At 50.5% G+C, this 128,591-nt stretch overlaps 1 protein-coding gene across 1 annotated transcript; it reads left to right on the forward strand.

Moving 5' to 3' along the window:
• Positions 1–11,345: 11,345 nt before the first annotated feature.
• Positions 11,346–120,083, forward strand: Itga11 (integrin subunit alpha 11). Its single transcript, XM_047539777.1, has 30 exons — positions 11,346–11,457; positions 38,350–38,461; positions 64,813–64,913; positions 68,867–68,958; positions 71,480–71,594; positions 74,290–74,417; positions 75,544–75,692; positions 79,147–79,291; positions 79,725–79,890; positions 81,226–81,296; positions 89,145–89,289; positions 89,774–89,922; positions 93,282–93,422; positions 93,694–93,897; positions 94,537–94,667; positions 97,336–97,502; positions 98,743–98,885; positions 100,302–100,412; positions 103,314–103,399; positions 104,410–104,617; positions 107,693–107,791; positions 109,027–109,103; positions 110,818–110,907; positions 111,888–111,978; positions 112,768–112,881; positions 113,193–113,279; positions 114,376–114,486; positions 114,624–114,719; positions 117,364–117,477; positions 118,130–120,083. The coding sequence occupies exons 1-30, from the start codon at positions 11,406–11,408 to the stop codon at positions 118,199–118,201; spliced, it is 3,567 nt and encodes a 1,188-aa protein (XP_047395733.1). The 5' UTR covers positions 11,346–11,405; the 3' UTR covers positions 118,202–120,083.
• The last annotated feature ends 8,508 nt before the right edge of the window (positions 120,084–128,591 follow it).

Below are 128,591 nucleotides of genomic sequence, written 5' to 3' on the forward strand. Positions count from 1 at the left end.
AAAAGTCTCTTAATGTTTAAAGCATAGACAATAGATAAAAATGATTGTGTATGAATCGGGAGGGTAGCAATTGCAACACAAATATTTTAAAGCCCCTGTACTATCTAAGAGGAGGATAAAAACACATAATATTAGAGCTTCACAAATCAAAGATGAATGCTGGAATGTCTAGGATATTGTTAAAGACTAGCAAACAAATTTATTGTTTCCAACCTAATAGAGGAAAATAGGATAATTAACAAATAGTCTCTCCAAAAGAAACAAGAAAAAAGAGAAAAGGGCACATAAATCATCCAGGAAAAACAGAAAATATTTATAGAACAATAGAATTAAATAGGTATAGAAGCAATTAAATGAAATGTAAATGATCTAAGTACCCCAATGAAAGAAAAAGTTCAACAGATTGGATTTAAAAATAGCTATATACTAGTTACATGAGTAAGTCACAAAGATAGAAAAACGTTGAATGAAAAAATAGAAAATGAGAGACCAGGTAAACATTAACCAAAGAAAGTCAGTGAAACTATGTTAATATGAGACAAAGAAGATTTTAAGGCATAAATCATTACTAAAGAAAATAAATGTTTCCAGTCACTAAGAAGATATTATGATCCTAAATTTATATGTACCTAACAACTTAGCTTCAAAATCTATAGAACTCTAAGGAGAGAAACAATTCTACAATCTTTGTGAAATATAATTTTTGTTTTTATTTCACATGAACAAATAGTACAAATGTGGAGGCATTTTTCCAAACTCTTGATGTTAGCTCATTTAATCTTCACAATAGTCGCATGAGGAAGGTACTCTCACTTACTAGGTGAGAACCCTGAAACATCAAGAGCTTCAGTAACTTGACCAAAGTCACAGAATTACTAAGTATCAGGGCTGAGATTCAAAACCAAGCCTTCCTCCCAGAAATAATACTTTACCAGCTATCTGGCCATTCCGCGCTTCTGTCAAGTTGAAATCTAAAATTAACAAATGCAGATATGTGAGGCAGAGTCTAGGAGACGTCCACATGTGGAGCTTAAAAAATAAATTAATTTAAAAAAAAAAGGAAACCAAGCATTCCGAATCCTTCTAGATCCAGATTTGAAAATTACTGGGAGTTATTAACATTGCTCTCTTAGTAACTAAAAAACACCCAGGCAAAACTCAATAAGGGCAGGCATTTGGGCATAGTCATATTATTACAGTAGCTCTCCTAAGCTCAAATTTTGTGTCACAATTATGTCCAATAGAGGATCGTCATGAGGTTAAAAAGAGATCACACTTGTTTATAAACCGGAAACTGTTGTTCAAATGATAGTTTCTATTATTTAATGCTTGCTCTTCTACTTTCATTTTTTATTTTTAGATGATTATATGAGCTTGTAGTATCTGCTTTTGTTGTGATCCCTTCAGATTCCTATTACAAAAAGGTAATTACAATTAGTAAATTGTTGTATCATCGTTTATGCAGTTGAGTATAAAAATGCTTGTGTAAATAGTCTGTGTTAAACATACGAACAGTCACATGCTGATGGTCCTTAGGCACTTTTTTCAGCCCCCACAGTGTATAAATCTGTGTCTGGGATATCAACGCAGACTCGCTGAGGATGGAATGACCAGAGAGCTAGCGTGGGACCTTATGCAAGTCACCGACCTTCTCCTGCCATTTGAAGCTGCCCTGGTGCCTTCACAAGGCTTCAGGGAGAGGTAGAGAAGACATTAATTGGGAAAGCCCTGTGAATTATACACACAGCTAAACAAATGTCAGGCATTGTTAAGAATCTCAAATGATGTGGGTAGCTTGACTAGTCTGCTTAACGCTGTTGCGTATGTTGTTAATAATAAAAGCTAACATTTATTGAGTGCCTGCCATGTGGCAGGCACCCGGCCAAGCCCTTGACAGGCTGCAGTTCATCTACGGCTCACAGCAACTGTGAAGGCAGAGCCTCGGAGGGTGCTGGAGCCAGATCGCCTGAGGTCAACTCCAGGCTCCTCCATGAAGTTGAGAGTCCTTGAGCAAGGGTTGATCCCTTTCGAACCTTGGCTGCCTCATCTGTAAAATGGGAGTAGCAACAGCATGAACTTCGTAGCATTTTTGTGATCATTCGAAGAGTTAATAAATGTCAAGTGCTGAGAACAGAGTCTGGGTGAAATGCTCCACAAGAGCTTCTGCCTTATCACTCTCATTTTAGAGGTGGAGGCAGAATGGTTGTAAATGGCAAGTCATCCAGCTGTTGAGGGGTCAGGCGAGAAATTTAACCCAGGCCTCTCTGACCCCAGAGCTCACATTTAACCACGACACTCCCTACCCACACAGTCCCAGAGTAACTTCAGGGGCCACCAGCCATTTGCAGAGTCTGTTTCGAGGCAAAGACAATGGTATCTCCATTTCCCTCATAATAATCTTCCTAACGATGCTTCATTTTTGGTCATCACAGAGGAGAAAATTCTCAAGAGGACTTAGGCCCAACACTTAACCCATCTTTTCCTCACTAACACTCAGCAGAGAAAAAAAATGCTCACAGAAGCATTTGTTACCCAAACATCAACTAAAGCACCGCCACTTACCATGCCTCCCTCCCCCACCACCACTGGGCTGCTGCTCCCAGCTGCAGATCTCTTGGGAGATGTTTATTCCAGGCCATGCTTGAAGATGAGCAGCAACAGCTGGGGCAGCCTGGGCTAACCTCCCCAGGAGAGCCGGAAGCAGTCCTCTTTGCAGAAACCAGAGTGGACAAGCCATCTCCAAGCAGGCACCCACTGGTGGCTGCCCCAGCCTGGCAGGCATTTGATCGCAGGATCAATGCCAGGTCCTAGACCCTGTGGTAGAAGGGGAGGTAGAGGTAGATACAAATCTTTATTCTGGCCACTGGGTTTAGCAAGGTTGGCCAGCAAGCCTGGCTGGAGGTAGAGATTAGATAGTAGGTTTCATTTCTGGTCCTGCTCTCACGAAGGTTTTGTACGGTTTGTCTTGGGCCGAGCTCTCCTCACTTTTCTTCATCCACTTCCAAGATCAGTTATGCAACTTGGGATGTTCAGAAATCTCTGCACTCCCTTCCAGGCTGAGGACAGTTACCCAGAGGACTGGCTTTCAGCTAAACGGAGAAACAGGGCCCACAAATTTTCATACCCCTCCCAGCTGGTTCTCTGAGGGTCTGCTTTCTCCTTCTGGACCCTCCAACTGCATGAGGCCTCAGGCTCCTGCCCCACAATCCCTGCAAACTCATATCCTTTCTTCTCCCCTATGTGAGTTCCTACTCTGTTCAGAGACCCTAGGGAAGAAAAGGATGTGATAAGTAAGTTCACACTCTCAGTGAATGGCTGATACCGGTTGCATTGGTTAATATGCTTCTCAAGGGAATTCTCTTTTTCAAAGAGTGAACCCGATCTCAACTGACAGAATCGCCAGCATCCCCAGACATTCTAGGTGCTGGCACAGGCGTGAGCAAGTGTGGAGGCAGTGGCATCAGAGTGGCGTGGAGGCCCTATCCGTGCTGCCCCCACATCTTTGGGGTCAAATCCCGAATGCCACATTCTAGCAACTTGGAACAGGTTGCTTCACCTCTCTGAACCACTTGCCCTGGGCTGAGTTTCCCTGGAAATAGACACAAGTATTTAAGTGTAGGCAGCTTTACAGGGGAAGTGATCCAGGAGGCACTGTCAAGGGAACTAGGGATTCAGGTGAAGTCTGACAAAGCAGGGTGAGGACACAGCTGGGGGTTGCTGGGGCACCCCGAGATACCATGCAGAACATACCTCCGTCATTCAAAGCTGGTGGGTACTCGCCTACCAGCTCCCCTCATTCACTGACTGAGGACTTCCCCCATCAATTCCCAGCACTGACAACCTGCTGACAGGGCACAGGGGACTGAGCACACCTCCAGATTGTAGCTGGAGGCCCCGGGACCTGGCAGTGACAGACCTGGGGCAGGCCAGGGGAATATACTGGAGTACTGATGGCAATCGAAATGCCATCCATTTAGTGAGCATAGAGACCCACTGAATGCCAGGGGCTGAATGAGGTCATGCCCCAGGGCCTGAATGAGGTCGTGCCAAGCAGTCTGCACGATGCCCAGTCCATGGTCAGCTGCATCAGTGATGTGTTATTGGTCCTGCTCTTCCTGTTCTGGGGATGCCAAGTGTGAGTCACAGGGGAGTATGTGGTTTACTTCAGAGTGAGGTAGGAAATAAATTAAGGAAGGCAGGAGCCAGTCCCACTATCCGGGACTTTGAAGGACAGGCAAGGCGTGACGTGACCCAGCCAACAGCAAGACTGGGGGTGCAGGGCCTCATAGGAACAGAGGGAATAGCACCTGCGGAAACCAGGTAGGAGAAAGATGGTATCTCTGTAGAAGCCAAGCAGTGTCTGTGAAGCACACTATGTCCTGGGGGAGTGAAAGGGTGTCCGAAGATGATCCATGAGGCGGTGGCATGTCCTCCACAGAACCTTCCTGAATGGAAGCCACAGTTCGGTCTCCTGACCCATCAGGGCTTGGACTGCCTCTCTCCTTGAAAACCTTCAAAGTGTCTCATTACCTATCAAATGAAGGCCATCCTCCTCACTATGGCAATAAAAGTCTCCTATCATGTGACCCAGAATTATCTGCCAGACGCTGCCGCAATGACTTAAAACCTTGAAGTGTCACCTGAAAGTGGGAGAAGGAACTATAAGGAGCTAGGGCTCCTCCGAGGAATCACAGGGGACACTATCATCAGGATGCCCAGGGTGGTCTCAGCATCCACCAAGGGAACTGCCTCTCTTCACTACACACTTTGAATTGTGCCGGATCTAGAGAGTGAGTGTGTGCACGGATGAGCGTGGGCGCGTCCATTGCACCTACTGAACGTCTACAGTTGGGGGAGATCTGTACTGGCCTCTTCTAAGCCTGGAGAAGCTGATCAGGCTCAAACCAAAGACCTAGCTTGCAAAGGGCTCAGTCAGGGGCTGGCAACAGTCTCCCCAAACACACCAGAGGGAGCTCACCTTCACAGAGACAGGGCCCTGAAATAGGTTCGCTCTGTTCCTACCGGTTGCTCACCTCCAGCTGCTCTCCATTCCCTGGCACAGCTTGAACTTTTGCTCCTTTGTGGGCTCTGGTTCATCTGCAGTTTTTTCTTCTTGGAACGCATGCTTCCCCTCTGAAAAACTCCAACTTGCAAGGGCTGCTCAGATGGACCTCCTTCTCTGACACTCCTGGGTGCTCCCCTAGGACTGTGTCCCCTCTTCCATTATAGCCCTCAGCTCCACTTACCCTTCAAAAGAGTCTTCCAGTGGAGAAGCTCAGAATCTGGAGTTAGGCAAGACCAAGTTCAAATCCTGGGTCTGCCTTTTGTAAGTTCTGAACCCTTGCCACTATGAGCCTCAAGTTCTTCATCTGCAAAAGGCAGGTAGAAGTCATACTGCTTTGTATCAGCACAATGAGGATGAAAGGAAATGATATAAGGAAAGCATCCAGCTCAGTAAGTGGCCAGTCAGTCTATGAGAGCTATTGTTTTGATTTTGATTTTACATTTCTGCATCCTCTCCTAGTTGTGGAGTTTTGAGAGGAGCCAAGAACCACATCTGGTCTGTCACTGCATCCCAGCATGGTGCTCAGTAAATACATTGATAGAATGACTGGGCTCCCCATCCCTGACCCTGAACCCTATGCACCATGGGAAACCCGACTCCACCCCATGTCTTGTTAGTGTCATGACTCTGCTTCCTGAGAATCCCCAGTAAGTCCATCTTTACCCCTGAGCCTTGCAGCCAGGCCCTAATTTTCATGGCTTCTCCCTGACATCTCAGCCCAGTCCTTGGCCGGGATGGAAGCCCGGAAGAACCCCCAGAGGGTCAAGGACTGCAGGAGATGATGCGGAATCACATGTAGCCCATGATAAGGGCTCAGTTGAAGGCAGCCGTTCTTCACGCTGTTGTCCTTGCTGTGATGTTTGCTTCTGAGGTTTGTTTCTGCTCCAGTCTGATCTGATGTCAAGGGTTTAGCCCACCCAAGCCCCATCAGAAATGGCCTCTCTAGGGTCCTGACGGACATCTTTATCCTTAGTTCTTCTTCAGAGGGATGATTCCCTCTCCATCCTGCGTGTCTGTTTGTACTGAGGTCTTACTTCTTTCCTTTGATATCTTTACTGCAAATGCTGGACATACTTGTGGCTTCAGGAATGGAGATCACAAAATAGCTTCCTGGATTCAGTTTAGGTTGTATACAGGGTTGGTCCCCATAGGAATACCAGATCCTGACCCTCAGCAATGGAAATAAGATTGGGGCTCGGGCACAGGACGAGGAAGAATGACAGTATCCCCTGCCTTCAAGAGGGCAGGGGCTGGGGTGACACCCGCTGGGTAAACACATTTCTTCAGAGTTAAGCTCTTCACTTTGTTGGTAGGACTGAGACCTGGTCTGTCAAATAGAAAACAGGGGAGGCTCTCTCAGCCTGCTGTTGCGTGACAAAATGCAACCACCTGGCATCACGTTACGGATCCAGAACAGCAGCACACATCATTCAAACTGCAGATAGCAAAAGCAATCTGGTGGTTTTCTTTCCTATTTCTTTTTTCTTTTTGGTTTTGGAATTTGTTGTATCTTTTTTTGGCATAAGTATGCCTTCCCAGAAACTGTAAGTTTGCTTAAGTTTATCTTTAAGGGAAAAAAAAAATGTTTGCATTTCCTAAGCACAAATCCACTGATGGTTCTCCAGATCCACGAGGGGGGTCTGTGGTTGCAGGAAGGAGCCTGGAAACCAGGGAGATCCTTGAGGTGAAGTGCCTCCCTGTCGATATGGAAAGTGGCTGCATCGAGGTAGTCAGGAGCAGAGAAAAGAGCGTAGAGAGAAACAACCAGGGGTGGGAGAGAGAAAGACACACGTGGAGGAAAGAAAGAGCAAGTGCTGGAGAAAGCAATCTGTCCTAGTTTACCAGGGATTGTTCCAGTTTTGACACTGTAAGTCCAGCAACCTGGGAGATCCCTCAGACCCAGGCCACAGAGTTCTGAAAAATGCAGAGAAAGAGTAGAAAGCAAGAGTCATCCCTCCAAAATGAATGCAGACCAAGCCACCCCAAGTATTCTACTAGAAGAAGACGCACTGGTCCTAGCAGAACCCAGGCCTCTGTTATCAGTTCCCACACATTGCTAGGTTCTTCAGAGGACATGGCATCCCCTGGCCCCCTCTCCCAGAGAAGCCAGGGTCTCACCAGAGGAGGTGGTCAGCCTGCAAGCTGTGAGCCACAGCAGCCACCCACAGGAACGCCCCTGGGCTGCCCGTGCCCATGCAGTCCTCGCCTGGCACGCCCCTCCCTTCCTCCGTCCAGCCGGAGCATGTATGCTGCTGTCAGAAACACGTGGTTTCCCATCATAGTCCTGCCATCCCAGGTTCTGTGGACTCCTGAGTAAATCTATTGCTGTTTTGAGCACAGATCTTTGAAGTGGACTTGGCAATTATGGGTTTGTCTCTCTAGTGTCCTTTGCCATCCCCCTTTTCCTGGTTTCTTTAGGAACAACCTCTCCTATAATATGTGGTTTTGGTGGGGCTGTCAGTCACGATGCCCTTCTCCTCCCAGCCCCTCAGGGATGGGTGTGTGTTCCAGACTGGCCCAATTATAATTCCATAACCTCCAGACACTGTGATTTGTCAGGGGAGGGCATGAGCTAAAGCCCTGGATTTCTCTGCTGATCAAGGAAGGCAGGCCACTTCTTTCCTTTTAGAATCTAGAAAGTATAAGCTTGTGACTGCTGTCTGTTATCTTTCTAGATAGGCAGAGAAACACGGCCCAATGCAGGAAAGAACAAGGTAAAGTAAAACTAAGAAATTAGAGAGAGCAGTGACATTCAGTTGAGACTCTTGGTCCAGCCATGCCTGCAGCTAGATCACCTTTGCACTTCCTAGTCACGTGAGCTGTTATGCTTCCTTTTCTGCTGCAGTCAGTTTGTGTTGAGTTTCTGTCACTTGCAACTGAAAGAATTCTCATCTATACAATCTCTTTATCTCTAAGAAAAGAATATAATTCTTTGCAGGGCTATATGAGGATTAAAAGAAATCATGGGTGTGAAGGGGACTTTTAAAGAGTCAAACGCTACACACAGCAATCAGATATTGCTAGTGGGGATGTAAAATAGCACATCAACCATGGAAACAGTTGGGAGTTCCTCAAACGATTCAACATAAAATTACTATGTGACTCAGCAATGCCACCACTAGATAGAGTCATGCGTCACCTAAAGACAGGGCTATGTTCTGAGAAGAAGTGCGTTGCTGGGTGATTTTCTTGTGGTGTGAACATGGTAGAGTGTACTTACACAGAGCTAGATGACACAGTCTACTACACACCTGGCTACATGGGTCCATCATTCTATACGTGGCCCCTGGTCACATGGTACACTCTCTTGGGTGTCCCTAAGAGAACAGAAAACAGATGTTGATACAGAAACTTGTACGCAAATATTCATAGCAGCATTACGCATAGTAGTTCTGAGTGGAAACATCCAAATAAGCATTACCTGATGAATGGATAAACAAAATGTGATACATTCATACAGTGGAATGTTATGTGGTAAGAAAAAGGAATGTCATGCTGATCCCACCATGTCGTGGATGAACCTTGGAAACACTGTGCTAAGTGAAAGAAGCCAGACGCAGGCCACATGCTGTATCATTCCATTTACATGAAATGTCCAGAATAGGCAGATCCATAGAGACAGAAAGCAGATTAGTGGTTGCCAGGGGCTGGGACTAAGGAACGGGGGTTTGCCAATCATGGGTACGGGGTTTCTCTCAGGATGACAAAAATGTTGTGAGATTAGTGTTAACAGTTATACAACCTTGTGAATATGCAAAAACTATTGAGTTACATGGTGAGTTTTATAGCATGTGAATTATATCTCAATCAAAATGAAGCTAAATGAACATAAGCACTACATACATGCAAAGGATTGTTACTTTTAGTCAACTCAAATCCCGGCTTCTATAATGCCCTTCGTACAGTTCTCTGAGCTTCCTCAGCCTTAGAATCAGAATCACATGCATTTGTCACCCACATGATGCTGCCTTGTGTGATTTAAATAATGTCTAATAGTGATTAAATGAGAAATGACTTCAAGTAAATTAATAAGAATGTACAATTAAATAAATAAATACAAGGTCACTTCTCACCTTCTCGGCTCCATCAGTAGCTCCTCCTGCTCAGACTTCTCCTGCTGTCTTGCACAGCATTAGGGGACAGCAAGCACCCAAACATTTGCCGAAAGAACAAGCGAGGGCTCAGCTCTCCCTGACAGTCCTGTGCTACACAGAAGCACACGCACTGATCCTCAGGACACCCACGCTGGGATGAGGACAGTGAAAGTTAATGAAGGGCAGAAGAGCTACCAGCAAGACTCATGGTGCCACCCAGAGCACCCCTTCAGCAGGCAGTGTGCAGACCACCCCCCTCGAAGGGGCCCGGGCTGCCCTCCCCAACTCCCTGATCCTCCCTGAATTTGCAGCTTTCATGAGTGCTCTGGGTCATCCCAGTGAACCGGAGTTTGAGCACCACTAGGCCGAGCATGAACATGGGCAAGGCTGGGAAGAGGTCACAGCCTACTGGACGGCTGGTACTCTAGGCTCAAGCATCCTGACTCCAGTCCTTAAACCACAGTCTCTGTCACATAACGAGGAATAATGGAGGGTGTGGGCTCACAGGGTAGCTTGAGTTCCGCCAGGTCCTCTTGGACTTGGTTTCTTCTCCAGTATGTCATCAAGTGTCTGCCTCACCCCAAGGCCACACCCCACTTCCCCACCCTGACCTCTGACCTCTGTCAATTTCCCAGCCCTTTCTCTGTCCTTTACCCAGCTTGGGAGAGAAGGCAGAGGTGGGACAGCAGAAGAGAGAGTCAGTTCTTTTGTTCCAGGTGCTCTTTTACAAGAGCAAGAAAGCTTGTTTTCCTCTGTCCTAGTTCCCTTTCTGAAACTATGCTCCATGGATGGTGACACACTGATTCATTTCAGCATTAACCACACGCCCACTTGCTTGCTTGCTTTCTCCCCCAACCCCTCACACACACACACACACACACACACACACACACCAGGTGATGGAATCAGCTTTCCCAGTCTGTGGCTAAGTGGGAGAGGTGAATATACTAAAGTAAACACCAGGATGCTACCAAGAAAGGAGCTCTGTTGAAGACACAATGCCCACCTCTCTAGTCATGTGAAGACAAGGCTTCTCAAAACCCAGCTCATCCTCAGGCACCCTGCCTGAATGTCACTGCTTCCAGGAAGCCCTTCCAATCTCTCCTAGACTGAAAACTCCACCCTCTGTCTACCAATATGCCCCATACTCATCCATCCGTCCACCCACCTCCTCTGTTCCCAGGGGCTACGAACTGAGTACTCAGTTGGGAACCACATACAGATTTCAGGGAGAGAGAAGTTAATCAAATGATTCCATCAATTGGTGTCTAGTTTCTGACAGTAAAGACAAGATGAGAGAAAGAGAAGATGAGCATGTGTCTAAGGACCTGAATAGTGGGGATAGGGGACAAGGAAGGGTACAGGAAGGCCTTCCTGAGAAAGGGACAGGTCCTCTGCTCCATCTTCCCCACCCACTGGCTATCCTGCCCTCTGCCTCTGCTCCTCCCCAGCTGGGAAGGCCAGCCACCACACCCACAACTGTGGCCCCGGGGCCTGATTAAAAGCTTTTGCAATAAATGTGCACTGAAGTTAATTGTCTGTTATTACAAGGGCTGGGAAGGAAGGTGTCTGGGTTCCAAAGAAAAGCATAATGGTGTGTTAAAATGGTCAGGTCCTCCTGGATGTCTTCACATGGCTCAAGTGTGGGTTGGGGAGGAGGGAGGGAGGGTCTGCATTTAATCCAGGGTCACAAGATCTATGACCTTTACATTGCAGACCCGGGTTCAGGGAGTCAAGGATATCTTGGAGTTCAAGATTAAGGGACATCCATTCTGCTTGTCCAAGGGAGAAACAAAGGGTGTCTCTGGGTCACCTCCAGTCTCCCCCTGGGCACCGTGGAGTTCTTTTCTCTGGGAGATGGGACTGTCGATCACTCTCCTGAGCAAACCCTGATTTGGTGATGGTGGCAGGGAGGCAGGTGGTACACCGCTCACTAGCTAGCTCCTGGGAGTGGGTGTCGACCGAGGGAGAGAGGACCAGATGTGGCGAGGACGTCGTGGCCGCTGCACGCCTCCTGCCCAGGTGGCAGAGGGGCCGAGACTGGCCTGGAGCCAGAGCCCATGTGGTGGCCGCGCGCCCCTCCCCGCGGCTCGAGCCCTCCCACTTCCTCGGAGTGGGCCGCGGCTGTCAGAGAGCGGGCGCCGAGCGCAGTGCAGGCTCCTGGCGCCGCACTGAGAAGGCTGCTGCTCTGGCCCGCCGCCTCCGCCACCGCTCTGTGCCCGCAACCCGCCGCAGCGCTGCGGGCCATGGACCTGCCCAGGGGCCTCGTGGTGGCCTGGGCGCTCAGCCTGTGGCCAGGTACGTGTCCCCGCTTGCCTTCCCTAGTCCTCAGAAGTCCCTCCCTGGCCCGCCGGGGCCTCGGATCCAGATGGTAGGAGAGGGACACGATGCGCCTCCTAGGGTCGGTCCTTGGCTGTTCTTGGGGTCGTGGGTCCCCTGGGAACTGACTGCCGTTTAGTGACTCCAAGTTCAGCAAAAGAGCGAGTAGCGCGGAGGCAACTTAGAGCCCGCAGTTCGGTGTGTTTGGGAAAAGTTGAAGAAGCTTAAGTTGAAAAGAGCCGAGGGCTGGTGACTCCGCCGGACGCCTTGGGTCCGGGAGGACCGTGCTGGGGGAACTCGGCATCACAGGAGCGTGAAAGGCGCGAGTTCCGGACTGGGAAAGAGAACCCGACGCGCCGGGCGAGGGTGTCTCGGCTGCCCTCCTGCCTGGCTCCAGGGGAGCATCCCGGAGTTTGGAGAGTCAGGCGCCGCATCCCGGGAGGCTGGGGTGGGAGGCCCGGGAGCGAAAAGCTGCCGAGAATTCCTCTGACTGTGGAGCGACCCCAGGGCGTTCGGCCCCTCGTCGGTAGTAAGCCCTGATCTGCCCAGGGCACGGGTGGTTGGGCACAAACCCGCAAACCAGGACCTCGGGAAAAGTTACCTGACACCCGGGTAGGAATAGGGCAGCGCCCCCACAACCCGCGCTCGGAATTATGCAATTATTCAATAATCCCGGGAAGCCGCAGTCGCCGAGACGCACGTAGCCGCCTAATGTACTCCAGGTGTCCGGGCGCGGCTGGGAACCAGAGTCCGGCAGAAACCAGAAATGGGCTCTCCGCACAGGGCACCTAATCTCAGGCCTTGGCATAATCTCGGGTCACACTGGGCGGCCGCCAGCGGCGCTGTTTTGTGGCGGGAGAAAGTTTTCGGGGTTCCTCTTCTGCGTGGCGGAATGCTCCTGCAAGGTCCAGCCCCTGCTGAAGCACTGGCCGGGTGTGGGCGCCCGGACTCTCCTCCCTTTCTGCGTGGTTCCAGACCTTCGCTGGAGCCAGTAGTGGGATCTGACGCGGTGGCAGCGGGAGAGGTGCCTTTTGGGAGCGCAGGTGAAGACTCTCCAACCCTCTCCCCAGTCTGCAGACACCACAGGAAACAAGTGCGCCCTCCTGTCGTTGTATAGCAAACTTCTGGGAGGTCCTGTAGTTGAAAGGGCTTCCAGCTGAGGGGTTCAGTTTAGATCTTAGAGTGACAGTTTAAAACAAACATTAATGTGTGAAGTTTGGATTTGGGGAAAAGGCAGGGAAGAGCTGCCACCAGGCCGACAAACACCTAGAAATTAGTTACAGGGGCAGAACCCACTCTAGCTGATTTAGATGGGAGAGAGGTGACATCAGGAACTGTCCTTAAGTCACTAGAAATCCAGTCACAGGAAAAGGAACCCACTCCTGTGTGCCAGATATGTTGCCCCATAACCTGAGATGGAATGGCTGCCTTCCAAGCTAGAGACAGTCTCGACTCAGCAAGCTAAGAGTAAAAAGGCTTTGGAACCAGACCCGGCTTTCAGTTCCAGCTCCATGGCCCATGTCTATACAGCCCTGCACTGGTTCTGTGACCTCTCCAACAGGTTTCTTTTGGGGAACAATGGAGGTAGAAATCTGAGTTGGTAAAGTTGTAGAGTTGAGTAAGTGAAGCAGAGTAAGGAAAGCTAACACTGGGCTTGGTGCACAGTAGGGCTCAGTCAATGGTTGTTAATGTTGTCATTCAAGAAAGAGGTGGTAAAGGACAGTGGCATTAAAGAGCCTCGGAAGACACAGGATTTGTGACTCAGAGCTCCCTGTATATGAAGAAAACCACTGCTGCTTTATGTCTGGTCAATTTGGGTTCTCGAAATATGGGATTCGTTAAACGTATCAATCAATGTTGAAACAACGGACATCTGCTTGCAAGGAGCTGGGGGTAGGGTCTAAGCATGTGTGCAATCTGGGCCTTGCCCATAGCCGAGGACAAAGTAAGACCAGGGAGAGCTAAATAGAAGTGCCAGGAAGGCAACAGAGCAGAGAAACTTGGGGCTGTTCAGATGAGAGAAGTTCAATGTCGGTTGAATAAGCAAGGGCAACTTCCTGGAAGAGGAGATGTAATTTGAATGGGACTCCGAAAGAGTGTGTAGAGTGGGTGTGACTTAAAGTGAGACTGTTCATGTTTTAGAGTACTAAAGGGGAAAAAAAGGTGGATACTTTAAATCCACAGAGATGAAACTGTCAGTCTGGACACTATAGACCAAAAGGATCTCAGGGGTCATTGGGTCCATTCCTCAGGAACCAGGGCATTATTGATATTGATTTGTCACCTGTGTGTCAAGTAGATGCAACGTCAAGTGAATGTAAGAAGCTTGCCTACTGGTGGTGGCACAGTTTGGTTGGAACAGGGACCGGCTAGAGGCTGGGTTGGGAGTGAGTTGTCACTAAGACAATTTTGAGTTCAGAGCTTCTACCTTTTCAGAGATCCTGCTGCAGAGTGGACAAGGTGATAGGGTAGACAAAGCTAACAAGAAAGCCTCTTTTAAAAAGTCCAGAGGCATTTACGGTTGATAGAGAGAGTAGGTCCATTGACCAGAACTTCCAATCACAATACATCTGTAGTAAGGGTGATGATTCTTTAAAAAATGCACCTGAGCACCTGTTATCTGCCAAACTCCATAAAGACACAAGATACGATCAGACACAAAGTGGGGGCGAAGGCTCAGGAGTCTCACTGCTGTGATCCTGCTCTGCCAGTTAGGGCTATCTGCCCTTAGCAAGTTACTACATGGTTCTGTGCCTCAATTTCCTGCAAAGTGGGGATAATACTAGAACTTACAAAGTTATCATGAAGATCAAATGAACACATTTACATACCATGCTGGGAAACTGCCAGACACATATTAAGCACTGACTGAAGTTCTTTCTTCTCCATCATCATCATCCTTTCGCCAGAAACATACCTTTCAAACTCAAGTCTGTAAGAGAAGTCTAAGGGAAGTCTGTTGGAGACCCAGAGGAGACATACAGGCAAGCACCCTGAATAAACCAAACTTCTCTAGCTTGGAGATGCAGTTTGTCAGTGTCACTTTGCCTCCCCTTTGTCTACTTGCTAGGAGATTATTGATCGAGACGCTCAGGCACTGTGAGCTGAGGCGCATGGCATGCAGGTTCTGGGGTTCTAAGGAGATGGGGTGAAGCCCGCCCTCTTTCCGATTTATGCCAGGAGCCTAAATAAGCCAAGATCTCCCCAGCCCCTCCCTCCAAAGACCTGGCCTAAAGTCTTGACCACCGTGAGAACTCACCATACCCCTCATCTCTACCATGGACCCCCAAAGATGGGATGCAAATCTCGTCCTTCCCATCATTCCCAGCCCACCCACACAGGTCTGTGGGCCCTGGAGGGACTCAGTGTCTCCCCTCACCCTTGCTCTCTCTGAATCTCCCTCGCTCCCCTCCTCACTCTTCCCCACAGCAGGGCACGTCCTTCATCCTCAACCCCCTCAGCCTGCCGCAACCCCTAGGCTTAGGAGAAAACCGAGCTCTGAGCTGGCTTGGCGTGGCTCTTCCTATGCAGAAGGGAGTTCATTTGAAGAATTTAAGAAATTCATTTTTCTCTCCATGAGACCCAATCTGGGGTACTATCATCTCACCACAGACTTCAAACTTCCTTTGGAGTCAAATTTGGTCATTGTTGGAGTGTGCCTACAAGGAGGCGACGTCATGATCCTCCCCAGACGGTGGCCTTTGGCCGACTCCGAGACAGCCAGCTACAAAACAAGCTTTAAAAATGCTCCAGAGCACTTCAAAAAATCACATCTCTGCCACTCACTGCGTGCCCCTTCCGCTCCCTACCCCCAAATCTAGGGCTCTCACCAGGATCTGTAGTCACTCGCAACTATTTTCCCTGAAGCACTTGTGAGCTCAAGACTCGCTCACCCTTAGCATGGAGAGCTTGCTATAGTGAGCCATGGCGAGGTGGGACTGTCCCCAGCTTTACCGTGTCAATCCTAACCACCTGAAATCCCAGGAGTTTGTTCCCAGTGAGGGGAGAAAGGTTTGGGGGAGCCTAGAATAGGTCATCTTGTAAACCCAAAGGAAATGAGCACCAAAAAGTTCAGTGGAGTGTTTTCACATTGGATACTTAAGACCAAGATGTGTGAAATCTCACTTGGAAGGAAAAGTTGGAGTGGCCTAATCCCCTCCCGCCCTCTCTCAGTTCTCCCTTCACCTGAACACTGACATGGTACCCTCACCAAGCAGCAGCAATAATCAGTGCATGCAAGACTCAGGAGCCAGGTCACCTGCATTCGAATCCTTTCTAGTTGGGTGAACTCTGGATAAGCCCCCCAGGGGCTCAGTTTTCTCAGCTGTAAAATGGGTAGAATAACTTCCCGAGTCCATGCTTGGGTTAATGACCCATATGTGATTCATTCATATCACATGCACAGAGAAGCATCTGGCTCCCAGGAAGCTCTCAGATCACAGAGTAGTTTTTATCCTGTTGGTCACTTATCATTTGCTGTGCACACACTTTCTCACATCTCAGTTAGACCTTGCAACCACGGCATGAAGTCACTACTATGATTCCCAGGGTACAGGAGTGAAGAAAAATGAACAGTCCAAGACCATATGGATAAAGTAAGAGGCAGCGTCAGGATTTGCCTGACCCCAAAGCCACAGCTCTGATTCATACACGATACATTCTCTCTTTGGAAAATGGGCCTGGAAGGCATAGAGAGACACCATGGGGCTCTGGCAAAGGAGCTGACTTCAGGGAAAATGAAATCAGGGTGCCAACAATCAACCTCGCTGCCCACTAGCGGGGTGCCTGCCCCTTCAGACTCAGTTACACATTGAGTCCTCCATGCAAGATGCTGGCTTGGTGAAACGGGGTACTCACAGGTACCTCATGGCCTGAGATCCTCTCCTTCTCGCTACCCCAGATCAGAACCCACAGGGGCTCGACCACTTGCCCCAAGTGCCTTGATATCCTGGGACACTGACTGCCCAAGGGTTCCCACTCAGCCCATTCTCCTCCCCAGCCTGCCCTGCCCGCTTCCTTTCCCCTAATAGAACCTGCTCTGCGCTTCAGGCCTAATGAGTTCATTCATGCTGGTCAGTGCTAATGAGTAAGGACAACTCAACCTGTCCTACCCAAAGGGATTTGCATTTTAATTGGGCTGTGCCTTAAGCCAAAGGAATAAAGAGGGTACCAGGGCACTTCAGGCACCAGGACAATAGGAAAAGGGCAAAGGAAACAGGGGAGGCAGGGGGCCTACCTGGCTTGGTCCAGCCAATCAGCGCCCTACGCTGGCCCTTGTCACTGACAGACAACCTCTTCCTATAAGATAGAGGAACCCAGTCTGTGGCTTGGATGGTGCAGCTCTAAAGCGGGCAGAGGTTTTTCTACGTGGCATGTGGGTGAGTTGGGGAAGTTGCTATAGCAACATGCTCCAGGATTCGAAACAAGATGACACAGAGAAGGGGTTCCTGCCTCTGAAGCTGGGACTGACAGCTTTCTTCCCCCAGCAACATCACCCAACTGAGCCAGACTACCAGAAATCCTGACCCTGTGGATTTCCACAGTCCATTTCTTCTCTATAGATCAGAGGGCTGGGCCTCAAGAAAGCCATGGAAAAATCATGAAATGGGCTCATGGGTGCACCTCCCACCAACAGTCTGCAAAGAGTGTTCCTTCCTCTGTTAGGAGAGGATGTGCCCATTAGATGGATAGGGAGACTGAGGCTCCTAAAGGTACTGATTTCCTGTGATTTTCCCAAGATCACATGGGGACTCAGGACTAGGTCTTCTGACCGAGAGTGAGGTTTAGACACTCATTTGCTACACCCAGCAGGGGAACTTAAGGAGTAAATAATACTTTGGTCAGAGAAATAATGTTCCAATGGTAGATTTTTCTACACTGGTGGCAGTCAAGTCATGCAAGGTCACTGGAATCATTCTGGGGTGTCCCTAATCTCCACTATCCTCCTTCTCAGCCTAGTCCTTTCCCAGGCCCTCACCCCCTCTTCTTTCCAGGAAGGCCACAAAACAGTCTCCATTTCCTCTCCTTGTGCTGGGGCTGCTCTTTTCCTGGAGCTCACGGCCCCTCATAGTCAGTGATTGGTGGTGATCATCAAGTCCCTTAGCAGAGTTCCTCTCCAAGTTCATTCACACCACTTGCAGGACCCACTGCAAAATGGAAACGCGAGGCCCTTTGTTTTAAAATTATAGAAAATTTCAAGAAGGTCACAGTAGAGCATTAAGCCAAAAGTGAGGACTCCTGAATTTGGGTCCCTCAGCTACTGCATAGTCACATGTCCCTGAAGCCAGCCCTGCTCACATGGTCCTGCCTACAGGTCTATCATTTAGCAAGAAAGACACATGATCCCACTTTACAGATGAAGAACTGAGTGACTTGTCTATTTCAGCAACATGTTCTGAGCACCATGTAGCCCAGGCACCTCAGGTTCTGGAGATTCCAAATTAGATACGGCATAGCCTCTGCCTTGGGAAATGTGGGAGTGGGGAGCAGTCCACAGATCCCCCGATGCAGGGCTCATGCAAAGTGCTGGTGTGCATGGAGGGCAGGGGTGTCCATGGAGCAGCTCTAAAGGCACGCAGATCATTTTGAAGTCCTGAGATCCCAGAGACACTTCTGTCTCCAGTGACTTTGAGAATCTTTGGAGGACCTCTGAGAATGTGATGCTGGGCTCTGGAGCCACCTTGGCAATGTTGAGAAGCTAGGACTTGCAGTATTGGCCTTTCCACAACCCCAAGGCTTGCAGTGGGTGGTTCTGCTGGGCTAATGCTTCTGAAGAACTGGGTCCCTTTTACTGCCCACTTCAGGTCCCCTTGGGGTCTATCATGGGATGGTGGATGATCCATGCTAGGAGGCACTGAAGGGCTGTCCTCGACCCTGGTGGAAGCGGGAATGATGGCATGAAGTAGAGCCTTTGCCTGGGCCCTGCCCACATGCACGGTCACTCCACCAGGGCCCTGCAGTGGGGATTTTTAAAGATCCCCCAAAATTCTATTGGGTAGCCTAGGCTGAGGCTCACGGATGTAATCGAAACCCAACTGCCAATCAAGCAGAGGAGAAAAGGTCATCCAGGGAAAGGAAACGACTTGCTCAGGCCCCGCAGCACATCAGGTGCTGCCAGCCTGAAGTTGGGTGGCTTCCGTGGCCGAGCAGGGCTGCACATAACGCCTGAGTCAGGTTTGAGAAGCTGAGCGCTCAGTGAAATTTAGGGGTGTGATTCGGTGATTGGGGAGTTATTCATTGGTGACACTATCCCCCTACTAGGCCATAAGCTACTTGATCACTATGTGGCACCACGTGGGAAAATCAAGACAATCAAAGAGGAGCTGGGGGAGGCCAAATTGGCCGAGGGTCCCTGTTAGAGCTGCTCCTAGGCCTCTGAGCAGCACAGGGGCGGAGGATGGGGGAGGTTCCAGCCGGGTGGGAAGGGGCCATTAGGTCATTTCTAGGTCCCACGGATGCTTGTTGAGAGTGTTCAGTTGAAGCTTCTGATTTCGATGGGGCACTGGCAAAGCTAAGCCAGATTAGGCGAGGAAGCAATGCTTCACCAAGGAGAAAGAGCCACTGGCCTGGGGCGCAGAGTGGAGGGGCCCAGGACCTGCCCCAGGGCCCTAGCCTGACCTCAGGTCTCACTGTCCCCCTTGCCCCCATCTGTCCAGATCTTTCTCAACAGCAGCTAAAGTGGGGCTAAAATACAACCTGAGTGTACGCTACGCCTCCTTAAACCTTCAGTGACTCCCTTCTGCCTTTGGGTTAAGTCTAGACTCTTGAACGAATCTAGCCAGATCCTGAATGGCTGGCCCTCATTTCCATCAGGGCTCACTGCTTGCAGGACCACAGGCACGGACCTGCTCAGCCCTACAGCACCCCATCCAGACTGAGCTTCTCCAACGTGCCCAAACACAAGAGCTGCCTCCAGCCTGCACTCAGACTGTCCCCTGTAGCCCTCTCAACCCTGCCCCTCCTTTCTCCTGGCTACCTCCACTGATTCCTCAGATCTCCATTTGGCCTTGTAAAAGCCTCGGGTCCTTTAGTCAAACCCTGGGCCCCCCTCATGTGATCTCAAGGTATCCAGTTCTTGCCCACCAAACAGTATTTCGCCTGCCTGAACACCTTCCCCATTGTGCTAAGAGCAGGTGCCAGGGCTCAGATCCACCACTGCAGCCCGAGTTCTTGCACAGTGCTAGATACAACAGGTGCCATGTAGTGAATGAATGGAAGAACCACCTGTCAAGGAAACAGAGACATTTAAGAGCGGGACAGAGGTCTGAAATCTCTTTGCACTTGTACTTGATAAATAATAATACAAGGGAAGAAGTAATACAGCTTATAAGATAGCTACAGATGGAGGACTCTGAGGTTTGAAGGGTGGGAGACAGATTTTTTTTTCAAGAAGGATTTACTTGTCAGCAAAGGAGGTGAGTAGAGACTATATTGGAGCAAAGCACCTGAGGGTGGGTCAGCATGTACTGTGGGGAACTGCAAGAATGCAGTCGTGGGCTAAAGCCACTGAGAAAGAAGTCAAATGCCAACTAGAGCATTTGGATCAGCAGATGGGAGCCATTGAAGGGTTTTGAGGGAGGGTAGGGACACGTTCTAATCTACATTTTGAGCTGCTTCCTGAGGAGGGTACAAGTGACAGGATGACAGTGGCAAGCAGGTGGAATGATAGGAAGCACCTAGCACTCTACCACTGGACTAAGTCCCAGCCCAAGTAATAGGCAATTGGTGCCCCTGACCCGAGGAAAGTGCAGGGATGAGGGGGTTCAAGGAGGGGAAATGGAGTCAGTTCTGGACATGTCACCCTGGTGGAGTTTGTGGGGCAGGAGGAGGCAGTTGGCATGTTGCTGGGAGGTTGGAAGCCAGTCTAACTCTGAGCATTTTGACCAGCAGCCATCACACAGCCCGGCCTGAGTGAGAGCAAGCATCCCATAGCATGGAGCCTCTGTCCCCCCCATCCCCTTTTTGGGCCCAGAAGCAGTGATTCATGCCCCAAACTTAAGGAGAACTCAGATTCTGGTTTTAAAAGCCTTTTAGAGCAGAAGAAACCATCAAGAGCGCCAGGCCAGACCACAAGCCAAACATCAGCTGTGGAATGTGCTTGCTGCTGATGGAGAGGCCAGCCAGGGGCAGAGGCCCTGGCAGGCTTCATGAGAGGCCCTGCCGGCAGGCCTGAATGTGGTCAAATTGTCCCCAAGATGGTCTCTGCTCTTTCCTCTCTTTTCAGCGTGGATCGGCCTGCACCGCATCTAGCACATGGTAAACCCACCCCCTAATGCCCACCCCTGCCCCCCAGCCTGGTCCACATCACACTTGGTTTTACACAGTGGAAACCTAGGTGTATAGTGATTTCCTAGGCGAGAAGTGAGGGTGGAGCAGAAGTTTCAGATGCCTCATTTCCCACAAAAAGTAGTGATTCAGACATCAACCATATACTGCAGAATGTAGCCATGTTATTTGGTACCCAAGAAGGAGCTGGGAGTGCCTGGAGAGGCTGGCAGGGGCTGAGCACAGACCCCAGGTTAGGGACCAATCTCTGGGAGCTCTCTGACATGAATCCTCTGTAGTGCTTTAGTATATGACGGGAACCCTATTGTACAGATGGAAAGACTGGGTCTGAGCCCAAAAAGTCCATATTAAGAGCATGTTTCACTGACTTGGAGTTTTGATATTGGCCTTGACACTTATTAAGTGTGTAACCTTGAGCAAGTGACTTCCTCTCTTTAGTGAAAATTATAGTGCTACCTTGTAATCCTGACTTGTAGGGTTAGTATAAAATTGGAAATACTACCCAATAACAAAACGTCTGGCAGGAATGGAGTGCTCAACAAATATTAACAGCAACACTAGCTAACTTAGAAGTTAAGTTACTTGGACAAGATCACCCAGGTGATAGTCACAGCTTTGGATTCAAACCAGGCAGTCGGATTCCAGGGACTGTGATTCTGAGAGGTCAGATGACTGTTGCTAATCAAGACAACCAGAACCCAAACCTGGATCTGATCATCTTGAAAGCCATCTTCTTTCCTGACTTTTTGTTGCATTTTTTGTTGTTTCTTGTTTATTTGTGTGTGTGTGTGTGTGTGTGTGTGTGTGTTGCTAGGAATCAAACCCAGGGCCTCATGCTTGGTAGGCAAGCACTCCCCAGTCCAAAGCCATCTTCTTCATGCACACAATTCTGGTTGTATCTGTGTAACCCCTTGATTACTTTCCTTTAATGGTTTTCTTTAATGTTAACCTTAAATCAACTCAGTATTTTCACAGAACCTCATCCCAAGCAATAAGTGCTGGAAAAATCTAGAATATGATTTGCTTGTAATTTTAAAACACCCATTAAATAAATACATGTGTAATCAAGTTTTAAAGTTCCCTCTTGTTCAACCTAAACTCCTCTCGCCATGGGAACACTGGGTTCCTCTGGGTGGGAAGGACAAATCTCCTGCATTCCTATCACCCAGAACTGAAGTGCTGTGGGGGTCAGGTGTGACTGGGGGACTCTCCATCTCCCTGGGGTGATTCCATGGCTGCCCTGACACTCTCTCCTTGGAGCTTTGGTCAAGGTCTCCTCAAAGGCCAGCAGCTCCCTTGGAACTCTCTGGGGAGCCCCTGGGGAAGCTGGCAGGTGTTCAGGCATTGGGAAGGCCATTTTCTTTTGTACTGGGCCTGTGTTAGGGGAAGGCCCAGGAGTATTTCCCACCCGCAGGCAGCCAGTCCCTTGCTATTTCTGGTTGCTGTCTGGGTGGCCCCACTAGACTGGTCTCCATTGCTGAGGGTAGGCCAGGGAGAAGGAGCCTTCCCAAGTACCCACTCATGAAGGCAAAGGAATTTTTTACATGGAACCTGAGGGGAGTCCAAATCAGTCCGTTGCTCTTACAAAAGAAGAAGAAAACCCCTCATCAACAAACTTTTTAGTAGAGGCTAAAGGAGGGAGGAACTTGCTGCTTTTCTTCACTCTGGAAACTCTAGAAAGGCCTCCTCTTCCAGGAAGCCCTCCTAGACCACTGCCCAAAAAAAAAAAAAAAACTATCATATTTCTGTGGACTTCACTGTCTTGTCTTATCAGCAGCACGCCTGCTCTTCACAAGGCTGCCTGGATCCCGTGGGTAATGGGCTCTGTTCACTTCCTTCTCTCTCATTTTCTCTTCCCCTGGGAATCATTGCACCTTCTTGCCCACACACCCCTCATAAGCACTTGACACTGTCCCAGAAGTGCGTGCCAGCTAATGCCCTCTCTTCAGGCTGGGCTCTGCTCAGTTTCTACGTGAGAAAACTCCTGCAAATTCATTCATACAGAGGAGTTCAGGCCTGACAGAGCAGTAGACTTCCCGCTTTCCCCTACCCCTGCCCCACAGCTTAGAGATTACTCACTAGAGGCTGCTTGAAAGCAACCATAACTCAGCCCAGCTGGACAATCTAGTCCAACCCTGAATGTTACAAATGTAGAAACCAAAGCGGTGCTGGTCTCCATCTCTCACTAATAGAACTTTCAAGCCAAGGTAATGGCAAAGCCTTGGAGTCAAGATGAGGGCCCCTGGGTCAAGCTTGGACTCTGGTACTAAATTTGAGTTAGCTGCGTGCCCTCTCAAGACTTCCATTCAGTCACTTCTAAAATAAACATTTGGCCTTCATGCTTCTAAAAGCCCTTTAGGGGTTATGCTTCCATGCTTCTATGGACATTTCCTGAGCCAGTTGGCTCTGGTTATAAAGCCTTATGTGCATGAACAAGCAGTTAACAACAGGGACTCAATTTTAAAACAATTTGCTCTAGTGCACAGGTGGAAACAGTGTAGGCTTGGCCCTTGCTCATCCATACATCCAAGATGAGTCTTGGGTCTCAGGGGCCCCTGAGAGGCCCAGCACCCAGCACCCAGACATCCTAACAGAGTCTGAACATCCCAGACAAGGGACCATCTATGGCTTGCAACCCTCCAAAGATGGGAAACTTACCACCTAACAAGGCAGACCTTCATTTTCTAGCAGAGGCAGATGAACTCATGGGGTCCTTGACACCTTTAAGGACCTACAGTGGCAGTAGGCAATTAAGATGACTTTGCAACCATCTGAAGACTGGAAGGACCTCTGCATGACCATCAGAGAACCGAAACACTTCCACTCCCCAATGCCCCACCCACACCGAGTCCAGGCAGTGGCATCTGGTGCATCTATGTTGAGCCCTGAGCAGCCAGAAAACTTTTCAGATGGGTGTGGGTACCCATGGTAGGGCGAGCCCCACTGACTTGGAAGGGAAGGGCCCCCGCGATTCCTTTTTTAGTTTACATTCAAAGAGCTGGGTCAGACTGGCCCGTCAGTTCTCTGGGTCCTTATTACCCTACTTCCTCTCCTCCAAGGGAAAGCCCTGCCACAAATTGCATATCTTGGGCTTTGTCTTGCTTTCTTTGCCCAAACACTCGCGGGGCTGGGGCTAATCTTGGATGCCCAGGGCTCTTGATCCATACACCCATGACAAGTGGTACACAAGTTTAGGAACTGGAAAACTGAAACCAAACTGTCTGAGCTCCTTGAGTTGGTTAGTATGCCAGCTACCCAATTCAGCTCCTTTTGAAATGGCCTGTGGTCAGGATCAGAGTAGGCAGGACCACCACGTACAGCTACACAGGCTGTGCATTGCATAACTTACATCAACTACAATGTAAACAGCGCCCTCTGCAGTTGGTGTAATACAGAGACCCTAGGAGTGAGGGAGTACAGAAGATGATAAAAGTAGGCATAGATGGACTTCTTGGAAACCTACAAAGGGACTTAGGGATAGGACAACTAGTTCAGTATGTGCCTTTTCAGAAAAGGAAACTGAGGACCAAGAAGAGGAAGAAACTGGTTCAAAGTTGCAAGCAAGGTAGAAGCCATGCTGAAATTAGAACTAGGGTTTCTGAAGCCAAATGCAGTCCCTCTCTGAGGCTCTAAGTATCATGCCCCCTTCAACCCTTAGTTGGCAGGTTAGAGTCTTAGAGGCCTGAACACTCACATTCATTTTTTACTGTCTCTTTTGCAAATGTATATTGATCACTTATTGTGCACTAAGCATTGTTCCACATGCTGAGGATGAAGTGGGGACACAGAAATGGTCCCTTCCACTGGAGTGCTGGTGAATGTTGAACAATGAATTCTGGCTCTTGGGATAAAGTGGAAGAGTTCTTATTTGTAGCATTTGCCCATTTCCCTGGTGTAAATCCTCTCATTGTGATCAATTTCAAGCTACCCAGGTGACATCATGGAATTGGAAGATGGCACCTCATCAGCTCTTATAAGCAGGCTCCAGCACATGCTGGTCCTTCCCTTTGTTTGACTTAAACTCCAGTGAGAGAGGAGACAGAGTTCAAGGAAGCAAACAGGTCTTACAAGCACCTGCGATTATTTTTATTTGTAAAAGGAAAAAAGAAGATGTGGTGAGGAAGAATAATGGATTCTCCATAGCCTGCTCAGAGATGTTTCAGATGCTAGGACATTAAAACTGGAGGGTGAGGAGAAACCAGCTGAGCAAAGATCTCAGGAAGCCTGTCCCAGGCAAAGGGAACATCTAGGGCAAAGATGCCAAGGTAGGAAAAGGGCTTGGTGTGTTTGAGCAATGGAGAGGAAGGTAGTAATGGCGACACTCGTGGTGTAGAAGGCAGGCCCCGCAGCACTGGGAAAGCCTGGGGAAGGGTCTGGGATCTATTCTAAATGCTCTGAGGACTCCAGAGGTGTTAAGCAAGAAAATGCCACCATTTTAAAAAAATCACTCTGGCTGCTGCAAAGTGCAGAGCAAAAATAGAATGGAGCACCCAGTTAGATTTGCCAAAATCTAGGTCCCAAATGACAAGAATGGCTTGGTCTAAGGGACAACAAAGGAGACAGAGGAGAGTGGCCACACTGGAGAGGACCTGAAGGGTAGAACCTGCAGGATTTGCTGATGGGAAGTAAGTCACGGGAAACGACTTCTGAGCCTCTGACTTGCAGGTCGGGGAGGTGGGCATGCCATTTCCCAGCATGGGGAGGCTGGGAGAGAAACGAGTTTGGAAAAGAAAACCAAGGGTTCCTTCTTGGACAAGAGAAAATGCCCTGAAGGCAGCTGGACATTAGCATGGGGCTCCCAGAGCAACCTGAGTTAACCTGGGGCGGAAGGGGGTTCTCGAGAGCCTGAGCCACTTCGAGGTTGGTGGGGGTGGGGAGTAAGGCACAGCCCAAGGTTCACACTGTTGGCCAGAGTCTGCAGGGACAGGTCTGTGGTCACAACTCTTGAGACTTCAGTTTTCCACCCAACCTGGTGTGTGTGTGTGTGTGTGTGTGTGTGTGTGTGTGTGTGTGTTGTTTGTGTGTTTTAGTTGATTAAGACTTGATTGTACTTTAAATGCAGAGATTCATAATATTGCTATTGCTACTTTTATGTCCTTCATAGCAGTTCTTGAAAGCTTAAGGGAGGAGCTCCATCTTGATCAATTTCCCTACTTAGAGAAAAGGATAAATGATATAAGACAGAAAAGTTCACTAGCTTTCATAAAACTGTGACTTTAGTCTTAAAGGGGGTGATCCATGTGTCCTCTGAAGGCATAAGATGATTCTCCAGTACTGGGAGGAAAAACTATGTTAATTAGGGCCAATTTCAGTTTGCTGTTTTCAATTTTCAGGCCTGTTTTCCATGATCTTGACATCTGCTTAACCAGCACCTTGGCAAACTCCCGATTTCTCAAAGCAATGAAAAGGGGCTCCGTGGTGCTCACCAGCACCTGCTGTTTCTCTCAGGACGCTTCTATGAATGCCTCCATTTCAACCTGCGCGCCACCTGCCCTCAAAAGTGTTCGGTCTCCTCCACAGCCCAGGGAAGGTGTCCCCACCACCACGCAGGCTGCCAGCTCCTGCTTGCTGGCTTCTGACTTAGAGAATTCTTCCTTATCTAGCGCTGCAAGTGCCTTGGAGACTTGAGGGGAGGTCATCGTGATAGTATTAGCAACCATTAGTTCCTTTAGCACCACGTATGACACAGAGGGAATGCACAGGGACAGTCGTTTTCTGTCCAGATGACTGCAGTATGGGAGAGAGGTAGGCAGGAGGCCGGGCGAGGCAGGGTCCTCCGAGGTCGCGCCAGGGCCTGGCTGGAGGGGAAGGGGGCTGCACTGACAGTGGGCCGCAGGTGAAGGGCAGGCTGCCCTGTGCCTCTCCACTCGGCTCCTTCCAGGCTGGAGGTGACATGAACTTGGCGAGCTGGTGCCAGGCAGCACATCTTTACCAATAAGGCCAGGGGAGTCTTCAGAACTCTGGGCTAAGGTGGACCTAGAAGCCGTCCCGTGAGGACACCCAGCCTCCTTGTCCCACCCAGGAGAGAGCTTTCCCATTCCCCCTGTGTTCTTTTTTCACACATTTAACATTCGAGAGGCCGTGCTAATCCCTCTAGATCCGGGGCCCTTCCTCTTGGGCTGTGACCACAGCCTCCCCTGAAACAGGCGCTGCTTCTAACCGCTGGCGCGCTCAGGGCCTCTGGCTGCCAGAAGAGCCATGGGTGTGGACTGGGACCTGCTGTTTCCCAAATGAGCTAATTTCCCTGAGAGACTCCTGTAAGAATCGAGGGTGTGCGAGGTGACGCCTTTCCATGGGGCATCCTCGCTGCCTTCCCCCTTCTTCCGTCCTTCTCTGGCCAGGCCTAGCCAGTCTTCCATGCAGGCGGCCCTCTGTCCCTTAATCTGGACTGTCAGGAGAAATTGTCCCTGCCACTCTTCTCCCTGCCGGTCTTGTCCACACTGCGTGATTCCTGGACTCTGCGCCTAGAAGTGCACTTGGCCCGGCTTCTCCCAGGGCAGAGTCACAACCTTTATGAAGGCCTGGAGGCCAAGGGTATGAGGCCTGGCCAGAGACAAGGCTCTCCCCTGCTTCTTCACCGGCGGGAAGGAGGAGGAAGGACAGTGGTCGGCTGGTGAGCTCAGTGGTTGGAGGAATATGAAGTGGATGGGCTCCATGGTGGTCGTTCAGAGAAGGCTGCAGGAGGTCCCAGGAGGGCAGGCACTGTGTGGAGAAGCCAGGCACTTGTGTTGATTACAGAAGTGAGAACACAGTTGAGCTTTTTCAAGACTGAAGGGGGCTCATCCCTTTCCTTGGAAGACCCGAGAGTGGACGAATTTGCTCTAAAGCAGAAGAGGGCATCTGGGCCTGGTGCTAGGAACCGGCTGGTGTCACCAGAGCAGCTCCAGTGAAGGCAACCTCTGATGCGAACAGCAGGGCAGGGCAGGCGGGTGCCAACTAACCCCTGTGGGGGCTGGGGGAGCAGCTTACCTCCAGGAGTGGCTTCAAGCTGAGGACACTGCTGGAGGGGAGGTAGGAAATGTTACTGGTCCTGGAGGTAGTCTGATGGAGTCTCGCAGGAGAAACGCCTTCTGCTCACCCATGGTCTGCAAGACCCTCCCCTCAGGGGGAGATGAATTTGGAAATAGATCCAAAGGAAAAAAAGAAAACAGACTTAGGACAGCAGAACTGTAAACATTTTTAGGCCACCAGGGAGACTGATGCCCAGAGAGGGGAAGTATCTTGTTCAAGGTCACACAGCCAATAAGTGGCAGAACCCAGGAGAAAAACCAAGTTTCCTGATGCCCAGCCTAGTTCTTACCACAGCAGTCTTAGCACCTAAGAGCTGGGTGCCAGATATCCACGTCTCCATTTCTGAGTCCTAGAACCAGCTGTCTTAAAGTCAGAATTCTACCAGTTGGCCTTTGACAACCATATCTCCCCACCTTCCCTAGGTTCTCCCCTACCTAGAAGACCCTAAGGAGAGAGGCTCCTTGATATTCCAGTGCCACATAGTTCTGTTATCAAGGAGTCAGAGTATATGGCCTGGGGTCCACAATTTTTTAACTAAGAGGGTCTAATGGGAACCATGATGACCTACCTACTTGCCCTAAATCTCATTGAGATTTTCAGGTCACGGTCCAACCCCAGGGCTGGGCAGGGCTTCCTGGGAAAAGGTGATCACATTCCTGGACCCTCACCAAGGTCTCTGTCTTTCTGACATCTAATGTGTCCAGAAGCCCCAGCCAGAGAAGGAAGGCCCCACTGCCAAGTCCCCATGGTGCAAGTGAGGGGCGGGGAGCTGGTCTGGAGAGTGCAGAGCATTTGATGATGATTTTCTCTAATACTTTCCTTTGGCTTAGGAATGCAAAATATTATCATTTTTGCCTGGAGATTTCCCTTCCCAAATGCACTTGGCTCTGGCCCACATCGAGATGAGTTTGCGTTCTTCCCGCAGCCTGGGCTCCAATCCTAAATGGTTTGCAGAGACTCGAGACAGATGCTCTTGTGCTGACAACTGGAAGTCAGCTGTGTGTTTGTCCAAAAGAACCTACTGATGTGTGCCAGGGCTGCACCTTAGTTGTCAGAGGCTGAAGCTCTCCTTTTACAGATGGTAAACGGGGCCCCAGAGAGGCATGGTGTCTCCCCATGACACAGACAAGTTAATGACAAGGCGATGTTAGAACTGAGATCGCCCCGCCCCTGCCCAAACTCCTCTTGGCTTTGCTTCAGATAATATTGACTTAAAAACCTATCCATAGGCCCCCAGCAAGGCTGTGAACTCTGAAGACCACAACTCATGTCTTACCCCACTGGGTGACCCCATGACTCTGCATGCCACCTGGAGCACCCTAGACCCAAACAGACGATGACGGAAGTGAGGTCTGATGGGGACTGATGGGGAGTAGAGAGGGTTAGAAGAACCACTGGTGACCTTGGACAACTCCCGCCTTTCTCTGGACCTTACTTTTCTCACCTACAGCACCAAGGTCTTAAACTCAATAGAGTGGTTCTCAAACTGTATTCCAGGGAACCCTAAAGTGCCAAGGAAAATGCTGTAGATTTGCTCCTGAGGGTGGAAAACTATGACTTGTTCCTGCATCCACCCTCAGCATCAACCTTTTGTGTCCACTTGGGATTCACTGAGAAAAACAAGGTTCAGGGACCGATAGATGATTTGATCTCTAAGATCCCTGCTTACTCATAAAAGTATAATCCTAGTAAGTTCCCTGATGATACCTGCTGCACACTGCCTTCTGCCCAGTGGTAACTTGTCTGGTAGGGAGCTCCTGTCGCATGGTGACTAGAAACAAAGAAAATGAGGTGGAGGAGGCCTCATGCCGCGGAGGCTGTCCTGCAGCACAGGGCTGCTCCAGAGCCCAGGGTCCCGGGCTGGTCAGGGCTGACTGTGTGGGTCTGCGTCTGCATCCGCCACTCCCTGAGTGGGCAGGCAGCCCAGCTATCAGGCCTGGCGCATCGCTGAGGTAGGGAGGGCTGTGACTTGCGCCGGGCCACACTGCTCCCTGACAGGCTAGGTGCAGTCAGGCCTAATGTCGAGGTTCCCCCGGGAGATCCTGAGGAGGGAACGACTAGGCTACTATCCCAGAAGTCTTGAGTCCCCCAGATCCCCAGCTTCCCATGCCCCTGTGTCTCTGTCCATCCAGGCAGGTGGTGGAATCTCTGTGCCTCCGTTTCCTCACTTTGAAAACAGGGATCATGAAACATCTGCCAGTTGGACTGTTGTAAAGATACACGAGCTGCTACTTCTGACTACCTTGCAGTGGTGTGCGGAGGGTCTGTGGGTGGGGGTGGTTGAGCAGAGCTGAATTTTCTACTCTAATTCAGCACATGTTACTGAGCACCTTCTACGCCCGGAGTCCTGGGGTAGGAATAAGGAGCTGAATAAAACCCAGTCCCTGTGCTCACTCTGCTCAGAGTCCTGGGATGGATGGATGTGTTAATGTGGTTGGTTAGCAAAGATCCACGAAACGCACTTGGGTGGGGCTCAGGCAGAGCCACTGCCCCCGAGAGCCTCACAGTCCAGGGCCATGTCCCCATCAGCCAGGTAGCTATCTGTGGGAAGGAACTGCACACTTCTAACCCACCTGGAACTTCCCAGGTCAGGGCCCAGATGCCCACCTGCCTCAGGCCTCCCAGAGCCAGTGGTGACCCCAGGGTCTCCTTGGAGAAGGTGGATCCCCTGCTTCTCCCCAGGGTCGGAGGGCTCCCTGAGCTGCAGTACCTCCTCTCTGGGGGAGTGCTCTTCCCTCAACTAGCTAGAAGCTTCCCTGCTTAGAGGACCAGGTCACCCCTTCCCGACTTTGATATCTCACAAGTGCTTAGAGGAACCCAGACGAGGGCCTGGAGACTCCAGCCATGCCTCCAAACTTGGCCTTGCTTTTCCAGGTGCCTATCTTTGCAACAGTGCCTCCTGGGTAAAGAGAAGCCTGGCTGGCAACAGGGCAAGAACCATCAGTTCTTGTTATTTGCTTGGGCAAAAGGGCAGCCACGCAAATGGTGCAGACCAGTCAGGCATCTAGAGCTCGGCTCTTTCTTGCTTTGGAATGTGCTGTGTGTTTCCATAGCAGCAGGAAGTCCGCTTTGCCCATCTTTTTGCTTAGGATGTGTCAGAGTCCTCTCTCCCTCCCCCTCTTCTGTCTAGGATTCATGTTCAGATGTGAAGATTCTTGGGACCCAAGTAAAATTGGGAAGAGGGAGATAGCAAAAGGGATGCTTGGTGAAATTTCTAGCCTCCTTCACCCACCTCTGCTCCCACCACACCAGGAAAATGGAAGCTCAGGCTGACCCAGTCAGCATAGAGCAGGCCTGGAGATCCAGGTGAGGTCCAGATGATGGACAGGGGGCTGAGATGCCCATAGCTAGGTTCACCCAGAAGCTTCCTCTTGCTATCAACTCAAACCCAGGCTCATCCTGACAGCCAGGGCCCAGGGGACTCTGGCTCCTTCATGCTTTACTTAGTCTCCCTGTGCTATCTCTTATAATCAGGGAGTCGCCTGAGTCTAGCAAGAAGGAGCCAAGGGACCCAGGTAAAACTGGCAAGAGGGCGATAGTACCAGAGACCTAGGGTGGGTGGGTTTTGAACCAGAGGCAGATTGGAGGACTGTTCTGGGTGAGGTCACTGAGGCGAAGATTCAGGAACTGAGGCGATGGTTGGCTCCAAAAGAAAGGAAGGCTCCACAGGCGGGGTTGCACAGCTCAGGACCCATGAGGACCTGGGGTGCACACTGTCACTTCCTAGCTTTGTGACCTTGGCCACGTGCCTACTTTTGCACCTCCATTTCCTCACCTTAAAGTGAGAATAATAACATTCTACTTCTAAAAGTTGTTGTAAGGAGTAGATAAATTAGAATAGAGTCTGGTACGTGATATTTACTCTGTACATGTGTTACTTGTATGATTGTTATCAAGGTGGTAGGGGATGGTTAGCACCTAAGGCAGAGGGCCACCAAGGCAGGAAGAAGCCACCAGGTACTGGTTCTAGGTTCTCAGAAGGTGCAAACAAGTCTATCTGCACCTTCTGGACACAAGGTAAAGATAAAAAGCCACTCAAGGATGTGCCCTGAATAAGCCCAATAAGAGGAGGGAGGTAGGCCCTGAGGAGCTCACAGGAGGCCATTGTAGCCCTGGGAGTGGGTCACACTGTGGCAGAAGTGTGAGGAGGGAAGAAAGACCTGGGCAAAGACACTGGGCGGGCTGAGGGCAGGAGCTTGGAGCTGCCTCCAATGAGTCCTGATGGGGAGACAGGTTTGATCACACGAGCACACAGGCTGCGGAGAGTTACCAGCTGTGATAGAGAGAGGTTGCCAGTTACCTGCTAGTGACGAGGTCATAGCACAAGATCCCAGGCAACCAAGGTGTCAGGAAGGCCTCCTGGAGCAGGTGGGAGGATGCGACATTTGTGCTGAGGTTTGCTGACGGAAGTTCATCAGAGGCTCACAAGGGAAGGGCATGTGCAAAGGCCCCAAGGCAGAGGAGGCCAGGTGTATCGGGGGTTTAGAATTGTGACCTGGTGACGGGCCCGCAGCAGCCAGAAGGAAACGCACATCAGATGAGGCCAGGGAGGCTGAGGGTCTCCCAAGATCCTTAGGAAGTTACTTGGGAGGAGGAGGGAGGCGAGGATGGACTGTCACAGGGTGGGCACTTGGCTAGCCTGGAGCAACAGGTTGACAAGAGCTGTGCTCCCCTGCTGGCACTTCCCAGCTCTTGGGCCCGTGACTGCCCCACATGCTGAGAGGTGGTGCCCCCCCCTTCACCTGTGGCCAGTGAGTTTGAGAATTCTGAGCCCCCAGTGATGTTCAAGCCCAAGGCTATGGCTCTGGGCTCCTCTTGGGATGAACCGATGCTTTTTTTAAAGCCAGATAAGATTCTGAGAAAGGGAGCAGCAGCTGATGTAACTTTGGCCACCATCCACAGAAGAGCAGCCCAGGAATTGTGGTTTCTCCCCCTCTGTCATCAATCTTGAGGGCAGAAAAGTGGCAAGTGGCCCGGCCAGGCCCCTAACGTCTCTGCAATTGGCCTGTTGATTCCCATCAAAACCAAAGTTGTTTTGTTTTGTTGGTATTTGGGGGCCATAAATCTCTGAGAAGAGTTCATTCCCTAAGTATGAAAACCATCGCCATCAGAGAAGGCCAGAGATCTTGTCGGGAGCCGAGGTCAGAGACGGACGGACTTGACGTAATTTTTAGGAAATCCATTCTCCGGTTGGTTTGGTTTGGTGAGAAGCACATGCCCGCTGGACCCTGGGAGGAAACTAGCACTTTGTAACTTGATGCTTCTTCCCCATGGCCAGATTTCACTAATCCTATCCCCAGGAAAGTAGGGGGCAGGACCAGTCCTAGAGAGAGCCCCAAGTGAAGATACCCAGCTCCCACCTCAGGATGGAGCACAAGCAGCCCTGCTGGTCCCTAAGGCAGGGAGGGGAGGCCTCATCTCTGAAAAGAATCTTTTCTTCTCCCCAGAGGGTCTTTCCTATGAAAGGCTGAGCTCCCAGAGAAGGCGGCCCAGCACCCTAACACCCCACACTGTTTAATCCTGTTCCCAGCTAACCTGTTCCCTGCTGAGTGATTGACGCGAGATTTAATTGATTGGTGTAAAATTAGTGGTTAGAAGCCTAGAAGAGGTGATGTGGGTGCTCAGGAACCATTCTTCTCTGTTCCCTTTTCCTTGATGATGTGAGACAGTGTTCCAGCAAATGAAGATCCTGGTCTCTAATTATTCAGTCAACCAATGTGTCTGAACCAGTGCTGAGACCCCTCAGTGAGAATGTAGCAGTCTCCTGGCCCTTAGAGGACCGAAGACGTTATAAAATGTCAGCCATGTGACCATAAACAAATAAATGATTTGTTTGTTGTATATGTTACCAATAAATATGCAACATGTTTGTAAAAAGTGCTCTGAGGACAAGTGAGGTCGACTTAAGAGAGAGAGGGTGGGGTGGCCTGGGATGGATAGGCCTGCGTGGAAACAGAGCCCCTAATAACCAGGGGGAGGGCCATATAGCTCATGGGAGGAGAGTGACGCAGACAGCAGGGACAGCAGGACAGAGAGGCTGGGCAGAGAGCGGGTCTGACATAGTCAAGGGACAGCAATGGCCATGTGGCTGGAGCTGAGGGGCAGAGGGGACAGGGTAGGAAAAGAGTGGAGGTGGGGTTGGTGGCAAGGAGGGCCTTGCAGAAAGAAGTCTGGCTTTGCTGTGAGTGGGGTGGGCAATGGATTGACGAAGAGGGTGGAGTGAGGAGTGACAGATTCTGACAGGTCTTGCAAGGGTCCCTCTGGCCTTGGTTGCACAAGAAGTACTAATAGAGGACTCAGGATGGAGAAGACCCCAAAGATGCAATGTATGACTTCATCTTCACTGGCCCTCCCCCTCTGCGGTCTAAAGAGATGGGCGGTCTGGATTTCCCCATGGCCACATCTGCCTCCCGCTTTTTCTGCCCCTTCTCCGCCTGCTGGGCTCAGAGGCAGGAAGGGGAACACCTCGTCTCCAGGGGGCTCCAGAGAGCCAGATAAAGTGTGGCCCTATGGCCAGGCCTGTGTACATGTGTGTATGTGGTGTGTGTGTGTGTGTGTGTGTTTGTGTGTGTGTGTGTGTGTGTGTGTGTGTGTGTGTCTTCATCCCTGGAACAAAATTTGAGAGAGGGTGAGTTTCTCTCTAGAACCTCAAATCAATTTCTTTGACCCCCGTGTGCCCACCAGTCTCCTGGATCTGCCTGGGTGACCCTGGTGTCTCTCTCTCCTCTGTGCCATGCTCTGACAGGTTAGAGACCTGCGCTCCTTCACCCCCGCCCCCCTCACCCCCCTCCATGCTCCCCTGCCCAGAGTCCCCTTCCCAAGGCTGCCTGCTGCTGGCCAACTGAGAAGCCCATGCACGGCACGGGCTTTGTGAAGAAGGCACCGATGGACCAACACACTTCCCTCCCACTTTGAGGTGAGCTCCCTCCACCACTCAAGGACCCTAACACTAAATTCATGTGTCATGTCAGGTTGGGAATCATGAAGTCAAGGTTGACAGCTGCATAGTCCGATGATGCCACTGTCATCTCCTGTACCCACAGCAGGTACTACTCGCCCAGACCTAACCTCAGAATCTTTCCTTTTTCATGTTTGTATTTGTGCATTACAATTATGCATAATGGTGGGATTCATTGTCATACATTTGTTCATGCCCATGATATAACAGTGTGATTTGGTGAACCTCATTCCCTAGTATTTCCCCTTACCCGTTCCTGCTCCCTCCCCCAGTCTCTGACTTCTACTCTACTGATCTCCCTTCAATATTCATGAGATCCCCACCTAACTTTTTTTTTTTCCTTTTTTTCTCTAACTAGCACATATCAGAGAAAAACATATGACCCTGGACTTTCTGAGTTTGGCTTCTTTTGTTTAACCTAGCATTCTCAAGTTCCATCCATTTTCCTCCAAACGACGTAATTTCTTTCTTCTTTATGTCTGAATAAAACTCCATTGTGTATGTATACCACATTTTCTTTATTCACTCATCCACTGATAGAAACCTGGGCTGGTTCCGTAGTTTGGCTATTGTGACTTGTGCTGCTATAAACATGGGTATGCATATATTGCTATAGTATGCTGACTTTAATTCCTTAGAATGGATTCCGAAAGGTAGAATAGCTGGGTCATAAGGTGGTTCCATGCCTAGTTTTTTTTTTTTTTTTTTTTTGAAGCTACAGATGGACAGAATGCCTTTATTTTATTTGTTACATGATGCTGAGGATGGAATCCAGTGCCTCACACTTGCTAGGCAAGCTCTCTACCACTGAGCCACCCACCAGCCCCCATGCCTAGTCTTTTGAGGAACATCCATATTGATTGTACTAATTGACAATCCCACCAACAATATACAGTGTTTCTTTTTTCCACATCCTACTCTCCAACATTTATTATTATTTGTACTCTTGATGGCTGTCATTCTAATTGGAGATGAAATCTCTGTGTAGTTTTGATTTGCATTTTTCTAATTGCTAAATATATTGGACATGTTTTCATATATTTGTTGGCCATCTGTATTTCTTCTGGAAAGTGTCTGTTTAGTTCATTTGCCCATTTATTAATTGGGTTATTTGTTTTTAGGTGTTAAGCTTTTTGAATTCTGTATATATATTATGGATATTAATCCTCCATCAGAGAATAGCTAGCAAAGATTTTCTCCCATTCTGTAGGTTCTCTCTTCACGTTCTTAATTGTTTCCTTCGCTGTGCAGAAGCTTTGCAATTTGATGCCATTTATTAATTCTTGATATTACTTCCTGAGCTTTAGGAGTCCTAATGAGGAAATCACCCGTTGTGTGTCAACCCTCCGTTGTCTTCAGCAGTTCATAGTCTCTGATCTAATTCCTAGGTCTTGATCCATTATGAGTTGACTTTTGTGCAGGGTGACAGATAGGGGTCTAGTCTCATTCGTCCTCGTGTGGATAATCAGTTTTCCCAGCACCGTTTGTTTAAGTCTGTCTTTTTGTCAATGTATATTTTGGGCACCTTTGTCAAGGATCAGACAACTGTAGTTGTGTGGGTTTTTCAGAATCTTTTTTAACTCTGTGCTCCCAACAGTTCAAATAATTGGCCTGGGTAAAAGAGATAGCACATATCTGACATCTCTGCACTAAGGTCTTCCCGTTTTCCCTCTGGGGGACTTTAATTCTTTGGCTCCGGTGATAGAACTTTGGGTGACTCTATCAGCTTGCTGGGCAATGAAAGGAGGAGTTGGAGACACCACTTGTTTCAGCAGATTAGACCCTGTTCAAGTGGGCGTCCCATGGCGTGACCCTCAGGCACACAGTCCAGGGGGCCAGTGCCCAGGGAAGGATGCAGGAGGTGCTCAGCGGGGACAAGCCTCAGCTTCAGAGTCCCCACCTGGCAGGCTGTGGGACCTAGGGCAGGTCAGTTAACCTCCCTCACCCTGGACTTTCCCTGTGCTGCCTGCCCCACCGGGAGATGAATGGTAACACATGTGAGTGTTCTTTGAAATTTATAGAGTGTGCTACATGTGAAAGGAGTGGAAATAATCAAAGTTTTATTCTGCGGGTTCATTTTGCTAATCTGAAAGTTTTGACTGGTGGCAAGTTCCCAGCCCTTAAGTCCCATGAGTCCCCAGGTTGGTGGTCCTGTCAGTGCTGATGGCCAAACAGAGGTGGTGCCTGGGTGAGCTTTAGGCCAGCATGTCCTGAGAATGCCTAGGGGAGAATGGAGTTGCAGAGCAGGCATCTGAGGTCCTAGGTCTAATGTGTCCCCTGACCCACTGTGCCCCTGGACAAACCTCTTAGCCTCTCTGGTGCTATGCCAAGTGCTTCTGCCTGGGCAAATCCTGCTCATTCTCCCAAGGTCCTATGAGGGTAAATGATGGCAGATGGGAGGACACCCAGAAAACCAAAATTCCATCTTAGTTGGCTTTCTGTTTCAGTAACAAAATACCTGAGACTAGATGACTTATAAAGAAAAGAGGTTTATTTAGCTCACAGTTCTAGAGGCCCAAGAGCCCGGTGCCAGCAAGCTTGGCTTCTGCTGAGGGCCTCAAGGTGGATGGTAACAAACACATGGGGCAACACATGGTGGAAGCTTTGCTAGACTGGTGGGTGGGCACACGCTGAAAAGGTAAAACATCAGGGTAAACTTGCTTTAGGAAGACTTGCTCTCAAGACAGGTAATCCAGTCCTGTGAGACCCAACTCAGTCTTGTGAGACCAATTCCAATAACTCCAGAAAGGCATTAATCAGTTCTGTAGGCAGGGCCCCATGACCTAACGGTCTCCTAAAGGTCCCTCCACCTCTCAATGCCATTACACTGAGATTCAGTTTTCAACATGAGTTTTGGTGCAGACAAATGACATCCAAACCACAGCAGAGTCGCACACAGGGGAGTTGTTATTTCTTGTGATTTGACCAAAGAGGCAAAGCACCTGGCTCCACACAGTGTCCCCAAGACAGATTCAATTAATTGACCATTGACTTAACCAATTAGGGAAGACTCTTGAGGTCAAGGCAAAAGGATTATGGGACTTTCTGTCCACTTTGCCTCCGCCGCCCCAGCCAGGTGGTGGCCCTGCTAAAGCCAGACAGAGCCTTGCACATTGATTCAGAAGGAAGTGGTCAGTCAGCAGCGCTGGACCCAGGCTTGAGCGGGCGGTGGAAAATCCGTCCCCTGACTCTGTAGCAGGCAGACATGAAAGAAAGGAGGAGAGGGAGGAGAAAGAGAGAGGAGGGAAAAGAGAAGAGGAAGGGAAAGAAGCAAATTTGGAGGAAGGAAGGGAGCTGTCTGTGTCCCCATCAGACCAGAAATTCTCTGAGAGAGAAACTTGGTCTTCCATCCAGTCTTTGTCCCCCTAAGAGTAGAATTTATGCCTCCTCTATCAGTATACGGGCTCCTCAGAGCAGGTGCTGGGCCTCTCCTGCAGACTGGGGGCTCTCCCTGCAGGGACTTTGTCACTACCTCATACAAGAGCTCCTCAAAGACAGGGAGCCCACATGGCCAAGACCGTGTGAAATAGATGTCTCACCAGTGAATCTTGAAGCACCCCCGGGGCTGTTGTTCACCTGCCTGATTCCCCTGTTCTCCTCTCCCTTCTCCCACGCAGGGTTCACGGACACCTTCAACATGGACACCAGGAAGCCCCGGGTCATCACGGGCTCCAGGACCGCTTTCTTTGGCTACACAGTGCAGCAGCATGACATCAGTGGCAAGAAGTGGTGAGTGAGAGCTGCTGACGGCCCAGCCCTGTGCTGTTTCATGCCGGCCCCTCCAGCCTACTCCAGACACAGCGTCTGCTCAGCCTGGCCCTCACACCCTAGTCTCTCTGGGGTCAGTGACTTGACTCCTTGTCCCGCCAGGTCAGAGGCTGGTGGGCTCTGCCCCTGCCCGTGAGACCTGGAGCATTCAGTTTCTCAGTTCTTCGATCTTCTTTGTCTGTGAAATTGCAGTGAACAGCTCCTCGCTTTCTGGGTCATGTGACAAAAGGTAGCAGGCACCTGGGGACCAAGAGTTAACCCCCTCACATCCCACCTCAGGGACTCGGGCTCATCAATGGTGGCTGCACCTCTGCTCCTGTCTCCTTGGAGAGCTGTTGGGGGTCTCTGAGGAGCTCCATGTGTGTTCACAACCCAAGCAAGGCGATGTGGGACAAAGAGTAACAGTGGACCAAGCGATGGCAGGGCCAGATGACTCCCAGGACAACTCGGGTCAGGGGAGTCAGGAGGAGGACGAATCTACTTCCAAATTCTTAAATAACTTTCTTGCAGCATATTTTACCATAGAATTCACTCATTTCGAGTCTACAAGTCAATGATTTTTTTACTAAATTTTTAGTAATGATTTTTTTACCAAGTTGTACCACCATGACCACAAATCAGTTTTCACTGTTAATTGCCCTTCTCCTCTCTGCTTGGTCCATAGTTGACAAAAGGCAAGGCTTCCCTTCCTTCCTGGATGGAAAGGGCCAGGGCTTGGTGTGACCCTTCTTGAAGCCTATATTAGTCCATTTTCTTTTACAATACCAAAATACCTGAGGTTGGGTACCTTGTAAAGAAAAGAGGCTTATGGAGCCTGTGGTTTTGGAAGCTGAGTCTAAGATCAGGTGGTCCCATTGGTTTGGTCTCTGGTGAGGGCCTCCTGGCCGATGGCATCCCAGTGGTGGGAGTGTTGCAGAAGGGCTCACACAGCGTGACAGGAAGCCGGAGAGAGACTCAGGGGCCGGGCTCACTCTTGTATTGAAAACTCACTCTTTCCAGAACCAACTCACTCTGCAAAACCAGCATTAATCCCTTCCAAGGGCGATGCCCCACCCCCACCCCGTGACCTAATTACCCCCCACTAAGCTCCCTTCCTTGGAAGTTTCACCTTGCCAATGCCGACCAAGCTTCTAGGATGCAAACCTTTGTGGGGTGAACCACATCCAAACCACAGCAAAGATCTTTCAGGGTCACAGGACCACACAAACACTCATGATAAATGCTGCAGGCCACCCTCTTCCCAGTCTGCCCCTGCCTGCCCTCCCCGACTCTGCCCCTTCCACCCCCACCCCCACCCACCTTTCCTTATGCTCAGCTCTCTAGCCAAATTGCACCTTCAGGTTTTCCAGTTCCAGAACTTCCTTGAGTATGCTCTTCCTCCTCCTATGATACCCTCTCCTGCCTGCCCTGTTGTCCTCACCCACCATCCCATCCCAACCTGGATAACTCTCATTTTTTTTTTTTTACACAAAGGAGCCTCTTACTTATTACTTTCTATTGAGGTGTAACTTCTGTACAATGAAGTAGATATATGTAAAAGTTCCCAAGTAATCAGCTCCCAGAACAAGATATAGAAACTTCCCTGCACCCCAAAGGCTCCTTCGTGCACCCGGGCCCTGGGCAGTGTCCCTCTGGGTACCACTATTCTGACTCCCGTCACCATAGATTTGTTTGGCTGTCTTGAACTTCATGTAGATGATATCATACCATAAATATGTCTGTATATATGAGGTTTGACATATTGCTGAGTGCATTACACTTCACACTTCTTCATTATTATGTATTCCATTGTTGCTGTACCATAATTTATTTATTAACTCTGCTACTGATGGGTAGTTGGATTATTTCCATTTGGGGTTATTTCTCATGGAGTTGCTTTAGCCTTCTTGTTGGTGGACCTGTGTCCTCGTTTTTTAATTGGATATATACTCAGGGGAAGATTTGCTTAGATAAAGAGGAGATAAAGGATTAACTTTAGGGGCATATGCCAGGCACTTTTATTTCCAAAGTGGCTTGCCAATTTAAACTCTCTCTAGGAAAATAAGAATTCCACTTGTTCTAGAGCCCCACTAACACGGGATATTGTCAGTCATCTTAACTTTAGTTATGTCAGTGGTGAGAAATGGTATCTCATGTGGATTTTGTTTGCATTTCTCTATTGATGTTGTTGAACAACTTCTTATAAATCTATTGGCCATTTTGATATTGGCTTTTGCGAAGTGTCAGATGAGGTGTTTTGCCCATCTTCTAAAGTTGTGTTATGTATCTTTTTCTTATTGATTTATAAAACTTTATATACTCTCTATACAAATCCTTTGTCAGAGAGAAGCACTGAAAATATCTTTTTCCACTACGTACCTTGTTTTTTATTCTCTTAATGGTATCTTCAGCTGAGCAGAAGTTCTTAACTTTACTAAAGTTAAATCTATCAATCTTTTTATGCTTAGTGTTTTTTGTGGGTTCCATTTAAAAAATCATAAAAATATACTACTCTGTTTTCTTCCAAAAGTTTGATGCTTTTGTTTTCACATTTAGGTCAATGATTTATCTCAAATGAATTTTTGTGTAAGGTGTGAGATGAAGGTCAAATGTTTTTGTTTTCCCCATATTGCTGTCCAACTGATCTGCTACCATTTGTTAAAACATCATTTTCCACTGAATTTTAGTGTCGTTCCTGTCTGTTTAAATGGGATGACCATGTATATGTGGGCCTATTTTTTATTCTCCTCCATTCTATTTGTCTATTTATCTAAACTTGCACAAATAAAAAGATGCCTTAGTTACTGTCACTTTACAATAAGTCTTAGAGTTAGGTATTATGAGTTCTCTATACTTGTTTTTCATTGTCAAGATTGTTTGAGCTATGTCAGGTCCTTTATACTCCAGTATAAATTTTAGAATCAGCATGTCAATTTTTCCCAGTATAACTTGCTAAGATTTTTATTAGAGTTACAGTGAATTTACAGATAAATGAAATCTTCACAGTACTGAATCTTCTGATCCACAAACATATCCCTTCATGTATTCATTTTTTAGAAATTTCCCTCAATAATGCTTTGAAATTTTCAGTGTGAAAGTCTTGATATCTTTTGCTACATTAGTTCCCACATATTCATACTGCATGCTATTAAAAATGAAACATTCTTATTTGCTAGTACATAAAAATACAACCCATTTCTATATAAAGACATTTTAGTTCACAACTTTACCAAGTCATTTATTATTTCTGTTAGCTTCCTTGTGGTTTCTTTTGGATTCTCTATGTCTACAATCGTATCACATGAAATAATTATGGTTTCATTTTTTTCTTTTCTGTTCTTCATACATTTACTTCCTGCCTAATTGCAGGGTCCAGAACCTTCAGAGCAAGGTTGAATAGAAGTAGTGACACTGAATATTCATAATTAGATGGAATGTGAACTGCAAATTATTCATTTATTTATTGTAGGAACTTTTAGATTGAAGAAGGTTTCTTCTATTCCTGGTTTTCTGAGGTTGGGTTTTCAAAAATTGTGAACAGCGTTGACCCATATCAGATGCTTTCTCTACAACAATTGATATTATCTGGTTCTTCTTTATTCTGTTAATATGGTTCATCACTTTGGTTGGTTAAGTTGGAAATTTTTTGGTTTGGGGTGTATGTGGGCACATGTGTGTGTTTTGTTTTGTTTTTGGTGTTAAATCAACTTGCATTCCTGGAGTAAACTTTGCTTATTCACCGTGTATTCTCCTTTATGTATTCTCGGGAATTTGTTTCTATGAGACATTTGTTTCTATTTTGTTTCATTACGTATATTGGCCTGTAAATTTTCTTTCTTGTAATGCCTTTGTCATGTTTTGGCATTGCAATTATTCAGACTTCACAAAATGTGTTGAAAAATGTTCTCACTTTCACTATTCTCTGGTAGAACATAAGATTTGTATTATTGCTTCTTTCAAGGTTGGGAAAAATCCACCAGTTCAGCATCTGGAGTTTTCTTTGTGAGAAGATTCTTAATTACAGATTCAACTTCTTAAAGATAATGGATTACCTGGATTTCCTATTCCATCTTATGTTAATTTTCATAGCTTGTATTTTTTGTGATTTTTTTACTTGTTCTTTTTAAGTTACACAGGACAATCGAGTATATTTTGACATATTTATACAAACGTAAAGTACATCTTATTCTAATTAGAATCCCAGTCTTGTGGTTGTACATGATGTGGAGATTCACGGTGCATATTTATATATGCACATAGGAAACTTAGGTCAGAATCATTCCACTTTCCTATTCCTATCCCCCCTTCCTTCCCTTCATTCCCTTTTATCTAATCTACTGAATTTCTATACTTCCCCTCCCACCCCCCGTTGTGTGTTAGCATGCTCAGAGAGAACATTTGACCTTTGGTTTGGAGGGATTGGTTTAGTTCACGTAGCATAATAGTCTCCAGATCCACCCATTTACTGGAAAATGTCATGAAGTCATTCTTCTTTATGGCTGAGTAATATTCCATTGTGTATGCATACCACATTTTCTTTATCCATTCATCTGTTGAAGGGCACCTAGGTTGGTTCCATAACTTAGCTATTATGAATTGAGCTGCTGTAAACATTGATATAAATATTGCTATAAACTACAGTGGTTGTGTCACTGTAGTGTGCCGATTTTAAGTCCTTTGGGTTTATACTGAGGAATGGGATAACTGGGCCAAATGGTGGTTCCATCAGTCCAAGTGTTTCAAGTAATTTGTCCATTCCACTCAAATTTATTTGTCAAAATATTATTCATTAGCCTCTAGTATCTTTAGATGTCTGTCAGATCTATAGCAACATCTTCATTTTCATTCTTATTGGTAATTTGTGTTACCTCTCTCATTCTTGATCAGTCTTGCTATAGGTGTATTAATTTTATTAATGTTTTCTAAGGATCAATTTGTGTTTTATTGATTTTTCTCTATTGAATCTTTATTGTCTCACTGGTTTCTACTCTTTTTAAAATTATTTCTTTCCAACTTTTAAATTTGTTTTAATTTGACTTTTTTCTTGCTTCTTATTTAACTTGTTGATTTTACAACCCTATTTATTCTAACACATGAATATAAGGCTATAAATCTCTTCTAAACATTGTCTTAGTTGCATTCATAAATTTTGATGTTTTCATTATCATTCAGCTTAATATAATTTCTAATTTCCATTGTGGTTTCTTCTTTGACTCATGAGTTATTTAGAAATGTGTTATATAATTTCCAAATATTTAGAGTTTAATTTAATTTCAAGTGGTCAGGAGAGACACTAGATATTTTAAATCCTTTTGCATTTGTTTTATGTCTGAAAAATGGTCTTTGTTAGTAAATTCCCAGTGCACTTGAAAAGACATCTATTCTATAGTTTCTTACATACATATCTACATATGTACTTAGGTCAATATAGTTGGGTTTTGGTTTTGATTTTGGTTTTATTTTGTTTTCTTTTGGTTCTGGAGATTGAACGTAAGGGCACTTAACCACTGAGCCACAACCCCAGCCCTTTTTGTATTTTATTTAGAAACAGGGTGTCACTGAGTTACTTAGGGCCTTCCTGAGATGCTAAGGCTGGCTTTGAATTTGTGATCCTCCTGCCTTAGCCTCCCAGTCACTGGGATCACAGATGTACAACACCATGCCCAGCTCAATAAGATTGTTATCATTCAAATCATCTGCATCCTTACTGATTTTTTTTTGATCTGCTTATTCTATCACTTTCTGATAGAGATGCATTAATATTCACATCTACTCTACCCACATAATTATGCTTTCTGGTGTCCTTCATTTTGAACCCAGGGCCCCCTACAGGCTAGGCAAGTGCTCTACCACTGAGCTACATCTCCAGCCCTTTTTAAGTTTTTATTTAGAGACAGAATCTCCCTATGCTTCTGAGGTTGTCCTCAAACTTGCCTCGTCCTGCCTCAGCCTCCCGAGTTGCTGGGATTACAGGCGTGATGAACCACCATACCCAGCTTCTCTTTAATATTTTAAGTGTATCTTATCTAGGTATAGAATCCTAGATTGGCAGATTTTCTTTTGACATTTTAAAATGTCATTCCCTTGTCTTCCAACTGTATGATTTCTGTCAAGATGTCAACCTTCCGTTTTTATCATTCATCTTTTGAATGAATATGTCATTTTCCTTGGTTGCTTTTCTATTTATCTTAATGTCAGCTGTGGAAATAGGATATATACAAGTGTAGTTTTCTTTGTATTTATTCTATGTAGTGTTTTCTTGAATCTGAAGTTGATATATTTCATCAAATTTGGAAAATTTTCTACCTTCATTTCAAGTGTGACTTCTTTTTTCTTCATAGAATCCAATTGCTCTATGATAGGCCTTCCCACCATGGTTGCATTTCCTTCCAGTTTATTCCATTTCTCTCTCATTGTGCATCAACTTAAATAGCGTCTATTGATCTGTCCTCAAAGTCACTAATTCTGCTTCCTGTTGTACCCTGTGCGCTCCTAAACCTATCAATCTACTTGTTATTACATTTTTATTTATTTGTTTATTTATTTATGTATTTATTTATTTATACCAGGGATTAAACCCAGGGGAGCTTAACCACTGAGTCACCTCCCTAGCCATTTTTTTATTTTTTATTTTAAGACAGAGTTTCCCTAAGTTGCTGAGGCTGGCTTTGAATTTGTGATCCCCCTGCCTCAACCTCCTGAGCCCCTGGGATTATGGGTGTATGATGCTGCACCCAACCCACTTGATTATTTTTAATAGTTTCTTATTTTGTTAAAGTGGTCTATCTTTATCCCACTTATCCATCTTTTATTCTATTTGTTTTAACATATTAATCATAATTATTTAGAAGTTCTTGTTGATTAGCTCTAATATCTGGATCATCTCTGGTCTGCTTCTAGTGGCTATTTTATCTCATGACCATCAGTCACTTTTTCCTGATTCTACACGTATTTGGTAATTTTTACTCTAATGCTGAATATTGTGGCTGACACATTACAGAGGCTGTAGGTTATGTTTCCTTCCTTTAAGAATGCTGTGTTTTGTTCTGATAGGCAGTTAAATTACTGGTGAAATCATTTCAGTCTTATCATGGCACAGTGTGGTCCTCACTCAGGGCAGGTCTAGTCTAGTTTTGCCCTTACTCCTAGGATGTGGTGTTCACTCTTAAAGCATGGCTCTCCTGGGGTCTCAGAGGGAAGCCCAGTGTGCTCACCCAGATCTCTTCATTCTGGCCAGACACAAACTCCAGCATCTCCTAAGAGGCACCAACCTGGTAGGGGGCAACCTCTAAAATCTCTCCTCCATCTCTAAGACCCCTCCTCCTCCTGGCTGCTTTCTGGTTGGTTTTCCACTCTCTCACCATGCAGACCCAGCTGAGGAGCCAGCCAAGGATCTGAGGGAGACATTTGACCATTTGGGGGACTCTTTTCCTGTGGCTCTCTTTTCTGGTACCTATCCTCATCCTGCACCAGATCCCAGTCACCTTTGCGGCCCCAACTTCAATGGGTTTCCTTCATCCAGCAAGATGGCTGCTCTGTCTGTACTCTATTTCTCTGGAATCCAACAAGGAATATGCCCTTGGAGAGAAAGCTGGGGCAAATGTGGTCTCAGGCCCTGTCCTTCCCTTCTCTCAAGTATAGAGCTCTGTTTTGATTTCAGTGCCTGAAAATACCTGCTGGATGTATTTTGTCCAGCTTTCGTGGCTGCTTATGACTGGAGCTGAAAACTCTTCTTCATGTTCTTTTATAAATTTAGATAGCGCTCTTCTGAAAAACCTTCATGGGCTCTCCCTTCTCCTTGCTAGATTTGCTGCCCCTGCATATTTCCCTTTTCCGTAGCATTTTTCAAACAAACAGGACAATTAATAATTGTGTTTCATTGTCTTTCTTCCTGCAGTCAGGGACATAACCCCTGGCATTTACTAGATGCTCAAAAACACACCTGAGAAGTTTAAGTTAACGAACTCATCCTCTCTCAACTAACCCAGATATAAATTCCATCCATCTTTTTACATGGTTTGAAGGTTGAACAGTAAGTTGAACTAACTTTTCAAAGATAGAATTCATTTTGATCAATATTAGCATCTGGCTAATAAATGTTACTAGAATCTGCAAAATATTGGTATGAGTAAGACACGGCTGGTTTCACTCTCAAGAAACGCACAGACCAGTTGAGGAGGCAATGCTAATATCCTTGGAGCAATTTAAAAACAATACGAGACAGAAATATGACTGGTATTAATTATATTTATCTCTATGAGTTCACTTTCTCCATGAAGGCCTTCTGGATCCTTCTTCTAGCCTAGAATGACCTTTCCCTCCCTAGCCTTCTCTCCGATGGCACGTATCATTTACAGTGTTGTATTGGAGTCACTTAGGCTCACAGCTACGTCCCTTATTAGCCCCCAGCTTCATTCCCTGCAGCCTGAGAGCGTCCGGCCCAGCTCCTTGCTCCCAGCAGAGTTCAGCCAGAGTTTGCCAAGAGAAATCCCTGGCCTGGAGTCTCTGGGAGGGCTTCATAGAAGAGGGGCATTTGGACAGGGTCTTTGAGAGTGGGCTTTAAAAATATGCTAGAATCGACTCCTGGTTGCTTTCGTTGATCTACGTGCAGCCAAGAGCACTGTGGGAAAGATACAGGGCCACATCCATGACAGCCACTGGACCTGGGCCTGTGCCCTGCCACAGCTGAGACTCACAAAAGCAGTCTTGGGAGCCCGAGGAGCCACAGTCTATACGGAGTGGACAGGAGCACCCCAGGCCTTTCAGGAATCCCTGTCCCTCAGACTTCATTGCACATCCGGCTTGACCGTTCTTCTCCCTGCATCCGACTGGCCCCCACTCTCCCTGGTCTGCAGGCAGACTTCTGAAAGTTGTATTCAGACAGAGGACCCAGTGAGTGTTGATCATTAAAAAGAGAGGTTGGTGGCAGTGTCACCAACAGCTGGGACAGCAGCTGACCATTATGCATGGCTCGGAGCTGGGGGGGCGGGTGGAAGGTTGCTTCAGCTCCATGCTAGGATGCCTCAAAGGAAGGAGAAGAGCAAGGGTTTGAAGCACAAGTCTCTGCCACTTAAGGACAGGCCTCAGGGCAAGCTCTCAACCCTCCTGAACCTCCATTTGCTCAAATATCAGGTGGGAATGGAGCCATATGCCTCAGGTCAAATACCAGGGGCAAGGTCAAAAATCCCAAAGTGTGGATGTTGTAATCAGCAAAGCAGAGACTGATGACTGAGCTGCTTGCAGCTGGAAGCAGCAGAACTGAAGCCAGGCTGCTGGCCATGGTTGGGCTCTCTCGACCCAAGCTCTCCCTGCCTCTGCTGCAGGCCTGGCTGCCAGCCCCACGGCAGAACCTTGCTCCTACCTGGGCAGCATCTCCAGGGGCTAGCAGAGCTCCTGACAGGCTCCAGCAGGGAGATGGCGCCTCTGAAGGCCCACCCTCTCCACCAAGGGGCTAGACAGGGAGTCACCAGGGGGGAAGAACCTCCCTCCCCAGCTCCTGCCCCCCAATCCAGGTCCCAGCATTGCCCCAGAGAGGAGCCCACCACCTGTCGCCACAGGAACCAATGAACTAGGCCCCATTTACCAGGTATGAGTCTCATTTTACGTCAGGGGCACAGGACTGTGAGCACGAAGCTGGAGGATGAGGGGACAGGCCTGTTGGGGGGCCACCTCATATTCTTACCCCTTCCCCCTCTGCCCACTACACCCCCACTCACAGCTCAAACTCGGCAAAGCTGACTGTGCCCCAGCGCTCCCGACATCTTGACCAGCTTCCCACATGTTTTGATTTTAGCAACAATAACAACACTCACAGACGTACAAAAAGGAAAGAGAAAACAAATTCCTCAGGGGCTGAGTGTTCTCTGCCCCTTTTTAAACCCATGTGTATTTTCAGAGAAATTTAATCCACATGACTCTACTGCATTTACACTGAAGTTATTAAGTCAGTTGACTTTAAGACCATTTGATGTCCCAGAAGCTCTGGTGCCAGGTTGGCAGAGGCTGCTCTAAGTTTTTGGTCCTCAGGAGCAGGAAGCTTCCTGGTGCTGAGAAGAAACAGAGTTGGGCCCCAAAGTCCTCAGTTTGTCCTTGAAGCTTTCACACCTGGAGGGAGATGAAGCCTCAGCTCTCTGAAAGGCAGAACGTTCTGACTCCTTCCCTCCAGGCATCAGGGAGCAGGAGCCTGACAGTTCAGTGATCTCCAAGAGAGACACCTTCGGGACTATATGGGCTTTAAAAACAAGAGTCCACAGCGAACTCCCTGAGTATCGATTTAGAGACTCAGCAACTCTTAAGGAAAGTAGGTAGGTGTGATCCCATTTTACAGGTGAGGCAACTGAGACTCCAAAGAAGGTGAGTGTCAGAGCCAAGTCTGGAACCCAACTCTTCCAAGCTCGGGGGCCTGGGTAGGCCCCAGGGGCAGTCCCCACCCCACAGCCTCTGGGAACCTAGTCTTCCATGAGAAGCAGGGGTTGTAGCGTCCCCAGGACACAACGCTAAGCAGTTTCACACAAGCATGTGTGAGGAGAACAGGTGCTGAGCCCATCCAGGAAGAGAGGCGGGTGTCCAAAGAACCCTAACCCCAGCTGACGGACACCGAGAAAGAGGGATACACAAAAGGATCTCGGGGTTCATGTGAGGGATGTCATTTTTTAATATGGCAAGAGAGCGTGGCAGAGGGAATTGGGAGAGGATTGTGAGGGTGGACTTCCTCCTCGGCAGAGCAGAAAGGAGTGGAGCAGTGGAGGGGAGAGCATGGGTAGGGGTGAAGAAGAAGAAACGGCGTGTAGAGAAAGGACACCTCCCTTTCCGGTGGAAGAGAAGGTGCAGAAAGCAGCCGTGAGGCCCAGAGCGGGGCTGTGCGACCAGGTGCTGGAAGGGCTGTGGGGTTGGGTGTCCCGCAGATGCACCAGGAGGCAGTGGAGAGGGAGAAGCCTGCCAGTCGTGGGAGCAAGTCATCCACCAAGGCAGAATATAGACGCCACCACCACCTCCTCCAAAGGCAGGCACGTGGCTGGCGACTCTCAGCCCCTGAGGTGGACGAGGGTTGGAATGGACCTGCCTGGCACAGGTCAATTCCAGGCTTCTCCGCAGAGACCTCTTTACAGTCGCAGTGTCTTCTACTGGTGGGCCCAGCCAGATGGGGGAGCTCCCTGACCTGAAGACAGAGCTGCCATTGCCCTGGTCTTCACCTGGCCCCAATCTCAGAAGCAGAGGTGGGTTGGGAGGGCCTGGGTAGCTGGGCGCAGGCCGGGAGTGCAGATTAGCCACACAGGCCTGTGGATGGGCCTCCAGGGCTGCTCCACCCCCAGCAGCATCTTCCCCCTGCCTGAGGAAGGGATTAAAATTTATTTATCCCAACACCCTTATTTTACTGATGAGAAAACCAGGCCTAGAAATAGAACCGGGGCCCAGATACTAGACCGAGGTTCCACAGCAAGCAAGTGAGAGAGGCAGGGCTGAAACCCAGGACTTCAGCTGCCAGCCAGTGCGATTCCCACCTCCGGTGATGATCCTAGCTCAGTTAGTAAGCGTTTAAGTATCAAGCGCCAAAGGGTTAATCCACCTCCCATCCTGAATCCCAGGACTCAAAATTTACTCTATGGTGCCCACCTAGACCAAACTCTAATTTGCTAAGGCATTAGTCTCTTATAATTGCTTTAGGTACTAGCCTTCCTAGAAGGCAAGTTGACATTTCACTAGAGACTTCCAGAGGTCCACCAGTAGTGGAATTTCAGGTTCATCATAAAGACAACCCATAGGAATAAACCCACAGATCTGCTGTCAAGCCTAGACCCAGGGGTGATGCCCTCCTGCCTGTCCTGTCCTCCTCTCCCAACCCCAAGGCTAGCCAGCTCTCCACTGTGGCCCTTTTCCACAGGCCTTGAGTGGGATCCCAGGGTGGGCACTGGTCTTTGACCTCAGAAAATAAAATGAAAGCCCATCTGAGAGGCTCCTCACTCTAGGGAATGTCTAGGCTTCGAAATCACCTAAATTGGGTTTCCTTCCTAGCTCCGCCACTTTCCAAACCACGAGAGCTTGAGTACATCACATCCAATTTCTGGATCAGGGTTTCTTCATTTGTAAAATGGGCATCATGATGCAAACCCCAGAGGGTTTGCACAAGGAGGAAATGGGAGATGTGTAGAGTCTATCCTGGGGAGGAAGCTGGAGCAGCTATTTCCCTCCCTCCCTCCAAAAGAGATATGGTGCCCAGGGAGAGGTTTCAAGGAAAGTGCTCTCAGGATCTGTTGTTAGGGCAGAAAGCTCAATCATGTCCAAGCCCATGCCCCTCCACAGTGACAGTCAGGCCTGGGCAGCCTCGGCCTTCGCTGCTGTGGAGATCTCACTGAGATTTCCTGGCTCTGGCCCCAGAGCAGGCTCCCAGCACCACGGCACATAAACGTCCTCTGCTATTTTCTCTTGGAACAGATAAAATCCACACCATGACTCATTCTGGTTAAAGTCTAAATCACTGCAGCAGCAAGGCCCAGGATAGGATGACACCGCCCAACACGAAAGCCAGAGAGAAAGCGAACTCGGGGGAAATGCTGGCCCAGGGCCCCAGGCTGCGCCACCCAGCAGACCCTGGCAGGCACACAGGAGAGAAGGGGGAGAGCTGCGGAGAGCTGGGAGGGGGATGACCTCCAGACAGTTGTCCTCGCTGGGACCTTCGGGCCCTCAGAAGCACAAAGCAGCACTGGGAAGAGCCAGGAGGGCCTGGGGTCCCAGGAGCCAGCGCCAGCTCTGGGTTCTGTGGTACATTCAAGATGCAGCTGCAGATGGTTTCCAGGACTCCATGAATCTCTGGACAATTTATTTCTTTGCTCTCTCTCTTTTATTTTTTTTCATTTCTTCACTCTTCTTTTCTTTTTGTTTCTTTCTTTTCTTTAACGCCAGACCCACACAGGAAGTCGTAGGACTTGAGGCGTGTGTTAGTGAGGCCCAGGTTACTTGTAGCCCACACCAACTGCTCAGGCAGAGGTGGAGACAAGGCCGGTCCTCAGGGCTGCAGAGCATCTGTAGAGCCCAACTCCAAAGGCAGGAGCCAACCGCTGCGCACTTTATGGGTAGGAAGACACACAATCTCGGTAGTGGAAACATTGAAAAGAAAGTCTCCTGGTTACTAACCTCCAAGAAAGAAAATAAATTTCATTGGGGCAGTACAGGGAAGCCAAAAAGATTTGCCAACTCAGCATCTCCTCCCCGCTCCTCTTCCCACCCCTACCCTGCAGCCTGTGGGCCCTCCAGCTCCCATCTTCTCTGAAGGCCATGATTCATTCTGTGACCCCAACATCCTTCCTAAGTCCATCACAAGAGAGAGAAAAGGGGCACCTCACACGAGGGGGAGAATAAACTAACACCAAAACTCACTCCATCCTGAGAGTGGAGTTATATCATTTCACAGTTTGCCTCTTCAAGCTGGGTGTATTCAGCCCTCCGTATCCTGTGAGTTCTGTACCCATGGATTCAACCAACTGCAGATTTTTAAAACTCTGCATACATATGTGTACTGTACTGTGTACAGACCTTTCTTGTCATTATTCTCTAAGCAAGACATTAAAATGCCATTTACATAGAATTTACATTGTATTAGAAATCATAAGTAATCTAAAAATGGTTTGAAGCATATGGAATAAGGTACGTACATTATAAGCAAACACCATGCCATTTGACACAGGGACTTGAGTATCTGTGGATTTTAGTCCCTACAGAGGTCTTGGAACCCATGCCCTACAGGTACCAATGGATGACTAAGTTTTCAAAGACTTCTTCGCCATAAAATTGCCCTCATCTGCAATTATTGTAAGTGTCACTAGAGGGCACATGAGGGCCCAGGAATGACCACCAATCATGTATAGGCTTCCCACAGATGCCATCAACAGGGCGGCAGGTACTTTTGCTCAGTTAGGCTGTACAGTGAGAAGCCACAAAGGGCAATGGGTGTGTGGTAAGGTTACACGCAATTAGAAAATCAAATCTTTGTGCTATAAAGGCCTTTCTCACTAATCTCAACTGTGACCCATCACACTTAGCCCAGCCCTGGTTTTCCCCAGGCTTGGATAGAATGCCTCCTCTAGCTTTCCTGACTCCTGAAGAATCGTGGGCTCTTTGGGGTATAGGATTCTTTCAGAGAGCATTTCTTCCCTATCCAAGCTTCTCTTCCCCACTCCTGGGACACTCACAGCCAATGGCAAGATGCTTGTTACTAACTTGAGACCATCTCGACGCGCTCTCTGTGGTTTCCTGTTGAATTCCCCAATCCTCCCCACTTTGCCTCTTGATTATCTTCTTCCTGTTTTGGCTGCCATGAGTCACCCTGAGCCAATCATGCAGAGAGAGGGATGTAAGAAAAGTCAATTAGGAGAAATGGAAGATGAAATGAGAAAAGGAAAGACAGAAAGAGAAGACAAGAAGGAAAATAAGGAGCCAAGAAGAGAGAGAAGCAAGAAGGAGGCTTCGAGCCCCCCTGGTGGTCTTGGCCTCATATTCAGTTTTGTGTCATTGGTGTGTGGCATGGGCCCACAGGAGAAGAAAAAGAAAGGGAGAGAACGATTCTAGAAGTCTAGCTGGGACTTAAGCTCATCTCAGGGAAGCCCAAGGCTGGGCGTCCTTACCCAGGGTCTGGGGTCCACGGAGAGGTTGAGACTTCCTGTCCTTTTCTTTCCCATGCAAAGCTCAAAAGCGTCCAGCCAAGGTGAGGCCAGACAGGCAGGCAGGTAGGTGGCAGGCAGTGGCCTGCCCCCGGACAGCTTGCTCCCTGTCCACAGCACCTCGCTGCCTCGTCCTCCACCTCCCCACTGCTGAGTCAATGGCACTAACCCAGGAGGAGGACGTTTCCCAGAATGTCATGACAGACCACACTCTGCAATGGCTCAAGTCGGTCCCAGCCATTTTGTTTCTTTATGGCTTCTCAAAATAAGAGCAACCCTGGAAGAATAGCCCCTATCATAATCCAGAGGGAGAAGTGGAAACTAAATATGAGCTTTGAACCAGATACAGAGCGCTTTGAAGGAGGTGTCTGGGTGGCCGGGGACTCCCCGGTGCAGCACGGAGCTGGCCTCCGTGTTCCCTGCCCTCCTGCAGCCCGTCTGCCTCCCGGAGTGGGAGCAGGGAGAAGGAGGAGGCCCAGGAGCTGCCACTCAGCCAGCCAGCGAGCAGGCCTCGAAAAGGGAATGCCCGTCTCGAGGGGCGCCGTGAGGAGTAAGCACCTTAACATCGGGGGGCCCTCGCACACCTGGATGTAATCGACTCCCTCTAAATATTCATCCGTGCATTCATTTATTTGCTTACGCATATATAGTGTTTTGAAAATAGATGAATGCATGTCCCAGTGGTCATGAGCTTTTCTCATTTTTGGTGCTGGGGATCAAACCCAAGGGCCTCATACACACGAGGCAAAGCCTCTAGCCCTGGGCTAACTCTATCCCTATTAACCATTTCTTGATGGGGCATCCTGTCCCCATCCCCAGGTGGCCAGGGTTCTCCATTATTCCAAAGTCTGGTAATCACCTTACACAATGCAGGGGCTCCCAAAGCTGGCTGAGGATAGAATGACCTGTGAAAACCGGCACAGAAGAAAGATATCTCCGTCAGGCTTAAGAATCACCACCGCGGGCAGGTGTTGTGGCACACACCTGTAATCCCTATAACTTAGGAGGCTGAGGCAGGAGGATCAAGATCAAGGCCAGCCTCGGCAACTAAGTGATATACTGTCTCAAAATAAAAAATAAAAAGGGCTGAGGATGTAGCTCAATGGAAAAGTAACCCTGGGTTCAATCTCCAGTACTGAAGGAAAAGAAAAGTAACCAAAGCAGAATCTCTAAGAGGTGGTACCTGGGGATCTGTTTTTAAACATCCCCAGGTAAGGCTAATATCCAGCCCAGTTCCGGAACCACTGGCCTCATCCTTTGTGAGAGGTCTGTAAGCCTCACTCATGGATTTGCAGCTCAGCTCTCCTGTCGCTGAAAGAGACTGCCAATGCCTGAATCCAAAGGGTGGCCAGAGGCGGGAGCTTAGAGACCCTAGGAAGCAGGCGGAGATAATGCAGGGGAACAGCGTGACACTCGTCAGCTCACATAGGCACCAACCACGTGTCTGCACTCAGAGTGACTTTGGAGTTCTCTGGACAGCGTGGGGACGAGGGAAGGGACTTAGGATGAGGGGAGGGGCAGGCAGGAGTGGCCAGGACGCCCTGTCTCAGCTCTGTGGAGGCGGGGACTTGTCCATCCCTCTGGGCCCGCCCAGGCACAGCCTTCACCTTAGAAATGGCACCTGGGCACTGGCACCCTTCTGGACTCAGAGCTGTCCTCCCTCCATGGGCCCAGCCTCCCTTCCCCGAGTGGCACCTGGGCGTCGTGCGGACCTTCCCCTCCTCCTGGGCCCTCTCACAGCATCGTTCTCCATGCCCGACCATCAGAGGGCGCAGGTCCCTCCACACTCACCAGAAGGAGGCGAGGACTGCGTCATGCCTCTGCCAGTCACAGCGCCTGGCACACAGGCAGCACTCGGGGGCCATTGCATGGCACTGATTCCATCAAGTCCTTCATTTTACAGATGAGGAAACTGAGGCCCGGAGAGGGCAAGTGGCCCACCCCGGGTCATTTACCTGATCTGGAATAGATCAGAGTCCACCACAAACACATCAACAGGCCCAGGAACCAAAGAGTGTCTGTCCCTTTGTCTCAGGGTCTTCTCCTCCTTCTACACCACCCTGATCCATGTGGTTGGTGGAAAGAGCCCTGGACACAGTGGGGACAATGAGAGTCCTGGTGCACCTCAGCCCCAGCCAATGGTGTGGTCTGGGGAAATCCTGGCATTCCCGGGCCTTGCTGTCTCCCTCAACCCAATGGGCACGACCTTCCCTGCCCAGCGATGAAGGCGAGAGTGTGGGTGTTCACCCAACACACGCTCCCCAGGAGCCCAAGGAAACACCTGCCCGGGGCGGGAGAGGGGAGCCAGGCCCCTTGCCCTGCTGCCATGCAGCAGCTGCGGAGCCATCAGCCCCACATGCCGAGAAATTAAAACTGCACATTCCTCTGAGAAACATCTGCGCCAACTGTGCTGCGTTTACGTTTCATTTCAGGGGAGGGTTGTTATAACACCGAAAGGAAAAACCCTCCGAGCAGCACTTGGAGAAACCAGCCAGTGTTTTTGGAAAGAGAAGCGGGGAGGTTTACCCTGCATGCTCAGCCCCTTTAGGGAGAGCAGACCAAGGACACCTCTCTGAGAGAGCAGGCCTCGAGTATACCAAGGACGGGGACCATCTGCAAAGGGGACCCAGAGCACTCAGCCAAGCTCAGCTCCTGGCTGCACCCCAGGAAGCAAAGTGAAGACGCACTTGTCATTGCAGAGGGAGCAGCTCGGCCACCTGTGCGCTCACTTATTCTCTCAACAAACAATTATTGAGCCTTGACCGTGTCCAAGGTGCCTTGAGCAGCACTGAGGCAGAGATCAAAGGTGGGCCAAGCGCTCTCTCTGCTCTCTGGAGGCAAAGTATCAACAGGAGAGAGAAGACAGGAGAGGTTCAAACAAAGCGTGGGAACTGAGAGAACTTCTGGTGGAGAGATCTAAGACAGCTTCCTGGAGAAAGAGGCACCAGGCAGGTTCAGTAGGAAAGTCTGGATGAGGGGACTGCACATGCAGAGGCGGGCGGGGGAGAGCCGGGGCTCGTCCAGAGTGGACGTGCGCCTGGCACGGGGCGTGCCAAGGGGAGAGGCACTGAGCCAGTGACGCCCTTTGACGAGATGGCACAAGCTGGCTGCTCCCATTCCTCACAGCAGAGGGTCAGGGTCCATCTTCCCCCCACCTGGGCGGAGGACGTGCTTTGCGGCTGCCCTCCCCCACCCTTCCCTCTTCTGTTCTAAGTACTTCTGCAGTTTAGGAAAAATGGCTCTAAGCTGAGGTGGACCCAAAGCTGCCAGGAACAAACCAGGGAGCCAAACTTGTGAAATCAATGTTAGTGACGATGACGACGCTTGTCAACAGGCGTGTACCCAAGACACGAGGGGCTGCCTCCGTGCCCAGCCCTTGGAGTACTTACCGTGCGGGTGCTTTGTACCCGCGAGTCTCGGGTTGCACACAGCTAATTGTGCAGGGAAGTTTTTTCATTGATTTGCACTGACCAAAGGTTTGTGCAACAGAAAAATGTCTTGAAGGCACTTAAACAGCTATCAATAGGAAAAGACGGAAACCAAGTCCCCAGAAACAGGACAGCGGTTTAAAGTCCGACACTGGGTACCCACTCTAAAGGAGGAGGCACCGTTGTCTATCCAGACCAGGCCCCTCCTGATGTCTGCGGGCCTGCAGCACCAGAGCAAGGGCCATTCTGGCCCACAAGCCCCCTCTGTTCTTCCTCCCTCTCTATGATTAAGGGACCTCACACATGTGGACACTCCAGCCTGCACACCTGAGCTCTGTCCACACCCCTGGCAAACAGCCACTCCTTGATTGGCACCGTCAGTGATCTGCCATCAGAAAGACCCTGTAAAGAGGCCTGGGCAGACCCTGGAAGCAGGCCTGGGCTACTTGGAGACAGAAAGCTTAAGTGGGCTCTGGTCCTTGACTGTCACCCCAGCAGAAGAGGCGTAGTCCGGAGGGGTTGGAGTGGGGTCCACAGCAGGGGCCTGGTCACAGGGTGTTATTGGCATAAACTGACATGGAAAGGTGTCCACACATGGAATAACCAAGGGGGAAAAGTGTGTTCAGAACTACCAACATGGAAAGATTCCAGATTTCACGACCTCCACATCTGTCAGGACGGTTGTCCCCACCCCTGGCTGCTAATGGCGGTTTCTGATGGGCTGGTGGGGAGGCCAGGCAGAGCCTTTCCGGTTTTACTTTGCACAGATCCGCAGCATGAACACTGCACAGCAAACACTGTGTAATCTGAAAACCACTGAATCTGCTTTTTAAATGTTAGTACTTTTCGAACCAGTGAGTGTAGGGAGGTATTTCTCCCACGTTTCCTTCTGACCAAAAGAAATTTTGAAAAACAAAGAAATAAAACCAATCGAAGACCACTCCTGGACGGGAGAGCGGGTAGCTGTGGTCAGGAGACCGGAGGCAGCCAAGGTGCAGAAGCTTCACCACCTGTCAGAGGGCTCGTGCCTCCCTCGGCAGCTTCTTCAAACCACACCTCCAGTCCTGCCTCTGGAAATACAGATTCCTGGGCCCTGTCTCCAACTGGCTGAATCAGAACCTTCTGGATGCAAAGCACGGGAACTTGCATTTGTCACTCTCCAGGGGATTGATTCCGATGACTAACCGGGTTAGGAACCTATACCCTTCAAAACCCTGAAGGGTAAGCAGCCCCATTTGGCAGATGAGAACACTGAGGCCCAGGGAAGTTCCCACCTTTGTTTTAGGCCACAGGGTAGAGTCGTGGGTTCCTCCACTAGCGCCTGTTCCACTCTCCCAGCTGGGCCCATGGGGTTTGGGACCAAAGTAGCCTGTGTTCAATAGTCCCGGACTTCAGACTCTGCAGTTATAGCCATCTCTAAGCCAGATGACTAGCTCATCATTGGACAGCTATATTGTGGGACCTACTCTGTGCCCGCTGCTGTTCTGGGGTGGGGTGCCTGCAGGTGTCCTGGCTCCTTACAGCCTAAATGAAGAGGCATGTGGAGAACACAGAGCTCCTGCACAGTGCAGTGACGGAGGTGAGGCAGGCGGTGAGACGGGAGTGACCAGAGGTAGGAAAGTCCTCCTTGAGGAGGGGCGCTTGGAGATGAGCCCTAAATGATGACAGAGAAGGAACATCTGGCACAGGGTTCACAGCAGCTCTTGTGAAAGTGGGACAGAGAAGTGATCAGCAGTGAGGTGCAAAGAGCCTCAGAGGACGTGAAGAGAGGTGACCCTGTGGAATAAACTTAGGGCTTTGTGCCCAGCGTGGACCACCATGCCTCTGCTGCCCTGAGTAAGCCGCCCGTGCTCCTCAAGCTTAAGTATGCATCAGCGTCCCTGGAGGGCCGTGGAAAGAGAGATGCTGGGCCCACCTGCAGCTCCTCAGTCCATGGTGGTCTGGACTGGGGCCCAAGCTGGGGCCCGTCCCGCAGTCTCCCAAAGAGGCTGATGCCGCCCGTCTGGGGAACTCTTTGACCCCTGCTGCTGTGTCGTGATTGCCTGCTGGCCCATCTGTCTCTGTGACAAACCGGAGTCCTGAAGGCAGGACTGACTGACACCCTGCCAGTGTTGGGAGCACTAGTGGGGGCTCAGTACAAGCTCAGGAATCAATGAATGATTGAGGGTGTGAAAGGCCAGCCGCGTGAAGCGATGTACCTAGAGCCCTTGGAATATAAGACCACAATGTGCATTTCTTAAGGGCAATCCAGAGAAACGACACACAAACATACGAAGAGATTTAATAGAGAGAATTGGTTCACGTGAATCTAGAGGCCTCATGTGCAGAGGGTGGGGTCCAGTCCAAAGACTGGCAGGTGCCTGAGGTAAAGGAAAGCTCTTTCTGTTCAAGTGTGAAGGCAGGAAAAATCTGACACCCCAGATCAACTGCAACCAGGTGGGAAGAATCCTGGAAGGAGTCAACCCTTTTAGTCTAGCAGGCTTTCAACTGATTGGGCAAGGCCCACCCCCATTAGAGAAGGCAGTCTGCTTTCCTCTGTCTACGTATTTAAATGTTAGTACCAAAAGACTTTCATGGAAATACCCAGATAATGTTTGATCAAATACCTGGGTACCCTGTAGCCTAATTAAATTGACATACAATTAACCATCACAGTACGTGTTTGTTTAAATACACACATAGGATTTCCATCAGGATGAGGGTTTTACAGAAGCAGGGAGAGTAGGGGACATGCTGGCAAACAGAGGGTCCTCGTTTTCCTCGCCACCAGCACGCAGGGCCTTGCCGGGTGTCTGAACCAAGACCTGCACAAGCCCTGCGTCCAGCCCAGGAAGGCCTGCAGGTCCCAGGCAGGCTCTCCCTGCACACGGGAGCCCCAGCCAGTGCAGGGCCGGCCCCTCAAGCAGGCTCCCGCTCACTGTGCTCAGCGCTTCCCAGCCCCATCTTGAACACATTAGCCACCGGCTCACACGAGCTGGAGGAGATTACATTTTCCATGGAGAGAGCGGGAGAGAGAAGAGAATAGTCTCTCCTTTGTTCCCTGGAGTTCTCGGCCCAGGCGAAACCCCCTCCCCAGTGCCCCTATCTGATTTCAGTAAAGGAAAAATGAAGCCAGGAGAGAAACCAGGTCTTGAGCAGCGGGAGGAGGGCGGGCTGGAAGAGGCACAGGTGAGGGGGAGCAGAAGAGCCAGGGCCCCGGAGGACTCCCAGCCGGCTCCCCAGAGGGCAGCGCCCCCACACTGGGCCTCCGAGCCTCCGGTTCTTCCCAGTGGTGAAAGAGCACTGCGCGTGGAGTCCCGCTCTGGAACCGCTTATTACACCACTTCTGAGCCTCAGACACAAAGTGCCCTGCCAGCCTCACAGCTGTCCTGGTCATTAAAACCCAGTGCTACTGAGCTGCACTGAACGTGAGTCATTTAAACGAAACAGATCAGCAGTGATCCCTGAACTTCCTGGAATGTGAGATCGGGCCTTACGAGAGGCACCATGAGGCTGTCCAGGAAGGGGACTGAGCCCACATCTTTGCGGCAGTCCCTCTGCCAACCTCTCGGCTCAGGACCAGCTCCAGAGGCAGGTGGTCCTTGCTCAAGCATCCCGTGGCCTCGGGCTTCCGCGGTCTGCTGGGGAGCTACAAGGCTCGCACCTGTCTCGCCAGACACAACCAATAAAAGGCCTGGCAGGGCCTGGAGCTGCAGCCCCACCTCCACGGCCGGCGAAGCGCGGCCCTGAGTTGGGACACCAGGCAGCAGCAGGGCTGTGCCAGCCCCGAGGTCCGGGACCCAGCACTTCCTTGCTCTGGGCCCTGGATGCCCTCTGGGCCCTCGTCCAGTGTTGGCCCAAGGAAGTTTCCCCGGGCCAGCTTCAGGTAACTAGAAACATCTGGAGCGCAGGGCTCCCTGTCCAAGTGGCTGTTCTAAGTGGGATGTTCATAGAACAAAGGAGCTTCTGTTCCCGTGAGGCTGGGTGGGGGGACGGTTTTATGCATTCAGTTAAACAAGGAGGAGAAATGGCGTAGATGGTGTCAGTGGTCCCGCCCGCGCTCGCTCGGTAGACACAGGCCCCCGGGGAGCGCGAGCTGCGGTATGAATCTGCTCCCCGTCGCAGGCCTCAGCTGCCATCTTTCTCTCAGTGCATGGTAACACCTGGGACATCTAAAGATACTGTTAGCCATGTGGGTTTTCTTCTTCCTTAGCCACTCACAAGTGAATTTTTTAGTTATAATACGTGAAAACTCAATTCAAACACTTATGCAGTAAATGGTAGTTACTGCCCTTATTCTTAAACATCAAGCAGTAGCGTGAGCCTCAGGGATACCTTGACGCAAGGGTTTACAATATCATCAGGACTTCAGTTCCTTCTCTGCTTCTCTCTGCCCTCCCACACTTAGCGTCAGCTCACACCCCTCATCATCACAAGGTGGCTGCCATCGGTCCAGGCCTTGCATCCACCCACCATAGCATCCGGAGAATAGACACCAGCTTAGTCCCTGTGTTCTGAGCACAAGTCCTGTGATTCACTCTGACTGGGGTGACGGGAGTCACATGCCCTCAACGACACAATCACTGTAAGCTGGCCGATAAAACTGGTCCGGTCTGAGCTATGTGCGAATCGACACATACACTGGTGTCCTTTACATATAAATTTACACATAGTCTGGGAGTGCGTGTCACATCTTTTTTATGACAGGAGATTGTAATTTTAAAAGTGGAAGACCAAAAATGCCTTGAAGGATGGAGCTAAGGATAGGAAGAATTCACCATGAGCCTCACAGGCTAGGGGCTCCCTCTCTCAGCCTGTGTCCTGCTGGAAGCTAGGGACCCCAGCTCCTGGCAGGGCCATGTGCAGCTTCTCAGGTAGCCAACTCCACAGCGAGCATCCTCCCTCGGTGAGGCCCTGCTACAGAGCTGCGGCTGAAATGCCCACTGCCAATTCCCCTTCAGCCAGCACCTCCTCCTGCGCCTCCACAGGAAGCAGAACGGAGCCCGCAGCAGTGATTCACAGCACAGAGCCCATGGAGGGGCCCCTGCTCACCGCCACCTTCAGGGTTCGCTGTGCTGTCTGGTGCCCGCGCCAGAAGAGATTGGGTATCCAGCCGCCGAGAGGCACAGCAGGCCCTGAGGCTCCGGTGGCTGCATGAAGCTGAGGCCACAGGGGGTGGTAGGGGCTGCCAGACCCCAGGAGCAATTTGGCTGGTCTTAGTGGTGACGCGAACATTTTCCCTGTGCTTCGGCAGTTATCCCCTCAAAGTAAGACTGAATCATATCCTCCAAACCTCAAGCCCGCCAGGCACACGTAATGCCACACTCCCAGATGGGGAGGAGGCCTGACCCCAGCCTCCCTTCCCAACAAAGGAACATTTGGGGCAACACAGAGGAAGCTGTCCCCACTCTGCCACAAATGAACTGTGGGACCTCGGTCGGCTCCCTCTTGGGGCTTCAGTTTCCACATCCATGTTATGGGTACAGTAAACCCTGTTCCCCAAAAAAAGTGCCAAGGAGCCCCAGAGAAACAAGTCTGGGAGAATGGAGATGGGACTCTAAAAAGGACAAAGCCCTGCCTTGTTGCAAATTTGAGGTCACAGTGACTTAGTGGATATGCTGTCAGATTGTCCCCTCTCAGCCACTGCCAGGACACATTACCTCCAGGAAGCTGCCACTCTTATGTATGACTTTCCCAGATGTGGCCCCCGCTGTCCCCCATGCCTCCTAACACCTCCTGAGAGGTAGGCGATACGGGAATCTTTAACCCCACTTCCCAGCCAAGAAAACCAAGGTCAAAAAATTCAGTGATTTCTCAAGACCACTCAGTAAGCTAGGGACAGGGCTGGGAGGAAGACCCCGCTCCTGAACCCTTAGCCCAGGGACCTCGCTGCCCTCTATTAGGACCCTCCAAGCAGGTCACCGGGGCCTCAGAGTTCCACTCTGTAAAACGGGAAGTTGTGGGGACCCTGCCCTTTAGGAGACGCACGGGTAGCTGTTCTGGAGGACAGCAGTGTCTTCCTGGTTTAGAACATGCAATGCCGATTCTCCCAGAGGCACCTGAAGTGCTCCTGGAAGACGCTGCGTTCAGAAGGCGCCCGCCCAGCGGCGTGTTCCGGAGATGCAGCCCTCAGAGGGCTCAGTCGCCTGTCAGGCGGACCTTGAAAGTGGAAGCAGCTGGGAAAGCAAGTTGGGAGCCCTTGTTTGACTGCTTTTTTTCAAGTGGTACTGGGGATGGAACCCAGGGCGCCCTACCACTGAGCTACAACACCAGTCTTGTATATTTTTTGAGATAGGGACTAGCTAAGTGGCCCGAGCTGGCCTGGAACTTGCCATCCTCCAGCTTCAGTCTCCCCTGTCACCACTGGGATTATAACGTGGGTACCCACGCTAGACCAAGCTTCTTTCCTGACTGATCTCTCAATGTCAGCCTCTCTCTCTCTCTCTCTCTCTCCCTCCCTCCCCACCCCCACACCTTTCTGGAAAGAATGGAGTGGCTTTGACCACACAATCACTCCCAGAAATAAGTAGCCAAAAATCATGTCGTCTAGACAAACAGATTTTATGGGTCCAATTAATTCCTGCCAGTCGAAAATAGGCATGTTTAATAAGGGGCTATATTTGGAATCTGTCATTATCTGGCGGCCCAGGGGAGAAACCTCAGTTCGTATTTCACAGATTCTTCATTTCAGAGTTCTGTCGCTCTCCCCTTGGGAGCCGGCTTCCTTTGCCTGTGCACTGAGCTGGGCTGGGGCTGTGGCTGGGGCTGGAGCATGTGACCGTGGCAAGCCACTTACGTCCTGTGCTCCTGAGTCTATAGGCCCATCTCCTCACAACCGTCCTGAGCCAGAAAACAACTGGGGACCTTTCCTTGGGCCATGTGACTGGCAGCAGGCAACAACCAAGAGAACAGGGTTAATAGGACTCCCGAATGTCTCACCTGCCCTATGTCCCCAACTCCACCCATCTCTTCTTTACCCCCTGGATCTGGGAGCCTTCTAGGGACATCATAAGTGTGGCAGCCATCCTGTCACAGTGGCCGTCCCTGGGAAAGAGTACCATCTCCAGTCACTATTAGCCATTAAGGCCAGAACAGAGAGCTGGCAGGCCCAAGTCCTGGAGGGCTCTGGGTGCGCCGGAGGCCCACGTGTGCTGGAGGCCTCACCTCAGGTCAGACTGGGACTCCTGTGACCTCCCTGCCATTCTAGGCCGCCCCTGCTGGTGCTGCCTTCTGGGGCCTGGAGGTGAGGCGTGGAGGCGGCTGTCTGAGGGGACGTCTCCCTGGCCTCAAAGGTGAGCCCACAGCCCAGGGCTCCAGGGTCACTGCCTGCAGGACTCAGCCAGGCTAGGAAGAGGTGGCTGCTGGTCTTCCCTAGAATCTGTATGCACATCAGCAAAGTTCATCTGTTTCCTGTGGCCGCTGCAGTGAATTTTCACAAACTAAGTGGCTTAGAACAAAGGAAATGCACCCTCGCACAGACCTGGAGGTCGAAATGGAAGCAGCGGCCCCTCTGCCTCCCTCCTCAGGCCCTGCGGGAGGATCCTTCCTCAGTGCTTCAGCTTCTGGGGCCTCCAGCACCCTTTGGCATGCGGCAGCACCCCTCCCATATCCCTCTGTCTTCGCTTGGCCTCCTCTTCTCATGTCCTTCCATTTTGTGTCCCTCAGGAAGACACTTGTCACTGGATTTAGGGCCCACCTGGATAATCCAGGGTGATCTCAACTCTGGATCCCTAACTTTGTTCCATCTGAAGGCGCAAGCAGAAGCCCCGGTTGGCCACCCCAGCCCCCTTCCACCCTCTGGCTGCCTTGTCCACCTGAGCAAAGACAGACTGGCCACTGAGCAACATGCCCAACCTCTCACTGAAAGACTTCCTTGTGAGATGAACGAGGCCCCTGCAGATAATGACAGATAGGCAAGACTCGGTGGCTCCAAAAGCATCATTCCTCTGCAGCAGGCCCCCTTTACCCGCTGCACCACTTAACAAACTCCTAGTCATCTGTGAGACCCAGCCGGGCATCACCCGCTCCTCCGACAGGGACTTGCCCCCTTGGTTTGTCGCAGGGCCTGTATGGTCTTCCTCTCTGCATCTCCAGACCTTGGCAACAGGTCCCAGGGATCACAGTCAGCCTGAGGGTCGGCCTGGGGTTGCTGCTCCAGGCCTCCTTCCTGCCCTGGCCCCGGCCTTCCCCTCCACACTGCCCACCAGGTCCCAGCTTCTGCCAGGAAGAAGTGCCTCCCCCAGAGTCTTTGTTTGTTCCCCTTCCTCTGCAGGCTAGTCGTGGGTGCCCCTTTGGAAACCAATGGCCAGCAGAAGACAGGAGATGTATACAAGTGTCCTGTGATCCAGGGGAACTGCACCAAGCTCAACCTGGGTAAGTGTGGCACTGTCTCTTCACAAAGAGGCCAGGCCTCATCCAGTGTGGAGCAGGCTCTGACGCATGTCCGGGCTCAGTCACCTGGCTCCTCCCAGCTGCCCCGCAAGTTCACCCAGCTGACATCACTGTCCCCAGATTACAGGTGAGGAAGCCAAAGCCAGAGGAGGAAGCAAGTTCCCCATAGTCACATAGCCTATCAGAGCCAGATGGGGTTCAAAGCCAGGCTCCAGTGTCCGGGGCTGTGGCTCTTGGAGTTTCCTCTCCCAGCAGGAGAAAACCATTTCCTGTCTTCTTTCTGATTTTGAAATACTAACAGCAGTAGCTGGCATTCAGGGATCTTGGATAATGCTCACCATGTGCGGGCACTTTTAAGGTATTTGGACTCACTTAATCCCCACAACACCCACATGAGATGTCACTATTTAGCAGATAACAGGATGATGGCACTTGAAGTGAGGCACCTGTCCAGCGACATCCAGTGATGGGATGCCAGTCCACCGTCTATGACTGTGCTGACCACTGAACACTCTGCCTTTCTGAATGAAGCCTTTTCCTCACTGAAGGGTTCTGAGGCCTATTCTGGAGCAGGAGGATGGGAGATGCCGGGAGCAGCCATAGCCTCCCAAGTCCTCAAAATCCACTGGGGTGCTCCTGTGTGCCCTCACGTGCATCCACCAAAGCACTTCCATCTTGTCCTGAAGGTCAGACCAGACTGGCCCTGGCTCTGCCCTCAGAAGGGGCGGTCTCCTGGGAACTGAGAAGCTGCAGCTCTCAGGACCAGCCTTCCCCAGGGCCAGGATGCTGGGTCTCCCTGTCTTCCTCTTCCAGGAGGTACCTCTGCCCTAGAGCATCGTGTGGTGGCCCTGGGGGTGGAGGACAGGGGCTCAGCAGGGCCTGCAGGAGGAAATGGCAGAGGTTGGAGGGATTCGCAGATGAACAAAGAGGCAGCGTCCATCCGAGGGAAAGCCCGATAATCAAGAACGCAGATCCCCAGGGCGGCCAGCTGCCTGTCACATGGTGCTGGAGGCTCCTGCTGTCCACATCTGCGTCAGCGCCATGGGTGGGAAGTTCAAAACCTAGCTCTTCAGTGAGTAAACAGTGGAGGGGGAGGGGGCCTGGCTGGCCGCCTCCAGTCTGGCCATCAGCACCTCCAGCACAGGCTTCTGAGGCAGGCCCAGGTGGGCTTCCCCGTCCAGCTGTGCCATCTCTTTGCTGTTAGGCCCAGGGAGCTCACATCCTCCCTCTGAGTCTCGATTTGCTCACCAGAGGATCTGTTCCAGCTCCATTCTTTTTTTTTTTTTTTTTTTTTTCCCAGAGCTGGGAATCAAACCCAGGGCCTCACATATGCTAGGCAAGCACTCTACCATCGAACTCCATCCCCGCTCCTCCGCCCCTCTACCTTTAATGAGTATTGATAGATACCAAGCACTATGCTATTAGGATAGCTAGTTATTGGGATGCAGCAGGGAACAAGAAGCAAGGACTCTGCTGGGAGGGGACAATGCATAAACAGACAAATTTCAAAGCAGGATAATTTCAGATGGAACAAATGCTGTACAATAAGTCAGGAAGTGGTCATGTGGGGAAGGCCTATCTCAGCAGGTAATATTTGAGCAAAGACCAGACAATGAGAAGGAGTAAGATGGCAATGAAGTATTCCAGACAGAGGGAGAGCAAGTGCAAAGGCCCTGAGGTAGAAATGAGTTGGCTCCATTGGAGAATGTGAAAAAAAGGCCATGTGGTTAGCACAGAGGGAGCAAGGGAGGTGGTGGGAGAGGTGGATGTTACTCAGGCACTGAGCGAAGCTCCTGGGACAGGCGGGGTGTGGGCATGGAACCAATCATTTTGTTCTGCCTATTGCTCTGGCTTCCAATATGAACCCATTTCCCTCCAGAGAGAGGAAGAGACATAAAACCCTGGAAAAAAAATTCTGAGCTGGGGCACGAGCCCAGAGGTAGTGGGTAACAAAGTGAATTGGGACAGAGGAAAACTGTCTTCATTTGAAGAATGGTTCTCTCTCTCCTGCTGAGAAAAAAATGCAGAGCGGGAAGACCATCTGCCAGTTTATCCCCACAGTGGAAAACCAAGGCGAGGACGCCTGAGTCCTGGGTTTCCTACGGCCTCTCCAGGCCCTGGGCTCTACTAAGCCAGGAATGTCCTTTCTTCTCTCTCCAGGGAAGGCTCAGTGGCGTCATCATTCACACGTCAGTGTGAGCGAGTATCTCTCTTGGCAGCTCTCCTCAACACCTGGATGAAGTCAGGGTCTTCGTGAGGGACAGGGTGGAGGAGGGGGCCTGACGCTGGAAGGCAGACCCCATGAAAGGAGGGGCTTCTGCCTGGGGACTCACCAGACCTGCGAGGAGGGGCTCCACTCTCTCCATTCGCAGAGGAGCAGGAGGACACAGGACAGCACAGGGGACTTTCTCACATGCCCCTCTGCCCCTGGCAGGGCCACTTCAGCATGGACTTCAGTCCCAGGCAGAGGAAGGAAAGAAGGCAGCCAGGAGAGTGACCACGCCCCTCAGTAAATGTAGGTTGGACGCCTCCTGGCTGGCTGGGGCGGAGGTTCCCTAGTTAGATCTTGAAGCCTCCTCTGCAGCCCCCACTGCCACCATGAGGCCATTCGATAGGGAATAAACGTGACATCCTAGGGTCTAGGTTCAAGTCCCCAACTCTATTTATCAGTGAGTGGCCCTTTGAAAGCCCCTAACCCTTTCTATACCTTGATTTCCTTGTCTGAAGATGGTCATGGTGCCACCTGGACCCCCAGGACAAGAGGAGGTCCTGGGCGGGCAGGTGTGGGCAGAGCTTGTGAGCGCCCAGGCGCCTCAGAACACAAGCACTACGCCTCTCATTTTCTCCCTGGCCTGTTTGCACAGGCGAAGCCGAAACTAATCCCAGTCAGTCAGCACAGCCAAGGGGGCTGGATTTGATTTCCTGAGGAGCCTTCCTGAAAACTGAGGGAGACCAAAGGGAAGAAATAACAAACCTGCCGCCCCCTCCCTCTGGCCACGGGGCAGTCACGTGTCTGCCTTTCCGGCCCCCACTAATGCCCACCCGTGGGGCCTGCCCTGCCAGTCCTTGCTGACCTGTGACCCTGGACGCCAGGCCACCTCTTTATGCCTCCAGTCACCCACAAAGCAGAATGCAAACTAGTCTGAGTGGGGGGTCCCAAAGCCCCCACGCGGGGAAGACTCAGAGGACTCTCCCGGCTGCAGGTCAGGACTGACACGGCCCAGCTCCCCGTCTGTCTTCCTGTCGGTGAGCTCACACAAACACACACACCACACACTTCTGGGGGATCAGAGCTCATTTTTCTTCCCTTCAGTGACATGATGGAATGATCCAGAAAAAACTTAACTGATGTAACTGTTTTGTGGTTCTAATCTACCATAGCCAACCCTCTCCCTACACCGGTGGGCCGATATCCTTGCCCCCAAATATGGCTCTTGGCAGTCAACCACAGAGTGATGTTCTGCAAGGCCTAGAAAGCTCTAGAAGTCTCCTGTCGAGTTGTCCTCGTGAGAGGGAATCTTCATCACCATCTGTCAGTTTGGTGGATGAGCAGAGAAGGGGGCCCTGAAAGAGCAGCGCCAGAGCTGGCAAGCGTCAGCGGAAGGAACTCTGCAGAGAAGAAGGGGCCTCAGTGGGTGCCATGGAGTGTTTGGGGTGGGACTCAGGGGACGTTGGGGCCCAGTCAGATGACTGGCAGACGAGAAGGCCTAGACTAGAAGAAGGCTCTGCCGTGGGCTCGGTATGTGAACCTGAACTCTTGTTGGCCTCTCGGAGACCCAGTTGACACATCTCCCAGGGACCTGTGAGGAAGGAATGAGACCGTATCCGGGGAGCAAGGGAACCCAGGCACCTCAGGGACCAGCAGCGGCAGCAGCAGCTCTGGGCAGAGGGTGGGCAGGAGCGGGCAGCAGGCTGAGCATCTCCCTCCTCCCCAGGAAGGGTCACCCTGTCCAACGTGTCCGAGCGGAAGGACAACATGCGCCTCGGGCTGAGCCTCGCCACCAACCCCAAGGACAACAGCTTCCTGGTAAGAGCCACCAGCCCCGCCGTGCTGTCCAGCCCTTCCTGCCCACCCAGACCCACTACGCGGGGTAGAAGAGGCAGGGGCTGAAAGTCCTCTCACCCCAGCTGCTCCTCGCACACATTCACCCGCCCCCGGCCTCCCCACCTGTGCACAGCAGGAGGAAGCCCCTCCACAAGCTCCGGCCTTTCTGGGTGTCTGAGTTGTACGTTTGGAGGGGACAGTTCAGGTAGGAAAAAGGATGGAGCCCTTTGTGTGCACACCCAGGGTAGAAGAGCAGCCAGAAAAGGAACAAGAATAAATACAGCCAACGCTCTGATGGCACCATCTCATTCCTTGGGAAGCCCGTTTCCTGGGGCAGAGGCCCAATCTCTCCCCCACGGCCGCGTTCGATAAAAGAAACGAGACATGTCACACAACCTAAGACTTTGTAGGGAAACCAGAAACGAGGATACAGATTCCCTGCCACCCGGGGAAGGGATAAGGAGCGGCAGGCCATCTGGACATCTGGGATTGAATGTAGAAGGCGGGGGAGGTTCCTGTTTGGTTTTTACAGGCAGGTCTCAGCAAAGAAGAAAGAAAAGGAGGTGTCTGGGCCTCAGGGGTAAAAATGCTCGTTTGTTTAAACAATTTTTTGAGCACCTAGTGTGTCCTGAACCCAATGCAGGGGACTGGGGACTCCAGCCTTGTACAGCCACGTTCCAGCTCCTGGCTGGCTGGGAAAGAGACGGTAAACAAGTAATGCATAAGATGCTGGGACAGAAAGACAGCAGTAGGCCATCCTGGAGGTGTCTCCCTGCCCAGGGAGCACGCACCAGCTCTGCCTGCAGTCAGGGAGCTCAGTGGCATAACTGATGGGCACACCAGCTCCCTGCCACCACATTGCCACGGGTATGGGTGATGTTTGGTCTTCAAACAGGATCCTTCTGGGCCCGATAGTTCCTGCGTGAGGAGATTTTGGAGAAAAATTAGCCCAGAAAGTTCAACAGAAAGCACCACCCACTCTTAAATGGAAGGGCTGTGTCACTCTCTGTTCTTGTCCATAGTCCATTTCTGCTGGCAGATGAGGCATCTCAGTGTATGTGCATGCCAGAGTCCTTCATTGTCCCCAACCACAGGCAAAGCAGGACCCCAGCCCTGTCCACACACTCGTCCTTTAGGGCCTTTGTCTCCACTCTCTTGTCTGCCTGAGGCTCCTTGTCACATTCTTACTAATTTGATTTCACTTACTTGCAAGTTCCAGGCCAGCCTGGGTAACTTAATGAGACCTTGTCTCAAAATAAAATATAAAAAAGGGCTGGGGATGTAGTTCAATGGAAGAGCACCCCTGGGTTTAATCCCCAGTAGCCCAAAGAGAAATTAAAAATCAATAAATGCCAACTTTTTGTTAATCATTCACTTATCCATTCTTTGATTCACTCATCAGTCCAACCCCTGCCAATCATCCACCCCTCTATTCATCTATCCATTCATCAAATCATTCATCTACATATCTGTCTACACCTCAGTTCAGCCACTCATCCTTCTATCCGGTCATCCATTCTTCCATCCATCCCTTCCAGCCTCCATCCATCATCTACCCACCATTATCTATATACCCATTCATTCACCATCCATCCATCATCAGCCCACCAATTCATCCATCATCTTTCTATCTATCCATCCATCCTCACATTCTTTATTTCCTCCTTTATTCCAAAATAATTTACAGCAGCTTCAATAAAAGACACAGATAAATCATAACCTTTAAGATGTAGGTTAAAAAAGAAAGGTAATTAAAGAAATGGTTTGGGAGAACAATTCCTCCCCTAAACCAAAGGAACTTACAGCACAAAATTGAGCCTGGGGTGTCCTGACAGCAGGAAAAAGATGGAGGCATGGAACTGAGCTTTCATTTTTAACAAGCCTGCCTCTGAAAGAGACTCATCACTCAGTCCTTCAAGAAGAGACTGACGTCAGTGCTTTTGGTTGCAAATTATATAGAAATAGCAGAGACCTTTTTTTTACCTTTCCCTAGTAAGAGCATGGGAGGGGTGGCCAGGCCACCATGTGCAGCAGACAAGCCCTACGCTGCACTGGCGCTCCTGGTGTTATAGGGACCCAGTCCTGGAAGTTTGCCCAGTAAGGATCATCCAGTGGTCTCTGCAGATAGAGGATTTTGTCTAGTGACCCTTGAAGGATCCACTCCCATGACTGAATGGTTTCCTCAGATCCTGTGTGGTGGTGGGGTGGGCAGGTGGGGGAAGAAGAGTCACAACCCAAATAACAGAACGGAGTCTTGAAAATACAACAAAGGAAGACTCCAAGACTAGCAGGTCCCCATCACCCCCAAACAGAGGGAACTGGTGTGCATTGCAGCAAGAGAAAGCCCAGTGAGACTTGACGAAGGCCCTCTCACCCCTGGGACAGCCACACTCCGAGTGAGGATGTCTGTCTCGGCCCGGAGGCTGGAGATGAACCCTGGGCCGTGGGGCCTGGACCTGCTCCGCCACCCCCACTAACTGGGGGCCTGCACTGTACTCCTCAGGCCTGCAGCCCCCTCTGGTCTCACGAGTGTGGAAGCTCCTACTACACCACAGGGATGTGTTCACGAGTCAACTCCAATTTCCGCTTCTCCAAGACCGTGGCCCCAGCTCTCCAAAGTAAGTGGTTTCAGATCTGCAGATGGGCTGAGCTGGGGGCAGTCTGGGGAGGCTCGGGGCTCTGGGCAGTGCTATCCTGGCTACAGAAACATTTGGACTCTAGTTCCACCCTGTCCCAGCCCTTGGGATGACCTAGGGTGAGGTCCCCTGGTTGGGCCTCTGTGGGATGGTGATCCTGGTCCACCCTCCCCTACGGTGTGATGGTGGGAGCAGAAGAACTAAGGTTGTGGCTACAGTCCTGGCATCAAGGGCACCTCGCTGAACAAACCCTGCTCGTGGGAGGGGTTGCCAGGCCTCCATGTGCAACAGACAAGCCCTACGCTGCCACGTGCTCCTGGTGTTGAGCGATGCCGTAGACCAGCAGGTGGAGGGCCACAGAGAAGAGGAAGGTCCTTGGCAATGGTGACGCTGAGGCCACGCTCCTGGGCATCAGGGAGTTCAGCACCGCTTGCCCAGAGCCTCCTGGAAAACAAACCTTCCCCTCGTTCCCCAACCACCAAGAAACCTGGGGACTGGTGCTCACCCCAGAAAGCCCAGACGCCTTGGCTCTGAGCCTTACTGTTTCCTCTGCGCTGGATGCCCTCACCCAAGCAGCTGCTGCTGTTTTATGCTGTTTTATGGAGGGTGAGGGGATTAGCACCTCAGGCTGGCCGCCAGCCTCCCTCCAAACAATGGGGCCAGTCAGAGGTGGAAAGATGGGGCCTGGGGGCGGGAGGAGGAGGAAGCGGCAGTCTAACGGGGCGGGCTGGCAAGTGGTCCTTTTAGGGCAATGAGGAGGCATGGCACGAGAGGGCAGGAAAGGTAGTGCCAGAGCACAGGAAGAGGCCCGAGGTCAGGACACATGGGTTTCCACTGGGAACATCATTTCCCTAGAACCGCTATTCTCTGCAAGCGGAAACGTGACCATCCCAGCCCCTTCGAGCCTCCCATAGCAGAAGCCTCCTGGCCGGGCCGGCCAGCAGCACTGCCCTGACAGCATCAAATACAGATGCTAGGGCACCCCATGTAGATTCTAATTCAGTAGGTCTGCAATAGGCCCCGGGAGAGACAGAGAGGGAGAAAGAGAGAAAGAGAGGAAGGCGTGCAGGAGAAGCTCCCTGAGAGAGTACTCAGCAAAGTTCAAGAACCACAGACCAAAGCCACATTCTTCCCAAGGTGTCTTTTTAAAAAGTTGAAATTGTAAGAAAGAAATCAGTGATAATACATGCATTCTAATAATAAAACTACTTTAAAAATAAAAGAAACTTAATCCCTTCCAGGAGATCATAAACTCCAAATCAAGGCGTTTAGTCTAGTCTCCCTCCATGGCTGCCAGCGCCAGGCAGAGTTCTGGCCTATCAGGTGCTCAGTCCAAAGTGTTGAGCTAAACCAAACTGGAAAAAGACATCTCTGTCTGCTTGGTCAGCCAGAAGTGTCAAGTCACTGCCAGCTGAACACAGCGTGCAAGTGGCAAGGTGTAGAGCCTCCCGGTCACCCAACGTTTCCCAAGTGCTCCATCAAACCCAGAGCCCCAAGAGGCACCTGGGCTGGAACCCACCACCTTCCTCTACCTAGGAGCACGGCGTTCAACAGCACGCTTCCACCACGCAAGGTCGCCAGGAATGGCCAACACACAAAACACTCCTGGCATTGTTGTAAGGTAGACTTTCTAACGGTGTGAAAGTTCCCCACTGAAAATAAGCAGATGCCCAGATACAACGTGCATGCAATATTCGAAAGTAACCCTGGCCATTGGCAAACGTTGCTTAGATTTTAAGTGTTTTTTTTAAAAAACATTTGTTATGGTGCCCATGTTTTATTCACTTTCTTTGTTGATTTTTTGTTATTCCCTTCAATTTGGTATTAATGTGAAAAAACTATAAAGCAAGCTTTGTGTTCAGAGGCAGAGTAAAGGCTGAGAGCTTGACCACATGATGTCATGGCCACATTAACTCAATGGTTTACTTTAAAAAATAAATAAATAAAGATAGAATCAGCTAAGATTTATTGAGCTTTGTGCCCAACCTATTAGAAGCATCTTGTTAACTCCTCATGGCAACTGCTATTTATTTTTATGCCTCTTTTAGAGCCGACAAAACTGATGCTAAGAGGTTAAGTGATTATCCACAGGTCACACAGCTAGTGAATGGCAAGACCAGGAGTCAGAATTCACATTCCTAACTGTTACACCATACCTCCTCCCAAAGAGTGAAATCCATGGGTTGGGGATGTAGTTCAGTTGGTATAAGGCCCTGGGTTCAATCCCTAGCACCACCAAAAATAAATAAATAAATAAATAAATAAATAAATAAATAAATAAATAAAAGTGAAATCCACTCATTCGGGCTGCCAGCTATAAAAGCCAGCTGCCTGTTACAGTGAAGCAAATGATAAGAGTCCTTCATTTGGGCGGGGCCGGCTGCCTCGGAAGCATTAACCAATTGGCAGTGGTCAGTTCCTAATGAAGAGTAGATGTGGTCAGGCTTCTTTTAAGTTTTGTTCAAACAGCCCACAGAGTGGCAGAACAGAGACAGGAATTCCCAGACTCATCACTCATGTTCCCCAAATGCGCTGAGCCCAAGGGTACTCCCCAGTCCAGCAAATAACACACAGACAGCAATCAATGCCTCTGTCATCCTCGAACCATCATCCAGAAAATCAGAGATGTGCAGACACTGGCTCCTTGGCTAACCATGACCCTGTCCCCACTTCCCAGGGTGCCAGACCTACATGGACATCGTCATTGTCCTGGACGGCTCCAACAGCATCTACCCCTGGGTGGAGGTTCAGCACTTTCTCATTAACATCCTGAAGAAATTTTATATTGGTCCAGGGCAGATCCAGGTGAGTCTCTGGGGCTCTTTCCTCCTCTGAACAGAACCCTCTGAGCCCATTGGTCATGCTGCCTGGGGGTGTCAAGTAGCACCTTCACATGCACTAAGGAGGTGCACAGGAAACCCTGGCCAGTCAGCACTAGGTCCCTGCAGCCCAGGATGCCAATCCCCAGTGAGCACATCAAGGGACAGTTTGGGGAAGGCCGCTCTTCGCAGGTCAAACACTGTCTTCTGGGTAGACCCCACCTATGAAGACGTCTGACCAGAAAGGTTGGAAGGTTGAGCAGGTACCAGAACCCTACAGAGCAAGGGTGGGGAACACTGGGATTGATTTTGGAGAGATGACTGGAAGGAGTAATAGCCGTCAGGTCATATTTGAAATGCTGTCTGGCTCAAAATGGGGTATTTATTCCTATTATTTTGACTGAACAAGGATCAATGGATAGAAGTTATGAGACGGCAGATGTCAAGTCACTCAGAAATTATTTGTAATAAGCAGAGCTGTTGAAAAGAGAGTGGACTTTCTCACAGAAGAGTGGTTCCCCACCACTGCAAGAGCCACTCTTAGGACATCCCAGTGAATGTCCACCATTTGAAGGGCCCTTGCTCCAAGTAAATTCTGTGGGCCATCCAACAGCAATGTTTATCATTTGATCTCTACTATAGTCATTAGGGTTTGTGTGTTTTGTTTTTCATTTCTGAGCTACTTATGTTGTCTCTATTGTATCACCCTTGGGGATGCAAGAACCTCTTCCTTTCCAGTTTTAGAAATCTTAATTTTAGAGTTTGGAAAAAACACCAAGGCCCTCCACCCACCCTGCTCCTGATAACTTAGACAGCCATGCTGTGCCAGACTTTTGTCTTCCTAAGGAAGACGCATCATCAGTCTATCAGGCCTTTCCTTAGATCATAAGATGCTCTTCCTCTATATGTACCCCAACTTGTCCCACTGAGCCATTGTTCATCCCTAGAATGATGAAAAACCTGCTTCCCCTGGGCTGTAATGACATCTTGGGAAGGATGATCTCTCAATCCCAAATCCTCACAAGGGAAAGACCACTCCTGGGGACTCTTGCCACCAGAGGTCTAAGTTTCAGGAGCCAAGACATTCCTTCACCCTCTCCTCTGACTTGCAGGTTGGAGTTGTGCAGTATGGAGAAGATGTGGTCCATGAATTTCACCTCAATGACTACAGGTCTGTAAAGGATGTAGTGGAAGCTGCCAGCCACATTGAGCAGAGAGGAGGAACAGAGACTCGGACTGCATTTGGCATTGAATTTGCTCGGTAAAAAAAAAAAAAAAATCTACTTTTTTTAAATCTCAAATGCTGTCCCAGGTATCTATCACTATTTAACAAACCACCACAATATTTAATCCCTTGAAGCAATGATTCATTAATTTCCCCAAAGTTCTGGGGCTTGACTGCACCCAGCTGGTCAGTTCTCTTGGGTTCTCTCCATGGTTGCAGTGTTAGTCTGGTGTGAGCTGAAACTGTTGTCATCTGAAGGTTCAACTGGGTGGGACATCTAAGATGGAATGCATGGGTGGATGGCAGTTGCTGATCTTTGGCTGGGAGGTCAGCAGGACCCAGTGACCTAAACACCCACACACGGCCATGTGGTTCCATAAGAATAGAATCTCTCTGTGGAATATTTGTCATTTGTTGTCACACAATGGAGGGTGAAGAACAGAGTTAAATTTAATATCTTAAGATTACAGAGTAATGAGACTAGTTCCTTAAAATCACATCAGAACTCATTTATCCAAATGAGGGCTGCCTGTAGACACTGTCCACATAAAGGACCACAGGCTCATTCCAGGAAGACTGGCATTGCTCAAAACATTGTGCTTACCCAGTGCAATTAGCCAGTTTGAAAAGCAATCCCCCAAGATCTCTTGAGCCATGGCTTAGACTCCTAAGATGATTATGTCTAAGCCACTTAGATTTGAACTGTCTGAATTTCACACCTATGAATGTGAGTTCCACTACATTTGTTAAGACCACAATTCCAATATATTGTCCCACCTCATTTAGGGTTAGTTGATGTGTTTCATAGAATTTCACAAGAACTATTTAGTCATCTCACGATTTCATGTGGTCAAAAGTGTAAGATTTTTCCAACTTCACAACTTTTCATGATTAAGTTGCTGCCCAACCGATATTTTTCTGTGTGCTGATAAAATTGCTCTCATGCTCGCTTTTCCTACTCCATGGGAAGATGGCTCTAACCCATCCTCACAAGGAATGGGCCATTTTGCTGTTTTGCCATCACTGGGGTGGGACCAGAGACTCCCAGCAGGCCCTGGTGAAATGGCCAGGCAACGCAGAGAGCCAGTGAGCACCAGCTATCACTTTCCCAGTGTGGCATTGACTCATTCGAGGATGAAGCCACTGTTTTGGTCTCCTTTTGCAGTCCACCAACCTCAGGTCAAAGACTTGCGTGTGACTCACGAGGCAGTTTGAAGCTTTAGTAACTGAGGAGCACTCCTGGGGTTGCAATTTCACCTCCACTGAAGAATGAAATTCATATCTTCTGGCCAAATTACAGGTGGTGCCTTTTAAGATTAAAGGTTTTTTTCTGCCCCTCAGTTGGTTATTCATAATGAGGGTTTTTTTTTTTCTTTTTTCTTCCCCCCACCCCCAGCCCCCCATATGCCTACTAAAGGACAAAGACTCAGGCCATGGACTTGAGGGGCTCTAAAGATGGTAACCTGCAGCCCTTAGCCTTGGCAGCTCCCAGCCCAACATAGGAGCTCTAACCAATGTCAACCCTAATCCTATCTCAGGATGCAGAGAGATTGTCCCTCAGGGAGGCCCGTCAGGGTGGACAGGAAAGGTTTCCTGAGAGGTGGCCTTGGGATGGACACCTGAAGCTGTTGAGGGAGCTGACCAAGAGATAGCAGGGAGGGGGTACTCCAGGCTGAGGGAGCAGCCCACAGGCTCAGCACTGCACCTCCCAGGGTCGGAGATCACACAGGGCAAGGTCACATAGGCCTGGTGGGCCTTTGTCAGGACCAGGGCTTTTCCTGAGAGAGACAAGAACCAGTGCAGATTCTGAGCAGACCAGAAACATGATATGAGCTAAATTTCTGTGGGTCACTCTGGTTTCTAGTTGGGTGGATCCTGTTGTGACTATAAAGTTCTTACTGCTCTCAAGGAATTTGTAATCTCATTTACAGAGGAACAAATCCAAGTCCCTTTACCCAACCCAAAAATCATCATTTAAAATCTGATGATTCATGCTGATATTCATACTACTACAGATTCACAGAGACATTCACACTATTCTGCTATATGGAAATATGATCCTGAAGTTTTTCTTGGCTCTCAATATAATAAAACCTGCTATTCTCCTGCCATAATTTTCTGCCAGATTTTATTCCTTAGGCCTGGCCCTTCACTGAGGTCATAGAAGCATCTAGAATCTCCTTTGGGAGAAGAGCAGAGTTCTCCCTTCACTAGGTTGAGCAGTCTCATCATGCGGAAGTGGGCTTCTGTGGCCCTTGGGTCAACAGCTTATACTAAAATTAAAGGGGATTTTTTTAAGTCAGTATGTCCAGAATAGCATACAGCTACAGAGAGAACAGCAGATGGTTTTCCCTCTTCACTGGCAGCTTGAAAAAGTTCTGAACTAACTTAGTCCAGGTTTGGTGAATTTCTAAACATCAAAATCACATGCAAAAGCTCATCAGCTTGTCATGTAACAAGTTACCTCTGCTAACCCAAAGCCTTCTGGTCTTCAACCTGTCATTACAGAGCTTAGACCTGAGTGCTGTCCTTCCTGCCTGGCAGGGGGTCAGACCCATGAGGAATCACTGCTAAGTCTACAAGTGAAATTTATTTTTATATCCTAATTGGAAAATTTTACCTGCTGGGCCAGATTCTTGGCAAGACCGTATGTGTACTCAGAACATCATGGTCTAAAGGAGGGTTGGTCACAGAGGCACCGAGAGCCAGATTTTCAGGTTTTGTAGACTGAGTGCCAGCTGTCAGAGCCCCTTTGCCACATTGGGTGTGAGTGGACCAGCCCTGCTGTCCCCTGGGCTGGAGGGCCCAACAGGTGAGCCAAGGTCATGCTCCAGGCACTGAAAATTACAGAGAACTATTTTCAATTTGATATTTAATATTTCCCAAAATAGAATCAAAGCAGTCCTCTTGGGGAAGTCAGAACTCTGTGGGGCTTCCTCACAGGTATTCTTGGGGTCAGTGGTTTAGATGGTGAAACGCCCTGGCCCCTCATACCTTCAGTCCTTAGGAAAGTGGGACGCAATGCAGTATGTTCAGTAGAACTTTTAAAAATTACTGATGCCCAGGCCAGGCTCCTGGAGAATCTGACCTTATGGGTCTGAGTGGAACCTGGGCATCAATATTTCTTTAAAAACTCACCCCAAGAAATTCTTGGGTTTTCAGACCATTAACTTAGCTCCCTAAAGCCCACCACCTGCCAACTTCCTTCCCATGTCCTCTTTATGCCTTCTACCTCCCCAAAACAATAAGATCGGGCCCCCAGAGGATCTTTTTAAAATCACTTTTTTAAAATATGGAGATCTGAGACCAACCTAAGCAGTTGGTTAAAGACTAACCTGGGAATTAAGATCCATCCTCTTCTTTGGTACAAGGTCTAATGGACTCGGAGTGTTGGGTTGCCCCAGGGGAGCTGGCTGTAGCTTCCGTGGCTGTCCCTGGAGGAGCATGACATCTTCCTCATCCCCACTCCCTCTCTGTGCTCGGGTTCCAGATCAGAAGCTTTCCAGAAAGGCGGAAGGAAAGGGGCCAAGAAGGTGATGATCGTCATCACAGATGGGGAGTCCCATGACAGCCCGGACCTGGAGAAGGTCATCCAGCAAAGTGAGAGGGACAACGTGACCAGATATGCTGTGGCTGTAAGTCCCGTTCCTGCCCAGGGCTGCTGGCTACCTCTCAGAGGAACTCCCAGGGGCTGGTTTCTGAGAAGCAGCCTACCAAGTGTCCAGGCTTTCAAAAGAACAAGTTGAGAATCTTCTTTAGCACTGCTCAGGCCTATCCACAACAGTTGTGGGCTTGGTTTTTCCTTCCTTTGCCAGGAAGCTTCAGAAACCTCAAAAACTAGGAAATAGCTCAAGCCTTCCAGCTCCCAGAATTCTAGCTTAGCACAGGGGTCTCAGCTTGCCTCTAGAAGAGCATCTGTTCCAAAACACAAACAGCACCTGGAGGAAAGCTCATGGCTACCAAAGTCCTGGCATCAGCCCATCCTGAAGCCCTGGGGTCATGGGCCCTGAGGCATGTGGGAGTCTGTGCTATGTCCTGGTTTGTCGTCCCTGCCCCTGTTCCTGGCAGGTCCTGGGCTACTACAACCGCAGGGGGATCAATCCAGAAACTTTTCTAAATGAAATAAAATACATCGCCAGCGACCCTGATGACAAGCACTTCTTCAACGTCACTGACGAGGCAGCCCTGAAGGACATTGTTGATGCCCTGGGGGACAGGATCTTCAGCCTGGAAGGTGAGCCTTGCCAACCAAGAGGGGCTACACACACCAGGTTTACATCAGACAAACTCCACAGGGAAATTCAATTGCACAAAACAGAATGACTTACTTAGCAAGGGTTCTTGCTTAATAAAAAAAAAAAAAAAAAATGGAGAGCAATTGAGCATTGTTCCATTCTGGATGCAAAGCTATGCACTTTATGAGCAACTCTGAAAGATGGTTTTTCTGGTATTCTCCACACTTGACTGCTGAGGACACTGAAACTCATAGCAGTTAAGTGACATAGCAAAGTTCCCACACTGGGGCAGTGGTGGCGTGTGAACTAATGTTGCCAGGTTTAGTATTGAAATGCAATACTTGTGACAGGCTTACACTAAAATATTATGCATTGTTTATCTGAAGTTCAAATTTATCTGGACACCCTATATTTTACCTGGCAGCCCTAGTTTGGACCCTGCTGTGCCTGACTCCACAGCCTGGAACATTCGGTCCCTCTGTGCCACTGTGTCCTGCTCCACCAAAAGCAGTCTTTGCAGGGATTCTTCAGATTGCCCCCTCCTGATGATTTAAACTGCATTTTTTATTTGCACAGATCCCACTTGCACAGTCTATTGCTCTAGTGGGTCCTTCCAACACTGGGCTTTGGGCATATGGGAGACATCTGCAGCGCATTGGAAATGATGAGCTGCACAAAGAGAACAAAATGGCCCCAGAAACAAAGATGAACGGATACAAAGCACAAATATGGGCTTTGACACCCACAGCAGGACTGAAATATCCAAATCAGTGTGTCTTTCTCCTCAAAGCAGCCACCTTGAGTGATAAGCACATAGTTCCAATGATGTGTTTGGGAAGCCCGCTGAGGAGCAGGGCCCTGGGCACCCTGTGTACGTCCACAGTGGTGACGTGTCTCCCTCCTGAGGGTGGAGATGATGTTTAGGAACCATCCAATGGCATCCAGAAACAAATCTGGTGAATAATAGGAACAAACAAAGCGAGAAATTCCATTTCTTGTCAACCAGGTACACTGTTTGCACCCGCTATTTATTGATTCCCCCGTTGTAACAGTCATTTATAGTCCGTGGATGCAATGTGACTCGTCTCACGCCCTTTTCAGAAGGGATGGCTACTCACCCGCGGCCATCTGGAAGGTGCTCCGCACTCCTCAGGACGCAGGCATTGATGAGGGCAGGTGATGCAGACGGCACCGTGGGCCTCAGCCTCGAGCCCTTCTCACAAGTGAATCCCCAGTTCCTAAAATGCCCCCTGAGAAACTGGAACTGTGAATCAAGCGCCACTGGTGCTAAGCAGAGAGGAGTGGTGCTAACATCCTTCTGTCCCCTGTTTCAGGAACCAACAAGAACGAGACCTCCTTTGGGCTGGAGATGTCACAGACAGGCTTCTCCTCACATGTGGTAGAGGTACGGTGACAGCGGCCTCCCTCCATCTCTCCGGTGCCTATTCTTATCCTTCCCAGCTCTCAAGGTGTGTCTTCCCACCTTCCATGAGCTGTCTCAGCCTCTCTTTCCTGGGTTCTCTCTGCCTCCCAGAGTCCTCTGTGGGTGAAAAAGGGAAGCCAAGGACTCAACCTACCTACATTGTCTCAAGCCCTCTTCAGAAGCAAGTGGACTACACCTAATAGTCGACTTGCCCACCTGGAAAGTTCTGCACAGGGTGCTGGAGACACTGCCCTCTGCACCCAAGGACCCCATTCAGTCCACAGAGCCCTGTGCAAAAACTAGGCCAGGTGACAAAGCCAATTGCACATGCCCGCATGGATCCCGCTCCAAGCAGGTTCTGAATGGGCTGGCAGAGTTCCCAGGTGGGCCTGGCCCCCAGAAGAGGAGGCATAAGACGCCACAAGCAGCCTGTGGTGCCTGGAGCTGTCTCGGGCCCTCACTCACGCTCTGTATGCTTCACTGGGTGCTGGTTCATAGATGGGACTGAAACTGCCCTAGATGGCCAGAGGGACAGAGTGTCAATATCTTTGAGACACTTCATAAACTGTAACAGTTTATGGGGGAACAGACCCACTATGCTTTGAACAGGCAGGCATGTGCACTCACATGCTGCTTGGGCAGGCACTGCCTCCCAATTTGCCAGAAAAGTCCTGCTGGTCCATGCTGGTTACCCATTCATCATCCCATCAAATTCTCTTAACTCCTCTATGAGATTAATGGGGCTGGTTCCTAGTGCCACATTTACAGATAAAGGGGTTAAGTGATATGCTGAAGTAAAGTTGGTGGGAATTAGTCACACTGCACCCTCTCCACCCAGCAGCTGCTCCATGAGAGAGCAGGGCATCTCAGGGGGTCTGAGTCGGAAACCCCAGATTGGAGGGGAGCAGGCACGCACACAACACGCAGCAGGCAGATGGGCGGAAACACGACTCACGCTCTGATTTTCCTGAGCTGCCTCTGGACAGCCTCATGCCCACTGTCCTAAATACGGCAAGATGCAGCGTGACTGCCCTGTCAGGATAGCAGCCCTGTTACACATGACAGCACAGCAAACTTTTCCAGGAAAGTCCTGCACCCCATTTCATGCTCAGAAGAGCCCTGCAGGGTCTGCAGGTGGTAACAGCTATGCTGTTTTAAGTGGTTGGATCTATCAATCTTCTCAGTGCCTTCTTGCACTGGGCCTGATGCTGGGTACGACAGAGACAGAGGAGGAACCCTGCCCTTCAGGAGCTCACCAACCAGGTCCGGCAGTGAGTCCTGGTCTCCTGAGTCTGGGGTCAAGGCCGATTAGAAAATACATTAAGGAAATGAAATTCAATTAATTACAACCAACATTTGTCAAACACAATTAAAGTAGAAAAAAAAAAAAAAAGAAAGTGAATCTTGCCACCAAAAGTCAAATTCAAACAGTCCAAAACAGCAGTCTTAACTTTGAGAATAGGATGAAAGTGAGGTATCTCCTTGGTAAAAGCATACAAGTCCAGGTCCTTGGAGCCTCTGTAAAGAGCCCTGCTCCACAGGGCAGCCAGACACGCACACCTAACGCCGACCAGGGCAGTGGTCAGGCTCTTACAGAAGGAGAGGCCTAGGATGGGGCAGGGATGGCCAGGGAAGGATGGGCAAGGGGCCAGCACTTGAATGGGCCCCAAGAGACAAGGATTTCAGCAGCCATGGGTGGGGTAGGGGAGCAGAGATAATTGTGCACACAAGCCAAGGAGGAGTCTGGGCACTGACTAGGACCCATCGTCTCCTGTGTCCCTCTATGACCATTTCCTGAGCATCTTCCTGTGGGGGCAGCAGGAAGGGGGCCTCTGAAAATAGAGACTAGGGCAGCAGCCCACTGCCCACTGGGGAGAAAGACTTAAGTAACAGGTTCACTCTCTGGCGTCTAGTGCTGTGACCTATATATGTACAGGTCTCAGGGACCAGGGAGGCTCAGCTGGGTTTCAGGGATTCAGAGAGTTACACTGAGCCCTGAAAATGGCCTAAGCAGCCCAGTGTGTCCAGTGCTTGCAGGACTAGCAGGTTCCCCAACTATTTGGAGAGGGAGGGCCAGGCAAGGAGACTCAGGAGCTCAGAACTCCAGCTTATTACACAGGTTAGTCAAGGTCATGACTGCCCTGTGCTTCTAGATATGCTGCACAGTTTTTCTGTTCCAAGAGTGACCCAGTTGCTTCTCTCCACACATCCCTGTTCTTTTACCATCTCTGACACCGGGATCTTGTTTCTGTGTGACAGTCTTCTGGAAGTTTTAAAGAGAATGATTACGTTTGGATCTGAGACTCTTCAGTATTAGGGAGATGTAAGAGAACCTCCAAATCCAAAGGGAATGATGTGTTGGTGATGGGTCCACTGTGACTGGCCATTAAGTTGTCCTTTCAGAACACAGAGGTCTGTCAAGGCCAGGCCACTGATGCCGACATGATTAGCCACGACGATCCTGTCCCCAGGAGCCCAGTGACTCCGCTTTCAGTCAGTTAGGCTGCTTTGGGGACTGAGAGCAATGGGTCCTGTCTTTAAGCTTGACCCCGAGTGGATCCTGAGCCAGAGGAGGTCCATGTTCTGAACCAGTCCTTTCTCCAGAAGTGGGTCACAGATGACCTCCAACAGCTGCTGCCTGAAAATGTGCTGAAGGTGTCTGAGCTTCTCTGAGCCTGTTCAGTTCAGTTAGAAGGAAAGGACCCAGCCCTGGGGGAGGGCCCAGTATACATCCTCAGTGGGCAGAAGAAAGGCCCAGCCCCTCGTCACCTGGCTTGCTGCCATCTTATCTAGCATGGAAACCAGTCTGCGAGGCTAAAAGCAATAGCAGAAAGCAGGACCAGAGCCCAGGGTAGAGAAGAGATCTCAAGACATCACCCAGACCATACAATATTACATCCCAGACTGATGGCAAAAGGCCAGAGCCGCAGGGACACCCAGAGAGCCAGAAACTCTAGTCTTGAATTATGAAAAGGAGAGAGAATATTCCAAAAATTACCCTCAGGAAAGCTAGCTATGGATTCCTGGTCAAACTTTAGAATAGATTTTTAAGCCAATGGTTCCATTAACATCGGGAAATGACTGCAAAGGCCACCAAGAGCTGGAATGGTTCTTCGGTGCTTGCTGCCTCTGAGGTGGTGCCCTCCTCGGCAGCTGGGTAATCAAGCAGGAACTGCACAATTCTCCCAGAAGGCTTGTAGAAGGACCCTACCTCCAAAGGGGGAGTGAACTCAAGAGTCCATACCCCCAGGGCCTTGAGGGAAGACCCGAGGGAGGAGGGGGACCGTAGAGAACTGGTGCCCTTGGTGGGGAAGGGGCATGAGTGCCCAGGGGAGGAGTTTCACATGGACCCTCCTGCCCTGGAGTCCTTACATCTGTGCCTAACACAGAAAGTTTGCAAAGAAACCAGTTTAATTAGTATGGATCTTATCTACACAAAAACCCTGGTCACTCACCAAGATGGGAAGAGAATGTCTTTTTCTGTCACCTGAGGGTGAGGTCTCCTATCCTCCCAGGTTCAGCCCTGCTAAGATGTGAAGGAGGCCAAGGTCCTGAGCCTCCCCCACTCCACATGAGTTACCCCACCACCCTCCAGCCTCCAGCCTGTGCCCTTCCCACAGGCCTCCTGAGGTTGTGGGCTGGCCGGCCAAGGTCACTGCTGTTACCAAATGCTCTTAGTGGTTGGAGCCTGAACAGTGTAATCTTAAATGTAGGGTTTGCGTTTGAACTAGTTTTCCAATCTAATTCAATTAAAAATGAGAGAAGTTGATCCATAATGATTACTAAAGGGTTGATGCCGCTGGGGCTGAAGATCCTCCTTAAGGGCCCTACAAAGTGGACTCACCCCTGCCAACTGGAGCAGTCAGTTAGATAGCATGACACCTTATCATGGTGTCAGGGAGGAAGACAGTGCCCTCTGGGGGTCTCCCAGCAGGCCTCCACACAGAGCAGCTACCCCGCCTGCTCCACAGCCTCACAAAAGCCAAGAAGAGCTGGAAGGAAGAACTGCTGGCATCTGCATCTGAATGCCATTACTGCCTGGTAATGGCAGAACTTTTAACCTTCTGAACTCCAGTCTTCGAGACGTCCGAGGAGTATTCCTGGAAATGAATCTTGAGACTTGGAACTGAAGTCTTCATTTTGAGACCTACTGATAAATCATTTGGGGTTTTCTTAAACTCCTTTCCTAACTCCTCTGTGTGCCCACCCCCTCCCTCAGTTAGTCAACGTCTCCTGGGACCCCTAAAATGACCTATCCTTGCCTCCCTGGGCACTTCACACCCACCACCGCAGTGGCTAACTTGACTGTGAGATCAGATTCTTTTCTGGCCCCCTGCCTCCCCGGGATATGCCAAGTGGACAATGAATGAATGAGAAGAGCTACCAGGTACCAGTACTTCTTGGCTGCCAAGCACTGTGCTGAGAGAGAAAGAGAGGCAGAGACAGGCTTACCCAAGGTCACACAGCTAGAAGCGCTGCAGCTGAAGATGGGACACAGGAATGTCTGACCCCAGAGTTCGAGCTCTAACCACTAGGCCAGGGAGTCTCAGTCTTGACCCAGGAGACGTTCTGTGTTGGATAATGAGCAGACACCCCCACCCCAAGCTTTGATAACCAAAAACATCTCCAGGAATTGCCACATATCACCCAGGGAGGCCATATTGCCTGCCCTAGACCATGCTGGCTCCAGTGCCAGGGTTATGGCCCAACCCCAGCTTGGAACCTGGACTGGGTGGAACACAGAGTTTGGGGAGACATGGTCACACACCCAGGGAGCACCTACCTGGACTGGGAAGGCAAGACTGAGGCAGAGGCCAGTCAGAGGAGTTAAGAGGTGGCTGGCAGGACCTGACAGGGTGCCACAGACGCTCCAGGAGGTCCAGTTACAATAACCTGCAGGCCTCAGGTCTCCCAACAGTTGCCCAACCTGCAACCTGCCCCACAGAGCACCAGCCAGTTAAGGCCACCTGGTATTATCTCATATAAATCTGGAGTGCTGGGAGGTCATAAATCAGGCCTGCAGAGGATGGGACGCTGCTCTTCCCTGGAATGCTCTGCTATTTGATTCCTAGCTGACGCACATGGCTGGCTTCCCCCATCGAGGTTCTGGCCCTTTTTACCATTTTTTTTTTCTTTTGCACTACTTGTGCAGACTCAAAATGACTGGGCTCCCCCGACTAGAAGAAGATCGTGACATACTGAGCTTTGCTTTGGTGGCCTTCACACACCCACTCTCCCAGTGCCCCTGTGCTCAGAAGGGCTTTCCCTGTCCCCAGCAAATCCACTCTCAGAAAAGGGCCCCCCACTGAGACCCCCAAACTCACCTACTGCCAGGGTTACCAGGGTACAAGGCAAGAGGCTAAGAGTGATCAGCTGGCTAGGGTCCCCAAATCAAGAAGCACCAGTAGAATTCCCAAACTCCACTCTGCACCATGTCAAAATGGCCCTGCCAGTACCTCACAGGGGCTCCTTGCCATCTGCAAAATCAAAAATTCATCTTCAGCTGGGCACAGTGGTACACGCCTGTAATCCCAGAGGCTCAGGAGGCTGAGGCAGGAGGATCACAAGTTCAAAGCCAGCCTCAGCAAAAGCGAGACCTAAGTAACTCAGTGAGACCTTGTCTCTAAATAAAATACCAAAAAAGGGCTGGGGAGGTGGCTCAGTGGTTAAATGCCCCTGGGTTCAATATCCAGTACCAAAAAATAATAATAATGATTCATGTTCAAAGCCCTCTCCATAAAACCAAGAAGCCTGGTCTGCAGTTAAGAACTTGAGCAGTAGGCAGAGAGAGGGAGGGAGGGAGGGAGGGAGGGAGGGAGGGAGAGAGGGAAGGAAGGAAGGGCCCCAACAGTGCTCCAGAGCGGGGAGCGGGAAGAAAACGGGAATAGGTCTCCCCAAGGCTTGAGGAAACACATGGATATTTTTCTCCTCGGCCCAACCCACCTGTCTGGTCCCAGCCCTGCCTTTCTGACTTGCCGTATGACCTTGGGCAAGTTCCTTCCCCTGTTGGAACCTCAGCCTCTGGTTTGTCAAGTGCAGATAATGAACAGTCTGTCCCCTCACAAAGTCTCTGTGAGCCCAAATTGGTGGTTGGATGAGAAAGTACTCTGCAAAAAAGGGAACACACCCCAGCGTGAGGAATGTTGGCAGTGACTGTGGACCGCGAGAATCTGAGTCCACAGCCCGTCCTGGTCCCCGCAGACTGTCAGAGCCTCCCAGGCAAGGCTGGAGCAGAGCTGGAGGAAGAAGGCTAATTAGAAATTACAGTGTGAACACCACCAAGCACCGGACTTGCCCGAGACCAGCTTATTTATAGCTGTGAAAACATTCTGTCTGAACAGTCAGCTCCACTTCTAGGAGCTGGCATTTTTTAACCCTTGGGTAAGACAACTTTCCTCTTTAAAGCAAAGGGGGCCTTGAGCCCAGCCAACCTGCAGGCCTCAGAGAGGGCTCAGTGGGACAGAAAGGTACTGCACCGCTGTGCTTTAAAAGCCCAAAGCCGGGAAATAGGCAAGCCACTCCCACCCCCAAATCACCAAGGAAACCCAGGACGGTGGCTCTCCCCTGCCTGGCCACCCTCCTCAGGCCCCCCAGGGGCCTGGTAACTTTCACTCTTTTCAAGTCCTCTAGTCCCGTGGGTTGTTTATGCTGGGGAGCTGGTAGGGTACAGGGGCAGCCCAGAGAGTGAGTGGACTCAGTACTGGCGAGATGACCCTGGAGTCAGAAACACACAAATGACCCCTCTGGGAGCCAGAGCTTCCTGTCCTCCTGCCCAGGCCTTGCAGCTTTCAATTGTCCTGCAGTGGGTAGGCAGACCAAGACCCTCCAAGCCCTGAGGAATAAGCTCCAGTCTTCAGATCATGGTGTGGCCCTGGCTTGTCTGTCCAGCCTTATCTCCTGCCTCTCACTCAATGCTCCTGCTCCACCAAACAGCTTTCAGATCCTTGAAAGTAATGGTTCTGACCTCTCTTCAGCCTCAGGGCCTTTGTACAAGCTACTCCTGGCTCTTCCCCTCAGGATCCTCTACCCTCTTTTCTGACCTTCCTCCTCTTTTAGGTGTTTGGGTAAACATCCCTTCCTCCAAACGTTTTCCCAACCCCTATCAGTTAAGTTAAACTTCACTGTGATTTTCTCTGATTGTACTGGCCACAGTTTGCAACTACATGTTTGAGTATTTGTTTAGTATCTGTGGGCTCTGCAAGGTCAGGGATGGTGTTCCCAGAACCAAATAGGTGGTTGGCATAAAGTAGATGCTCAGTGAGTTTTTATTGAAGAAATGAAGAGGGAGTAGAATTTTTTAAATTATCTTCTTTGTTTTTAATTGACTCATAGTAATTATTCATATTCAGTGGGTGTGACATTTCAAGACATGCATTGGGTGCGGCGATGGGTCAAGAGAGCTCACAGGGAAACAACTCCCACACTGCAAAGGAATACTGAAGGAGGTCATGTGGGGGAGACCCAGCTTGAAGGAGGTCAGAAGGAACGGGTGGTGGTCAGAGATTTCCTAGAGGGGTTCTGAAGTCCAAGGAAGGATGGAGGTTTGTCCAGAATTTGAAGTTTATTTCTAGAACATTCCCTGTTCTCAAAATTCCTGTCCTTGGTATCAGTTTGATCCATTTTGCCCTAAGGATGGGATGGGGTAAGACGGTCTTCATGGCTTATTCAAAAGCCAGAGTTTGGGCTCAAAGTTAGATTGCTAAATAATGGACCCTGAAGAAGGTGCCCTAGGAGGTTGGCGGATGCTTCACTGGTGGCTGGACCTGGGGGGCCTTTCGGGGAGAAGCCCCTGGGAATAGGATCTGATGTGTGTGCCCTCCCTGATACCAGGATGGGATTCTGCTGGGAGCCGTTGGCGCCTATGACTGGAATGGAGCCGTGCTGAAGGAGACGAGCAGCGGCAAGATCATTCCGCTCCGCGAGTCCTACCTGAAGGAGTTCCCGGAGGAGCTCAAGAACCACGGCGCCTACCTCGGTAAGGGCCCTGGGGCAGGCGCAGGAGGACGCGGCTGCCGAGCCCCACCAACGCACAGGCGAGGCGCCTGGCGGTGCCGCGTCACGCAGCCACCCTGAGCTGCAGTTCCAGGCCTGAGCACCCGGCCCAGAGACGGCTCTTCTCCATCCGCCAGGCCCAGCGCCGCGCCCACCCCTAAACCGCTCTGCACAGACAGAACAAATGACGAGCCGTTCCCCGCACCTTTAGTGTGTTTCAGTTGATGCTTGTAGACTCCAAGTCTGCTGCTGGTGGCGTTAAAGCTTCCCAGCCCAGCGCGCTGAGCCTGCCTCCCCAGAGAAAATGCAAGTCCTGCGGAAACTCGACCCTCCTTCCTATTGATTGATGTGCCCAAGAGCCGCAGGAGGCGCTGTCCCTCCTCTGGTGCTGCCGAGCCCCACGCAGGGTCCTGGCAGGCCTGCCAAAGACAAGGCACCAGAGACCAGTCTGTTTCCTCCTGTGGCAGGGTACACAGTGACGTCGGTCGTGTCCTCCAGGCAGGGGCGGGTGTATGTGGCCGGAGCCCCCCGGTTCAACCACACGGGCAAAGTCATCCTGTTCACCATGCACAACAATAGGAGCCTCACCATCCACCAGGCTCTCCGGGGCGAGCAGGTAATAGAGGGGAGGCTGAAGTGGGGGCACTGGGGGTGGAGGGGCCTCCAGGGCTCACCTCTTCCCTGACATCAGGAAGGCCCCAGACCCACAGGCATCTTCCTCACCCACCAGTGTCCACCAAGCTGTCACTTACGGCCCTAAAATAGCCTTGGAGCAGACTACCCCCTCCCCACCAAGCCAGGCCCAGGCCCTGCTGGTAGCAGGGAAGACCCAAAAGAATTCTTCCCTCCATGTCACCAACCTCTTGTCTGGTACACCTGGGTGATGGTTCCCAGCCTGTGTTGTCAAGGCCCCCAGGCATCCTGAAGGGACAATCACACTCCTCAAGCCATCTTCATGTTGCCAAAAGTTGGGTGTCCACCCCCAGCAAGGTCCCAGGGGCCCCCAGGATGCTAGCTTCTCCCTTTTTCCTGGATAGTGACAATGCAGAGTGGCAGTGTCAATGCCGCTGCCCCAGCTGGGACGTGGTTGGCATGTTAGAGGCTCCTGAGTGCAAACTGGAAAGCTACGGAGAGTGGCTGCTGGTGAACAGATCCCGAGTCCCTTCAACAGCCAGGACATCTGGTCCTAGGAAGCAACATGGCTTTGCCAAGATTATATGGCAGATTCCTGGAGGGGTCGGGTCAGGAATCTAGGCCTCTAGAGGGGCTCTCTGGCACCTCCTGAGCCCCAACAGCCCCCACCCAGGCCTCGCTGCTCCCATCTGGTGGCATCCAGCTACCCTAGCCCAAGCCGAGCCTGTCCAGGCCCAGAGCTATTGTTCTGGGCAATCCCTCAGCCCTCCTGAGCCTGGGAACAGCCCTGTCCTGCCTCTCCTGCTGCCCATGTCCCATCACCGTATTGACACGCCCCTCACTGGGTGGAACCTCAATCCCTCTAGCCTAGAGCACAGCCATTCTGCCCCTCCTTCAGGTCATCACCTCTGCCCTGCCCACCCTGTGCCACCCAGGGCAGGCTCTTCTGGAAGTCATGGGCTAGACCTTGAGAGCTAGAGGGAGTTCTCTGATGAATTTATGACATGTTTTCCACCCAGTTCCACCTCCGACATCCGAACAAGAAACCGCAGTGCTGAAAGCAGCTGAATTAAGTGGATTCCAAATCACTGTGACCCACATAGCTAAGGCCACAGATTTAGACACATTCCTCCTCCCTCCTCCCTTGCTCTGTCTGCCTCTTAATTGCTTTAAGTAGACACATCTCTCCTGCTCCCCAAGCCAGGCTTATTATTTCCTTTTTCTCTTGTCTGTATTTTTATCTTTCTCCTCAGTTAAAAGCTTTTAATGCTTGAGAATAGATTTCTTCTGAAAACACCCTGCACCAGGATATGGTGGGGTAGGGAGGCAAGGGGCTCATGTGTCACACAGTCCCAGTTTAGCAGGGACCAGCCTTCTGACCTTGGGCAAGCAACTCAAATTCTGAGTTAAGGTTCCTTCCCTGTAAGATGAGATGACTGGGCTGGGGATGTGGTTGGATGGTAGAGCACTTGCCTAGCATTTGCGAGGCCCTGAGTTTGATCCCTAGCACTGCAAAAAAAATATAAATAAATAAAATGAGATACTATGTCTCCCAAACAGCATGCAGCTCACACAAGCCAACCCAAGGCTGTAAAACGATCACACAGGGCCTGCCCCATGCCTTCCCTTCCCTAAGGAAACCCAATAAGCTTTCATTAGGTCTCTCCTGTGTGCCAGGCATGGTACTAGGCCCAGGGGACACATCCTTGTGAGGTTTCCAGTGGAGGGAGCAGGCTGGTGGGAGGGGTATGGAATCAGGGGAACATGGAGAAGAGGCTCCCACTGCAAGGAGGGAGGGCAGGGACAGCTTCTGAAAGGAATGGCTTTTAGATCCAAGGGATGGCAGGTGTTGCGTGGGGAGGTAGGGGATAGAGAGGCTTAGGCAAGGGAAAACTTGTGCAGAGGGAAGCCCAGAACTAGACAGCCCCTGGGTCTTTGGAAGAAGAGAAATAACTGGTCACAGCAGGAACCCAAGGCTCAGCATGGGGAGTGGATAGAGGCTGAGCAGGAGGCAGGTCAGCAGGATACACAGAGGAGTCTCAACTTTATCCCAAGTGGCTGTGGCTTGGTCAACTGTTAAAGGCCAGTCTGGTGCCATGGAAGTGGAACAGAGGGCCAGCCCCAAGGCTCGAAGGCCAATTGGAAGGAATGGCACCCAGAGCAGGAGTGGTGGGGGGTAGGGGGCGGGTTGCTGGACATCAGGTGGGACTTCCTGGTAGAGCTGCAGATGGGAGAGGAGGAGGGGGGGAGGGGGGCTCCCAGGCTTCTGATGAGGGGTAGGTGGCACCTCCCCACCAGGTGGAGAGCCCTGCAGTGGGGCAGGAGAGGAGCACGGCAGGGACTCAGATGCCAAGGAGAATTCAGCACTCCATCCCAGACTCCAGTCCCAGAGCGACCCAGGACATTGAAACTTGAAAACAAGCTCAGTGTCCAGCAACACGCTTGATTAAATACATCAGGGTGCTACAGAATCAGCAGTGATCATGTCGGAGAAAACATATGTCATGGGCTTGGGGTGTAGCTCAGTGACCAAGCACTTCATCTGATGCGTGAAGGCCCAGGTTCTACTCCCAGCACAGAGAAAGAAATATTTTTGAACAAATGTGCCGTGAGGAAAAGGCTTATGATCCATCATTACATTTAACAATTAGTATATAGCTGGACACGATGGCGCACATCCGTAATCCCAGTAGCTCAGGAGGCTGAGGCAGGAGGATCACAAGTTCAAAGCCAGCCTGGCTAGGTTATATGCAAATTAGTAAGAACCTGTCTCAAAATAAAAAGTAAAAAAGGGCTTGGGATGTTGCTCAGTGGTTAAGCACCCCTGGATTCAATTCCCAGTAACAACAACAAAAAAAAAAAATATGTAAACTATATGCGGAGTATGGTCCCAATTTATAAAAATAAAAACATATACACACACGTAAGAATTAGTAATATACCTCAGGAGAAAAGGCTAGAAAAAAGTACACTAAACATATTCATAGTAGTTATATTTGGACCTTGGGATTATGGGTAACTTGTTTGCTTCTTTATACTTTTTTTTTGTATTTTCCTTATTTTTGTAAAATAACACTGCCCCATAGAATAAATGGCCACCCAAAAAAAGTTCAATAATGGAAGTAAGGGTGGGGGAAGGTAAGGGACAAAGGCAAACTGAAGGCAGGCGAGTCCACCCAGGGGACCGGAGAGAAAGGGAGGGCATGCAAAGGGGAGGACATACGGGTACCCCAAGATTCTGAGTCAGAGGATGGTGGTGGCTTCCCTCTGTGGCGGTGGCCGAGTGCTCTCGGCTCTGTGTGGCAGCCCAGCCCCCGCCCCTCTCCCATTCGTGTGCCGCAGATAGGCTCTTACTTCGGGAGTGAGATCACCTCAGTGGACATCGACGACGACGGCGTGACTGACGTCCTGCTGGTGGGGGCACCCATGTACTTCAGCGAGGGCCGCGAGCGGGGCAAAGTGTATGTCTACATCCTGAGACAGGTACAGCGGGTGGGGCAGCAGCTTCTCAAGGGCGCCCGCTTTGACTTGGGTCACCACCAGGGAACCAGGGTTCCAGAGAGGCCAGCGCCCGCCTGCAGGACCCAGGCCAGGGGAAACAGGAACCTCCTCTGTTGCTGGGCTTATGTTACCAGCGAGAGGATTCTGGGGGGATGGAGTGGAGAGAGGACGCTGTGGCCACAGGTAGAGGGAATCATGACCCCAAGGTCCCTTACCAAGACCCCTGAGCCGGTTCCTGGCCTTGGCTTTGTAGAACCGGTTTGTTTATAATGGAACACTGAAGGATTCCCAGAGTTACCAGAATGCCCGATTTGGGTCGTCCATCGCCTCTGTTAGAGACCTCAACCAAGATTCCTACAATGACGTGGTGGTGGGAGCCCCACTAGAAGACAATCATGGAGGCGCCATCTACATCTTCCATGGCTTCCAAGGCGGCATCCTGAAGATGCCCAAGCAGGTGAGGTTCCCCTGGGAAGTGGGTGGAGCAATAGCTACTTCTGTATGGTCACGTGGTTCAGCGTTTTCTTCTGGCCCTCCCGCAGGAAGGGACCCTGCCTATCCTACCTATACTTGCCTCTAGTCTAACTTTGGACCTGAGTGCACTGTCTTCAGTTCCATCCCAGTGCCACTCTGGCACCCTCTCCCGCCTGCCTTCATCCTCCCAGTGTCACCCACGACAACCCCGGGCACTACCTCCCCGCCACAGGCACCTGAGCAATTGACTGCAGGTGGAGGACTCCTAGCTGGTCCCGCGCTGAATGCACTTCCCACTCCTCAAAACTGACCCGTCTCAGCCCCGGTCATCACCTGGTCCACGTATTTTGTTAGTAAGAGAGTCTAATAATACACCCAGATCCGAGGTGCTGATGGGTGACCTGCCAAGCATTGTCTGTTTACACTGAATGGGGTACTCTTTTAAGAAATAGTATTTTAATCCAAAAGCACTGTGTTAATGGTAGGAATGGCATGCCATGACAGACTGCAGCGAGCCTCCCAAGGGTGTCATACAGCTGTCCCCAAGACTCTAGGTTGTGCTGCAGGCCCCGCCCTGAGCTCACAGTGCCTGCGCCCTGCCTGCACTCTCCTCTCCCTGCAGAGAGTGGCGGCTTCAGAGCTGGCTCCCGGCCTCCAGTACTTTGGCTGCAGCATCCATGGGCAGTTGGACCTCAATGACGACGGGCTGGTGGACCTGGCGGTGGGCGCCCTTGGCAATGCTGTGATTCTGTGGTTGGTTCCCCCTCTTTTCCTGGCTCTTGGGCTCTTCTGGGGGTCACGACTGATAGAGGGTTTAAAGGATAGGCTTCCGGGTCTTTGTCCTTTTAACCATTGTCAGTCAAACAAACCTGAATTACGCATTTCCCTTTTATGGAATCACTTTACATTATCTTCAAGTTCAAATCCCTCTTCTTTATAGATTTCTGGGACTTTAAACCAATGTAGCATGTGAAAACCCCACTTAGAATCTGTGCTGAAAGCTCTGCTGCCCAGCATTCCTTCCACTTCAGTTTTTCAAGCTACTTCAAGGGGCACACAGCGCATTCGGTTCAGCTGGGAGGACCTCGCCTTCTCCCGTAGCGTGGGAGATGTGATTCGGCACTTCTTTCCTCCAAACCCCTGTGGCTTCTTTTTCCTTTTGGGGGGCTCCATTTCAATGCTTTCTAGATGCCCATATATTTTTACTGTAGGTTGGTAGGATGCCCCCCACAAAAATTAATCTAGGCTTTTTCATGTATGTTGATGAGTTATAGTTCATTATTTATTTATAACTTGAAGAAAAAGATCCCTCAGTTTACCATCACCTTCACACTACCACCTTGAGTGTTTTGGCATCTTTCCTCCAATCTTTTTCTGCCTGCATATAATTTTATATAAATTCAAAATTTTCACACTATTTTTTGGGGTACCAGGGATTGAACTCAGGGGTACTCGACCACTAAACCACACCCCCAGCCCTATTTTGTATTTTATTTAGAGACAGGGTCTCACTGAGTTGCTTAGCACCTCGCTTTTGCTGAGGCTGGCTTTGAACTCAAGATTCTCCTGCCTCAGCCTCCCAAGCTGCTGGAATTACAGGTGTGGGCCACCACGCCCAGTTTTTTCACATGATTTTTAGAGTGCATTGAACAAATATCATGTTACTTTACAGGGAGACTAAAGATGGGGAGGATGTGCCCCCTCCTCAAGAATATTGCCATCCAGTGGGGAAATGTCTCCAGCCAGCTCGAGGCATAAGCTTCTGAGTGGAGCCTCTGGGAGCAGGTTCCATGTCAGAGAGAAGCGTGGCAGGAAAGAAGGCTGCAGATCTAAGCATGCGCTCCTGAGGGATCTGGTTTCGCCACGAGGGCAGCTCCTTACTGTGCACTCCAGCACCTGTTTCTTGCCACAGCACATTGTAGGGGACAGGGAGCAGCACACCTGCTGGGCCCCCATATCTATCAGCCATAACCAAAGCATCCACTGCCACACCTTCCCAGTTGTGTCCTCTGGCCCTCTGGAAAGTGCTGGGAAGCCTTAGTCTCCGTGGATCCAGCCCAGTCAGAGTACAGGTGCACCATCTCTCTTTGAAGTCTTGCACCACATGTGGGGCTTGTAGGTATTTGGCAGGGGTCGCAGCAGCAACAGCAGCCTGGGCTTGAAAGTATTCCCCAGCCAGGAAGCAAGGCAGGTAGGTGTCCAAGGCCCGCAGTAAGGGATAGGCATGACCAGCAGGTCCTTAGGGTGGCACATAAACTTTATAGGAAACAAGATACACACCTGCACACACCCAGGGAACTCAAGTCTCACAGAGGGAGTTTGATCAAGCTCTGACTTTTGGAGTCTGGACCTGCATGCGACTTAGAGTGATGAAACTGCAGGTCAGAGCCCTCTAGGAAGACTTATGGTCAAACCCCATGGCTCTCAAATGTGACTGCTCATTAGAGTCACCCAGGAAGCTTTTAAAACTCATTATCTAGCTTGACTCAGACCCAGTAAAGCAGAATTTTGCAGGAGTGACCCAGGCAGCAGCGGATTTTTCAAACTCCGAAGGAGATTCCAGCAGGCAGCAAAGTGGGTGTCCTCACTCACCCCCATGACCCTTGCAGTCCTCATCAGTGATATCCAGGGACCTGCCTCAGGTCCAGTGAGAAACCAACCTTACCTCTGAAACCTGTGAACCATCCTACACCTATGTCCTTTTATATAAAGGCATGGTTTGCAGAGGCAGTAAGTTTCTGTTCCTAATTATGTTTGACTTAGATCAATATCTTAGAGTACTTTTGTATTTCCTTGGCTTCCTGACCAGTGTAGTATTGGGTGGATGGGTGGGGAAGCTCTAGAACATGGTTCAGCGCTGGCCTCACCTCAGAATCACCTGAAGAGCTTTAATGCCTCTTGCTCTTCAGAGTGTGGTCCATGAGCCACCAGCACCAGCTCCACCTGAGAGCTTCTTGGAAAAGCAGAGCCAGTGCCAAACTGTTGCATCAGAATCTGCATTTTAATGAGATACTCAGGGGATGTGCAAACAGTTTAAAAATGAGAAGCACCACTTTAAATCATGTTAATGCCTGATTCTAATGCAACTTGGCCCAAGTTTTTTTTAAAGCTTTCTAATGATTCTAATGGACATACAGGGCTGGGAACCCCAGATAACGAAGGGGCAAAGGGAAGTCAGTGTGTACAGCAAGCACACCCCTGGGAGAAGGGCACAGGGCCACTCTGGGTTCTATGGGGCTGTTGAGCCCTCATCCACCTGCACACTTCTGCCCAAACCTGTGGCATTTGAAGCCCCGCCCCCACCCCACCATACCCTCCAATGGTGGTTTGCAGATTTTGCTCCCATCTGGATCCCCACCTTTCCCCATGGGTCACAGCTGAGATCCTGCCCCACCCCAGCTCACTGGCCCTTCTCCTCCAGGTCCCGGCCTGTGGTCCAGATCAACGCCAGCCTCCACTTTGAGCCATCGAAGATCAACATCTTCCACAAGGACTGCAAGCGCAATGGCAGGGATGCCACCTGCCTGGCCGCCTTCCTCTGCTTCAAGCCCGTGTTCCTGGCACCCTATTTCCAAACTGCAACTGTTGGTAAACCAGGCCCCTCTGCCCCTATCCCATGCTCCCTTCTCCCCATGAACTTTGCAATCGCTTTGTCCACAAAAAGGGCTTTTCCTGGAGATATTTCTAAGTGCCAGGTCACACCTAGAGCCACATCTTCTGAAGGCCCCTGTCATTCCAAGGGACAAGGGAATTCATGCCAGGGCAAGGGTGGCAGTGAGCAGAACTGACCAATGAGATCCTTCTCGTGTGGCTGCCATTAGAACATGGCACTGGAGGCAGGAAAGCCAACAGCGTGGAAACCCAGAAGTCAGCATGGGTGCAGAGGAAAGTCAGAGCCAGGAGCCAGCACTGAGCAGCCAGGCCGGAAGCTGGACCTCGCGGCCAAGCACTTCACCCCAGTAGTGACGGGGGCCACTGGGCAGTGGGTGTGGGTCCAGTCAGGACAGTTCCTTCTACAGACCATTCATTCACCAAAGGCCAAAGTGAGGCACCTGTTCACAACAGCCCAGAAGTGGTGGCTGCAGGTTCTAGGACCTGGCAGGGCCTGCCCCGGACTGGGATGACAGGAACAGACAAGGAAGAGGAGGGCGTCCAAGAGATGAGGACAAAGGCGGGTCTGGGCAGCTGTGCCTTCTCTTCCAAGTTCCAGCTAATGAAAGGAGAAAATACACCTGGCTGGGGAACGGGAGAAGAGACTGAGCCTTCCTAGAACTGGCAAAAGATTTTCCTAGATGAAGGAGAGGGGGCTGCCAACCTTAAACCCCAGAACGAAGGAGGGGTGGGAGGCCTGTCCTGCTGGCTAGTGGGCCCAGAGCCCGCAGCAGAGGCTCTGACCTGCCGCTGCAGGAGCCCAGAGCAGTGGGAGACAGGGAAGGTGAAGGGTGTGGAGTGGGTGTTGACTCCAGCAGGGACTGAAGGGGACACTGGCCCTCGTCCTGTCTCCCCTCCTCCCTGTGGGGTTCTCCTTCCCCTCCCTCCTTTCTCCTCCTGTTTCCTTCCGGCTGGGCCCCTTTCATTTCTCCTCCTCTCCTCCCTCTTCTCTTCAGTTTCTTCCTTTTCCCCGTTTCCTGCATCAGTTTCTCCCACACAGAAGCTCCCCGCCTGTGCGGGCCTGTCAGGCAAGAGGAAGGGCTCTTCCCTGGCTAGCCTGGGGGACTTCCTGGAGGACGCAGACTTCTCAAAGACCATTTTTAAAGAGAAGCAAACAACCCTCCATGGGAACGTGGCTCCACCTTCGTGGTCATGCCCTGTCTGTCCCCTCCTGCAGGTATCAGGTACAACGCCACCATGGATGAGAGGCGGTATATGCCACGGGCCCATCTGGATGAGGGTGGGGACCAGTTCACCAACAGGGCTGTTCTGCTCTCCTCTGGCCAGGAGCACTGTCAGCGGATCAACTTCCATGTCCTGGTGAGCCTAGCTGCCCCTTTAGCAGAGCCCAAGCCCCTACAGGATAGGGACACAAAACTGGAGGGGGAGCCAGCTGTGGGAGGGGTGAGAGCCCAGCAGCTGTCGGGCCCATTCTGAGCCTGCAGTGGCCCCCAGAAGGCCAGCCAGGGACAGTGCTCTGGACCTTGGTCACCCATGCCCCAACTCATGCCCCAGAGAGGAGCCCTGTGGGGTATACGGCCACCTAGTACCAAACCCCTGCTGCCCAGTTCTCAGATACCCATGGCTTTTCAGCAGGGGAAGAAACTCAGGAGAGAGGTGGGCTCAGAGAGGTCTAGGAAGAGAGTGAGGCCACCATGAGTGGAAGGGAGGATAAGCATCACCAGCTGAGAACAAAGACCAGGATGTGAGAGAGACAGCCAGGTCCTGGAGAAGGACAGAGGGGCCAGCCCAGCAGAGGGAGAACCAGCGGGGTTGTAAGCAGGGTGCTGGCCTGGGGCCCCATTTATGGATGAGGAAGAGACTCAGAAGTTTGCCTCCATCCAGAAATACCAAGTACCCAGGCCACCGATCCAGCCTCAGAGATGCAAGCAAGGGCACTGAGACCCACCTGGCCTGGGTGTTCACAGCCTGTGACCAGAAAAGCAAAGAGTTGTGAAGTCCTTGTGCCTGCTAAAGTGTCCCAACAGTGGTCCTCATAGTGTGACCCCACCTGCCAAGCCTCATCACCGGGAACCTGATGGGAGTGTGCATTTTCAAGTCCCATCCCAGACCTACCACCTGGGAAACTAGAGGCAGCCCATACCCAGCGTGTTGACTGCCCACCCGCAGCGGGCTCTGACGCAGCTCGGGCTGGAGGCCTCTGCCCGTGTCAGGAAGTGCGGGTTCCAGGGAGCAGACTTATTAGGCCACTCTAAGAACCCCTGCATTTCCATGTACTTGGGACCAGCCTGAACCGCCCGTCTTGTTCGTCTGTTTGTTCCTTCCTCTTTCATCAACGTGTGAAGCACTGTCACGATGTAGGCCTGTGCACAGAGGCTCCCACTTATTCCTTACTGGGAGGGGAACTGACACATTGTCAGGGGATTTGAAGGTCGTGTGAGAAGAGGCAGTAACAGGATTGAAGGAGGAGGAGACTGTTGCGGGGCTCCCTGGAGGCCCAGGTATCCAGGCAACCAGCCGGCCTTGAAGGATGAGCAGGAGCTTAGTGAACATCCAGGCAGCAGGGTTGGCATAAGCTGAGCCAAGAGCCCTTTGCACATGGCACACGCCTTTCACTGGCAGACTGAGTTGGGACTCTCTGCCCACCTGGGGACTTATCCTGAGGGCCCCCAGGGCCACTGCCCTCCCTGCACCATCCATAGAGGTGGAAGTTTTACATTAGTGGTCCTGTCCAGAAAACAATGTCCACACCCCTGCCCTCCCTCAACCCCACAGGACACCGCTGACTATGTGAAGCCAGTGACCTTCTCAGTAGAGTATTCCCTGGAGGACCCCGATCACGGCCCCATGCTGGACGACGGCTGGCCCACCACACTCAGAGTCTCGGTATGTCCCTCCCACCACGCCTTCTCACCTCCTGTCCCAGCAGACCCACGACATGCCCCGTAACACGGTCCAGCAGAACTCTCTGACTTGAGAGTCAGGACCAGGCCTTCTGCTGGAGGCTGCTCTGCATCCCCAGCCCAGGGAGCACTGAGTCGGTATTGGAAAAACAGAGTCCCAGGGTCAGAGAGGATCTGAGACCTCCATCACCCACCTCCCACCTTTACAGATGAGGACAGGGAGGTCAGAGTGGCTCAATCACTAAACCCGGTCTTCTGCTTGTTGAATGACCAACTGAGTGACAGGCACTCTCCCCAGCCTGCCCCTAAGTATTCCAGAAAGAAACGTTCAGCCTTGCCATTGGCTCTGGCCTCACCCTCAGCCACATTTTCTAATCCTTGGCCCTCGGGCATCCAAGTGTGTGACATCCCACACTCAGCTGCGCCCTATACCTGCAACCACATATGGACCCCACCAGGACAGTCAGACAGCTATCCATTCTGTCCGAGCTGGGCTGGGAGAGCAGACAAGATGTGTAAAATGCGGTATCTAAGCCTGAACCCTGAGGACTGAGAGAGCAACCCTAAGCACACGTCAGCCATGATCTTGAGCTCCAGGCACTGAGCAGGTCTCAACACCATTGAGTCCTGCCAACAACCAATTTCGGAATCACTCTGGTTTCTTATTTGGCATTCTCCAGCACCGCGAAGGGACTGTAGTGGAACAGCAGTGCTTCTGACTGTCCCCTCTTCTCCTACCACGCCCATCACCCCCAGCTCCTCCATAGGCCTCTCTCACATGGTCCCATCCCCGAGCTGGCAGAGCTGCTTCCTCTCAGTGAGCCAGGAGTAGTGAATGAGTCCATGTCACTCATTCTGCAAGTGCTGAAGCCCAGGATGCAGACTGACTGGCAGGGTGAGCCCCGCTCGGGCCGTGATGAGCTAGCTGCCGTGGTGGTGAGGGCCCCGGCCAGGGGAGGCAGCGTGAACTCAGAGGAAGCCCGTGGAGCAATTAGATGACAGCCCTGGGCACCTCCTGGTGGAGGTGGTTTTGAGCTGGACTTTAAAGACAGAATAAACTGAATAGACCGAATAGATAGAATTCAGACACGCAGAGCTGGGGAGGACAAGCTTCTATTCTCTAGAGCTCACCGTATACCCAGGACTTGGAAATGGGAAAAAGCAGAGTGAAGGAAAGAGTAAAGAGAAGAAAAGCCAATAAAGAGAATCCAGGCATGTTATGTTATGGGGGCCTCTGAAGAGCAGCTAAGTCTCTCAGAAATCTTATTAATCTCGATTTCTAGCCCCCAGCGATTGAGAAAACACACTTCCCATCACTCGTACAAAGTCTCCCTCGGTGTCTATTAAATGCTCGGCTCTGTTCTCACTCTGCAATCTCTGGCCTGCTGGGGAAATGGGCCGTTCCATATCATTGAGTGCAACAGTTGCTTATCATGTCAAATTGTTCCTTCTGATGAGCTGGAGAGGGCTGCTTCGGAAGGCTATTACATAGTTTTCAAGCTTCTTAGACAGTCTGCTGGGTGGGGGACACAGGGCGTATGTTATTGGAGACTTGAACCCACCAGGATGGATGAGGCACTAGAATACGGTGAGGCCCCGGAGGGCACGGGAACCCCGTCTCTGGGGGTGGCCCTGCTGCCTGGGTTCCATGACCTCACTCCCTGCGGCTGTTGCTGCAGTGTGTCTGCTTCCAGCTGCCAGTTCCCCATGCAGTGGTGAAGCCCCATGGATCCGTATCCACATGGAGAACCACAGGGCCTTCCTTTGAGAAAAGCCCATGGCCTTAAGGCACATGTGCCTGCGACCGCTGTGTCTCCTCCACTGGTCTTGGGCTGGGCTCTTGGTGACGACTGTGACCGCTCATCAACTCCAGGCTTGAATTTCCAGCTGCCCATTAGCCTCTTGCTGGGGCAGGCCACTTGCATTCCAGCTCAGCACCCCCGGTTGAACTCTACTCCACCCTGCATATACACATGAAGGACGTGGCCAGCCTTCCAGACAATTGGGAAAACTTGACAACCTCCTAGACCCCTTCTCCCTCTGCCCAACAGCCTGCAGGAACTATCCATCCCACCTCTGGGGCCCCTAACCACGCCCACACCATCATCTCCTCTTGCCTGAATGCTACAGCCACCTCCTCAATGGTCTCCCTGCCGCAGGCCCAGCCCCTTCCCGTCCATCCTCCCACAGCAGCCAGGAACCTTCAGTGTGCTCACCTGGCAGGATGCTCCCTAACCTGAAGCACTCAGTGACTCCTGTCAGTAGCAACGCATGACCCTACGGCCCTGTAAAAATTGTCCCCTGCTCATCTCTTCCTTTCTTCCATCCACACGTCTCTTACTATAACAACACTGAACTAACTACCCATCATTTCCCAAACCCACTACTGCCTCAGGACCTTTGCACAGACTCATCCTTCTTCCTGATTACTTGCTCCCCTCGTCCCTTAGTGAACTTAATCATCATTCAGAATGCTGACCCACTGTCCCTTCCTTGAAGCCTTCTCTGACCACCTAGAGCCAGAATGACTAATTCTCCCCTCTGCAACTTCTGCTCCTCGTATTTCATTTTGTTCTGTTGGTTTCTGCACATTTCACACTACAGTTGTTCATGCACCAATTTTCCCCATGAACTCAGGACAGAAGCTCTTTCTTCCTCATCCTGTGTCCTCAGGACCAAACTCCTTGCCCCACACACAGCACGTGATTATAACTATTGGCCAGGATTGGCAGTGCGGGGTCTGGGGAGAGGGCACAGCAGACGGGGCTAGGTATGGTGCACAGACAGCTGCTGTGCTGTGCGTTCGAGGATGGCCCATAGCAAGGACGAGGGCGGAGGCTGGGAGTCCCCTCTCCAGCCCCGACACTGGCTCTTCCTGGCCCAGGTGCCCTTCTGGAATGGCTGCAATGAAGACGAACACTGTGTCCCTGACCTTGTGCTGGATGCTCGGAGTGACCTGCCCACAGCCATGTGAGTCACCCCCGAACACGTCCCCTGCCCCTGCCCCACTGATGATCCAGGGGCTCATGGGGCCCTGGACTGGTTCCTGCACACCTTTGTCACAGGCTGCGAGGATCAGACACTGAACTTGGAGCCTGGTTCTCACCAGGCTCTGCTTCCAACCCCCGTGTGAGCTCAGGCAGGTCCTCCCCTCCGTGAGCCTCAATCACCTGCTCTCTTAAAATGAGTGCTGCTAGTCTACTCTCATCTCTTCACACTCTGTTTAGGAAATGAACCCTTTCTTTGGAGCCCAAACCACAGAACAAACAAAGAATAGACTCAGGGGATTCACCTTCTGGGTGCTTGTCCTCCAACCCTGAGGCTGGGCGACCCCAGAGTCCACAAGCTGAACCCCTGGACTTTCCAATCCTGCTGATGGCAAGATGCTAAGGAGTCTAGTAGAGACTGAGCAGGGTATCCACGATCCCCTGGAAAAAACAAACCGGCACACAGGGGAAAACGTGAACAGTATCATGGCTACAATTTATGTAACAAGTTTTGCAATAATATATGTTCAACTTATATCCAACTATGAGATAATGCAGATAGAAAATGTATATGCTAGGCATAGGCAATAAATAGAAATAGTACATGCAAACTTCACTGAAAGATGAAGAAGCAAATATTCTAACCATCTAGGCTACTAATCAAGATGGTCTTTCTATCTAACTGAGTTTCCTGGCATCCAAGGCCAAAAGGGAAACATGCCTAGTTAGAGATGCCACCTGACTAGTGAGGTCAAACAATAGCTCTGAGCTCAGAGGAGGATACGACCTGTCAGGGGGTGTCTAAGAGTCTTTGGAGCAGGAGGTGGTCTTGAAGAGCGAGCTCTTTCCAGCCCTACCATCCACTTTCCTTCTCCCGGCAGCTATTCCCATAGGCAGAGGCCAAGCGAGTGCCCGAGCCCACCTCCCTGCACCAGCCCTGAGGCTTGGCTCCACCCATGCCACCTGCCTGACCCTGTGGTGTCTTCCCCCCAGGGAGTACTGCCAGCGGGTGCTGAGGAAGCCTGTGCAGGACTGCTCCAAGTACACCCTGTCCTTCGACACCACCGTCTTCATCATTGAGAGCACGCGCCGGCGGGTGGCCGTGGAGGCCATGCTGGAAAACAGGGGGGAGAATGCCTACAGCACGGTGCTCAACATCTCGCAGTCAGCAAACCTGCAGTTCGCCAGCCTGATCCAGAAGGTAAGCCCTCGGCGCCGCCCAGCCCGACTGAGGCAGAGATCCAAAGTGGGAAGGAAACACAGTAGGCTCACCTGTGAGCTTAAAACCGCCCATGTCCAGCCTTCTCTGAGAGCCAGTCTCGTTGATTGGGTCCGGTGAAGCCTGGCCTCAGAATGCTTCAAAACTCCCCCGCTAACTTCAGAGTGCAGCCAGGGCTGGAATCCAAGCCGGGGGCACACGGGGAGGAACACCTGCAGCCCGTCTCTAATCTGGAGGATGCACACCCCCCACACAACCCACCCACCCCCACCCTCCAGACTTTCTCCCATGGCTCCATCTAACCAGCAGCAAGAATCAGAACCTTTCCTCCCCACTTTGGAGCTCCAGATCATTCCCAGCACTCAAGAAACTCCATGCTGTGCGCTGCGGCCCATCCCAGCCTCACCGGCCACTTCTCCCCACCAACGCCTCCAGACCCCCACCCCACCCCCACACGTGGGTCCCACCAGCACCGCTGCTTCCCAGCAGGCCCTGCCCTTTTACACTGGGAGCCTCCCCACCCGGCCCTGCCTGGGACTCCCTCTCCCCCAGGACCAGCTCCTGCTGCTGTTTGGAAACGGCCCACGCCTGCTTGTAACATCCGGGCACTGTGGGAACCCAGCACACACTGAACACAGCAAGTTCAGAGGAGGGCAGAAACACAGGTGGGCAGGGAGATTGTGTCCCCATACAGAAGAGGGAACCGAGGCGTGGAGAGGGCTTACATGGCCTCTGTAGGACCACATAACTAGTAAGCAGCAGGGCGGGATTCCTGCTCCTGAGCGGCACTCTGCGGCAGTCACAGCCCGCACCTCATGCTCCCAGCGGGTCTCTCCTGGAGCCCCAAAAGGCCCTTTCCATGCTGCCCAGCTCTGTGGCAGAGTCCCATGTGTGCTCTGAGGAAGTCGTCAGTGCCTAGCTGCCCTGTTGAGACCCCAACCCTCCCGAGGCCAAGCACCCTACGTGGGTCACATCTGTCCCAGACCAGAGCCAGGGCAGTGTGTGTGGAAGTCCCTCAGGACCTGTTTGTTGAGTGAGCCTAGAACATGGCTATGGAGTGGGGCTGCTGGGGATCCTAGGCTCCCTCAGACAGTCTGTGACCTTGTGGGTCTGAAAGCACTGGACCTCTGTCCTCACCTCCATCTCAGAACCAACAATGCCCAGAGCCACCTGCTTCCTCAACACCCCAACACTGGGCAAGGGAGAGGCCAAGGGGGTCCCTTCCTGGCCACACACACACACAGGAGATGCTCCATAGCCAAGAGGGGAAGCTGAGCCAGTGAGGCCACCAGCAAAGTCAGGGGCTGCCTGCCATGTCCTCCCTTCCCCCTCAACAGCCACCTCTGTCCTCAAGCAGACCTCAAGGGGCTGCCTGAATGCGGCCTGGCGTGGGCCCAACAGCACCCCCACCCACTGCCCGCAGGGGTGATGAGGAGACGTCTACTGGTCTCTAAATCCTGCCCCAGGATTGAGTGTCTTTCTGGAATTGGAGTCCACAGGGGAATCGAGCCCCATGCCTGCACCCCCTGGCCCACACCTCCACAAGGCCAGTGACTGCCTGTCCTGACCCTGGGGAGAGAGGCATGGAGTTTTGTTTCTGTGACACAGAAGAGCTTTTGGAAATACATGGAGGCAAACAGAAGCAGAAGCCATGTTCTGTGAAGTGCAGTGCTCACCGTGAGGGGGTGTGCAGGGCAAGCTCCTCCCCAGGAGGAATATCACACTGCGAGGTCAGCTTTCCTGTCCAGTCTCCCCACATCCAGCCAAGGAACTCTGCTGGAGGAAGTGCCCCCTCAGCAGAACATAAATGTGTCAGTGTGACCCCACACCTACAAACACACACCAGCCTAGACATACGTTCACGGAAACACACGTGCTCCACATGCATGTAGCCATACACGTGCACTGACGTGTACACAGTCTGTACAGATGGGTGTTGACAGGCACCCGTGTGCCCTGGCCTTGCCCAAGAGTGCAGAGCACGCAGCGGTACAAGTAGCCAGGATAACAGCAGCGGCCAGAGAATGAGTGACTGCAGTGTTCTGGAACCAGACTCGGCCTTCCCAGGCATTTTACCACTTGATCCGTGTGACAACTGCACGGGGTGGGTGCTGTCGTCCCCACTTAGCAACTGAGCAGGAAGAGACGTGAGCAAGTGAGTGCGTGGCCAAGCCCGAGCACCTGTGAGCCCCTCCTGCTCCTGCGCCCAGGGGAGCAGTGCTGGCCCAGTGGGCCTGGCTCAGACAGGCAGGGCAGTCTGGGGGTGCACCCACTTGGCCCAGGCCACCCTTTGATCACTGGCCAACAGCCAGGAAGTGACCTGCTATTGGAGTCAGTAGGGGACAGTGTGGGGGACTTGACACGGGGGAGCCACTGCCTCTCCACCCTGCCTGCCAGTCTGCTGGCCCAGGCTTGCTCCCTGGCCTGTGGACTGAGTCCTAGCCCGGAGGGAGGCAGCATACAGCTTTGGACAAATGTCTCATGGCCCCCACCAGGATATCGAGCCACCGCCTGCTCAGTATTTTTCTGGGCGTAAAGATAAGAGAGCGCAAAACCTCATTTCGAGAGACCCTTTCTGGTCCTGATGGAAAGCTGTGCAGTCACTCAAGCCACAGAGCAGGAAGGAAGCAGGATCAGCAGAGGGCACAGAGTGGCACCCCACCCTTAGCTGACAAAGCAGAGGCCTCAGAGTTGGCTGCAATCCCAGCCCACACGGTGGTCTAGCAGTCTGGGCTAGTGCTTCCTGTCTCTCGGCCTCAGTGTCCTGCCTGAAGTGGGGTGATAAGCCCCTCACCCAGCTGATACATAAGGCGGGGAAAAGTGCACCTGAGCACCGCCCGTCTCAGCACCTGGCCTCTGAGCCTGGCCCCGCCCTTGCGTCATGCCCTGGGCCATGAACCAGGCTGCACCTGGCTTTGGAGATTTGTAGTGGTCAGAAGGCTGTGCTCCTGGCTTCGGGGGCGGGGGGTCTCTGGGGAGGGTGGTCGGCAGGCAGTGCAGGTGGCTCTGCACCTTGGGACCTGCCTAATGCTGCCCTGATGCCCTGCCCACCACCAGGACGACTCCGACAGCAGCATCGAGTGCGTGAACGAGGAGAGGAGACTACACAAGAAAGTCTGCAATGTCAGCTACCCCTTCTTCAAGGCCAAGGCCAAGGTTGAGCCTGGGGCAGGCTGGAGAAGGCTGGGGGAGGCACAGAGAGCCAGGGAGGGACTCGGGGGTGGGAGGCCTGTAGGGGCTCCCAAGTATATTAGTTTTTTTTTTTTTTTTTCTCTCCCATGAAATGACATTCAAATGACCTCATTAGCCAGGGCAGTCCACCCCAGCAGAGCACCCAGGCCTCCGCTAGTTCAGGGGAATCCCTGCCACTCTCCCACCACCTTAGGCCAGTCCCACTGTCCTTTATCCTCACAGAGTTTTAGATTTCCAGCCTCCACCACCGTGCCGGCAGGGGCATGTAGCATTTCTTGAGCATCTACTGACCTCGTGGCAAGAGGTCTGGTGGTGTGAAGGTCTCTGTGAGCAGGAGGTGGATGGACTGTGGACCATCCACCCCAGGCAAAAGGCAGTCACAGAAGGTCCTAGAGCAGGAGAAGGCCTAATTGAGGCCAAGTTGCTTGTAATTGGGAATCAGAAAGAGGAGACCCTGGGGCAGGAGCCACCTTAGGGTCTGCAAGGTTGGGGGAAGGGAGAGATTCCCAACTTCCCAAGGATTAGGGCTCCTTGGAAAGAACCTCCCCAGTGGGATATAAGTCAAAGGTATCCCCAGGGTGAGGATGCTCGGGGGAGCAGAACCCGTCTCTAGCTTCCCACCACCCCCAGCCCCTGGGGGAGTGGGCCTGGGGTCTCCGGGGACCCCTCCTGGGGTCAAACCTGGGAGGGCAAAGGGTTCTGTGCACAGGCCCAGTAACACCCTGGGCTGGGGCTGCAAGGAGACCAAGGAGGGTCAGATATGGCAAGGCCTCAGTCAGGATCCCACGCCGGCTGAAGGGCAAGGGGAGTGGCAGGACCTGGTCCTCAGCATGGCCTTGGGCTGCTGGACCCGGAGTAGGTGCCCTGCTGGCCTCTGACGCCATCCTGTGTGGTCATGGCTGCTCCTCTTCCACCCCTACAGCCCTCCTTCCCGCTGAAATCCTACAGCGGGTCTGAGGCGGGACTGGCCACCTTTTAATCAGCTTTCATTAAGAGCCAAACGAAAGCGGAGGAGGAGGGAGGACATTGCCCAGCCAGCTGAGAACCACAGCTCAGGAGGGAGCCCAGGCCCAGGCCCAGCGCCGCCCTCCCGCCCACCCCAGACACCTGGCTCACGGGTGGGCGAGGCTCAGGCAGGGACTGTGGGGTAGGCCAGGTCTGGTCCGCAATGCCCAGGGTCAGGCCCTGCTCCCTTGCAGGTGGCTTTCCGTCTGGATTTCGAATTCAGCAAGTCCCTCTTCCTGCACCACCTGGAGATCCAGCTCAGCTCAGGCAGGTCAGGGCCCAGCCTGCCCCTTCTGCTTCCCCGCTTGCTCCTCCCAGGCTCCTTGTTCTGCCCCTAGAACTCCCCTCTCCACACTGAATCCCACCAAGCCCCGCCCCAACCTGGGGAACCTGGGTGGGGCGAGGGTGGACAGCGCTGCCTGGGCGTCACTGCTTTCCATTCTTGGGAGGTTTGGATGTGAGTGGAAATGCTGGTCCTGGCCTTTAGCTAGAGGTGATTTAAAACCCTGCAGTCCTGGCCAAGAGCAGTGGGCCACACCTGGAAGCCCAGCACTCAGGAAGCAGGGTGAGAGGATTGCAAATTCAAGACCAACCTCCGCCACTCAGCAAGACCCTGGAGGGTCTCAAAATAAAATAAAAAGGCTGGGGACTCAGCTCAGTGGTATAGTGCTCCTGGGTTCAACCCCCAGTACAAAACCCAAAAAAGAAAAAGAAAAAACTATAGTTCTAAAGCACCGTGCATATCCACCAGTCAGTCCTCAGGGAAGACCCTTAATCTCAACAAAGCAGGTGCTATTCCCACCACACCCTCCAAGTCACAATTAAGAAAAGAGAGGCTGGGGAGGTCGACTGGACCTCCCAACAACACATGGCAGGTAGCTGCCTCTTTCCCTTTGAATATTTTTCATTTTTTAGAGAACTTTTCTTACTCTGTGTGAGTCTGTCTGCCCCCCAGGCCTGAGGTGACCTGCTATAGGTTGACACCATGAATCACCCTGTGACAGTGGTAAACACCCCTCCACAGGCCTCCCTCTTGTGTCAGGAGGGAGCAAGGGATTCTATGTACTCTGGAACCTCAGAAATAGCCAAGATCCTTAGCTGAGAAATAAGTACTCCAGGCCACCCAAGCCCCAGGGCTCCAGCATGCACACACACATGGCACGCACACACACACACGGGCACACACGCACGGGCACACACACGGGCCAAGGCACAGGGACTGGGCCCCCGCACACCGGCACCCGGCATGTGCTCACCTGCTCATTCTGCCTGCCAGAGTGGCAGTTGGTGAGACCTTGGTGCTCCCAGGCCGCCTGGCCCTTCCCTGCTCCTCTGGGAGAATGAGGAACTGCAGGCCAGGCCTTGGCCTCAGGGGCAGTGGAGGGGTTGGGGGCGGGCGTCTGTGTGTCAGGGATCCCCGCCTAACTAGACCTACAGCCCGGGGAGGGACTTGCACAGGAGAAAGGCAGCACACAGGATAAGCAGGGCCAGACGCTGATGGCCACTGCGTGTGCCCTGGTAGCAGATGGGCTGGGCTGTCAGGGACACCATGGCCCACCTCCCTCCACGTGACTCTGAACAGCACCCGCACGCTGCACCAGGCGTCTGTGGATCAGGGACCAACTCCACGTGAGCCCTGCTGTCCTCCCTGCCCACACCCCTGGACAGTCCCACTAAGAGGAGGTGGGGCAGGCAGAGGCCGAGGCCCACACAGCCCCCAGCTGCAGCCCAAGGTCCTCCCAACCCCACACCAGTGCAGGGGGCCCCCCTGGGGAGGCATCGGGGAAGGCCGGACTCCTCGTTCTGGCCTCCCTGCCTTCCTCTCCCGGGAAACAGCCAGCTCCCTCACCAGCCTAGCCCCGTGCACATCCCCTGGATAAGCAGCCTGTGTGCCCCTGAGTCTGCCTCAGATCCCTCCTGCTGTAGGGATTCAGGGACTGGCAGAGCAGGGTGGGGGGCTTCTTCTGACCTGACTCCCCCCATAGTGACAGTGACGAGCAGGACAGCACCAAGGAAGACAACGCGGCCCTGATGCGCTTCCACCTCAAATACGAGGCCGACGTCCTCTTCACCAGGTGGGCCACGCTCCTGCCCAGAGAGGGCAGCTCTGGGCCCCAGCACTGAGGGACACGGAGGACCACACGGAGCCAAGTGTGCCCCTGATGTGTCAGGAAGGGCAGTCCATGGTGGGAGGGGTGTCGGGTGAGAGGAAGGAGGAGAGGCCAGCCTCCCCCGCCCCAGAGCTCCCAGCAGGCACGGGAGGAGGGGCAGGGAGGGTCCCCAGCATGGGCAGTAGTGGGTGCCCTGTCTGTAGGGAAGTTAAAAATAGAATTTTAAAGCCCCGCTAAAAGTCAGTCTGCTTCTATCATTACCAAAGTAACGTTAAGCAGTGCCACTGAGGGAATAGCCCCCACAGGCCACACTGTCCCCGCCCTCCACCCACCTTGCTACCCACCAGCCTATCTGAGGGAACTGCCCTTGGGGAGCTCCCAGGTATAGACAGAGAAGAAAGGACCCAGCAAGTTCAGGGTGGAAGGGAACTCCCAGCCCCAGAGAGGGCACATAGTAGACAGGGCCAGACTCACCAGAAGCCACGGCCCCAGGTGGAGAGGCCAGGCAGGGATGGCAGGCACCAGCTCTGAGTTGTGCCCACCCAGGCCATGGCTAGTTGATCGCAGCACTTACTCTTGCTGAACCTCCCAAGGACCCTTCCCAAGGCAGCATTCCAGTGGACATAAGAGGAAATGTGGATGCCTGTAATAGCAGCAGCTCTGGAGGCTGAGGCAGCAGGATCATGAGTTCAAAGCCAGCCTCAGCAACTCAGCAAGGCCCTAAGCAACTCACTGAGACCCTGTCTCTAAATAAAATATTAAAAAAGGGTTGGGGGTGTGGCTCAGTGGTTAAGTGCCCCTGAGTCCACTCCCCGGTACCAAAAGAAAAGAGGAAATGCAGCTTTTGTGGTCTGGGGGAGGCAACACAGCCCTGCACCCGCTTGTATTCCTTCATCCATCTGGTCAACCCAGGCTGCTCATGGCCATCCTTCCTGTCTCTGCAGGAGCAGCAGCCTGAGCCACTATGAGGTCAAAGCCAATAGCTCGCTGGAGAGCTATGACGGCACTGGGCCTCCCTTCAACTGTGTGTTCAAGGTAAGCCTGGGGGGCAGCTGGGTGGAGAGTGAAGGGTAGGAGCCAAGGACACCACCCCCAGGCGGGCAGGAGGTGGCTATTGTGATTTAGCTGAAAGGGGGCTGGGTAGTTGGACCTTTCTGTCTTGGTTCTGGCGCTAAGGGCAGGGGAAGTGAGACATGAGAAGCAGCTTATCAGTCTCTGCTACATTCGCCCCAATTCTTCTTTGCCCGGAAATGAGTTTGTCAGCTTCTCCTTCAACTGTGCAGGAGCTGGGGGCAGCTGACAGTGGGAAACTGGGCTGCAGACACACTGAACTCTGCCTGGCTTGCCCAAGAGAGGATCAGTGACTCGCCCAAGGCCACACAGCTTCTCCTTGGAGTTGCATTCCCCATCTCTCTCTGGTTTCAAAGCCCTGCTCGTAACCACCGCTGCTCTGGCACCAGTGTGTTGGGGCTAGAATGTCAGCTATCACATGCTTACTATTTATATCCTTCCTTAATCAGCAATCATCTCTCATAATACATTAATGACTGTCACCGTCTCCATTCCTGCCTCATCAAAATCCCCTAGGCCAAGAGGGTTGAGAATGGAAGTGGCCCCTGCTCACCAGCCCCCAGGAGCCCAGCCGGTCAGCGCTCCCTTGCTCTGTGGTCGGCACAGCCTGGCCACGATCTGGCGGAGCTCTGCGGCTTCCACCGTGAAAACACCGGGCCAGGGGTCCTGTCCCACATGGGCTGCGGGGACACCGGGCTGCTCGACCCCTGGGCCTCGTCCTCCCCTCCCTCAACTGCTGCTGCTTGTGTACAGATTCAGAACCTGGGCTTCTTCCCCATCCACGGGGTGATGATGAAGATCACCGTTCCCGTCGCCACCAGGGGTGGCAACCGCCTGCTGATGCTGAGGGACTTCCTCACCGACCAGGTACTGGGTGCCCTGGGAGCTGGCCCAGGGGAGAGGGTCAGAAGGAGGTGGGCATAGTCACTAGGTGTGTCCCCATGTCCCCAGACTCCAGCTCCTTCTCCCAGGACCAGGGCAGCTGGGCCTTCCCCAGGCAGAGGAGAAATGAAGCATCCCTGGGAGGCTGAGTCTGCCAGAGCTGCCGTGAAGCTCAGTGCGTGTGCACGTGTGTCCCGTGAAGCTCAGTGCGTGTGCACGTGTGTCCCGTGAAGCTCAGTGCGTGTGCACGTGTGTCCCGTGAAGCTCAGTGTGTGTGCATGTGTGTCTCTGTGCAGGCAAACACGTCCTGTAACATCTGGGGGAACAGCACGGAGTACCGGCCAGTTCCAACAGAGGAGGACTTGAGTGGTACCCCACAACTGGTGAGTGGCCCCAAATCAAGAGCTGGGGGCTGGGCTAGAGGAGTGCCATCCTACTCCAGGGGCTGTTTGTTCCTGGGCACCTGATTCGCATGTTGAAGGTCCCAGGTTCAATTCTCAGCACTATTAAAAAAAAAAAAAAAAAAAAAAAAAGGATTTGATGGAGACCAGAAGGGTTGAGAGAACAAGGAGCAAGTATGGAGAATGTCATCTGGCAGTTTGAGAAACTATCTCTGAACAGCAGGCATGGGCTGTGGGGCCCTTTGCATGGGGATTGCAGAATTCTTCTCAATGTTGATGCAGCTCTTCCATGCATCCCTGATAGAAAGAGACTCTGCAGAATGCACACCAACCGGATGACAGGAAGCTTTCTCGGCAGGTGGTTCGGGCTGAACTTGAGTGCAGTCATCAGTGGAGAAAACTGTCTCACATGTATTCTTTTTTGGGGGTGGGGATGAGGGTACTGGTGATTGAACTCAGGGGCACTTGACCACTGAGCCACATGCCCAGCCCTATTTTGTATTTAAGGCATTTTAATATGTGCAGATAAATAAAATGCAATACATTAAAAAAGAGTTCACTGAGCCAGGCACGGTGGCCGTGCAGTCCCAGTTACCTACAGTGCAGATATGCACACATCCTTAGCTCAGATCCAGGATGTTCCCTGGGAGTTTTTATCATGAAAGAAATTGAATTTCCTAAAATGCTTTTTTTCGTACCTGTTGCATTGATCATATTGTTTTTCTTTGAATCTGTTTATATGGCAAGGATATTTACAGATTCCTTAAAGTTCAAAGTTCTGTTCCCGGACACCCGATCTGGTCACCATGCACAACTTCAGTGGAGCATCGGCTATGCCATCCTCCTGTGTCTCCCCGGGGAGCCTGGCAGCCCAGCCCACCTGCCCCACACCCGCCCCCCTCCTTCCCCCTGCCCCTGCCCCTTCCCATCCCCAGAAGCGAAGCCCCCGTTGGTGGAGCAGTGCAGCTGAGCTACTGGTGGCACAAGCTCCTGATGGCATTCCAGGTCCCGGCCAGCCAGCGGCCTCCCCTGCCCCCCATAGCCTTGCTGCTCCCACTAGACCCGTCTTCTCTTTCAGAATCACAGCAACTCCGACGTGGTCTCCATCAACTGCAATGTGCGGCTGGCCCCCAACCAGGAAATCAACTTCCATCTGCTGGGGAACCTGTGGCTGAGGTCCCTCAAAGCAGTGAGTGGAGTGCCCGGCGAGGCTGGAGGGAAGGAAGGGAAGGGATGGCAGGGGGACTCCTACCCAGGGCTGCCCAAGAGGGGCAGGGACAGAAGCTTCCAGGCCAGCTCTGACAAGGCCTCTGCCTCTGACTGCAGCTCAAGTACAGGTCTGTGAAGATCATGGTCAACGCAGCCTTGCAAAGGCAGTTCCACAGTCCCTTCATCTTCCGTGAGGAGGACCCCAGTCGTCAGGTGAGCCCCTGGGAACTCTGCAGACCCGGGCTTGGACCCCACAGGCTGGGAAAGGGCTGTCCCTGCCCTAGGTTCTCCCAGGAAAAAGATGGGCAGGCCACACAGAGAAAAAAAGCAACATGAATGCGTAGACCTTCAGGTGGGGGAGGGCCAGAGGCAGGCAGGTGCCCAGAGCCTCTCTTGGGCTGCTGGCACCTCGGGTCTAATGACCTGCATGCAGCCTGGGTGTCAGGAACCTGGTGTGAACTGCAGTTGTCAAGACCAAGAAATGCAAGATATCTCAGTATTGGGACTCTTTTAAAAAAAAATGGGTAAAATCAGATTGTTACAGATCACACTGGCTTAAATCAGGGTCCAGGAACGGGGTGAGGTCAGTGAGTTAGATCCTCTCTGGGACTGGGAAAGTCGGGACTGCCCAGGGCTGCAGAAACAGCCGGGACCGCCGGGCATGGGACTCTGCTGCCCTCCACTGGCCACATCCCAGAAACGCCAGCCCGGGCTCCAGGCGAGAGTGCCCCTACAGATGGGAAGTAAACTCCACACTGCCCCAGGAGCTAGGGAGCTGCCGGGCAGGCAAGGTCGGGGATCAGCCCTTCGCAGAGGAAGTCAAGGAACAGCAATCCCAGTCAGAGTGGGGGCCCAGCAGGCAGAGGGGCAGCGGGGCCAAGCCCAGAAACAGCGCAGCATGGGGATCCACCTAAAGGCACAGTGGGGAGCTGGGGAAGGCCAGGGCCCCCAGGGCAGGGACACAAGCAGGGCCTGGATAGTGGGCCAGGCCTCAGCTCCGGCCTCGGGCCTGCGGTCACTGCCAGGCTCTCCCCGCCGGGAGCCGGCACCCACCCCCCCTCCCCGCGGTTATCATCATCTGGCCTGTGTTGGGTGCCCCTTTACAGCTCCAGCCAGGGAGCAGAGAGGTGAGCTAGGCAGATAAGAGCACAGAGACCACAGAGTGGGGGGCAATCTGGGGAAGCTCAGGAGTTGCAGGAAGTGTCAGGGCTGGGAAGGTCCTGGGAAAGCTTCCAGGGGACAGTCCTTTTGAACTGAATCCTGAAAGATGTTAGAATTTTCCAGGCATCCAAGAGAGGGGTCTTGTGCCAAACCCCCTCCCATACAGACAGACCACCCCTCTTCCCCACATCATGGCTCTATTTGAGGACTTCTCCTTCCAACCTCTAGCCCCCATAAAATCCCTCTTGTACTCTCTAGACACCTCACTTCTCTTGTAGAAAGCCAGCAGCCCCCAAATTGAGCACCAGTAGACTGGGCTCTGTGCCAGGCCCATGGGGGTTGTGGGGAGGGAGAGCAAGGTCCCAGCCTGCAGGAACAGAGTAAGATCCCATAAGCGACCAACCGCATTCGGAGTCCAAGCATTGGCCTGGCACCAACTCGCTCCTCACACCCCAAGAGGTCCACCCGGCACACCTGCTTTCCAGACGTGGAGACTGAAGCTGTGCAAGACCAGAAAGGGGAGTGGGACTTGCCTCGGGTTGACTGGGCTGTTCCCCGTGGTTCTGCCCGAGGGTTTACTGAGCTCCTACCTGTTCCAGTCACACTGAGGGGGACGTCCTGCAGGCAGAGGGCTCTGGAGTGCTGCGGCTCCCCAGCAGCACACTGGCAATAGGAGGCCAGATGGCTGGGGGTTGGCGTGGAGCCCAGGGGAGTGGCAGATAGATGACTGTTGCAGACTCCAGGGAGAGACTATGTGCTCAGACCCCCGGCAGGGGCAGGAGGCAGGGAGGAGTGGCCACCTTCTAGGTGTTTCTAAGGAAAGCCTTGCTGATGGAGTCGTGTGGGTGTGAAAGTAAGTATCCCCGTGAATGGTTTCTGTCCTGAAGATAGCAAAGGAAGGACAACACTGTCATTTGCTTTGGTGAGACAGATGAGAAAGGAGCAGATCTGGGGTGAGCAGGAGTCCTGGTCAGGAGTTTGGTCCGGGGCCTGTCAAAGCTGGCAGGCAGGCGGAGGAGATGGATGGATATGTGAGGAACTCGCGGAAGGTCCAGGCAGAAAACAGAAATGTGAGCGTGGTCACCAGTTAGTTAAAGCCAAGAGCTGTGAAAGTCCCTGGGGTTGCTCTGTGATTTCCAGGGCCCTGACCACTTTCGCCTTTGGGGCCCCTTCCTCCACTAAAAAAATTAATAAACAAATTTTTACTTTTTGACATGTTGGTCTAAAGAGGAATTAATATAATCCAGGATAAAGTGTCTTAATGTTTTCATTCTAATTTTAAAAGCAAGTAAAAGTTTCCTGGGCCCCAGAAGGCAGCTGAGTCCCTGGGGAGTGACCGCAGGAAAGGAGGAGGCGTGTGGACTGCAGCACGCCTTGCTCCCACCCTGGGATGTTCAGCAGACAGTGAGGAAGCAGCAGAGGACAGAGGAGGAGCAGCCCGTGTGGCAGAATCCAGGGAGAGTGGGTGGCCAAAGCTGGAGACGCAGACTGGCTCCCAGAGGCAGCCTGACCTGGGCCACTGGGGAGGGGCTGGCCCCTGAGGGCTCTGCCAGCTGTGCCACCCACCCCGCCAGCACCTCCCTAAGGAAGGGGATGCAGCTCCCCTCCTGGTGTCTGCCATCGCCTGCCCTGCCCAGGGCTGCCACCCAGTCCCAGAGTAGTGACACTGTTGACCTGGCTCCCGCTCCCTTTGCAGGTCACGTTTGAGATCTCCAAGCAGGAGGACTCACAGATCCCCATCTGGATCATCGTGGGCAGCACACTGGGAGGCCTCCTGTTACTGGCCCTGCTCGTCCTGGCGCTCTGGAAGGTGAGGCCCTGCAGGGCAGGGACACAGGCAGCATCCCGGCTGGTTGGCCCAGGCCTAGGGTTCTAGCTCTGGGCCCTGTGGTCACTGCCACAGGCTCCTCTCCATGGGAGTTGACAGCCACAGGCCTCCCCCTATAGCTTGCCTATGGTCACAGCGCCCAGTCCCTCATCAAAGCAGGCACACTGCTTAAGGCCAGCAGAGGGCACCCACACTGTGGTTGCAACCCTTGTGTGGGACCCTTTGAGAACCCTATGAAAACTGTGGTTCCTTTTATCAGGAAAAAAAATTAAAAGCAAGTTCACACACTGTACAAGATTCCAACAGTGTAGGCTGTTAACAAACCCACCAAAACCCTTCTCCACTTCTGAACCTCTGGTTAAGAACCCTGGTCTCAACTTCCTCCTGTTAATGATGTAGTGAGGAGGGCCTGGAGAGGGATATTGACCAGGGCAGAGTCACGAAGGTGGTGGGAGCCAGCAGGACTTCTTGCCTCCTGCTCTGCCTCCATCCATTTTGTTCTAGTCCACAGAGCAGTTCTGGTGGCAGGGGTGCTGAGTGGGGTATCCTCGCCTTCTCAGAGGAGACCCAAGGAGGGGCAGCAGGAGAGACAGGCCTCGTCCATCCTAAGACTTCTCCCTTTGCCTCCCCGCAGCTTGGCTTCTTTAAAAGTGCCAAGCGCAAGAGAGAGCCTGGCCTGGACCCCAGCCCCAAAGTGATGGAGTGAGGCTCCAGAGGAGGCTTCGAGTTGACAGGGGCCGGACACCAGTGCAGGGGGTGTGTGAGCCCAGGCCTGTGGCCCACGGAGCTGGAGCGGAGAGGACGCCAGCTGGCTTTGCACTTGACCTCATCTCCTAAGCGATGGCGCCTACTCCTGGGATGGAACTCAAGCGGTGCTAAGAAGAATCGCCCTGCGGGAAGCTGGGACACCTCCAGTTCAGCTCCCCAGGGATTTGAAGGGAGTGAGGCCCACCCAAGGCCTCCCCCAGGCTCCATGGAGTGATTTGCTGCCCCAGCCATCACGGTGCTAGGAATTCACAATCACACCCACCTCCGAGAGACCGCGGAGGAAGACTGTAAATACAAACCCCTTCTGCCCACCCTACCTGGGCCTCTACTTCCAAAAGGAACCCACAGCACAGCAGACCCAAATTCTGTGAGGCCCTGCCACCCCTCACCCAAGCAGCTGGCTCCCAAGTCACACCACCCCCTTCCCCATAGATAGGCCTCAAAGTTCTCCATGAATGAACATGAACCCCAAAGCTTGAAGACAGCAGCTGCAGGCCAGGGATAAAGATTCTGGGGTGAGGAAGCTGTGCCAGATGGGCAGGAGGGACCCAGGACGCTGGGCGACATCAGGAGGCAGTCAGGTCTTCCATCACGTGTGTCACAGTGCCACCCCAAGCTGCCAGCCTCTCGGCCTTCCCGCCTCCTGGCTGCCTCTGCCCGGCTGCTTTTGTTCCTAGGTACCTCGTGGGAAGCTTGTGGATGACGCAATTCCTTGGGCTCCTGTTTCCACTTGTCTTCCAGCTGCAGCTGCAGCCCAGTAGAGGGGGAAGAGGAGCGCTCCTCCCTGCCTCGCCCTCCCTACACACACACACACACACACACACACACACACACACACACACACACACGGCCTCCCACCCCTCCAGTCTCCCACCACTGCAGGGGAGAAGGGCTCGGCTGGTGCTATTGAGGGGTCCTCTCTGGAATGCACTGAATAAAACTCGTGCAAGGACCCTCAGGGCCTGTGCAGCCTCATTGGCAAACATCTTACCCGCAGACCCACTGGACAAGTGATAGACCCACGATGGCATCCCAAGGACAAGGGGCATGCCAGGTGCCCAGCAGAGTAATTTATGCCTTAACTTTTTTCGAGGTAGAAATAAAAGAGGGACACATCAAAGGCACCTGCTCCCTTGTGCATAGTGTGACCTTGACTGTCAACATTTTTAAGAAATTTAAAATGTATTTAAAAACAACCACGGCACTGACATTGCATTCTGTGGCAGTGTGTCCTGGTGAGCCACACCCTGCTTTAAAGAGGAGGAGGGAGACAGACGGCTCCTGCTTCCTTCACAAGCTAAGTGTGAAAATGGGCTTGCCCACAGCAGGCTCCCTGCAGCATGCCTTCCAAGGGCTGCCTGGCCTCTCTGCATGATGGTTCCATGGTGGGGCACTGCCAGGGATCCTTCCTCCCTCCCAAGATCACCCACTATCCATCTTTGGCTAGGGTGGATGGTTGGACCCAGATGTTTCATGTAGCACCTGCCCCTTAGTCCCCACTCTCCTCCCGGGACTGCCAGGACTCCCAGCCCTCCCCAGCATGTGAAGTTCCTTCACACACAGGCTGTTCTTAAACCAAGGTGTCTCCATTCTATTCTTGCATCATTCACTCCCTGGAATCCCAACAAGTAGAACCTTAGAAATTACTTCCTCTTAGCTGAGGACACTCAGAACCAGAGAAGAGACAGCCCTAGGTTCCAAAACAGTATCAAGATAGAACTCGGGAAGGCTAGCTGCCCAGCCACTCACCCTAGCCCAGCCTCAGGAAGGCCAGATAAGGAACAAGTGGTGAAAATAAAACCTGAATAGCAAATACCATTTTTCATTCGTAAAGAATAAAGAAATGTCAAATCATATTCCATGTCAGCCATCACTCTTATGGGGTAACCTGACAAAAAGGAACTGATGAATTCACACCTAAAAGAGCTCCATTTGATTAAGTAGCATGACTTCTTTCAGACACCATGTGCAACCACACTGCAGGTCAATCAAAATGTACCTGCAAATCAGCTGCAACCCAAAAGCCAATCTAGTGCAACCTCCAATGGGAGGCCAGGTCTCAGCCCTCCACCCCTCCCCAGACCACAAGACCGGCCAGATGGCCAAAGGCTGCAGGGCCTGGAAGGCTTGCATCTCCAAGGCCTCAGCCCCTGCACCCTGTCTCCTTTTTCTCCTTTCTCTTATCAGTTCTCCCTCTCTACAGCTATCACTCTGACACAGAAATGTCCAAGGCTGGCCTTGGGAGTGCCTGGGATTCAGATTTAACTGGCTGGGAGTGATTTAACAGCATCACTCCCGTGTCTTTCAAACTTCAAATGACTCGTGCAGAGTTGGGTTCAACAGGCAAGTGGACATACAGGCTAACAAATGAAGAAAGGAGGAATTGACATGCACAAGTGACTTTCTATGTATGACAAATACTGGGAACCACGCTGTCATTGTCAAGGTCCTTCAGCTAGACCTGGCTCTAGTCTGTAGTCTGGAAGACCCTTGAGTTACAGCAAGTCTCCAGGTTGGGATTTGTTGCAGATTTTACCATTTCCCAGAGTCCTCATAGCCCCAGTGGCTCTGGGAGGAGTTGCACACATTGCTGTTGACAAAAGGGGCTGAACAGCAGTCTCTGAAGACAATTTTGGCATTTAGAGACGAGCAGCCCCAAATGCAACATTAGATCACTAAAATTCATATTGCGGCCCACAGGTGGATGTTTTCAACCATGTTCTATGGGCTAGTTAACGATTATTAAAATAGAACTGCGGGTTAAACCTTGTGTTAACATGAAAAGTAACCAACTTCAAAGTGGTTCAGTCTTTGAAGGGCATTATGGGCCCAACCTGGCCACCACTCTGAACAAGCTGCTTTGCCTTCCTGTAGCTACATGACAAGTGAGTTGCAGCAAACTCAAGTATGAAGAAGAAAAGTGTATCTGGGGTGAGGGCTGACTCTTGGATTAAACCAAATTTCAGAGAGGAGGTTCTGGAATTTGGCCCACGGATTGTCAGGATTTCCAAATTCTAGTTCTGGTTGTCTGGTAGAGATAGACCTCCAAGTACAAATTGGGAAATGAGGTGGGTAAGATGTCCCTGATGGTTTCAAGGGAAGACTCTGACCTGGATGGAGCACCTGTAGGACCCTGCCCAGACACCCCACAGATAGGGCCAGTCCTCAGAGAAGACACAGAAGCTGAGGGGCAGGCCTTGGAGAGATCCAAGAGTACTCTGCACAGGCTCCAGGGGAAGTGGGTGCCTATCAGGGAATCCCTCAGTTCCAGCCCGCTGAGCTGGGAAGGAGAAATTCATTCCAGTGTTTCTTCTTTGTGGCATTAGTTGGGATGGGCATGCAGGCTGGGGGCTGTGTCTCACAAAGCGGAGTAGCCAGGACCACCTCAATCAGGGCCACAGACTCTAGCATTTCACCCCAGATCTCAGTTCCCACTTCTGAGGCAAATCCAAACATGATGAACTTAAAAGAGTCCATGACATAGAACCATATTGTTATTCCTTGTTCTTCAATGGCAGTTTCTTATACAGCCTATCCCAGCTGATGATCAGCTGTGCTGGGACCTGTGTTGGTCGCATCATAACAGCAAAAACCCAGGCAGTGCAAACAGTAGACTCGTTTTACTGCTGTTAAGGAAGGTGGCATTTCCTAGCAAGCCTGGAACAAGTTAAGAGCAAAGTGTAATGGCAACCCTGCAGAGAGATGCAGAGAGCTGCTGAGAGATAGCATGGATCTCTCCTTCCCTAGACCTTTATGGGACAAATGGCTTCCTCCTTCGACCTTCAAGAGCCATTAGCCCCCACACTCTCCCAAGAACAAAACATGAGAATGGAGTCAATCCTCCTGGCTTCATACCCCAAGATGAAAAACAGTTGGCAATAGAAACACAGGCAGCTTAACCACACTCCTTTCTGGCACACAGACAAGAGGTGGTCAGGTCTCCCCCTAGGCAGATGTGCCTGGGGTGAATTATTACAGCAATTAGCAGTGAACTGTCCTGTTTCATTCCACATACACTGGTCTTGGTCTTTGCCTTCAGTTAGTGTGGTGCCAGTTCTTATCATTTAAAAAAAAAAAAAAAAAATCCCCCAAATTACATCAGTATCTTGTCATGGGGTGGTCAATCCTACCAACCACAATATAATCTGCACAGTGCTTCTGTGTCAGGCTATTCTATTAGCGTCAACATCATGCTAAAGTAGGACAGCACGTTCCAAAACTAAAACAGGAGCAGAGGAGCTTTGCTGGTAGTGAAGGTCAGGAGCTGTGCACCTGGGTTCTGAAACTTTTCAGTAAGATATGGGCTAAACTGTACCTAGCAAACTCACCAGGTTCAAAGTAGGGTATGAGCAGAAAATTATTAGAAAAGGAGGGCACCATTCCTTGATGAACTCATTCATCCTACTCAGTCTCATGTTCCTTGCTCTTATCACCCTGGAACTGCATCAAAGAACATGTAGCAACTCAATGAGGTGTTCTAAAGGTGGCCCATGCCAGAATGTAATACATTGTAAATTTTTATCTGTACAGTGAAATTTGAGGAAAAACTGAAAAGCAAATTTCAAATAGGGTCACCTATCTCACAACAAACTTACATTACATATGTAATTTAAGTGTAAATTAAAGCCACTTTAAAGTGGTTTTGTAAAAACATTAAAATTTAGGAGTATATATAACAATATCCAAAAACAAACATAATGGTAATAGATGGATGGCATGTGTAAGACTTTTGTATAAAAAGAAAGATCTTAAAAATTTTTGGACAGTGACACATAGAAAAAATACTTGACTAAAATGGACACGTCTTTTTAATGAAAAGGCTCAGAACTGTGGAGATGCCGTCTCCCTAATCTAGAGTCTAATCTATTGATTCAATGCTAAACAAAATCATCTCATGACAATCAAATGATACCAATGTTCATCTAGAGAAATAAAGATACAATGGAAAGAAACTATCTTTATTCAAAAAAGAAGACAAAAGACTACTAGCCCATCTAAGAATACATAATATTTACTAGACACCTGAATATGGTAGGCACTCAAGTATTTTAATTACATCCATTTGTCCATCACAGTCCAAGCTAGATATTATCCGAATTGACAAGCAGGATACAAAACTCAGAATCCGTAAAACAAAAGATAAATTTGACTACATAAAAATGTAAATTTCTGATACAAAAACTATCATGTTAAAAAATAAAACAAACTGTTCAATGACAAAAAATTTTCCTTAAACCTCCACAGAATTTCTAATAGTAAGAAAAAGATCAAACTCCAAATGTAAGCAAAGGAAATGTAAATGGTAAGTAATTATAAAAGTGTTCAGTCTCATTCATAATAAAAGAACACAAATCAAAACCACAAGACTATTTTTGATCAATCACCTGGTAAAAACTGATAAGCTAATATCTGATGTCAATGAAGGGACAGGGAGGTAGAAGGCAATTTGATAATCTCTTGTCGAGGCTTTAAAATACACAATCATTAATCCAGAAGTTCCAGGACTAGGAATGAATTTGTTGAATATTATATATAAGGATGTCCACTACAGCATTATTTAAAATACCAAAAACTGAAAACCTAAAAAGCCCGTCAGTAAGTTCTGGTTAAATACATTTTAAGTGCATCCATGGAATGAAATGCAATGAACTTGTTTTTGAAAAAAATCTGTAAATGTGGAAATGGAAAAATGCTTGATACATGAAATTAAAAAAAAAAAAGTTAATTTGCATTTTCAAATGAAAAGAATACATCTATGTACAGGGAAATTCTGGGAAGCTACTCAAAAAATAGTGACTGCCTCTGCAGAGTCCAAAAGGGAAGTGGGGGGAAAGTCGGGAAGGAAACTTTAATACCTGAATTTTTTTCCATACACATGTATGCCTTCAACAACTTTTTTTAATGAACTGCACAAAAAGATCACCTCACATTGAACAATAAAGACACAAACTTCAAGGTAGTTTTTTCAAACATTTACTGAACACAAACACCATTTTTCCTTTTACACAGCAAGATTGTTAGTTTCAAATTAGCTGAGCTATTAGGACTGCCAATTGCCATGAAATTAAAAATGATTCTACATGTCAAACTCAAACAAAAAATGTCATGCAATATATAAATTACTATAGACTTCTGGTGCAGTCAGCAAGTTTACTATGTTTATTAAAGTCACATAAGTGTTTTGACAAAAGTGCACAGTAGAATGACATCACTGGGTTGTTATAAATCACAGTGAATTACTAGAGTACAACAATGTAGTTCCTCTAGATGGAGGACTGCAGGAAGGGGTGAATATTATGAATGACAGGATCTTTTTCAATAGGTTCAGCCAGTCAAATTTTTACTCCCAACTATGCACCTCTGGATAGGAAAGCTGAGTTTTTTTTCTTCCCTCATCTTTTCTCCTTTACTAAGCAACAACAAAAAAGCCATGCACAAATTTTACAACACCTGATAAAAAATAGATACAAAACCTGTACACTTCATCACTTGACAAGCCTGCATCTTCGCTCCTTCATTGTTCTGATTAGGCCATTCATCACATGACTCACCCCTAAATGAAAAGCTGTTAATAATTTAGCAGTATTCACCCCTGCACACACATCAAGACATACTCCCCATAACCATCAAGTCACTGTCCCTTCCCTGTACATGGACACACAGGTACACACCACAAACCTAGGACTAGAGACCACATTTACTTTACAGCTTTAAAAATTAATATATCACCATTATCAGTGTAGTATTTGTTTCGGAACCCATATCTAGGGAGGGGATACTGTACAACTCAGCCCAACTGAAGGAAGATTTGGGCAAGTCTGCCAGAAATGTCTAAGAAAGCCCTGAAATGTGATACACATATCAAAGAGCTTCCTATGTTCAAAAGATGATATCTAGAACAATGCTGTGCATTTTCAGAGTAGGAATGAACACAGCTTAAAATCCTGTGGACTAAAATCTTTTCATAGAGCAAAAAGACAGTTTTGTTTTCTTTATCCCCATTTTAATGTTATAGTACAATCAGTGAGAAAAACAAAACACTCATCTGTACATTGATACATCTGGTTAGCCTGAAAAGGAGCATTTCAGGTTTTTCTAGAAAATCTACCGTAAAAACAAGGACTTTATACTTTCATCCAACTACTAACTAGTTCAATGACTGGCTGCTTCTAAACCAGCAAACTATAATCCCAGATCCAGCAACTCACTCCTTACAATGCCCCATTCCAGAACAAGGAAATTATTCTGCTTGAATCATCCCAAGTAGTCTTATTCAGAAGAGTAGCTGCCTCAACTATGGTGAAAACTATTAACAGGGTGTCATTCCCCTAAAATTTTAATTTTCAAAAACACTTATCAAATATAGAGTTGGCATTTAGGGAGTTGCTGACTCCAAATCATATTTTACTTCAAACAATGTTATAACTAAGTTCTCACAATTATTGATTATTAACCAACTATTAGGATAATGAAATAAAACCTTTTCAGGAACAAGCAAGACCAAAGCTTGCAGATAGCCCACTTTTTGGTTTGTTTGTTTGCTTGCTTTAAGTTCCCATGGCAAAAAACCTTAAGGTAGCTAGGCTGTGGCCTCCCAGAGCGATCCAGGGTGTCAATTGAAAAAAAAAAAAAAAAAAAACTATATTGTCAGATTCAGTTTTTACATAAAAATATGACCCCTTCTTTATCAACTCAGGGGATAGATCTGCTGCACATTCCTTGAGTTAAACAGTTACTTAAATTCAAGAGTTCAATTTCACCAACACAGTTAAAAGCAGAAAAATCCACTAAAATTTCACATGATTTGCAAACAAAAGCATCCTCCTGGGCTTCTAGTTCACCCAGATTTATAGGACAGTTCACAAGCAGGACAGAGAAGTTTTGAGAAAGTCTGTAAAGCTATCAAGGAAGAGTTACAATTCAAAGCGTAATTCTACCAATAACAAACATCAAATGACAAAGGTGGCTGCAAAATGAAGACAGCCTAGAGTTCCCAGTAAGCTGATACAGAACTATTACCTTTCTTACCTATTTATTTTCTTAAAAAAAAATAATAATAATAATAATTAAGTTCACAAAGGATTTGGCTAAACATACATTAAAATAATTCTACCAAAAGCAAATGTAAGAAATAGGCATGTAGATCACTTGTTTCAAGAACAGTTTTATACAGGTGGTTCACAATTCATATTGAATTGGTATTACAAGACAGAATTAGATCCTCAGCAAGATAACACACAATATACTACTATACTATAGTTAAAAAAAAATCTAGTTACCATTAGCACAGTTCATAGTTTATTCCGCTATCTTCAAATTCTTTCTCCAACTTGTCAGCATTTCAATGAGCATGATTTACATTATCCAGCATTCAGTCTCCCCTTCTTGAAAACTCATTAAATTTTGATGTCTGAATATGTACATATAATCATTATTCTCATTTTATAAATAAGTTATGTCTAAAATAGTGCTGGTCCTGTATAGCCAAAGGGATGAAATGTTTTTAAAACATGCAATATTATTTGATATTTTAAGTTTTGGTGTTTAAAAATCATATACATTAAAAATGGAACCAACTAAATACTAAGTATCACAACCATTCCTCAGACTGTCCAATATGCAGGCCTCATAGTCTGAAAAATAAAAGGTCTGATCTAAGCCACATAAAAGGCATGATTCACTCACCTTCAGGAAGTGTATTTTCTTTCAGGCCACTGAGAGTTGCCAAAAGCAAGGTACAGTATTCCCTTGATTCACATCAGAGGATCAAGGACAGTAATTTCCAAATTAGGGCTCATTTCAATTCCTCCCTTTAAGCCATCCTAAAAACCTTCCTTCCAAAATGTCAGGTTAGGAAAACAGAAATCTATTACCATGACAGAATTTACCATCAAAAGATTCCTAACTGAAGCAAGAAGACACAAAGTAGAAATATAGCAACTGTATCTTACAACCTTGGGGAAAAAAGCTTTTAAAGTCTCCCCTCCCACCATTCAAAGTATTTCATTTTGTGGGGTATCTATTTAAGGCCCTAGGTGCTGATTTTGGCTTGGCCATTATTTCATACTGATCCAACTGCAACCTTTCTCTTAATAGTTTACAAAGCAATATCCGCACATAAAATGTTAATTGAAGTCTCAGGTTTTTTTTTTTAAAGTTCATATCTGATGTTGTGACATCATTATAATGCTTTTCATTAAAGAAAAAAAAAAGCTGTAGGTCTTCATTTACAGTACCATGCACTATGAGTAGCTAAGGCATTCATTTGGCACTAGAGAGAAAATTACAGATACAGCTAATTTTATTTTCATTATCATTTTTAGCATCAATAGAAATAGATGTGTACCTTTTGCTTAATTTCTGTGATGCATAAAAGATAATCACAGAATACTCTTTTAGTTTGATAGTTAAAATGCTGCTGATAAATGAAATAAAACAACAAAGACCTCTGTACAGCCTGCTGGAATAAGTGACATTTTGTGGTGGAAAATTTTGCAGCTGACACAAACACCTTTAAAGTGGCATTGAGAATGATCTTCATCATCAAAAACACTTAATTTCTTATACCACATTAGTGATTTTTCTATTTCTTTTAATAGCCTAATAAAGTGAGGTAAATCAAAAATATCCTGGTTCCTTTTCATCTGTCATAAAACACCTTATTACGGAAGCACAAATAAATGTTCTCAGGAAAAGTAGCTTCCAGATTTTAAAAGATACAACACAAGAGGAAAGGAAGAGGAGACAAAAATAGAATGTGTAACTATATTGCAACAATTTGTTTCATAAAACAGTATTCATAATTTTTACATGTCTGAATTGAATCAAATGCAGATGGCTGCAATTTAGATAAATTACAAAACAGAGACTTCGAAGAATTCAAGCCTAAAGGCAAAGAGTCCATCAGTATTCTCTGAAAAGTTAGTTTAAGATTACCATTTTGAATATACTACCCAGAATAATTCAACAATTTCAATGGATTTAACTTTATAATCTATAGCTATTATTATTAGCACATTTTTTTCAGATTAATCTGTAGCTATACTTTTTTTAAGTCCTTCCGATGTTAAAATGTGTTGTATCACTTCACAAACATAATGGAAAAGTGAAAACTATCTACAGCAGTTTGGCATATGCAGAACACCTAGGTCTCCCATTACTTTTAATGTTCCTTTTTAGCTGTTTTTCTCCATGAAATTCTCGAAACTGCTGCATGGATAACACACTGACATAGGCTTAACAGAAATACTTTTTGTAGGCAGCTGTTTAAAACATTATCAATTTGAAATCATAAATGTCCCTCATTTGTTACACAAACAGAATATTTT

The sequence above is a fragment of the Sciurus carolinensis genome, chromosome 2 (assembly GCF_902686445.1).
Source record: "Sciurus carolinensis chromosome 2, mSciCar1.2, whole genome shotgun sequence".
Classification (NCBI taxonomy): Eukaryota; Metazoa; Chordata; class Mammalia; order Rodentia; family Sciuridae; genus Sciurus; species Sciurus carolinensis.

Bases quoted from the DNA above. Each gene is read 5' to 3' on its own strand.
- Itga11 (XM_047539777.1), top strand. From the start codon at position 11,406: ATGGACCTGCCCAGGGGCCTCGTGGTGGCCTGGGCGCTCAGCCTGTGG. The intron at 100,413-103,313 runs GTATGTCCCTCC...TTCCTGGCCCAG, and splicing joins CCACCACACTCAGAGTCTCG to GTGCCCTTCTGGAATGGCTG. The intron at 114,720-117,363 runs GTGAGCCCCTGG...CTCCCTTTGCAG, and splicing joins AGGAGGACCCCAGTCGTCAG to GTCACGTTTGAGATCTCCAA.